Source organism: Oryzias latipes, chromosome 24 (genome assembly GCF_002234675.1).
Source record: "Oryzias latipes chromosome 24, ASM223467v1".
NCBI lineage: Eukaryota > Metazoa > Chordata > Actinopteri > Beloniformes > Adrianichthyidae > Oryzias > Oryzias latipes.
In genome coordinates this window covers 11,427,339-11,571,517 of record NC_019882.2, presented here as the reverse complement: position 1 = coordinate 11,571,517, position 144,179 = coordinate 11,427,339, and the positions used below count along the sequence as shown (strand labels likewise).

General features: G+C 39.7%; 1 protein-coding gene and 1 long non-coding RNA gene across 5 annotated transcripts; one reads left to right on the top strand and one right to left on the bottom strand.

The window, feature by feature from the left end:
* Nucleotides 1-37,833: 37,833 nt before the first annotated feature.
* Nucleotides 37,834-102,556, bottom strand: LOC101155158 (protein cornichon homolog 3). Of its 4 annotated transcripts, XR_002293168.2 has the most exons (8): nt 101,959-102,553; nt 85,472-85,540; nt 77,684-77,731; nt 56,122-56,234; nt 53,130-53,276; nt 52,590-52,645; nt 50,520-50,550; nt 37,834-40,674 (listed from the first exon to the last, which is right to left on the bottom strand). XR_002293168.2 is itself a non-coding variant. In XM_020714519.2 (7 exons), the coding sequence occupies exons 1-6, from the start codon at nt 102,034-102,036 to the stop codon at nt 52,615-52,617; spliced, it is 483 nt and encodes a 160-aa protein (XP_020570178.1). In that variant the 5' UTR covers nt 102,037-102,556; the 3' UTR covers nt 37,834-40,674; nt 52,590-52,614. The 4 variants fall into 4 exon arrangements, 3 of the variants coding, with proteins under 3 accessions (XP_020570178.1, XP_011490017.1, XP_011490018.1); XM_020714519.2 differs by lacking the exon at nt 50,520-50,550 and having other exon boundaries at nt 53,130-53,273; nt 101,959-102,556; XM_011491715.3 differs by lacking the exon at nt 50,520-50,550 and having other exon boundaries at nt 101,959-102,552.
* On the top strand, nt 40,681-43,813 carry LOC111947083. The gene is made up of 4 exons (XR_002872887.1): nt 40,681-41,519; nt 42,620-42,694; nt 43,009-43,062; nt 43,140-43,813. It is a non-coding gene; the product is annotated as an uncharacterized LOC111947083 (long non-coding RNA).
* Nucleotides 102,557-144,179: the final 41,623 nt, after the last annotated feature.

Sequence of the window (144,179 nt, the reverse complement as noted above, 5' to 3'; positions counted from 1 at the left end):
AAGTGTTTTTGTGACAGCTATCTGACTGTGTGACTAACTATTGCTAATTTCTGGTGCATAAATCAAACGTTATTATACTTTTTGATGCCGTTTTGATTAGGATTTATACTCTCAAAGGAAATTAAAAAAACACCATGAATCTGTTTTTTTTATGTTTTTAGATGTTTATAGAATATAATATTTTTTAGTCCATCTCTGGACCCATTTGATTGAAGGGTTAAACCAGGAGACAAGGATAATTCCTCTGAAAAACAAAACTCTGCAGCTCTGCTCGGAATCCTCATTCCCCCCCCCCCCCCCCCCCCCCCGAATTCTCATCCTCAAACATGACGACGCAGTTTGCAAATAAAACCGAGATGTCAACGAGATGGCATCTGAGCATGAGGTGAAGAGGCTGACTGTGTGGTGAGAGGACGTCACACAGCTCACTGTTTGAGTCGCTACCATCTGCAAGAAGGCTCGAGGACACAGAGATCTGCTCCAACAGGCCGAGGAGCAGCTTTTCTCCCAGAGCTGTGGCCTTCACCGCGCCTGACATGCTTACCCAGACACACAACACGAAAACTGTTGGGAAGACTCGAAAAACACGAAAACGAAAAGTGTAGTTTTCATTTATGCTTCTTTTCTATTTCATTTTACAAATCCCTCGGCAACGCCATGACTTTCAATGATGAGTCTATGAAAAAGCATTTATATACGCATACCATAGCAAATTTTTAAGTCTGTTTTCAGGCTCTACAATGAAAGGTGAAGCAGATCAAAAGTTGACTAACCAGGGACTATGATTGGTTAGTGACGTATGGATGGCGTTCCCCTTAATTCAAACCAACCGTGTGAAAATTGATCATGGAGAAGAAGAAAAATAATTATGGTTTGTGCCCGGCGGGAATTATATGACACCAAGTCTTTCGTCTATTGGAATAGAGCTGTGAAAGAAAAAGCCTGGAGTAAGATTCATGAAATTTGCACCACTTTGACATTTCACACCAACCCTCTTCCAACTGGGTTGGAATTTTTGAACTTCAGAACCATAAATCCAATTAATGTTCAGCATTTTTGAACTTCCTCCAGCATAAATGTTTCAGTCCGGAGCTGCATGCTCTTTCGGAGCCTTATTTTTTAATCTTTCACTTCTGTTTCTGTGGCTCGTGTGACCTTCCCTCTGCGTCTGTTCAGAAATAGCTTCTTTCATGTTTGCTTAACATCTGCATTAATTTTCTGAACGTGGCTCCCCTTGGGGGGGGTTGGTTTTAATGACCGCAACAACAAAAACAGGAATTATAATCTTTAATGAGTGAGAATAGGAACCATCGTGAGGCACCTTTGCTCAAACAACCCAGTTCTGGACGGAGATGGACTAAACCAACGTCACATCATTTTGGGGGTGGTTAAATTAAAGTGAAGGAATTGGAAGGTCATTTTCTTCCTTTTTTGAAATAAGGTTTTCACTTGGAAAATGTGAGGATGAGCTGTGGGTTTCTAAAGTTTTGTATTTAGACTATAACATATTATATTTTTTGTTTGATGCAACCTTTTACAAAAACTAGTATCCATTACAAAAATCTATCCATATGAAGGAAGTGGAGGTGTGAACCTGTGTGATCTTTGGTGAAAAAGTGTAATCATAAATGAAAAACTGAATTAAATATTTGACCCCAAAGCAAAACAGAAACGCAAAAAGTGGAGAAATTTTACGAACGGTGAAAAATGCAAAAATTGTTGGGTAACACTTTATATTAAGATTCCTTAACAAGCTTTGTTAACAGATTAACAAGCATTATAAATGAATTTATAGGGTGTTAGTAAGACATTTATTAGTACAATAAGTCTAATAAGGTTTATTAAATTACTTAGTTAACACATTTACAAGCATTATTATTAGGATGTTTTCAAGATGCTAATGATGCCTTTACTGATATTATAGGTGCCTAACAAATGTGTCAGTGTTAATAAGCTTATTATTAATCATACATGAATATATAAGGAAAAAGTGAGAAAAGTTGTGGTCTTTAAGCGAAATGTTCACAGATGTATTACAATTGAACCACGTTAAACTACATAAGAAGTACAAATAATTATTTGTGCTGTTTATGTGCAATGCGTTGGGGATTTCTGTGTGAATTACCTAATTTTAATGTGATATGTGCGCCGTATATTCATTTATGCATATACATCAGTGGTACATAAGTGAAAAGACCATTAGACATACGTGTTAACAAAATAACAAATAAATACAAAATAATAAAATAACAAAAAGGGGTTTATACAAATTTACACTCTGGCTTTTAGAAGTTATATAACCTCTTTTTGTGATAGTAAAACCTGTCCAACACAAAAGGCCTTCAGCTCTAATCTGTTTGCTCAGTTGTTGGACAGAACAAGTTAAAAAAGAAAGAAAAGAAAAGAAAAAAAGACATACGTGTTAAGGAAAGCCACAAATATGCATCTCGAAAAAATAACACACAATTACATAAGAATTACATAATATTGTGTGTAAACTAGGCAAAGTTTGCATAAATTGCGTAATTCTCAACCGACCAAAAATTTTGAACTGCTAAAAACGGAATTTAAATAGAGACCCACCTGCCGAAACCCTCGACAGACATAGACAAATGACAAATGCAATCATTCATGTATTAAAAAGATTAAAATTTCATACGTTGGATATGCGCAAAATGTGCTTAGTGGCTGTGTGACATGGCTTAAACTTTACAACAGCAGAAAAGGGGAAAAACTGAAACCATTCTTTCACATTGAAATTTGGTGGAGAGGTTTGAATTGTGGAGGACAAACATTCCACAGGACACAATCCACAACCTGATCAACTCTACGCCAAGGAGACGTATTGCACTTCAGGAGGGAGATGGTGGTCACACCAGATACTGACTGGTTTTCCGAGTCCCCAGACCCCCCAATAAAACAAAACGGCACATTTCAGAGTGACTTTATATTGTGGCCAGTCTAAGGCACACCTGTGCAATAAGTATGCTGTCTTATCAGAATCTTGATATGGCGCAGCTCTGAGGTGGGATGGACTATCTCTTGACAAATGACAGCAAAAAAAGTGTTGCGTTTATATTTTTGTTCAGTGTAGAAAATCTGTTTTATTTTATTTTGTCCATAACATAACATGAAAATGTAAAAATAAAGTTTGTGGCAACACATTTGCTAAAGCTATTTATTAAACTCTAATGAAGATTGAAGTGACATTTAGGTGGTCCTACAAATATTTTCATTAATGTTTCAGTTCAAGAATTAAAACTTAAAGCAGCAGTAGAGAACCATGAATTAGAAAGGATTGTTTAACACATAAGAACACGTGTTCCTTACAATAAAAACATATTTTTATGTTTTATATTCCATATAATGCTTTTAATTGTTTTTAACATTGATATATTTTATTCATCCAAAAATTGTCTGGGGAGTTTTGACTTCTTCTTTCATTTCTAGAATGAATAAAATGGTTTATGCAACTAAACATGTGAACAAAGCGATGCCCTGTGGAAACCAAAGCTTTGTGTTCTGTTTGGCTTCTAAATAATGGAGGTTTCTGCTCCCACACACGAGCATAAAATATTAAATGAGCAGAAAGAAGCTGTTAAATGGAACTCTTTGTTGTCCATTTGACATTAGTGCCTGCTTGGGTTAACGCAGGGCGCCGCTGCTTATGCTGGGAAAACGGGAAATATGGAAACTGGAGCTGACAAGCAACGTCTGAATTCTTGTTATGTGTGGAGAAGAAAGCTGCGGCGTTGAAAGGCTGCTTAAGATCACCTTCATGCCAGGTGATTGCGAAGATAACTCTATTCCACAAGGGAGGAAATCCCAAATTCTTTACAAAGGAACAGAAGGCTGATGTGTTTCCTGATTTCCCTTGAATTTTCTCCAACTTTCACACATTTGATATTTTTTCTCTAACAATCAACAATTTCTACATAATTGGAGAAGATTGACGGAAAACAGTATACAGCTAATGGGGTGCAGACTACAATCTGCTATTACTGCAAAGTGTAAACTACGTGATAGCACAGGAACAATGTAGTTTTTGTGTCAAAACACTAAATTTTTTTGGCCTTCAAAAATGAAAAATATTTATAAGCAATATCCAAAATATTAATTTTTATTTAGAAATGTTTACCTAGCAAGATTTGGCTAGTTTTAATGGAAGGCTAGTCTTTTTAATTTGCGATTAACCATCTATCACAGGGATGACAGGGTTGCTGGAGCCTATCCCAGCTATTGCTGGATGAAGGTGGAGCACACCCTGAAGAGATTGAAAATTTAGAATCATCAGTCAATCTCTGACTTATGTTTTTGGATTGGGGGAGGGAACCGGAGAATGCACTCGGATAGCACCCCAGCCGGGATTTGAACCAGGACCTTCTCACTGTGAAGACTTAACCACCATGCAGTCCTACGTTTGTGATCATGATCTTTAAACAAACAATTGTTTTTTTTCACTAACTTATAAAAGAACGTTTGTCAGTTTAAGCGCTAACATGGCAGCAACACACTGATTTGGGGTTAAAAAATATCGTTGATAGCCATTTTTTATAATATCACTGTTGTTTTGAATTTTTTAAAATAATTTACACACTTACGTTTTTGACATGCAACATGTTTTAAATATAAATGCGTAGGAAATCTAAAACAAGTAATTAGAAGTATAATTTTTCTAGCACTGACCATTTTACGCATTCCGACATCTGTTATCAAAAAAGGCTAATCTTTTCTTCCAATCTGTATTATTTTGTGCTCAACAGATGCTAGGGAGTTATAGAAGTGCACGCTCTGAAAAAAATAACTGCCAATGGTGGCAGGTAACTTATCTTCCTTATCTTCCTTATCTTCCTAATGTATTTGCTGCAACGTGTTTGTGCTTCTGTGTGTGATTTATGGATTTATACCACAGAGCAGTACACAACCATTCTTGGTTGTTTTGTTGTCTTGTTTTTCCTTCATATACTTGTACACTTTCTTTGGCGACGAGTCTGTGGTTCTAAATATTGTTCTTTGATGTCTAAACTTTAAATGTGACGTTTTCTTTAAAACCTGTTTTCTGTTTTAAGGATTGCCCACTCTCATATTTCATCATGGTGCCTCCTGCAGTTTGACCCGTCTGCTTTTTGTAGCCAGGCTCTGTACATTGGGTTAGTTTGAGCACATATTTAAGCCTAACCCCCAATTTGCACTGGTCTGTCTGTAGTTCATCTCTGTTGCGTTGCGTGGTGAGTCCGTCTCACAACAGTTAGTTTATATTTTCTCTGTTGCGTCTCTGCCCCCCCCCCCCCCCCCCCCCTCCGGCTCCCAATGAAGCATCCTGACACCCCTGTGTCGCATTGTTCGTCCCACTCTCTTCGTTCATCCAAAACGTTGTCAATCAGGCCCCATGCACCATACTCCTCACTGAGTCTATGTAAAATGTATGTTTTGGGTCATAAATTATGTTTTATTGCTTCCAAAATTAAACTTGAGGGGGTTTTCTGTGGTAAAGATAAAATGTAGGCTTTGATTTAAAATTACACAGGTTATAAGTTTTTAATTGGAAACCTGTTTCTGGTTCTTTCGTCTTTTTATCGCGACATTGATGCGTAGACGGACTGGAAATATGACTCCTGCGTAAAGCTTGCGTTGTGGTGCAGGGAGGTGAATGTCAGACGCAGACATGATTAATGAACAGTCGATTGTTTTGGGTCTATGCAACACAATAGTGCTGCACCGAAAACAGATCAGTGAAAATCAGCTTTTACTTTTGAGTTCATTAGCAATCACTACCATCCGTCACCTGCAGTAACCCCATAGAAAAATGTGCATGAACAATTTGCCCTTTGGGCTGACAGAGCAATCTACAATCTTGCCCCCTTGTCCATTTTTTACCCACAGAAATCCCTTATACATACGTAAGGGCAGTTCTAACCAAGGCCTAACCTGCTTCATTTCATGCAAGTGGATACTTATGAATTAGTTTGGCCATTAATTTCACTCTATTCACTTGACATTATCTTTTTTGGCAAGTCAGTCTAATTCAAAGAGTTTACACTCAATCACTAAAAAGATTAATGCAGTTATAAAAAATGTTTGTCTTAATAAAAGCCTCTTTTTTGTTTTCAATTTAGAAGCATTTCATTGAAAGTGGAATAAAACAGTGATCATCTTTGCAGTGTCATTCAAACTACACTTTAATTAGACATCCTAAGAGTTAAAAGAATGAGCTATAGGCTCTTGACTATTGCGTCAACGGCCTCCACTTGTATTAAACCTCAGTGATTCACAGTTTTTACTGAGGTCCAGCTCTGATTATCACTCACAGGTGCATCTCCACCGCCTGAAAATGATTCGCCGTGAACTGAATTATCTTTGACTGATTAAATGCAGCCACTTAGAGCTGCTGACTGCTTCATGCATAAATCATTCGGATATCAGCTGAGTCTGAGCTGACTCTCAGCTATCTGCATTTTTAGATCATCTCAGTTAACAAACCAGAGTAGATCAACCCAAGAGTTGTTCTGTTCGAAGCAAACAAACAGGTTTGTTTGACATTCTGAAGTCAACCGTCTCCTAGCTGCTTCCTGGTCGAACCCTGATCAAATCTGCTTACTCATCTGTTATGGGCTTATGGTTAATTGAGGTAAAGTGTTAATGAAGCCAACGTTGGACGGTGATAATTGGTGTTGAGCGTTGAGGCTGTGAAGATGGGGGTCTCAGAGCGAACCACTTTACATTTCCCTCTCAGTGTCAGCAGTTTTTCTTTGCCTTCATCTTTATGGAGCTTTTGTGGGGCAACGCTGAAGTAATTACTAAAATCCACAGAGGGGGAGCGACTCTGCACTATGAATGTTCACCAAAGGCCACAGCTGACGCACCACGATCCTCCTCAACTTACCTGCAGACACCAGCAAAGAAAAAGACGAGATCATTAAAATGAAAACGTGGCAAAGAAAATGCAGATATTGTTTTTTAAATTTTAATTTAAAGTTGTATCTAGTTAACCCTTTAAAACCTGCAATGTCACGGCGACACTTAATAACACATTACAAATGTTGCATAACAGTGCAAAACTACTTTAATGAGCTTCAGTAATTGTTGCATTTATGTTAATTGCATCAACGATTGAAGAGGTAGTGTTGTTGAAAAAATGTTGACACTGGAGCTTAAGGTGCCGGGTTAAAGGGCTAAACCACTTGGGTACTTCTTTGATGTGTCTCAAAGCTAGTTTTGAGAAAGTATGTATCCCTTGTGCTATCCTAGGCATTTTAACATTGGGATTTGGGTCATCTAGACCCACTAGACAGTGCTCTGAACCTTTTTTCTTCAATGATTTGTGATCTTCACTGGTGTCCATGGATTACATGAAATCTTTCCACCTTTATCCACCTTTGTCACGGTAGGGAGAACACTTCAATGTAAGGGTGGGGTCATCTAGATAACACAAGAAGCAAAAATATGGAAAAATATTTGAAAGTTAAAGATTTATTAGATGGAAAGCAAATGTAAGTTTGGTTAAAACTCGTGCAATGGAAGGGAAGGATATATGCGGGGGAAATGCAGGAAAAGTGTGTAGGTGTTGGTGTGTAGGTGTTGTGGAATTTCACCTGAGCTGGAATGTAGAGTGTTCCCTTCATCTTTGTGCAAATGTTGCATCAGTTCCAACCTTATTTTTCTTTTTCTTTTATTTTTTTGTAGGATATTTGCTCTTTGTAACATTCTGACTGATTTGCCTGCCAGTGAGACTTTTCGCAAGGAAAAGCCATTTTCAAAGAGTGTCTGTCAACAGGGGGAAACACGTCTCTGACATGCTTAGGGACGGAGGAGTGGAAATCCTGACAGGATGAAGAGCGCCTCCTCTGTCCAGAAGGTGGAGGAAGCAAAGGCGACAGACAGGACATGTGATGCTGGAGGAGAACTGGGGGAAGAGGAGATGGACAGATTTGACAGATGGGTAGGCAAGGAGGCAGCCACAGTGGTCAGGCAGAGCTGGCGGAGGAGGGATGAGTCTAGGAAAGAGGTGAGGTGGAGTTACAGCTCGCTGTAATGGCACCGGTGGGAGGTCATTAAAGAATAAAGTGCAGGTCTCTTCTGCTGATCACCAGAGGTTCTCATCATATCAAAGGCATCCAGAAAAACTTGATGTGAAGGAGAGCGTGAACTGTCTCTGTGCAAGAAATGAAACACGTGTGATTAATATTTCAAAAAGAGAAGTTTCTACGTTAAAATAGTGGTTTATATGTACATCAGAAAGTGTGATTCACATTCTAGCAAAACTTATTTAAGCTGTTCCTCCCCTGAAAATCTTGAAGCTTATTAATTAATTAGTTGAACACTGTTTTTTTTTCAAACAGGCTAGAATAAACTGACCTGTGGTTTGACAAGCTTGTAAAGGCCGTTTTGGAGCTGAGGAGTCAACTGTCTTCATTTTGTTTCAATGTCAAATTCAACTATAGAAAAACACACATTAAATATCAAATATCAAAGCACCACATGTAGTACATGGATAAACCACTAGGGCTGGTTTCAGAAAAGAGCTGTTTATCATTTACCACTATAGTAACAAAGTCTTACTGTAAACCAAAAATAAACGTACAGCCTGATTTAAAATACTTTCTTCGTTATTGTTTTTTTTTTTTCACGACAACTGTGTAGTGGGGAGATGGGGGTCACAAAGTAGAGGGAGGTGGAGGCAGCAGAGCCTCTGGTATTGACATTAAGACCCATACTGTCATGTAGATAGTCTGTTTCCTCTATTGATATAATGAACTACAATGACAGCTTTGTTTTTGATTAATGCATACACAGAATGAAAAAGAAATTAAAAACAGAAATAAAAGGAAACCTTTGTCAGATTGGCTTGATGGTCATCCTCAGATGACTCCTTCTTTTCACATCTCAGACAGAGACCTGCTTTTGGGAGAAATAAATGGTGCACCCACTGTTTTATTGAGCTCCTCTTCTATGGTGCCATTCTAACCTTTGTTTCATGTGCTGAAGGTCAGGAAGTCTTTGACATCAGTGGCAAGACCTTACCAAAAATGGAAGATAAAATTTAATATTAAATTTCAATTGTTAACTTTTCTTTTTTTATACTAAATGTACTTATCTGGTCCGCAGTCAGATTGTCAAGAGAACATTTAAAGCAATTAAATATTAGAAGAGTATTTAAATAAGCATTATTTTCTGTAAATCTGTGTGATTTTTACAAAAATAAAACTAGTTACTTTTCAGATAAGTTGTGTTGTTAACTTGACTGTGCTGATGAGCAGGAAAAAGAAAACGTGTCTCATTAGACTGTTCATTAGTTTCTCACTGTGCTCATCTCCAGAAAATAATTAGAGGGGAAATCAGCTGCATCTGCATAAACAGAGTTAAGACCAACAAAATGCTAAAAGTGTAGTTTATATTCTTGCATTTAGTATAAAGATCTTCTTAAATATAGTTAAAATATAGAGCTCTTTTAAATTCTTATACAGCTTTATGATTTTATGTTTTTTCCTTCAGAAAGTAATGCAAAAATACAAACTGCATCCACTGCTACTCATTTCCGTTATATTTGAAAAAATGCGTCCTTTGTTTTTATAGCCAAAAACAACCTTCTTGACCATTATGACAAAACTCAGGAAGCGATGTTGCTATTCTGTCTCAGCAGCACAGCAGACACACTTACAGCTGTACAAAGTCAGCACCTTTATTATCACTGCTTCCCAAACAACAGTGCACCACTCACAAGCTCCCCTGCAGCTGGTGAGCCCACAGGTGAGTGATCCCACATCATTCCATCAGGTTGGACCCAAACGGAGCCCGTAAGAAGAAATCACAGGCCGGGCTTCAAGGTGGGATCCTGGTGAAGCCCAATGCGGGCGACATAACTGGACCCTCTTCTTGTTGACTCTTTTGGAGATTCTGAGCTGTCTCTATTTGGAAACCCTACCAGGGGTGTTAGCCTTCGACAGTTGAGCTCCTAGGATCACTCAAGCTCTCAAACCCACTGTGTTATGATGGGAGTTAACCGGGCAGGAGAGAGGAAAGTCTGGGTATCTTTGCTATGACTGCTGCCCCCCTGTTCCTGAATAAGCCAAAGAAAATAAATAGAGTACTGAGACAAGCAACCCTGTCTGTGTCCTCTACTACACCCTTGCTTTCTTCAGAAGACTGGCTCATTTAAATGTTGGTCTTTGGAGGATGCTTATTGTAATTTTCTGACATTTTAGCAAGATACTTAGCTAAGAAAAAATAATAATTAAAGCACTCGTTTAAAGTTTTTCTTTTGGGTGTGAGCTGCTTTTCTGTCCTTTTTCAACAGTTAATTGTTTTCCTATTTTATCCAAAAGCCCAATATAAAAGCACAGAAAGGCAGAAAACCTCAGTTGTTAACTGACTCTGCCAACACAAATTGGCGTGTAGTCAGAAAAAAGAATGAATGCATGTTGCTTTTTTTGGAAGGGAAAAATTATGTTATCTCCCCGAGACAGGCTGACGCCAGGGTTCCATCATCTTCTTTAGTGAAACAACAAACTGCAGGTTGATCTCAGGGGTGTTGAGTGAAAGCGCCTCAACCCAACCCATGAATTTAGAAATACTTGTCTCGCTCTAACAGCTGCTTGCATAATTTCTTTCTGCCCCTCCAAACCCCCTTTCTTGTCTTAGCTTCTTAGCTGCAGCTAGAAAATACAAAGACTTGAGAAAAGTTGAACATCTTTTCATCCACAGCTGCCAGTAGAGAGGTATGCCTTAATTTTACATAGAAATTAGAAGAAGAAAAAATGAGTCCAGGGAAGACTATTTATAATCACTATATATGAACTGCATCATGGGATTTTCATGGCCCTCAAAGTGGTGTCTTATATAAAGACACCACTGATGACCCATCACCTCTTATTGTGAAAAACTGTGGGAATTTTCAAGCATTTTTATCTCTTAGTACTGTGTTTCCCTACTATGGGGCACACTGGATTATAAGACGCACCATCAATTGTTTTACCTATGTCATTTATAAGGCCAACTAAACCCTAAGGTGAATTAAACAAGACAAAAGAATCAGAGATAAGTCAGTCAATCTTTATTAACTGCTTCACAGTAAGGAAGTACGATCTCAAAATTGCTTTGACATCAGGAAGCACAACCAGAATTAAGGCGCTGTGGATATTAAGGCACACTCAGTTTTTGAGAATAATTAAGGCTCTTAGGTTTGCCTTATACTGTGGAAAAGTGTCTAATGTGGCTTGATGACTCAATACAAGATCGTCAAAGGGTCTCCAGAAGCTTTTTTAATTTAAAAAAGAAGGGCAAAGATGAAATTTCATGTTCAAAAAGATCCCAAGAAATGAAAAAAATAGAAAGTTTATACCTTATTAATTATGCAAAGACACGGCGATTAAACATAAATACTTGAGAACAATGAAGAATTATGAACATGCATCATGTTAGGAACTGGAGCAATGTAGCAAAAAGACTTAAAAAGAGCAGTAAAATGGTAAAAAGACGTATACTAATATTTACTACCAGTCACAGTCCCATTCACCCATACACACATTCACACACTGAACACTGGCGTCAACCTATAACCATCAGGAGCAATGTGGGGTTCACTGTTTTGCCCAAGGACACTTCGGCAAAACAAAGATCTGCTAACTTCGGGTTGACCACTCCACCTCTCGACCACGGCCGCTGCCCACTGTAGAATCTGCATTTTTATTTGTTTTTATTGTTTCTTAGTGTTATTTGTTAAATTATATTATAATACCAGTTGTTGTGTATTGAGTTTTCAGTATTAATTTTCAACTAAATTATTTGTAATTTTACCCTGGTCGTTGTTTTTCCCTTCAGTTTATTAACACGCAATTTTATGTAACCTCACAGAAAAACAAATATATTCCTTCTAATTAGTGATTATTTTTTTAAATGTTGGTGCAAAGGCAACTGTAATTTTTTAACAATATGATCACAATATGTTTGATAAATTTTACACAAAAAGACTAACATTGTATTTATATTTTCTGTAGCTACACAAAAAGTGAACATGTTGAAGTTTTATTAGTTTTATTTTGTCTTAATCAAAAGTGAAGTATTTAAAAACTTTAAGAAAAATGTTTTATTTCTTTTTAGATAATTAAATTGTTTCAAGTTAGTTTAATTGTGTCTGTTGGCCACTTAACCTTAATCCTTTTTCTTAAATGTTGTTTTTACTTCTTCTTAAATTTAACATATAAAATAATCCAGACATTATTAGAAAAGTGTTTCAGTTAGAAAGATGACTTGGACCAAACTCTGGGATTCTTGGCTGTTAATTAACACAAACCTTGAAGGAGAACTAAACTGTTGACCTCTGATTTCATCAAGAAGATTTAAAAACTGGTCGATGTGTGTTCATTGTGGTTTCAAGATGTATAACAGGGAAGACTCATTTTACGCTGAGACACTGTCACTTTAACCCGATGCATCATGGGAGATGTAGTGCCAACTACACAGATTGGACGTCAGGGGATTTTTTTTAAACCTGACTTAAACAGGAAGTCACGAGTTCCGCCTTAACTTATCATCACGAAGACTCCATGCTAGAAAGTGCAAATATCCTTCCTCTCTTTTCTTTCCAACAAAAAAACTAGCAAAAAAAAAAACTGTCACAAATATAAGTAAGATGAATAAAGTTTAACCCAAATTACAAAACGGGTTAATTCAAATATGCACCTACTGTGTCAAAAGATTCATAAACCCTATTGTAACAGTAAAATATGCCAAACACAGGAGGCTTTAAGCTCTCATCTGTTTGCTCAACATCTGTTTGCTCAAGAAGTGCAAATATCCATCCATCTAGCCAGCTTTTCAATTTATGTTAACCCACTGTATCCTGGAGCCTGTCCAGGCTACTGTCAGGCAAAGGCAGGGTACACCAGCCTGTCACTAGCCTGTCGCAGGGTGCAGTTGTATACCTAATGAAAGTAAGAAACACAAAAATGTTCCATAGCTCTCTGCCAAATATTTGCAAGTGTTGAAACTTTTTTAAGCAAATATCTTATATTGTTAACACAATAGGACATACTGTATATAGTTACTCATAGAAATACACAGACCAATAAGTCGGTTGAGGAAAGATATAATGACACATCTTTGGTTCCTTTGCGCTTAAATGTAACCTTGGCATAATGTAATCACTGGAAATGCCCTTCATCCATACATTATATGGAACATGCAGCTCCCCCTCCTGCAGCGTTTTGAAACATCTTTGTACAAACACGCCGAGCAAACTGGAATTGTTTTTATGATCTGAGTTCCCGCTGTCCTTTAGTCTGAAAGTATAGATGTAGGAAACGTGCACATTTTTCTACCTCGCAAAACAAGGAATAATCTTAGATTATTGAAATGACCTCTGGCTAAATTGGAGTAGAGCGGCTCATCGTACAGCATTGCCCAAACAGAACAGATTCTAATCCTATTAAAGCGTGATGCCAGGATGGTTTAAGTGTTTAACTGTTGATGTGCTTGTCCAAAGCCCTAATATGAATATAAATATAGTAATGAGTGTCCAGGGGATATAATCTGTTTAGTTTTTTCTTATTTAACTTTGTCAGTAAATACAAATTAGGGTTTGTTTGTTTTTTGTGGGGGACATGGAAGACAGAAAGACTGCATTTTCTATCTGATGTGATTTTATCTAAAAACTCCCCCGCTGCTGCAAACGTAGTAAACTAACATAATTTAACTCTGACCGGCAGCATGTGAAGACGTTCAGCAGACGAGCAATTTGCAGTACAGTAAGTGTTCTGTCCTCTTTAATTTCTCCCCTAACTCACATCTGAGTTTAAGCCGTGTTATGTAATGCTGCTTTCTTCCACTCCAGCTTTAACTCAGCCATTTGTTTTCCTTATCTTGTCTGTACCAGTGAAGCTTTATTGATATTTTTAGCTAATGTGGCATGTTCCCCCTGAGCCGCTCAGCACACTGAAACAGAGTCGAAAGCAAACATAAAGATCAATCTAATGACTATATGGTATAGAAACAAGTAATCTCTGTTTTTTATCTTACTTTTCTAACAATGAAACAAAAAATATTGTTATGCGTCATATTAAGGGGACAGAGTCTGCTTAATTTGGTCCAGATTGAGTCCTGAACATGGCATTTGATCTGTATTCAGACTGCTGTCAAGCAGACATTTCAGTTTCAAACTAAAGCTTGAAACAAAACAACTAAAAACTGAAGATTTTTTTCAAACATTGGCCAGGAACTATGAGGCCGGAGCAAAGCAACGAAAGAAAGGAATACGGTAATGTCAAGGTAATTCACTTATTCAAACGTTATATTTTGTTGACTAGTTTTGAACATCTGTATCAACGTCAAGTACATCCCTTTTTTCTACTTTTGTATGGTAGAAAAAGGTGGTTATTGAGAAGATGTCAGCTAAGAAGGTACACAGATATGTGTTCATGACATATAGCTTGTCAGTGAGAAGCAATGTGTTTCACCTTAAAAGTTGTTTTAATAAGCCTGCATTAATTTGACCATATTTCAATGAGTTGTCATGTCTCATCGTCATGGTTGCTACCTTCCTACTCTGTTTAAATCCAATAAATGACCACTGTGGCCTATTCAGACTGAGGAATCTCAAAGTACAACAAAGCTCCATCAGATTGGAAACAAACCGAGACCACCTCCAAAGATGGGTCCAACAGTGGTTTCCAAGGTCCACTTGGGTGTATTCACACCTCAAATTGGTTCTGTAAAAGTACACATAAATTAAAAATTAAATGAAAAGAGATAAAATGTTTAAAACTATGTCACACACACACCCCCCACACACAAGGGTACAAAAGTTGAGCTACAGAAACAATATTTCATAACAACATAAAAGGACTAAAATACCATAAATCTAAAAAATGCTGAAAACTTGTCCTAAAAAGCCAAAAAACATATTTAATATCAGGTTTTCTGTTACTGCAAAATGCTATCTGGTGTTAGAAATCAAACTTGGGTCTTTATTGGGTCTTTGCAGGATTCTAGAGTAAAACCCTTCACCACCGGGGTGTTGTGGAATGATTTCATTGGGCATTTATTTATTTGCCTGGTGAAGCATCTGCACTGCTTCTGCCTGCCGCTGCGCCTGCATTTGCTTATATTAAAGAACGCTTCCCTGCACAAACCAAAAAATTACAAACTTGACCTCCTTTGGAGCAACTAATCCCATTTGAACAGACCTTTACATAACCCTTGGTATTTTACAAGCTCATCCTTTGCTCTTGGGTGTAGTGTAAATGTCAACCTGACCATTAGTCAAGCAGCTACGTGCACACTCTGTCTGACACATGAACTGCAGGCTGTGAAACAGATGCTGATTGTTGGTTTGAAGGTGAGAGGCCAGTGTTGGCTGACAATCCCATTGAACAGATCCAGAGAGAGGGATTTCTCAGTGATGTCACATGTAAACTATCGACCAAAACACACTGAAAGGTTGATGCGATGGCACAATACAATGCATGTTTGCTTGAAAGTCTGAGGTTTTTTCATTAATCAAGTTGTTTTTGCTACCACCAAGCAAGTGGGTCTAATTAAAAGAATAAACACTTGTTCATGAGTAATGGTTCAGTGTCATATTACAAGTCTTTAAACAAATGTACACAAAAACAGGTAGGGAACCTAATAGAATTCTCAGTATTTGATGTTAAAATCAGACTTTTAATTTAAAAAAAAAATTTTCATTGCAATTGTGCATATTTTTTTTAAGGAAATTGTGTTCTGCCTCCCAATTAGTGCTGTAGACCTTGTCAATAAACCTCTCCATGACAGTTTCTCCTGTATGAACTGCATTCAGTTTACCAAATCTGTATTGATTTGTTTTCATTCTATACTACTGGGCTTATTGTTCTATGAAGGTTTGAGCTTTGAGAGTTTAAACAAGACGAGAAAAGTGTGAAAATTTTCATGTCTGCCTGAGAAACGTGTACAAAGCTTTTGTAGAACATAACCTCTGCGATAAACAAGGGAACACCATATCTCTAAATAGAACCCTCAAGAAATTGGTTACCTGGATGAAACATACTTTCAAGTATATCTCATGTTTTGAGCAAAACAAGGCAGAAGAGTTGACTTTTTTTTAATCTTTTCTAGATTTTTTTTTTTTTTTTTTAGCATTCATCAGTTTAATTTATTTATAAAGCACCAATTCATCATCAAGGTTGCCTCAAGGCCCCGGCAAAAATTACACTATGCAGGTAACCTTTTGTGTCCTTTTCCAGAAATGTACTTTGTATCTATAAATTCAATTCAAAACACTGTTACTTTTTCCTTTTCCATTTAAATATATTTTAAGACTAGAAGCCATTAATCAAAGAGACAAATGACATCATGAAGTTGCGATAATTTAACTTCTAACAAACAGTGTTGGGACTTTACTCTAAAATACACGTTGTTATAGTAACTCACTAATTCATCCCACTTTTTGTTAGCAACTGAATTACTCTATAGTAAAAGTAACTAGTTACCAGGAACAAATCAAGCAGACATGTACTTGTATGAAACCTTTATTTAAATGGTGTTACTACAATCATAGCTTATGAATGACCTGTATTAAGTCAATATCTGCCAGTGCTTTCACAAGCACAGACACACACACACACACACACGCACACACACGCACACACACAATCCTGTTTATTTTTTCTTTTTCACTATTCCGCCAAGCAGAGAAAAGCTGACAAGAAACGCTTAGCGAACCAAACAAATCAGTTTGCTTTGTGATCAGATGAGCTGCTTCTGATTTTAGCAGCTGGAGTCAGCAGAATGAAGGCAAAAGGGCTAAACTGCCAGAGGAGCTGCTTCCTCCAGCAACACAATGACAGTCATCAGGTACAAACGCCGATTTAAAGGGGAAAGAAAGAAACTTGCAAAGAAATATCTCCAAGCTTATCGTGGAAAGAAAAGTTCTCTGAAAATCCTTCATCTTTCTATCTGCTGATAAAAAAGTCTTTTGACAATGTTTTCCTACCCATTACTGGCATTGTTTAGAAGAGCTATGCTTCCTGTTCATCTAAACACTGAAGCAGTTAGATTTAATGTCTGTGTAAAAGAATAAAGCAATGATAAGTTGACTCATTTTTACCCAGTTAAAGAGTTAAGTCCTGTAAAATCAAGATTTACCCCTTTGACATCAGAGTTTTATCTCCAATGTTCTACTTCTGTGACTCTTCAACCATTTACACAATTTAACTCATTTCCAGCAGATACTGAAGTGGAGAAAATTCACTTTGCGCTGTTATGGTGCACTTTACAGTAAAGTGTTTATGCAATCAACGTGAATTAGTTGATTCTGTCGCGTAGAAAAGCGGTTCAGGAGCAAATCAAGTAATAGGTCTGTTAGAGACAGAGTTCTAGTTCGTTTTTAGGAATACATCCTTATTTTCTGCAACATTATTAAAACAATTTGTTTAAAAAGCATACAAGTGATTTCTGGATTCTGTTTTTATTCTCAAAAGTATTACAGATGTCACTCATCCTTTTTAATAGGAGGACTTGCAGAATCAGACTGCCAAATGCCTTGTTGCAAGACTGGATGTGAGGTTTAGTAAAATCTACATTTATAATCAATATTTAAGTTGCATAAACAGGGTTTTTAAAACTTTTTTTTTACAAAGATGTTCTTTCTTTAAGAAGAACAAATGAGGAAACAAATAAAGAGAATTCAAGAATTGACCACAATAGCAGGATTTTATCACCAGTAGGAACCATCTCCACAGATCTAATCACACTACATCTCCCAGCAACCCCAGCGCACACTTCCTGGATGCCGCGCACCTGTGTCTCATTCACTCAATCAATCACAGAATACTTAAACACTGCACTGAGCCACACTCAGTGTGAAGTATTGTTTGTGCCACTCTGGCTGCTTATATTGAGGCCAGAGCTTATGCCTTCTTGACCCTGTTCTGTATTTGACTCAATTTGCCTGCCGCCTGCCCTCAATCTGTTTCTTGATCCTCCTATGCTCTTTGTTGACCCCTGCCTGCCTGACCCCGATTTAGCTTTGTGGACTTCTAGCTCAGCTAAGAAACCTGCTGCATTTGGACACAAGCCTCTGGAAAAAAAAAAAAAAAAAGCATACCCTAAATATTTTAAACTAATCCTGTTGACAAAACCTCTTGATTAAATTCATCTGCCAAACAACCAGTTGCCTTTTAAAGAGTGGCCTGTGTTTTTTTTTTACCAAGCTCTGATAATGTCCCCTCTCTGCAATCGGCCATGTGACAAAACCAGGAAAAGTGCAGAAGGCTTTGAGTGTCATTTAAAATGTCACACATGGGGAAAAACGCTGAGCTCCAGGTGGAAACAGGGCTTTTGCAGCTGGCATGAAGAGTGCATCAGAGCACACGTCTTTTGTGCTGTCACACTTAACCAGGTACCCCCTGCCTCCTGTCACTTTCAGCTCACTAAACCAGAATTCTACGTTTATAAAGCCCTAGTCAGTAATAAGCATCACAACTGAGAAATGGAAACATAATGAGGACCAGGAGTCCAAGAACATTTTGGTTTGTCTTCCAGTGCTATCACTCTTCTATCAAATAAAGAAAAACATTTTTTATTTGGTCTAACCTGTCAAATTTTGATTATGTATCTTCCAAGATCTTATATCCCATACTTCCTGATATGTGATTTTAACTAGTCAGGCAGTTTTGATGAGAAGACCCCCTGGCGTGTCAGTTGAAGTGGTCTTCACGCTGAGGTTGTTAATATTTATACACAGGAACCATGTGGCGTTGGTTTAAAGCTCATCTAAAGGTCGTCCTCCAACACAGGAAGTACACCCGGTGAGCAAAATACAGATCCTGCTGGGACTCATAGAGTACAAACTCACACATATCATAATCCCAAAGGCAGTAAGGTGAGAGGGAATATGTAAAAAAATATTTTCAGCATTTATTTTTTAATAAATTGGGATACTTTAAAGGCTCCATATTAAAGCTCCCTGATGTTAAACATCAAACTATTCATCAGAATGAATTTTTAGAGTTGTGTGTGAGTATTTCTTACCAATTCGTCTCCGCTGTCTTCCAACAGATTTGGTTGATTTCGCATCTACATTAAGGCCAGGATTGGTGGACTCAACTGAAATGACCATAACCAATTAACTCCATCTATGTATTGCTATACCATCAATCTGGAATAATCCCAGTGATGCAACAATGTCCTGATGAAGTGGACTTTTGTGAGAGAAGGTATTAAACTGCAGCAGAGAGATGCGTAAAAGAGACGCATTTTATTAAATATTTGGGTCGGGCATTTTAACAATTGGATTGATGCTACCTGATATTAATGCATTAGTGCACCATACGCGTGGTCGCTTGAATACGGATGGCCGATAGTGGTGTGAACGTAGCTTTACACAAAGACAAAAGTAATTAAAGCTACAAGTAGCATTTAGCGGGCCCGAGCACGTGCGACCGCATGGCACGAGCGACCGCCCCGTGAGCAACGCCCTGCTCGAGCCATTCTCGTCGTTTTTTCTTGTCCATTCTGGAGCTCCAAGCTATTGTTAATACGACAGCAGCCTGGGGGGGGGGGGGGGGGGGGGGGGGGGGGGCTGTAATCTGTTGCCTTAAGGGACAAAGACTTTTGCATATAGCATGAAAAAAATTCAAGCAATGATGATAATTGCTATCACTGTCCCTAAGGATGAGAACAATAGAACTCATTCAATTTCCACTACAATGTCTAGATGAGTGTCAGCTATGTCTGATAACTTGGCCAATTAGCTGGACCGGGATCTTGCAAAGTGCAGGTGGTTAACGTCCAGTGTGATGAGTCTGTGGACGGCAACAGTACAGCATAGCTTTTGGTTTCCACAAGAGAAGAACTCCTGACACATCTGCCCTAACAGACAACTACAAGAGGAGTTGAAATGTATAACACGGTGAAGGAGTTTTTGTGCAGAAAAAGGTACAATTAGAAAAGCTGGTAGCAGTGACTGCAGATGGGACTCCTGCTATGATCAATAGACAAACAGGTTTCATCACTCACTGTAAAGCTGACCCAGACTTTCCAAAATGTCTGCATTACTGCTGCGTCATTCACCAGCAGGCCTTATGTGCAGAAGTGATTGGCTCTGGACATATAATGACTCTTATTCTGAAAATCGTAAACAACCTCAGCTGCAAAGCAAAACAGCACAGGATTTTTAAGGTGCTATTGGAGGAGATGTCTGTTGAATATGGTGAATATGAACATTGTGAATCTGAACTTGCATTCTTGACTGACATTACTGGAAAACTAAACCACTTGATCTGCGAGCTGCAAGACAATGGCAAAACTATTTTTTTTTGACCAGCCTGCCTGAGCCAGTGTTTTTCTTGTGGGGATCTTTTCTGCCAGGGCTTGTCAGCTTGGTCAGTGGATGTTGCTGCAGTTGTCTCCCTTGCTGGGACAGCTGGAGTTAAACACAGCAGCTCACGGCTCTGAAGTGGACCCCGTTGCTGTCCCAGTCTGGATGGGCACTGTGGCGATGTTCCAATGGCCAGGCTGGCTCCTGGTATAAAGAGATTCCCAAATACCATTTCCTAACCGCAGAGCCAAGGATGTGTTTACATGTTTAGGTCAAAAATGTGATGGACAGCTTCATGTTGTCTAAACATGCCACCCTGTTATTAATCCAGTTGATATGGTTCTCCATCTGTGTCTAGGTGATAGAAAAGCATTTTTTTTTATATTTAGAGCTCTAAGCAAACAAACAGTTGTCTATATAAAAGAGCTTTTACAATTGTGCACTTTTAGCAGGTCTCTGAGTTCATGTGACCAATGTATGGTGGATTTTCACAGACCTTGTTTAAAACTGAAGGTGAGAGAGACTTAGAGAAATGGCTTCATTGTTCTGGAGTTCTTTGTTTCATCCACAGAAGAGTAGAATTGGTGATTGATTTTGAAAAGCTGCTGAAAAAAGTATCTTTTTCAAATTGCAATTTCTAACTTGGGTTTTACATTTTGTGTTCCATTTTTTGTGCTTTAATTGGGAAGCATTTGTTATTTGTTTGGTGTTTTTAAGGTTCTGCAAATATACACATCATTTTTTAGAGACATTTGTTATCAGTTGTGTTTGTTGATTTGTAGTTTAATTTCATTGGATGTATAGATGTCGTGTGGGGGGGAGGCTCGAGAGCAGGTAGGACCCAGGCGCAGAGACGGGAGGCAAACGGGTTCAGGGCAAGTGGGTTTATTTAACTAACAAAAAGCGCTGCAGAGCAGGATGACAAAACTAAAAACAAAAACTTACTGTGGCATGGCAAGGGACATGGACGCCAGACAAGAAGACGTGATCAACATGAGCAGAAGTTAATGGACCAGCACAGGAGGAAGGCAGAGACAAGACTTATATACAGACAGGGCAGACAAGACACAGGTGAACACGATTAGGGCAGATGGGGACCAAAGGAAGTAAAACTCAAGAAACATGACAAGACAGGAAACCTTTCAAAATAAAACAGGAAACAGAACCAAACAAGACAGAACAAGAACTAAAGCGAAAAAAAAGACAACAAACTGAAACCATGACAATAGAAAGGAAAAGAAGTTCAAACATTGATTATAAAAAAGGATATAAGAGATAAAAAAAAAGAAAAAGGAAAAGAAAAAAGATAAAATATTGATTTAATTGCATTTTGAATGAATAAAAAACAATGATTAATAGATAGAATCAGAAATCAGAAAAAGTTTTATTGCCAGGTTCAGTAGAGCGCACTTTACAAAACGAGGAATTTGACTTGGTGTATAGTGCAATTAAGAATAAGTTAAAAATTAAGTTAACAACAACAACACACTATATACAGTAGAGTAAGGTGAATTAAAGTGGGAGCACAGATGGGCTGGGATGGTGGGGCCTGTAAGTGGCACCGACAGTCCTTTGGTGGGCGGGGGGGGGGGGGGGGGTCACCTGGGGGAGTTGGGGTACTGTTCAGCAGGCTGACTGCAGTGGGGAAGAAGCTGTTCTTGTGGCGCGAGGTCCTGGTCCTGATGGACCGGAGCCTCTTGCCAGAAGGGAGGGGCCGAAAGAGATTATGTCCTGGATGAGAGGGGTTGGCTACAATCCTGGCTGCCCGCCTCCAGGTCCTGGAGATGTGCAGCTCCTGGAGAGACGGGAGGTGGCAGCCGATCACCTTCTCTGCTGAGTGGATGACGCGTTGCAGCTTGGCCTTGTCTCTGGCCGTGGCCGCAGCGAACCAGACTGTGATGGAGGACGTGAGGGTGGATTCGATGATGGCGGTGTAAAAGTCTACCAGCATCTTTTCAGGGAGGTGAAACTTCTTCAGCTGCCTCAGGAAGTACATCCTCTGCTGGACCTTCTTAGTGATGGAGCTGATGTTCTGCTCCCACTTGAGGTCCTGGCTGATGATGGTTCCCAGGAAGCAGAAGGACTCCACAGAGGTCACCGGGGAGTCACAGAGGATGACAGGGGGGAGGGGGGCTGGGGCCTTCCTGAAGTCCACTGTCATCTCCACTGTCTTCAGAGCATTAAGCTCCAGGTTGTTAGCGCTGCACTATGACACCAGCCTGGCTATTTCACTCCTGTAGGCCGACTCATCTCCGTCAGAGATGAGGCCGATGAGTGTGGTGTCGTCAGCAAACTTCAGGAGTTTGACAGACAGGTGACCAGCTGTGCAGCTGTTTGTGTACAGGGAGAGTAACAGGGGTGAAAGGACACAGCCCTGGGGGGATCCGGTGCTTGTGGTCCGAGTATCTGAGACGAGCTTCCCCAGCCTCACATACTGCTGTCTGTCCGTCAGGAAGTCTGTGATCCACCTGCAGGTGGAGTCAGGCACATTCATCTTGGAGAGTTTTTAATACTAAGTCTAGACAGATTTAACACAGGTTTTTGGATGAAAAAGGATTTTTTATAAATCATCTGTTACACTTTTAAGTCTGAAAAAAATATGGAAGGCAGCAAACACAGATCCCTACCGTTTTTAATTTTTTTGTGCTGATATTTGAAAGATAAGTTATGCAAAAAAATAGGTGTTTGCAGTTTTGCCTAAAAAGACGTTTTCGGACCTTTTTGGATCAAATGTTGTCTAAAAGTTCACCTGTAACTTCAATCATTCTGAATTTTTTTAGGAAAACTAAACCACTTCAACTGTGATCTGCAAGGCAATGGTAAAACTATATTTTTTATGGAACAGCCTGCAGTGTTTCTTGTGGGGATCTTTTCTGCCAGGGCTTGCCGGCTTGGTCGGTGGTTGTTGCTGTTACCAATCCAGTTGATATGGTTCTCCATCTGTGTCTAAGTGATATAATCAGAATCAGAATCGTTTATTGTCATTGTACATGGGGATACAATGAAATTGCAGCAGCCTTGGAGTGAAGGAGTTACATAAAATAAAAATAAAAATAGAATAGAAAAAGAAATACTGTATTTACAACTCTTAACAAAAAATGAACAATATGGACAGAAACTGTTAAATATTAAATATTTGTGAATAAAATAGAATGGAATTACATGAGTTGCTGTGAGCACAGCTTAATAAATATCAAGTTATTGCACAGTGACCCGGTTAGACAGTCAGGATATTGCACGCATTGTAGTAAAATTAGAGTGAGGTGTGGTTGGTGGACGTATGTGCATTCCGTATGATAATTGCCTGTGGAAAAAAGCTGTTTCTTAGTCTGTTTGTCCTGGTTCTGATGGACCTGTACCTCCTTCCAGAGGGCAGCAGTTCAAACAGAGGGAAAGCAGAATGGGTGGAGTTAGTGGTGATGCTAGTCACTCTGCTGAGGCAGCGAGACTGGTAAATGTCCTTCAGTGAGGGGAGGGGGCAGCCGATGATCCTCTGCGCTGTCTTTACCACTCTCTGGAGACTCTGCCGTTCTGCTTCAGTGCAGTGGGAAAACCACACTGTGATGCCATAGGACAGAATGCTCTCAATGGTTGAGCGGTAGAACGTTACCAGCAGCTCCTGGCTGACGTCGTTCCTCCTAAGTTTTCTCAGGAAGTGCAGGCGTTGCTGGGCCTTCCTGATGACAGTCATGGTGTTGTTAGACCATGTGAGGTCAGCAGAGATGGTGGTGCCCAGGAGGGTGAAGCTGTGGACCCTCTCCACACAGTTTCCATCGATGTAGAGTGGGGGTGGATCTGTTCTGTTTTTTCTGAAGTCCAGGATGATCTCCTTGGTCTTGGTGGTGTTCAGGATGAGGTTATTAGCCTGACACCACCTTGAGAGTTTCAGGACTTCGTCTCTGTAGGCCGTCTCGTCGTCCCCAGAGATCAGCCCCACCACAGTAGTGTCGTCTGCAAACTTCACCACGGTGTTGCTGGTGTGGGCTGGTCTGCAGTCTGCTGTGTACAGTGTATACAGCAGAGGACTCAGCACACATCCCTGTGTGGAGCCTGTGCTCAGCGTCCGGGTGGAGGAGAGGTGGGGGTCAAGTTTGACTGTCTGTGGTCTGTTTGTCAGGAAGTCCTTGATCCACGAGCAGGTGAGTGGGTGGAGTCCTAGTTCAGACAGTTTGTTGACCAGAATGTCAGGAATGATTGTGTTAAAGGCTGAGCTATAGTCCACAAAGAGCATCCTGGCGTAGGTGTCTCTGTGTTCCAGGTGGCTCAGCGCAGTGTGGAGGGTGATGGAAATGGCATCATCCGTTGATCTGTTTGCTTTGTAAGCAAACTGGTGGGGGACGAAGATTGGAGGGAGGGAGTCTTTGATGTGTCCCAGGAGCAGCCGCTCCAGACACTTTGTGATGACAGCAGTGAGTGCAACTGGGCGGAAGTCCGTGAGGAAGGCTGTGGATGAGGACTTTTTGGGTATCGGGATGATAGTGGATGACTTCAGGCAAGCAGGGATGAAAGCCTGAGCTAGCGACAGGTTGAAGATTTTTGTGAAGACCTGGGAGAGTTGATCGGCGCAGGCCCGCAGAACCTTTCCGGGAACTCCATCAGGTCCCGCCGCTTTCCTGGGGTTTACCCTGCTGAACATCCGTGCCATCCGTGCCACGTCCATAAAGGCATTGTTTTTATATTTAGAGCTCTAAGCAACCAAACAGTTGTCTATATAAAAGAGCTTTTACAATTGTGCACTTTTAGCAGGCTGAAAAAATTATCTTTTTAAAATTGCCATTTCAAATTTGGGTTTTAAATTTTGTGTTCCATTTTTCTGTGCTTGTATTGGAAGGATTTGTTATTATTTTGTTTAAAAGTGCTACATATTGTATATACACATAATTTATTTAGAGAAATTTGCTATACGTTGTGTTTTTTGGTTTTGTAGTTTAATTTCATTGGATTTATATTAAGGAAAAGAAGTTGCAGCATTGATTAAAAAAGGATAAAAGAGACATTTACTGTCTAAGTCTTATGTTACATCTGTAGAACTGTACTGAGAGTTGGGTTTTGTTTTGGAGCACATTCATATGTTTTGTTTGTAAAAAAAAAAGATAAAATATTAGGTTAATTGCATTTTACATGACTAGAAAAGCAATGATTATTCATAAAAATCTATGAAAGACATACAAAACAAATGAAAAAGCAGTCTGCCCTCCCTCTTGTGTCTAAACTCTTGTCACCTCACTTCTGGGTTAGTTAGCATATGAACTGGCAGCTGGTGTGTGTGTGTGTGGGGGGGGGGGGGGGGGTGAAATTTGACTCCAGCAACAGGGATGATTGAGGAGCAGGCTGCAGCATGAGGAAAAGACTTAAGCATGTAAGAGGAAATGACATCCTACAGTTGACCAGTTCATTTTATATCTGTAAAGAATATTCAAGAAGCATTTAGACATGTTCAGCTATATGCGTGTGAAACTTGGTGTGGATATTTGAAGCATAAGTAATTTTAAAACACACTTGTTTGGAGTCCAGACGGAAAAAGCACAGGTTTTGGGATGAATCAGGATTTTTTTAAAATCATCTGTTTCACCTGGACTTCTGAAAAAAATATGGAAGGCAGCAAACACAGATCCCTACATTTAAAAAAATAAATGGTGTTGATATATGATGATTAAGTTATGAAAAAAAATAGGTGTTTGTAGTTTTGCCTAAAAAGACGTTTTCGGACCTTTTTGGATGTAATGCTCTCTAAGATGTCACCTGTAACTTCAATCATTCTGAATTTTTTTAGGAAGCAGTAGCACATAAATGCCTATGAAAGTTGAATTCTTGGTGCTGATAACCTAAACAGAATTTATGCTAAAAATCTTTGTTCAGTCCAAAATTTCATTAAAAAAATCAAGTGATGAAGTTTCTCGTAGACCCTATAGTGTTACATATCAAAGCTGGAGGTTATTAAAGGCATCTAATTCTGAAATCTCAGCTTCCTGAGACAAACGGCTGATTTATAATAAATTTCTATTATTTGGGTGCACATAATCGACCACTTCCTGTTACGCAGGCACCGTCAGGTGTACACCCATGAAACTTTACATGATGAGAGAGGACCCTTCTGAGTATCTCCAGTTTTAATTTCATGCACATCGGACAAAGCAAAGAGAAAATACAGGGCAGAATGTGCCCAATGCAATAACTAGGTGGCGCTATAGAGCTCGTCCAAGATTGTCATATCCATGGGTTCAGAATAGAAGCTTCATCATATCCATTGAATTTCAGTGAGATTGGACAAGGAATGTGCACGTGAGAGCAACTTTTGTGTGCATAGCGAGATGCCCAACTTTGCCGCTCTGTCACGACCACACCCCCGCATTGAAAGTTATGGTTTTTTGTCAGAGTAAACTTCAATGGCTTTTCAACAGGTGGACGTGATTTTCAGGTGTGTCGGCTCATCCTACTCGGAGCAGTGATGCTCCAAGTCAAAACATGTCATTTCCTCTTGCCAGCAGGTGGCGCTACACTTTTTCCAGATTCTTTCACTGCAGATGTGTTCAGAGTCAGACTACAATCATGCATATCAATTTTGATCAGATTGGATTATGCATGGCTGAGTTATGGCCATTTTTCTTTTCATGGCGTGTTTTCGAAACAACGTCGAATTTCTACGCGCCGCCACGGTCACAAACTTCTGTAAAAACTTAAAAGCTTTGCAATTTAACATCGGACATGTGTCTAGTTTACAAAACCAAAGTTTGGAGTCATTATTCACAAATCTCTAGGAGGAGTTCGTTCTAGAAGGAGGCCTGCAAATGTCCAAAATAGAGCAAAAATGACATATTGACATCAATATAGCAGACTTCCTGTGCGACTGACAGCTTGGTACCTACAGACTTTTTTGTAGGTTTCCATCTGATGAACATGCCCTGAAAAAATCAAGCTTGTACGTTAAAGCGTATGCGGGGCGTCGGGACAAAAGTCAGTGTAGGTGGCGCTGTCGAGCCATTTTTGCGCACCATGCCAATTTCCATAAAAAACGAAATTTTTCGCGACCCTGATGTGTGTGCCAAATTTGGTGAGTTTTGGGGTATGTTAAAGGCCTCAAAAATGCGATTCTTCCGGCAGAAGAAAAATAATAATAATTAAAGCTACAAGTAGCATTTAGCGGGCCCGAGCACGTGCGACCGCATGGCACGAGCGACCGCCCCGTGAGCAACGCCCTGCTCGAGCCATTCTCGTCGTTTTTTCTTGTCCATTCTGGAGCTCCAAGCTATGTTAATATGACAGCAGCCGGGGGGGGGGGGGGGGGGGGGGCTGTAATCTGTTGCCTTAAGGGACAAAGACTTTTGCATATAGCATGAAAAAAATTCAAGCAATGATGATAATTGCTATCACTGTCCCTAAGGATGAGAACAATAGAACTCATTCAATTTCCACTACAATGTCTAGATGAGTGTCAGCTATGTCTGATAACTTGGCCAATTAGCTGGACCGGGATCTTGCAAAGTGCAGGTGGTTAACGTCCAGTGTGATGAGTCTGTGGACGGCAACAGTACAGCATAGCTTTTGGTTTCCACAAGAGAAGAACTCCTGACACATCTGCCCTAACAGACAACTACAAGAGGAGTTGAAATGTATAACACGGTGAAGGAGTTTTTGTGCAGAAAAAGGTACAATTAGAAAAGCTGGTAGCAGTGACTGCAGATGGGACTCCTGCTATGATCAATAGACAAACAGGTTTCATCACTCACTGTAAAGCTGACCCAGACTTTCCAAAATGTCTGCATTACTGCTGCGTCATTCACCAGCAGGCCTTATGTGCAGAAGTGATTGGCTCTGGACATATAATGACTCTTATTCTGAAAATCGTAAACAACCTCAGCTGCAAAGCAAAACAGCACAGGATTTTTAAGGTGCTATTGGAGGAGATGTCTGTTGAATATGGTGAATATGAACATTGTGAATCTGAACTTGCATTCTTGACTGACATTACTGGAAAACTAAACCACTTGATCTGCGAGCTGCAAGACAATGGCAAAACTATTTTTTTTTGACCAGCCTGCCTTAGCCAGTGTTTTTCTTGTGGGGATCTTTTCTGCCAGGGCTTGTCAGCTTGGTCAGTGGATGTTGCTGCAGTTGTCTCCCTTGCTGGGACAGCTGGAGTTAAACACAGCAGCTCACGGCTCTGAAGTGGACCCCGTTGCTGTCCCAGTCTGGATGGGCACTGTGGCGATGTTCCAATGGCCAGGCTGGCTCCTGGTATAAAGAGATTCCCAAATACCATTTCCTAACCGCAGAGCCAAGGATGTGTTTACATGTTTAGGTCAAAAATGTGATGGACATCTTTATGTTGTCTATTGATGTAAGTTTAAACCTAAACATGCCACCCTGTTATTAATCCAGTTGATATGGTTCTCCATCTGTGTCTAGGTGATAGAAAAGCATTTTTTTTTATATTTAGAGCTCTAAGCAAACAAACAGTTGTCTATATAAAAGAGCTTTTACAATTGTGCACTTTTAGCAGGTCTCTGAGTTCATGTGACCAATGTATGGTGGATTTTCACAGACCTTGTTTAAAACTGAAGGTGAGAGAGACTTAGAGAAATGGCTTCATTGTTCTGGAGTTCTTTGTTTCATCCACAGAAGAGTAGAATTGGTGATTGATTTTGAAAAGCTGCTGAAAAAGTATCTTTATCAAATTGCAATTTCTAACTTGGGTTTTACATTTTGTGTTCCATTTTTTGTGCTTTATTTGGGAAGCATTTGTTATTTGTTTGGTGTTTTTAAGGTTCTGCAAATATACACATCATTTTTTAGAGACATTTGTTATCAGTTGTGTTTGTTGATTTGTAGTTTAATTTCATTGGATGTATAGATGTCGTGTGGGGGGGAGGCTCGAGAGCAGGTAGGACCCAGGCGCAGAGACGGGAGGCAAACGGGTTCAGGGCAAGTGGGTTTATTTAACTAACAAAAAGCGCTGCAGAGCAGGATGACAAAACTAAAAACAAAAACTTACTGTGGCATGGCAAGGGACATGGACGCCAGACAAGAAGACGTGATCAACATGAGCAGAAGTTAATGGACCAGCACAGGAGGAAGGCAGAGACAAGACTTATATACAGACAGGGCAGACAAGACACAGGTGAACACGATTAGGGCAGATGGGGACCAAAGGAAGTAAAACTCAAGAAACATGACAAGACAGGAAACCTTTCAAAATAAAACAGGAAACAGAACCAAACAAGACAGAACAAGAACTAAAGCGAAAAACAAGACAACAAACTGAAACCATGACAATAGAAAGGAAAAGAAGTTCAAACATTGATTATAAAAAAGGATATAAGAGATAAAAAAAAAAGAAAAAGGAAAAGAAAAAATATAAAATATTGATTTAATTGCATTTTGAATGAATAAAAAACAATGATTAATAGAATCAGAATCAGAAATCAGAAAAAGTTTTATTGCCAGGTTCAGTAGAGCGCACTTTACAAAACGAGGAATTTGACTTGGTGTATAGTGCAATTAAGAATAAGTTAAAAATTAAGTTAACAACAACAACACACTATATACAGTAGAGTAAGGTGAATTAAAGTGGGAGCACAGATGGGCTGGGATGGTGGGGCCTGTAAGTGGCACCGACAGTCCTTTGGTGGGCGGGGGGGGGGGGTCACCTGGGGGAGTTGGGGTACTGTTCAGCAGGCTGACTGCAGTGGGGAAGAAGCTGTTCTTGTGGCGCGAGGTCCTGATGGACCGGAGCCTCTTGCCAGAAGGGAGGGGCCGAAAGAGATTATGTCCTGGATGAGAGGGGTTGGCTACAATCCTGGCTGCCCGCCTCCAGGTCCTGGAGATGTGCAGCTCCTGGAGAGACGGGAGGTGGCAGCCGATCACCTTCTCTGCTGAGTGGATGACGCGTTGCAGCTTGGCCTTGTCTCAGAAACTGTTAAATATTAAATATTTGTGAATAAAATAGAATGGAATTACATGAGTTGCTGTGAGCACAGCTTAATAAATATCAAGTTATTGCACAGTGACCCGGTTAGACAGTCAGGATATTGCACGCATTGTAGTAAAATTAGAGTGAGGTGTGGTTGGTGGACGTATGTGCATTCCGTATGATAATTGCCTGTGGAAAAAAGCTGTTTCTTAGTCTGTTTGTCCTGGTTCTGATGGACCTGTACCTCCTTCCAGAGGGCAGCAGTTCAAACAGAGGGAAAGCAGAATGGGTGGAGTTAGTGGTGATGCTAGTCACTCTGCTGAGGCAGCGAGACTGGTAAATGTCCTTCAGTGAGGGGAGGGGGCAGCCGATGATCCTCTGCGCTGTCTTTACCACTCTCTGGAGACTCTGCCGTTCTGCTTCAGTGCAGTGGGAAAACCACACTGTGATGCCATAGGACAGAATGCTCTCAATGGTTGAGCGGTAGAACGTTACCAGCAGCTCCTGGCTGACGTCGTTCCTCCTAAGTTTTCTCAGGAAGTGCAGGCGTTGCTGGGCCTTCCTGATGACAGTCATGGTGTTGTTAGACCATGTGAGGTCAGCAGAGATGGTGGTGCCCAGGAGGGTGAAGCTGTGGACCCTCTCCACACAGTTTCCATCGATGTAGAGTGGGGGTGGATCTGTTCTGTTTTTTCTGAAGTCCAGGATGATCTCCTTGGTCTTGGTGGTGTTCAGGATGAGGTTATTAGCCTGACACCACCTTGAGAGTTTCAGGACTTCGTCTCTGTAGGCCGTCTCGTCGTCCCCAGAGATCAGCCCCACCACAGTAGTGTCGTCTGCAAACTTCACCACGGTGTTGCTGGTGTGGGCTGGTCTGCAGTCTGCTGTGTACAGTGTATACAGCAGAGGACTCAGCACACATCCCTGTGTGGAGCCTGTGCTCAGCGTCCGGGTGGAGGAGAGGTGGGGGTCAAGTTTGACTGTCTGTGGTCTGTTTGTCAGGAAGTCCTTGATCCACGAGCAGGTGAGTGGGTGGAGTCCTAGTTCAGACAGTTTGTTGACCAGAATGTCAGGAATGATTGTGTTAAAGGCTGAGCTATAGTCCACAAAGAGCATCCTGGCGTAGGTGTCTCTGTGTTCCAGGTGGCTCAGCGCAGTGTGGAGGGTGATGGAAATGGCATCATCCGTTGATCTGTTTGCTTTGTAAGCAAACTGGTGGGGGACGAAGATTGGAGGGAGGGAGTCTTTGATGTGTCCCAGGAGCAGCCGCTCCAGACACTTTGTGATGACAGCAGTGAGTGCAACTGGGCGGAAGTCCGTGAGGAAGGCTGTGGATGAGGACTTTTTGGGTATCGGGATGACAGTGGATGACTTCAGGCAAGCAGGGATGAAAGCCTGAGCTAGCGACAGGTTGAAGATTTTTGTGAAGACCTGGGAGAGTTGATCGGCGCAGGCCCGCAGAACCTTTCCGGGAACTCCATCAGGTCCCGCCGCTTTCCTGGGGTTTACCCTGCTGAACATCCGTGCCATCCGTGCCACGTCCATAAAGGCATTGTTTTTATATTTAGAGCTCTAAGCAACCAAACAGTTGTCTATATAAAAGAGCTTTTACAAATGTGCACTTTTAGCAGGCTGAAAAAATTATCTTTTTAAAATTGCCATTTCAAATTTGGGTTTTAAATTTTGTGTTCCATTTTTCTGTGCTTGTATTGGAAGGATTTGTTATTATTTTGTTTAAAAGTGCTACATATTGTATATACACATAATTTATTTAGAGAAATTTGCTATACGTTGTGTTTTTTGGTTTTGTAGTTTAATTTCATTGGATTTATATTAAGGAAAAGAAGTTGCAGCATTGATTAAAAAAGGATAAAAGAGACATTTACTGTCTAAGTCTTATGTTACATCTGTAGAACTGTACTGAGAGTTGGGTTTTGTTTTGGAGCACATTCATATGTTTTGTTTGTAAAAAAAAAAGATAAAATATTAGGTTAATTGCATTTTACATGACTAGAAAAGCAATGATTATTCATAAAAATCTATGAAAGACATACAAAACAAATGAAAAAGCAGTCTGCCCTCCCTCTTGTGTCTAAACTCTTGTCACCTCACTGCTGGGTTAGTTAGCATATGAACTGGCAGCTGGTGTGTGTGTGTGGGGGGGGGGGGGGGGGGGTGAAATTTGACTCCAGCAACAGGGATGATTGAGGAGCAGGCTGCAGCATGAGGAAAAGACTTAAGCATGTAAGAGGAAATGACATCCTACAGTTGACCAGTTCATTTTATATCTGTAAAGAATATTCAAGAAGCATTTAGACATGTTCAGCTATATGCGTGTGAAACTTGGTGTGGATATTTGAAGCATAAGTAATTTTAAAACACACTTGTTTGGAGTCCAGACGGAAAAAGCACAGGTTTTGGGATGAATCAGGATTTTTTTAAAATCATCTGTTTCACCTGGACTTCTGAAAAAAATATGGAAGGCAGCAAACACAGATCCCTACATTTAAAAAAATAAATGGTGTTGATATATGATGATTAAGTTATGAAAAAAAATAGGTGTTTGTAGTTTTGCCTAAAAAGACGTTTTCGGACCTTTTTGGATGTAATGCTCTCTAAGATGTCACCTGTAACTTCAATAGTTCTGAATTTTTTTAGGAAGCAGTAGCACATAAATGCCTATGAAAGTTGAATTCTTGGTGCTGATAACCTAAACAGAATTTATGCTAAAAATCTTTGTTCAGTCCAAAATTTCATTAAAAAAATCAAGTGATGAAGTTTCTCGTAGACCCTATAGTGTTACATATCAAAGCTGGAGGTTATTAAAGGCATCTAATTCTGAAATCTCAGCTTCCTGAGACAAACGGCTGATTTATAATAAATTTCTATTATTTGGGTGCACATAATCGACCACTTCCTGTTACGCAGGCACCGTCAGGTGTACACCCATGAAACTTCAGATTATGAGAGAGGACCCTTCTGAGTATCTCCAGTTTTAATTTCATGCACATCGGACAAAGCAAAGAGAAAATATAGGGCAGAATGTGCCCAATGCAATAACTAGGTGGCGCTATAGAGCTCGTCCAAGATTGTCATATCCATGGGTTCAGAATAGAAGCTTCATCATATCCATTGAATTTCAGTGAGATTGGACAAGGAATGTGCACGTGAGAGCAACTTTTGTGTGCATGGCGAGATGCCCAACTTTGCCGCTCTGTCACGACCACACCCCCGCATTGAAAGTTATGGTTTTTTGTCAGAGTAAACTTCAATGGCTTTTCAACAGGTGGATGTCATTTTCAGGTGTGTCGGCTCATCCTACTCAGAGCAGTGATGCTCCAAGTAAAACATGTCATTTCATCTTGCCAGCAGGTGGCGCTACACTTTTTCCAGATTCTTTCACTGCAGATGTGTTCAGAGTCAGACTACAATCATGCATATCAATTTTGGATCAGATTGGAATATGCATGGCTGAGTTATGGCCATTTTTCTTTTCATGGCGTGTTTTCGAAACAACGTCAAATTTCTACGCGCCGCCACGGCCACAAACTTCTGTAAAAACTTAAAAGCTTTGCAATTTAACATCGGACATGTGTTTAGTTTACAAAACCAAAGTTTGGAGTCATTATTCACAAATCTCTAGGAGGAGTTCGTTCTAGAAGGAGGCCTGCAAATGTCCAAAATAGAGCAAAAATGACATATTGACCTCAATATATCAGACTTCCTGTGCGAGTGACAGGTGGGTCCTTTCAGACTTTTTTGTAGGTCTCCATCTGAAGAACATGCCCTGTAAAAATCAAGCTTGTACGTTAAAGCGTATGCGGGGCGTCGGGACAAAAGTCACTGTAGGTGGCGCTGTCGAGCCATTTTTGCGCACCCATGCCAATTTCCCATAAAATACGAAATTTTTCGCGACTCCTGATGTGTGTGCCAAATTTGGTGAGTTTTGGGGTATGTTAAAGGCCTCAAAAATGCGATTCTTCCGGCAGAAGAAAAATAATAATAATAATAATAAACCTAACAGATACAATAGGGTCCTTGCACTCCGTGCTCGGGCCCTAATAATAATAAACCTAACAGATACAATAGGGTCCTTGCACTCCGTGCTCGGGCCCTAAATATTGGGATAGGGAAAACAGGTCCTTGATCCTTTGTACACCAAAGCTTTTGCTCCAGTGTTGACCTTCTTTTGACTAATATAACTTTGCAACCTTTTATGCAAACGAGGTAATTCCAGTGGATTTTAAAACAGAGAAAAGCAGCCTTGCACCGATTTGCCATGCTGCTCAGTAGTAAAGTGCTAATGCAATCAATATAAATCCACTGATTCTGTCACAGAGAAAAAAAAGTTGCTTTACGCCAGTATGAAACACTTCAGATTATTATGTGGTTCATATTGATGAAAGGCAAAAGGAAAGGCGGATTTTCTCCGTTTCAGAATCAGCTAATTCACAGTGATTGTTTAAATGGTTGAGGAGTTCCACCACAGTATGTCAAAGAGTGTGTTCCTTAGGTGTCGCTGGGCAACATCTCCGGTGTCAAAGGGTTGGTCTCTGGAGAGCTATTGCCAGAATGGAATAGTAGTGAACAAATAGGGCAGTTGGGATGGATGGAAATGATCGAAAAAATACATTTATTTTAAAGTCAGTGCCCAGGAACATGAATAAAATTTCAGAATTTTTTCTTTGTTATTTGTGTTTCTGTTCTATTTGACATTTATAATAAACTTCTTTCCTTTAGCAGAACTCCTTGATCATCATGTTAGATAAGCAGGGTTAATATTCCTTTTTTTTGGCTTAGATGTTTTCTTAGCACCAAAATAAAAGGTGTGGAAGAAAAGGTCTTTAAACTTTCTGAAACTTGAAAAGCTTGCAAAATGTTTTGTAAATATCACAGTATTAAGAGAAAGCACAGACAATTTCCTTTTTTTTTATTGTAGCTGGTTGTCTGTTACTGTTTATCATCTGAAGGACCAACAGCACTAAGGTGAGCTGCACTGGAGAAGTGGAGGTGAGGCTGATCTCTGTGTCATCTTATGTCAGCTGAGCTTGCACACTGTCATCACCATTAGGGTGGCCCATTTAGGATGTCAAGCTGATTTGGGCATTACGTGCAACTGCTTCTGCATCTCATCAGCTCGCCAGCTCCACCTGTTTCCAGTGCCGGATTTGATTTGTTAGCCAGACTTGTCTACAGCATCTAGAAAGAACACAGACTGACAGTTTGATGGTAAATGCTACCTGGACATCATTTGTGCCCATTTAAGGAAAGTCAAATATGCTATATTCAATCAAATCCGACTGTGTTTTACAAGAAACTAAGTGATATAAGTTCCAAAATCCTATCAGATACATTTTAAATAATTACTAGTGAATTTAAAAACACAAACAGTTCATAAGGATTTCAGCACAGTACAATTATACATGAGTATTTAAAAGCTTTCATTTACCATTTGGGACAAAGCAATAGGAACAATTCTGTTGGTGGGAACAGTGTGCGAGCCCAGATGAGGACAGTGGGCATCAGGTGAGCCCGTAGCTCATGTGCTGCATGTGCAATTGAGTCGTGTGTAATAAGCTGTGTGATCCATGCAGTTGAGCCTGCATGACCACGGTTGGGGTGCGGACATACAGATTCATGCAGAAGGTGCACAGACAAGTTGAAGTCCATATTGGGAGTCAATTATGGTTGAGTAAGCAGCTCAGGGGGTTGTGGGCAGGAAATATGTTGGTCAAATGGTGGTGAATTTGTCACATGATGACAAAGTGCTTTTCTACTGAAGCTACAAGCTCTACTAAACACAGTTCATTGTTTTTATTGCAAAAACTGTTGCACAACTAACCACAACCATTCATCTTGTGTACTCATCAGAGTGTAAATGACAAAACGTGTATGTAGATGTAGTTTTGAACAAATTACAACACAACTAATTCTGTCAATGCATGAAATGGCATTCATGTAAGTTCAAGTTTGAGGTAACTTTTTCTTTTGTTCTGGGAGTGTTCTTTTTTAAGTTTTGTCACTATGCTTGAACAAATGAAAAGCTCTTATTTTATTAAACCTTTATAACAGGTTATATGTGTACACATAATGATGCTATGATGGCCTGAGTCATTTGTTACACAAAAAGCAAAATATGTATAAAATATTAGAAAAATGGACAGGTGTCCTTATAAAGGCCTGTGCTTTGTCCATCTGTCAGATGTAGACTTCTCCATCTAACAGAGAATCCTCGTTTGTCACTCCACAGGCTCCCACTGCGCTGCAGCCGAGTGATGGTGAGTGTAACACGGATAACACAAGGTTGCCATGGCGTTGCAGTCCCATCTAAGCCATTTTCTTCCGATTTTGTAAATGCAAACTGCATGGGAGGATCTGTAATTTTATGCCATAGAATTTGGTTCCAACAACTAAAATCAACATAAACGTTAACATAAACAAGATGTAAAATGTTTGTTTACCTTCATTAATTTAGTGTGTCTATGTACCATAAAACCTGGTCCCGTAGGACATTACAGAAATTTATACTTTGTGCATTGCACTTGTCCTGATGTTTTTGTTGTTTCAGTGGTCCCAAAGGGTCGACTTTGCCATCAGGCTGTCATTTGTTACAGCCGTCTGTCTGGGGATGTGCACACACAGCTATAAACAAACCACGCTGCAAGCACCAACATTTATTGGCTTCACAAGAAGCAAACAATGACAATAAAGCTCTGAAACATGTGACAAATGGAGTCATTGTGCAGCAAAGGTCTGTGCACAGCTGCATCTGTGCAGAAAATATCTCTCTGTCTCGTATAAATCAAAACGAAGACTACAAGATCTTTTCACAATGCAGTCAGTCTTGAGTCATGCAGACGAGGTTTTCTGATGATAAATGTTTCTAATGTGGAAATTGTAGACTCCTTTACAATAAGAGTTTTTTGAGAATTTTAGAACAGAAAAATCTGTCATACGGTTCAGGTCGTAAGGCAAACGGGAAACCTTTCAATTTTTTAATAAAATGGACAATCTGGTGCGCATTTTCTGTGAATTCTGGTTGTGCTTACTGACCAGGAACCGATTTGCTATAGTACACGGTGCTCAAAAGTCTGTCAAATGTTTTAGTAGGACCAAACTATAAAGATGCACCACGTCATCGATTGTTGGAACGCTATCACTACCGTAGTAAGGGGCCTGGCAGAGTGATACGTACTGTGCATCAACATACTGAACTGAAAAAATGAGAGTATTGCTTTCTAAGTGTTATTAGATGTTATTCTCAATAAAGTTTGACCTATCTGTCTGGTCAAATTTCTGCAAAGTTACTGCATATAAAATATAAAAACATTAAGAGCAACACAGTTCACTAGAAAAACTACCCTCGGCATTCTGGGTAGTGTAATCATACCACATCATATGACTGTTTGGTGTAATGCACCCCATAATTCTGTGCCCCTTGTAGTTTGAGAAATGCAGTATAGAAATCTTAAGTTTCATTTAATGATTCAATGTTCATAAAATCCTCTCTTGTCTTTTTTGGAGCCCACAAGATTCATGGAGTAGAAGACATTACACAAATTGTCAACACAAATAATTAGTTGTTTTTGTTTACTATATAGTGAAGAGACAAAGGATAAACATACCGGGAGTCTTTGGATTTTAAATATTTTATTTCATAAACAATATTGAAATTGAACTTGTTCAGATACATGTACAGAATAAAAAAAGAAAAAATGCGCAAGTTGGTGTAAGAGAAAAAGAAGGGAGCATTTGTGTCTTCTCTGGGGTGAAGGTTACACAGGTCAGCATGTGGACGCTGAGAAGCTACCTAGGTCCACACGGTTTTTGCTATTACAGCCTAATTTAGTCAAGTTGAAAAGGGGGAAAATGGTGACAGAATTTTGAAAAAAGTACATTTCAATGAGGGCATATTAAGTTCTCATTTTTTTTTATTATGAAATGCACTGAAAAGAATCAAAATTAGAAATGCCTGTGTTTAATTTTATTCCAAACAATCCAATAATTTAGTCTGAATTGGATTGAACTTTATTTTATTAATCTTTATTTCTATGTAAAGCACCCTGAGATCACCTCTGCTGTCCTACAGAAATAAATGGCATCACATTTAACTGAGATTTTAGTCTTTAATTACAGGTGGAAGGTATAAATCAGCTACGTGAGGGTCATGGTGGCAGTGTTTATGGATCTCTCAAGTGCAATTTCAAAGTATTACAAGACATTGCTCAAATTTTCTGGATACAGTTGCTGACTAATGTGTTGTCAGACCTACAGTGAAACTCTTCTGGACCAGAGAGAATGTGCTGTCCGTGTACAACCCTCTTTCTATTCTCACCCATTTGTTTTATAATCTTTGGACTCTTGGGATCAACCTTATGAGTGTCATCACATGAGGGCTTCATGGTCCATCCCAAAGGTTTTTTTTTTGCTTTCTTAAGGTTTTGTTGTGTTGTTATGAAGGTTCGTGTGAAGTCTGGTGCGGGTCAGACAGTTAAGCTGAAATGAGGGTTTAGGGTTACCCAGGGATGAAACTCATACAGCCTATATCGCCAAAGAGTGGATGTAAGCTAAAGAAAGACACACGGCTCATATGGTAAATGGCGTATTCTTATATAGCGCTTTTCTACCTACAAGGCTCAAAGCGCTTTACAGTCACAGACCCATTCACCCATTCACATTCACACACTGGTGGAGGCTCATATCCACATAACTATAAACCATAAAGAAGTGGCTAAATATCTTGTTGGATGAATTTTCACAATGTTTTGGTGCTTGGTCATTTTTCATGATTTCCCTTTTGCACCCATGAATTTTCTCCTGGTAGTAGTGTGTTTCTCGTAATTGAAAGTTGGTCCATAGGGGCAAGTGTTAGCCTTAGTCTGTTTGTGACCTGTCATCAGGCATCCAAGCAGGAACCGCAGGGTACAGGTAATGGATGAATGAAGTAAAGAGGTGTCGGTGCGTAAGAGCATAACCACTACTTATGCTTTATTTTCTTCCTGGTCTGTGTACATTTCAGTACGAACTGTCCAGTGCAGCCTGAATGTAGACCTAAGATGTAAAAGGTTTCAGTTTTGTTTTCTCAGTTGGCTTGTGCACAACTGAGAACTGAGACATTCTTTATCAAAGTGGTTCTGTTCATCACCGATCATTCAATGAACTCTCTTGGTGGCCAATTGGTAGTCAGTTCCACTCTATTCATACAACGGAATAGAAATATGTGCACAGGTCAAAACGGATTCTGTTGTTTTGCAGGTGAAAAATTCAAATTTATTCCAGTTTTGATTATCGAAAGCTTCATCTGAGGGAATCATCACTGAATATTACCTTTACACCCGCATTCATATAATAAAGGTTGGAAAATAATAAAATCCGTCCTCTAAAGTAGAGTTTCCACGCCAAAACAGTGCTAAGGATTCTCCTGAATTATCGTTTTTCCATTTTGGTAGAATAAAACAGCAAGCATTTTGGTCCGTCACCTAAAGAGAGCATTAGAAAATATTATCACATTATTTCCCTGCCTTTAAACAAGGCTAATACGTTCCTGACAGGTTGGAAGACCTTCACCTACATGGCTAGAACGTTGTACATTTCCTCGAATACTGAGCCAGAATATTGCAAAACATTGTGCAACAGCAAGGACACTGTTTGTGCAAATAATACGTGCTCAGCTACTACAAAAAGCTTTCGATGGGTCTGGGGGGATAGTTTTCAAAAGAATTTCCCACACTAACACCAGCACGACACTGAAAAAAGGCATTTGCTGCTTAGACTACTGTGGATCAGTTAGAAGATATTCTTTGAAGAAAACACAGAAAGCACTCGTCACAAAAAGCCATTAATGTTAGATAGAAATCCTGCCGTTGGTGAACTTCCAGGAAAACTTCCGGGAAAATGTCAGCAGAGTTGCTTCGTTCTGGTGCTTTTTGCTAGACCTCACCTCTCTTTGTAGTGTTCAGCCCGCTTGACCCTTGTCTTTTTTCCTTTGCACTGTTGATCGCTCTAGTTAGTGGAGCACGGTGCTGAGCAGGATAGATGGGCGCTTCATTGTGCAAACGCTGCTGTGCTTTTTCATCCTCCGGACCACGTCTGCAGTGCACACAGCAGCATCCCAGAGGAGAGGCCTTTGAACTCCTCTTTAAATGTGTTTGTTACCAATGTTGGTCAGGCAGTGAAAATCTCTGGTCTCCCCTTAGCAGACTGTAAACAGCAGATTTAGTCTACGGTTTCACACACAGGCGAGAGCAAAACCATGGTGAAGCAGAGAAGCAGCTCTGAAACCAGTTCTTTTTTTTTCTTTGTTCTTTTTGTTTTTTTTGGCTTCACAGCAAAAAAGAAAAAAAAAATCTCATCGTCTGGTTCTTATTTGTCCTCTGGACCGGCACTCTGTTGTAAAAAAGGTATCCAGAGGCGATTCTCCCTGGTAGCTAATACAATGGCTGTTTATGAGGTAACCAAGGAGTAGATCATACTGAAACACATAGAAAAGACAGAAAATACAGAGTTAAAACACCTTGAGAGGAAAAGAGACATTAAAAAAATCAATCTCTTTTCAAATTTCACCTTCCCCCCAGAAATTTTGCCCTAAAATTTATTTTAGATGTTGTTTTTACTTTCAACCACCACATTTGTTTTCAAATATGTCTGGCTTTTCAAATTTTGTTTGATTAAAGTTAAAAAACTGTACCACCTCTTTTATTCCTATGTTTTTTTTTTTAACATGTGGAAGTAAAATCCTGTAAAAAAATGAGTCCAACGATTAAAAACATAAATAAAATTAATCATTTTAGTCATGAAAGACAACATTTGTGGAAAAAAGTAGTAAAACCTGCCCTTGACTCAATTTAAAATCATTTAGGGGGTTGGAAAATCTTTAATTTAACAATTGCGCTTGGATGAGGATTTACAAACTACATGTATTTGCCACCGTCACGCGTTGACTGTATAAAAGAGCTAGACTGAGTGAGCTCTTCCAAATACGACAAAAGGTTTTTCCAAGCAGGTACACTGAAAAAACGGGAAAAGTGGGGTTGTTCAATTTACAAATAGTAAACATGTTTGTTTAATATGAACAAATTATGTTTACCTTCGAAACATAATATAATCTTGAAAATCACACATCATTTCTTGCTGTGTTACTTTTATATATTTAAATCATGTTGACAAAACATGAAATAGTTATGCTTGATCCTTTGCCCCTTAATTTTGGATCAGTAAACCCCATCGGTGAAGAAGAATTCCAGGAGGGGAAACTTTGCAGTCAGCCATTTTAGAGAAGCTACAAGCACCTGCTCTGGCTGGAGGAACTTAAAAAAGGTAAGTTAATTTACTCTAACAAATTAATTTAAGAAAGTGGAAGGCGTAAATGTATCATTAGTGTTATTTTTTTCCACGGGGAAGAGCTTTGTAATCCACTTTTGTCGTAGTTATCAAAGTTAAGGCTCTGCGCGCCACTTTTGTCCCTGCCGGCCGCAGCCCTCGGACGGCAGGTAGGGGGGAGGTGTGTGCGCGCGGTACATTGTACTTTCATGTCGCAGGCAGATTCAGCTGTAAACGCGGTGATTTCAAATGATGTACGGGGAAGAGTGGTGAGTAGTTATGCCGTAGGAATTCGCTTTTGACAGAGGGCAGTGGGCGCTTGTGGGCACGGCTTTTTTTTTTTCCACAGGCAGGGGAATTTTCATCGTCACTAAGTCAGTGGATTTCTTTTTGCTAAATTCTGCGTTGTGGAGACCGAAATTGAAGGAAAATGTGAGAAGCTATCATTACTATTGTCATTATTTAGTTTTTCCATACCGTTCCACCATGAGCTAGTTTAAGGACAGCATTATTTGACCAGTAAACAGCAGCGCACTTCTGTCTCAGTCAGCTGTCAATCATTCTCCGTGCGCGTCTCGTGCACAGAATGCGTTTGGTGTGTCCAGTTTACATAAATCTTTGGTTTCAATCAGAGCTTTGTTTTCATTCTATGATGCTGAACATATTTTTTATTTTAGCTTTGAGAGTTTAATTGAGTGAAAATATTCATGTCCTTTTGGAACAAGTGTATAATGTGTAGTAAAAAGTTTACTGCCTTATAATAATGTCTGTAATCCTACTTCACATATTCCTCCCATTTGTGATAAATTAATATGGGAATCCTTTATGGGTGGGGGGGATTATCCACTCCCGATCTGCTAGTTTAGTTTTGCAGTTTCCATTTCAAAATTCGCGGGTTCTCATAAGCCTGGTTTGAATCCTGTGGGGGGAGGAGGTGTCTAATGTTCTTTCTGGTCTAATTTCTTCAGAATATTTTTGCAGCTATTTATTTCAAACCAATGCATGTTTAGTTATTAAAATGATACAACAAAGCTGTGGAAGTCTCACTCTCTATATATATTTGAAATTTAACTAATAAACCTCCGTCCTGATTACAGTGCTCATCACACAACACTTCCAACTGCTCCTCCCTGATCATGCTGGGGTCCATGCTCCAGTCTTCACTGAGTCAGGTGGGTCACCATGCATTTACTATATATTATTGGAATTATTGTCTCCTGGATTGTCATCGAATCGGGAGGTAACCAAGATTGCCAGCCCTACTCTTTACACGCACCTTTTATGTAGAGAGATACATAATAAACCTAATAAATAATGAAATTGATGGTTGATCAGTTATCCCACTACCTCTGTTAACATGACACTAAGGATATAATGATTTTGTTAACACAGTAACTATAACATTTATTGATGAGCCAAGAGTAAGAATTGTATTTTTCCAAAGTTTTCATGTGAATTTAAAATTTTTTGACTCTTTGTATTTCAGACTGCTGAACTTCTCGCCAATATAAGCAAGTTCAGGGGTTTATTCAAAGTATAGGTGAGTTGTGTAATCTAGACGCTTTAACTAAACTTCAAATGTGAACTGTGCACACAAATATCTTCTGTGTTCTTCAGAATGAAGACCATGCAGCACTCCAGGAGGCAATCGAGGACACCACGGTGGGAATTTCCCTCCTAATGGAAACTGGCAGTGGTGAGGAAGAGGACATTCTCGTGGTCCACATCTCCCAGGCTGTGGTGGTCGACCCACCAAGTGTCTGAGTGGCAGATGCCAAGGCTTTTTTGGCCTTATTTACAGCACAAATCTGATTACCATCCTCATCTCAGAAACACCTTGTCATGGGGCCGTGACTTTGCTCCTGCTATGATCTCCTGGAGGCCCTTCCCTTCTTGAGCTCTCCCGCTGGTCACAGGTGTTGTGTATTATGTTGATTGGTTTGTCTATTTATGCAGTGTCTGATCTTGTTTCTGTGTCGGAGCGTCTTCGTTCTACGCTCTGGTGTTATGGTTCTCTGGCATTAAAGCCCCTTCGAGTGAACTATTGGATTTGGGTCGTTCTTCCTGCTCTTGGGTTCTCTCCCTTGGACATTCCGTCACACACCTTTGAGGTAATCCAAAAAAAAACTGTATTAGAGTTGTAAGGCAAAGTGGTGTCTAAGGTTTCAGGCTTAAAGATCCAACTCTTTGAATAAAATGACCTTTAAATAGTTTAACTTTTTCCTAAGAAGGGATTCCAGCTGTTTGCTTTGGCTCTGTTATCTTCTGTTTAATAAAAATGGCAAGCCCAATTTATTGTGATTTGTCATTTTATGCTACACTGTAAACATATTTTTCAAGTTTAGATAATAAAAAAGTTAAATCTGAAATTTGTGTTCAGTGTCATATGTTCATTGGATTTTCATAATGCACAAGAAAGTATTTGCTTTAAATAATAATCTGCAATTGCAATTTTATTTTTCAATTTAAATTTTATTAAAATAATTTATAAATTAAATGAACTATGTAGGTGATTTCAAACAAATAATAGCGTTTTAAATGTTTGAAAAAATTATGGTAAATGACATAATAAAATCTTGTTTGTTTATGTAAAATTATTAGGTGCAGAAACAAAGAAGCATTCATTACAGTAGAACATGATTTTATTATGAGCAATAATTATATTGGTTCAACATGATTTTTTTGCGCGCAACCGCTGTCCATGATTTTTTTATGTCAATCCAACAGGTCTTTTTTTTCAGTGTAGTTCCAAACAGGAAGTACCTGGTGACTCCAAGAAGCTTATATCCCATTGACTCCTATTGAGGAAGAAACAGTTATTACTCAGTCATTATATTTGTCAGAATAAGCATTTTTGCTCTGCTACCTTTACACGTTCTTGCTAATCCTTTTTTTTAATATCATATTTATTTCTGTAGTGCCAGTTATTTAAATTATAAACTAACCAATCAGATGTCTTGATAGAAGTATGCAGTGGCTACATTCAAAGCATTTGATTGACACATTTTGGATCAATCATTGCTTACTGAAGACCTCTGGCTCCTACATGGCGGCGTCCACGTAGCAAAAAAGTGCCGACTTAATTGACTTAATTTCTTTGGAACTGAAATTAAGCAATTTTCTATGGGTGACATCCTATTCACTATAAAGTTAATGGTGTCACTAAAAGCATCAAAAATTTCCAATAAGGGGTAAATTAATTACTTTATTGTTCCTTTTTCCTAAATAGAAACACTTAATTTTATCAATCTTGTGGAACAGATTTGCGATCAGTTTCCCATCATTCATTTGAAGTCAGTGTTCCTTTTTGGGTACTCCTTATCCATTTATTATTGAGTCTTTTTTTATACAGAAACCTTGGTGCAAACTTTTCCCCAGGTGGGAATTATGGGTAAATCTGTCAAGAAATATAAACCTTCTTGTCATGATTTGAACTTGTCTTGTTTTTGGTCCTTGTTCTGTCTTGTTTCTGTTTCCTGTTTTATTTTGAAAGTCTCCTGTCTTGTCTGTTTTCTTGAGTTTTACTTCCTTTGGTCCCCATCAGCCCTGATCGTGTCCACCTGTGTCTTGTCTGCCCTGTCTGTATTTAAGTCTTGTCTCTGCCTTCCTCCTGTGTTGGTCCATTAGTGTTCCTGTTCTGGTGTTCTCGTCTTGTCATGCCAAGTTCCTTGTTTTCTTGCCACGTCACAGTGAGTTATGTTTCAGTTCTGAGATCCTGCTCTGCAGCGCTTTTCGTTTGTGTTTCGCATTAAACCCCTTTGCCTCTGATCCTCATGCCTCCACCTCTGCGTCTGGGTCCAACCGGCTCTCGAGCCACCCTGCACCATGACACTTCTTAAGGATATATTGCAGCAAAAAGCAACACAAACAGGAACTTAGTCCAAAGTTAAGTATGTGTGACACAATGAGACGTTGGTGATGATCTCAGAAAGGTTGATGTTTCACATTAAACTGGAAAACAGTTTCCAAAAAAGTATATTGTAATATTTTATAAGAACAAAGACACCAGACACAAAGTCACCGTGACAACAGACTCATGCCCGACTCATTAGAGTCTGATAAAAGATAAAGTCCATTTCAGTACAAATCCCTTAGGTCTAAGTAAAGGGTGGTACCAAATAAACTTTTCATATAAAAACTAGTCACAAACTACAATCCACGCTGATCCGCAAACTTTATTTTACAAGTGAGACCAAACTGGAGATGTTTGACCATGTGGAATGCTTAGAGCTAAACTCAGCAGTGGCTGAATTTGTAGCCAAAGCACCTGGCTAACATGCAGTCACCTTGGACTCTGTATACCAGAGGCATGAGGCCATCTGTCCAAGAGCATTTTAGCAAAAGTAGGTCGTATGGCATTGTAAAAAGCAGGAGCACTGTCCTTTATATTGTGAGGTTTTAAACAAAAAGCATAGGACTAAAAGAGGAGGTACAAACCTTCATGATTTCATGATCTTACAACAACAGTTTCACTTGATCTTTCTTATTGTTGACCAAACAAAAAGTTTTTTTGACTCTTAAAAAACTCCCATCAACTTCCTTTCCTTATTAAATGTCACAAGTTTACATTTTTAGGTTTTTACCATGACCTAGAAATGTAAAACTGCTTATCCTTCCTGGCAGGTGTTTGTCGAAATCGGACCCACAAATCTGTGAAAAACTTGCAAACCAAAAAAGGAAAAAGCCGATGAGCGTCATGTAATGCAATGAGCATGTGCAAAACAAGCTGTAAAGCACAAGTTAGCAGTGAAATGGCCAAAGGGATTTTGCCAAGTTTTGTATTTTTCGCATTAGCGCTGTCGCCCAACACCGCTCGGCTGTTTGGCCTCAGAACGGCGCTGCTGTGTTTACCTGAATAAAAAAACCCATCAGAATGAAAGTCCCTCCATCAGTAGCGGCTTTATCCCCGGCTGAAGATTTGACACTTGTCAGGCTGAGCTTGGACATGACGAGAACAGATCAGCACCTCACAGACAGAAAGCTATAGCGCTCCAAACGTCTTGTGCTCTCTCCTGGAGGACTCTGCCAGCTCATGCCGACTCAACCAGTGTCTTATGGTGACAAAGATGCAATTTCACTCTCTGGTTTGTGAATGTTAACAGACAGAATTTAAAAAAAAAAGTGTTAGAGAGAAAAGGATGGGTTTCTTCAGAGGGAGTCCTCCTGTTAAAGTCCTACTCCGATCATCTTTTGAGCTATTATAAAAACCTTTCCAGTGGTCTTTTAATTATGATTACGCCGTTTCTAGAAAAGCAAAAAATAAAAATAAAAAAAATAGTGTGTTTTTTTAGGACATAGCAGTGGTTCATTTGAAATTTGCCTCTCAGTTGTGGGCGGGACCAACTCTGCACGCGCACCCTGTCACCCGTCTATATGCACACTCTCCCACCAGCTTATAGCCCGTCACACTCAACTGAAAATTAGTGGAGCAGCACAAAGGGCTATTCAGCTATTCAGCCTCATCTGAGCCAGATACCAGCTCCAACAAGGAAAACAAAAACGTACATGGATCTAGTCGTATACCAGTGGGGGATTGCGTGTTTTCTACGTATCAAATGATCTCTTTTAGAAAACAGCATTTTTTTGGCTGCTCCTGATTTACAACGATTTGAATAAAGCAATACTCAGAAATGCACATTTATGCTTAATTTCTTTAAAATATGTCCTCCATTGTTAAAAAAAAACACAGGAATGTGTTAAAAAAAATTTTTATGGGAGTGGGTCTTTACAGTTTCACCTGATTAGTGGATAAGAGATCTTTAAAAGTTAAAGTTTGATTTGGCTATTTTACTTCTAAAGATCATTTGCAACACTAAACTCTGTGTTCAACATAAATACTGTTGTTGATTTAGTTAATCACGTGACTAATTTATTTATTCCTTTATTTGCCATGATTATGTTTAATTTTCCTTAGAACCCCAACATACAAAATTAAATAGTGTGGCCAAAAAAATGAACAAAACCCTTAATTTCTGATGTTTGCATAAAGAGTTGAGGTTTTGCGATCAGCTATGCAGAAAAGACTACTGGTTAAGAAATTGAAATGACTAATTCACCAGCAAAAGCATTTGTCTTCTCAGTTTGTAATTGCATGACTACCTGTTCATGCATTTCAAACCCCTGTCATGACCAGCGAAGTGTTTGTCAGCTTATTTAAGACACAGGTCAGCCTGTTTGACATACTTAAATAAGAATCTGAGCTGAATTGTATTACTGGAGGTAATCCCACTACATCATCCGCTGGTTTGTCTCCTTCTGCGATTTATTTCTCGTCTGTGTCGTTGAAACACAGTGAGGTCAAAGTGATGAACAATCTGTCCTGATTTTCTCTAAGAAAATGCAACCATCAAAAAAACAAAAATGTTAACCTTTTTTCTGTATTTTAATTGAATCGATCATGAATAAGGAATGCATGGTAAATTAAAATTATATATTTATATTTTTTGGATACTTGTATTAAACAACAAGAAATTCATTAAGAACTTTATGTGGAAATTTTCTGTAAATAATTAGTGATGACCTAATATTTGTTAGATTATACTGTAAAAATTACATTAATGTTTATTTGTGTTATAGTGTTTTAGTATGAAGTAATGTTAAAATACTGTTGAAATTATTACATAATAAAGTTTGATAATTATAATTATATTAAAATAGGTGAAACATACTATTTATGATACATTTTACTGTTAGACCATAAAGCACACTTAAAATCCTTTAATTTTGACCATAATAGACAATCCAGAGCCATAAAAAAAAAGAAAAAAAAAGTTAAAAAATGTCAGGTTTTTTTTAAATTACAATTTGAAGCAATATTGGGATTACCTGTAGCTATGAAAAGTGCATTCAAGGGCATTCCTTAATTTTTTGTAACATTTTCACATCACAAAACAGTCACTCTAATTGAAAATGTTCAATTTCTAATGTACAACTGCCGCTCTGCTGAAACTATTTCTTAGAAAAGGACAGTTTTTGTTTGTTTGTTTGTTTTTTGGCTAAAAATGACCACTGGGAACGCTTTGAAAATAGATAAAAAGATAATCGGAGTGGGACTTTTAGGTGAGTATAGTATAATATATCTATAGTATAATATACAGTATATATATATATTGGTAAGCACAAAGTATCCTGGTATTGTGAGATCAAGTTCTTTGTGGGGGAAAATAACAGACGCCTTGATTAGCAGTACCATACACTCAAATATAATTCAATTAAAAATAATTATTTTTTTAGTTTAAAAATGTTATCGCCAAATGTTCTGCCAGAAAAATTTACCACAAAAATGGATATTCTGGAAATCAGTTTTTTGGTTACATGTGGCTGTTGCTTTTTTATGCAGCAAGTTAACCAAGCAAACATTCCATTTTCATGCTCCGGAAAGACAGAGGAGAATCAAGGTTGGGCTGCCTCAGTGCAGCACACAGGCTGATGCATTTAACAACATGCTTCAGATCAAGCAATGAAAGAAAACCTGTTTTCATCTTGCAAGGAGTGAAAGTTTTTGTTATTGGGAAGGACAAGGAGGGTGAAAGGTTGAGGAGTCACAATCCGAGCAGGTCTGAGGAGGGGGAGCCGATGACAGACAGTGCTGTAGAAGCCCATTATTGACGCCTCCACTCCTGTTTTTCCAGATTTATTAGGGAAAGGTGAACTCCATGCTGTTGGGAGTCAGCACTTCTGTTTTGCTGCACGCAGGTGGATCAAATGACAGGTTAGATTCAGCCCAGTGAGAAAAGTGTGTTCATCTGTGCCTGATAGAGCATGCTTAGTTCTGTTCTGTGTTTACAGTGCTTAAAGACAAGGGTCAGTGAATGTGAGCTTTGTTTTGAGGGTTAACATAATGCAGGTGAGTTGGTTTCTGGAAAAGAGCACATCAAGCACAGGTGCAAAAAACACATACAAGCCCCGCCCAGAAATGAAAGAAGGCTTCAGGCTGCTTCACTTCCAGTGAAACCAGAACCATGGCTTCCAAATGCCATTTTCTTTTAATTTAAGGAGTTTTTATTTGGAATAAATAGAAAACCAAAAAAAGTAAAGCAATGTCAATTAGTTTTTTTCTTAAGTTGTAAGAATCATTCATAATAATAGGAAAAAAATTAGCCTCCTAAAACTCTGATGCTATGTTCACACCGAGCATGTGACTCATGTTCAATAATGTGCTTTTAGCATATAGTGTTCACACTGGACTGCCGCTACCTGATACTAGTGGGTGTTTACCATCTACAGTTGGAATAGGCTTGATGCGAAATGTCGGAGCGGTTCAAATATTGTGAATCTTGTTGGGTTGGTTTTTTTTTTTCAGTTTTATTCCGATATATGAAAGATTTCATATAATTCCGCCCGGGCACAAACCACAATTATTAATTTCTCCTCCATGATCAATTTTCAAATGTTTAGCATGTTTGTTAATTAATGGAGACTTTATCCATTCGTCATGACCAAATCTGAGTCCCTGATTGGTCAAAGTTCAACCTTGTTTCTCTTTTCAGTGTGTGCGTATTTAGTATGTAGAGCCTAAAAAAAATAGTAAAAACTTGTGTACTGCTTAGACACATGTTTATTTAGGCTGAATTCCAAATTCTTCCCCTACTCCGACAGTCATGGAAAAATTTGTGTCTTTGAATCCGAACGTTAATCCCACTCGATGACATCATCAATCGTTAGCGTAGAGCTGCTCCTGCTCGGAAAATCCATAACAACACAAGTTTTATAACCTTAAAAAAGGTCTTCCTAAAACAAATAGTCATTAAAATATAAACTATTTCAGACAACCCTTTCCCTCCAAATGCCCTTACAATTGGAGAGGAAGGGAGAAGCCGTAGGGGTAGTGGAAGAATTCGGATTCTGCCACAGACTTTTATCGGAAGTGGTCGGTAGAATGCATCTTGCTGAGGGCGGTGTGAACGTAGCTTCAAAGAAATTGTAACAAACTGGAAATGTTTGATTAACCACACAGAATTGGAAGTGAATGCACCATCACCTGGAACAGCAGAATACCTTCCTCCTGCCGTTGCTGGCACCATGGGGTCTGTAAAGCAGCACGGTCCAGTATGAGCCGGAGTGGGGCGGGATGGTGTGAGATGAAGAAGCGAGATGGTTTCAGTTCAAGCTGAGCACTTATTTCACAACCATGGATAAGCAGTGCCCATAGCAAAAACAGCAGCTAGGAAGACGCTTTACTTTGCTGAACTTATTTGTTGCATTTAAACTTAATAAAAAACTAAACCCACTTCTTTAATTAAAATTTTACATTTTTAAATTTGAAGTTATTTTCTTTGACAATGGTGATGCTAAAATTAGCTAAATACAACCTCAAATGAAAACCAACCTTTATCTATGTCTGCAACAAATCTAACTAGATAGCTAGGTATTAAGTAAACATCTCTCAAAACGGAATGCTAATTAACACAAACCTTTTGTATTTAAAGCTTTACTGCATTTAAAATTGCGTTTTTTTTTTCATGTTGTAGACCAATTCCTACTCCTAAAAATGTCATTAATTTAGTTTTATAAAAAAATGTTGGGATATATTAAGCTTTTCTTCGGTCTAATGATGGCGCCTACTGCACTATAGGACTGACTACATTTTACCGCCTTGTCTCTATCAGTGAGACAGACATTTGTACACAAAGGTTTTTTATTCAACACTTTATGGTGGTAAACTGTTGAATTTGGGTGCAAAACAGCTTTGTTCAGCTTCAGAATTTGTTGTAAATACGCCAATAGTGTAAGCACTCAAAGAGTTACGGTAGTTTGAAGAGCGTGTTATTTCCTATCACCGGCGTCACTGGTATTTATTTGAGGTTGAATCTGCCTATTTCATAGGGTGCTGTTTTTTAAAGACTTTATGCATTAATTTTTATTAAACTGTAATTAACAAACAAGCATTGATGTGGATAGAGAGATTTTCTTCATTAAAATAGAAGCACTTGGCATTGAAATGGATGCACTACAAATGAAAATCATAAATTGCTTGCTCAGCTTTATTGCTTCATAGAAGAACAACTTTGTGTAACACCGTGCCAGGAGGGAGCCCTCAAGCGCCACAACTTATTTGTGATGGTTGTCAAATTTAAAAAAAAACTTGGACGAATGTTTATTTCTCAGAATCTCATTATTCTTATCAAATGCTGAAATGACTGAGTTTAAAACGCAGCTATAAAACACAGACTAACATTAGTACAGCATTTGTGTAGCTCAGACTTTAACTTTAAAAAAGTCTGTAAATTTACCATATTGGCCCAGATATAAAACAACTGAGAATAAAAGAAAACCCCTTCCGTTAAATTTAGAAAATGTGTTTGAAAACCTTTTTTGTTAGTTTGATTAAACTGGTAAATATGTGTCTATTACAGTACATACAAATATGCTTTCCTTTAAATCCTAAAAACCAAGAGATGTTTATCCATAGATTCAGAACTAAAAAAATCGTGTTATGATGAACGTTTACTCTGGACCACATAAGAGGCAGCTAACTTTAATGGCTAGGCTGGGTTGGGCTCTCCCACCATCTTCCACTGGTGAAGGAGGGCACTTACAGCGGGGTATTTAGGCCTCACCAGAGAGACAAAACCCTCAAACTCTAGTCTACCTGAAAACAAAAAGTTTCCATCTGGTCGCTCATACAACCAGTTTACATACATTTCAAGTAGGAATTTCAAAAACAGCTCAGTCTGAATTGGAAAAAGTTGTTTAAAAGAATCAATTTTGACTTAGCAGTAAAAATGAATTATCCTATAAACAAGATACTCCTATGAAAATGTATGGGACTGCATGGATTTCCTTTTTTTTGTCCTGGTCCATAACTACCAGCAGCCTGTGCATCTCCTAGCATTTCATCCCAATTTATTCTATTCAGTTCGAAGCAAACCAAAGTAGATTTTGGCATCACCCAGACCATTATAAAGGCTGTAGCTCATATATTTTGCTCATTCTGGGATTGAAACAATTAAGATTTTAGAACACTTAAAGAACACACTGTCTTATATTGGGACCAATACAGACTAAAACCCTTTAAAATCTCTTACTACAAAAACAAGAACAAAGCAAAAAGTATAAGGGTTGTACCTTTAAATGTTTCCATTGATTAGACCTAATAGAGGGATATGTCCAGGTTCCAAACACTGCAGCACCCACAAGACGCACGGGACAGGAATCCAGAGAGATTACAGTTGGACAGGGATAGGAAAGCTCTGACTGTTGCTGTTACATAACAGTGAAAAATTCTTGCAAGAAGCAGGTGAGCATTGGAGAATCCCAGGTAATTCAAAGTGAAGGCATTGGAACAAAAACATTCTTGAGCAATAAAATGTAGCAAACATCTCTTACAATCTGTTGGCTGGACCTTTACTGGTGGTGCTCGCCAATGAAGTAAAGAATCAAGTTCTCCTAATATCACATGCATCTAACGACTACAGTATACTCAAGAGTTAGCATGTGATTGACAGAGAAATTGTTACTTTATTCAATGATTTGCACACACTTTGCTACAAAACTGAAAAGAAAAAAATCTAAATTCAATTGAAAACATAAAATTTCTACAAAAAAATAAGATTTTCTCTACAGAAAATCCAATGATTTCCCCACGCCTTGTAGCTCCGCACTTACCAGTAGAGATAGTAGAAGAAGGAGAGGACAAAGAAGGAAAGCTTGCACCAGGCCTCCTTCAGGCAGAACTTGAGCGTGTCACCATTCATCACAGATGCGGGGTCGTACAGCAGCTCCTTGGTGTCCGTTGGGGAATGAAAGTACCTGCCACAAGGGGCAAAAAAACCACACCCCGGGTAGTTGACCCGTTCCAGACCACAGACAATGGGAGATAGTTGAGGGAGGTTATGGGAGGAAGAAGACAGCGCGGGTAAAAATGGCTTGTTAGGCCGGGACACCATCATGCAGAAGACGTGTGTAACGCTGGTCGATTGGAATCGACTTTTTAATAAGATAGCCTCCAAATCTAGCACACATATCACTGGGGGAAAATGGCACATCTGATCTAGGTAATCAGCACAAAGGGCAAACTTTTGTTTTTCTCCATGTGGATGGGGGCAAAAAAAATGTTTCCTAGAAATCACACACTCAAAAAGTCATGAGGAATTGTATTATGTGCAAGCAATGTGAGTTCAAAGCAGTCTATGTGATGCTAAAACCATAAATTAGGGTAACGCTTTTTCTGCTTTACTGTTATGGCAAGAACTGGCACAGTTATAGCATCCTTTGTACTTTGGTAAATCAGATGGCAACCTGGACGAGGGAAACAAAGACGTACATGGATCTAGTCGCCTGCAAGTGAACGCATCAGCATAGAGTGGAGTAGAGAGCTTGTGGCCAACCGATTGTAGGCCCTACCTCACTGCTACGGCCTTTTGCTTCACTTTAAGTTCTGTTTGGTTGGAATTTAGTAATTTGTAAATATATTTGTATGGAGACAATTCTTTTGGTGTTTTGTTAATTTACAATGGGCAAAAACATTTTCTTTGATGTTATGCTCCTCTACGGCCCCTAGACTTAAAAAGGGGCTTAACATAAACATTCAGAAGATAGATTTTAAGTTTAAATTTCTTTATGTTTTTATGTTATAAGAAATGTTATAATGTAATGGAACTTCTTGCAAAGATTTGATCGTTAAATGTTTCTACTGGAAATTGGATAGTACGTGGGAAATTGTAAAACTCTCCATGACTTCCCAACACCAAATTTCTCACTTTCAGAACATTTTGAAGCAGAAGTGTAGAAGCACTCTGCCTCTCTCTGCTTTCATTTGAACTCCCTTTAATATCACCCCTAAACAAGCCAAATTACACACTTCTGAGAGGACTGAATCTCATTCATACATTGAGTTCCAAGTCTTCTCTGCTGGATCTGTCTACCGTCTTTCATCATGGCGTTACTTCCCTTACACTTGCCCCCCAATCTCTTTCTGCCTCGTCTCCTGTCTTCTTATCTCTCATCTGCTGCATCTGTAGCCAGTGGGCATCTGGCACAGTCTGCACTTAATGAGACAGCAAGATGCTCTGTACTCTCTGACCAAATAACAGCGCACAAAGATAGAGAAAGTGGGGGAAAAAACCTGAACATTACCAGTTTGGCTTCATAGGCATTATAGTAGTGTGCAAAGAGACACAAAAATATAGGTATTACAAGCCTTAACAAGGAAGCAATTACTGTTTTTTAGGTGCTAGCTTTATACCATTGAATGACACTTGTTCCAAAATTGATTCAATGAAACATGCCTGTGCAGATTCTCAGTCATTCAGGTCATTATAAAAGGAAAGGTTCTAAAAAAGCTTGTTTTAAAAATGAAATTTTTAGAACTTTTCATTTGATGCAATGGAACGTTATGAAATAAATCTTTAAATTGTATTTGTGTGAAGTTGCTGTGCAATAAGACCTCACCATTGGGAAGGAGTTGATGGAAATGTGTATGTTAGAAGATGTTAACATTTATCGTTGTTACTTTATGAAGATACAATTACCCAAAGTGCCTGAATTATTTAAATTTCCAATGGGATTGTTTTTAATTCTACACTTTAGCCTTAAAGACACAGAGCACTGACTGTATATGGGAACTAGACTAAGAAACCCCTCAAGTTAGATACTTGAACAACTTGAATCTCAATAAATGTATGTGGCTTCCATGAACGTTCCAAACATTTCACAGATTTTCGGGTAGCCCACTTTCAAGTGGTAGGGGTGTGGAGTTCCAACAAGCTCGCTTCTGATTGGCTAGAGTGGTTGCCATTGAAATGTTGGCCCAGACTAACTCAGACCAATCACTGCTTACTGACGTTGTCTGGCTCCAACAAGGCGTTGTCCATATTGCGAAAAAAGCTGGAAGAAGGCCATTTTCTATGTGATGTCACACCCACTTGGTTCAATTACATTATTCAATCAATGACACCGAGGTAGAGGGTAAAGAGGAAGTGTTGGTGAAGGATAACGAGAAAGAAATGATATTGGGCTAAACTGTGCAACAAAAAAACCCTCATACATTCATGTTTTGTGACATTTTTGGACATGGCATGGACCTGTTACATAAGTAGATACACCTGTTTTCCTGAATGTTGCTAAACAATGCACCTCTCCTGCTAGGAATGAGTAGTTCAGGCTGGCAAGTAAATAGTTTTGTGCCCATTGGTACCAACTCAGCATGGTTTTAATACCCAAACTCTCATCTTCTAACTGCTGCCTTCATTGCAACAATGTTAAAGATGTGTAATTGGTTTCTTCAAAATAATGTGGTCAGTCCTCTCCAACTGCCTCCTGTGTCCACATGTCCATCCATCAATGCATACCTGCCCAACCCTGACACCCTTTCTGCCTTACAGATCTCTTTGAAATGTGTTTTGCTAATTTCCTGTATTGTGTGTTTTCACATTCTGATTGCCTGAACACATGATTTAGGTATTCAACAAGAAGGCCAGGAAAAGCTAGAAAACAGGGTGGAAGATCCCAAAGGCCATGGTTGGGCAGGCTGTAGTAAGGGGTCTTTGATGTGTGACAAAAGTTGATATTCGTTGATAATGTCTTGTGTTGATATTGTGTCAATTTCAAGCAAATGTATGAGAAATGCATCCACTATTAGTTTAAATTTAATAGTTACCTCCATGTGTTGTAAAAGAGGAGGGGGATGTTGAGCCCAACGGTCAGCCACTCCTGTGCGCACAGGAACATGATGCAGAAAAGCCCATGGATCGAGTACTCTGGCAGCACCAACTATAAGACAAGAAGAGACACCAAACAGCTGAATTAGTCACAGGGGGATGCCAAGTCACCAGTGCTTTTATTTTGTTGTCTAAGGCCTATTTTTCTGTACATATGACACAGAGGATAATCCTAACACATGCAGTACACCTTTTGTAACAGACTAGACTCAGCTGTGATGGCGAGGAAATAAACTACCAAGCTTTAGGAAACCCTTGATCCCCTGTGGGAGGCAGTTTCCCCATAACTTTCAAGAAGCAAACAGAAAAAATACTCCCACCAAAAGTCTCTTTTATTTTTCTTTTTCACAATGACAAATAAAATTATTGTCATATTAACAGTTGTGATAAATTCTTTCCTCTTGATGTGTGGATTCTACTCAAAACTCCATCTTATAATAGTATAGTGTTAAAAATATGAAACAAAGACAAGCATGATTGAAGTTGGATTACTAAACATGTTTTGAGTGTTGTTCAAGAGCTATACAGTTGTCCCATGCACTAGTTAGGTTTCATTAACAAAGGATATGTTTCAGAAAACATCACATTTGTGCATTCCGAGCTTCCGTGATCAAATATCTCACCTACACATGTAGCTACACCAGTATTTACAGTTTTTTTTTTGTTTTTTTTACAATGCATGGTTATTGACGGACGTTGACAGTTAAACCAGGTTGAACTTTGACCATCAGGGTCTGAGATTTGATAGTGACGTATAGACAGTGTTTGGGGTTAAGGATTTCAGAGTAACAAATTACTGTAATTTAATTAATGTGTCAGTAACTGAGTAATTTAATAAAATTACATTCCAAATTTTGGTAATTAATTACAATTACTAGACTATAGAAACCCTTGTTGCTTCATTACTTAGGTTTTGTAGGCGCTGACATTATCTGTAGAAGCAAGTTTGAACGGATCATCTGGTAAGTATACAGGCTGATGAACATCAAGAACCAGGGTTGGGCAGGCCTGGTCTAAGCAATAGTTCACAAGGTTATTTAAACTCTACTACAAGAAAACAATCCACTACTGTAGACTTGCGTGTACCTGCAACTGCAGGAGTTGTCATATTGAAAGAAAAACTGTCAAGTTGCTCAACCACCATCGTTAGACTGCTGTAAAAGTTGCTTGTGGTGCAAAACCCTCTGAACACCTCAACAATGCAAATGTCTGCCCTAAACCAGCTTTTTTTCTAGGTGCTTCAGTTAACATTATGCACAAAGAAAAGCCACTTCGCAGCTCATGTATATTTAACAGCACACAGTCAACACATTATGTTGTCACACCGGACAGGCTGGCCTTGAACAATACGGCACATGCAACCAGCAAGACGGCAACACTCCTGATGCATTATTCACATGAGTACATGTGTCCTGATGGCAAAAAGCACATTTGAACTCAAGAGCTTTTGGACTGCTGGAGAAAAATGCAGCTATAACAAAATCTATTCATTTACTTGTACACACATTTAAAAACACACACACACTTTTCTCCTTAGATGGCATGCAAACACCATTAAAGTTTTGAAAGTCCTAATGCACATGGTGTTAAAACGGTTGTTAAAATACATACTTTGTGGTCGCAAATGGAGTCCCAACAAAAAGTTGCATTTACTTTTTAAGTGGGATCAACAGTTTAAATTGAAATAGTTTTCAGAAAGACATGTTTTATTTTAGTTAAGCTACAAACCATCAGTTCACAATCCAGTCTCAACGGACTTTGCAAAAAGTTGAAAAAGAGATCATCTAGTCATGATAAAAAAATACAAATGTTTACACGTTAGTTTAATGTAGAAAACACCAATGAAATGCTAAGAATGACATGAATGTACTGCAGCTTCAACTTTAGCATGTTACCGAAAAAAGAAAAAAAACGGACTAATCTCAACATTGTAAATCTTAATGGACAGATACAACTTAATATAACTTTTGACTAACTCAGACAACACATAGTCAAAACTGGAAAATGATTAAGGACTACCTGACTGCTCTCTGTGTCCGATTGTAAGCAAAAACATTGACTATTTAATTATTATCATTTTTTCAAACAAAACTATATTTTTTTTAGTAAGCATCATGCTTCTTGATCATAAATAGGGGTTTGTTATTGATAACAAGTACTGTAAGTTTGCAGCTGGGACAACAGAAAACTCAAACTAAAATCAGAGATGATTTAAAACTAGAAAAACATCAAAGCATTTTGTTTTTAGTTTTTTTTGGTTTCCCTACAAAAGACACTGAATCTTGAATATGGAAATCATTTCATAACTGTGGGTGTGAGTGTCTTTGTGTGCATGTGCGTGTGTGCACAGAGAGGACCCATCTGGGACTCTGCCCAATGAATTGTAACTGCTTTTCTGGCTGGGGGGCTAGGGGTCCCCCCGTACTACCATCTGATTCATTCATGAAGGACAACACCGCAAGATGTAAACAATACATTTCTGATGGTTTGCTCCGTCATGTGACCACAGTTGATGCAGGAGAAACACACAGACATGCTTTACAGACAAACAAAAAAAAAAATACTGATTGTATTACATGCAGGATTTTTACTTTTTATTTTTAATCGCTTTATCAACCTATGTCCTTTCATATTTATATTGGTAAAACTAAAATGTAATCTTAAATACACAAAAAAACTTTTTAAACACAAAAGTTGCCTGACTAAGGGAGGCTGATGACCCCATTTGGAGCTATTGAAGTATAAAAAGTGAAATATTAAAATTGGTCCGTTAGTCTGCCACCAGAGCCCCCTGCAACGTCAAGCATTTCTGCATGAATTATGCATGAAGTAAATATTACAATACTTCCTGGTCAGAAGGAGAGGAATATAATTTTCTGGCTAGATGAGGCATAGAGGATATATGGAAATGTTAAAAGAAACCCATCGGTAGCAGTCACCGTTTAAGCAGATGAGGTAGCATTGCCTCACATGAATAACTAGTTTTAAAAATAAGCATTGGTTTCAAATAAAATACCTTTTTGTAGCAATATTTTAACCGATTCAGTGTTTATTTTGGCACATTTTTGCCATATTTGAAACCATACCCATCAGATAACTCTGGAGGTTTTCTTTCGTGCTCTGAATGGTAATATTTTCACATCTCTACAAAATAATAGTGGTGGCACAAATACCATAAAAAATAAATAGTTTTCAATTTCCAAATTAATTTTCCTAATTTGAACCCATTATAAATAGCCTGCTTGTTAGGCAGCTGAAATTCTTCAACTGTAGGCTACTTACCCAACTTTTGACTACAAGAATGTAGTTGTGAAAGAACATGCTAATTAACTAGCTCAGTGTGCAAAAACAGGTGTTTACGCATTTGTAGTCCAACAAATGTAATTAAAATTGTTCAAACCAATAGAGGTGTGATGTTACGATTACAAATCAGGATTACCTGAGGTAGCAAGAAAGTGCATGTTGTATTTGCTTTTTAAGCTTTCAGCTAAAATATCTAAAAAGAGCATAAAACTTTAAAATTACTGTGTTTTTTTTCTTCCGCGTACTTCAGTTTCCTTCCACAGTCCAAAGACATGCTTCTTGGTGACTTTTTTGCCATTTTGCTGTGACTGTAAAGCTCTTTGGGCCTTAAGAGAAGGTAGTAAAGCTCTATACAAGTATATAACATTTACAATTTTTCAAATGAGTGTCCAAAATCCTCTATAGCTAAATGAGTCGATCTAGTGTAAGTATGCATTTTTTACAGTCTACTTCATTCCTTTAGGTTTAAAAGAAAGTTGCAACCCGAATTACTTTTTAATGTCTGTAATGGATGTGAAATAGTATCACATTCATGGAGGTTAAACAAGTAAGCAAGAAAAAAATAACATGTAAAACAAAAGAGAAAACTCTGAAAATTACAATGAACTACAACAGTTAAATTGGGGTGGATACAAAACATTTAAGGAATGTGACCTCTATTCCTTTACATAAAAGTGCATTAACATAAAAAACTTGTGCATTTCATGTCCTTTTTTTGGCTCCCGTCAAAGCGTTTTGTTTATTTCAAATGCTGTGTCATCATCCAGCCTTTTCTGGTGTAAACATCCAAACATAACATGCTCACACGTTCAGCAGATGAGATGGAGGCCTGCACTCGCTCAGTGACAGTTGTTCCTCACCCTCCAGGGATTTTATGCAAGCTTGACTCCTGTATTAACCCCACAGAAAGAGTAAAATCCCTCACAATGATGCAAGAAACAGCAAATTACAGCAGCGTACCTAGATTATCCGAACGGAAAGCTCCATTTAAAACGCCTTTTTGTATATGGCTTAATGAGATTAAACCTCTGTGGCCTGATGCAATAAACTAAGTAGAATTGGTTCTCTGTGGCTGTTTTTAGAAAACCTTTATTTTTACTTTTGGCTTTTAACACAAGGGAAACATTTTCACTTTCAAGCTTGTCTTTTTAATGCTTACAAAGATTGAAAACCTTTTGTTTAGACATACTTTACCAGATCTTAACTTATCTTATTTATCAAGACCTTTCGAAGGTTTTAAAATGCTTTTGTGGAACTCCTTGTTTTCTTTTTATACAATTTCTTATGTAAAAATGACGGCTGCATGGACAGATCATTTTACTACTTTCTAATGATTTTCTTCTCTTTTCCTATTTTTAGGCAATAAGTTTTTGCAGCATAAAGTGCTTAAAACAAATCGAAGTTTTGCATTCAAAATAAATAATATTTTATACAACAATTTTCCAAAAAAAGTATTCATTTAATTTACTCGGTTTGATTTCTATTTTCTTACATATAGCACATGTGTCTTAGGAAATTCATAAAAGTCCAATAAAAATGTTGGAAAAGTTGGCTAAGTCTGACAAAACTGTCTCCCCATGGCATACAACGGTGCTTCATGTAGAGATTGTCATTCTGCATGTTCAGGAAGATGGTTCCTTACAATTTTATGAGACTTGAACGATGACAATGTGCATATTTTTGTTGTTGTATTAATTCTCCAAAAACCTCTTTCAGCATGCGGAGGATCCGCTTTTTAATTGATCTTTTTTGTCCAGCTTGTATTTTCCTCTCCTCCCCGGGGCTCCTTCTTCCTCTCATTACATCTGTGCTGAGGCAAACACCTTCACCTTTGACTGCAAATCACCCCCCAGCACTGAAAATGAGGGCTCCGGCCCACGCTCCTTTCAAAACCCAAGCCAAAGCTGACAGCTGTGTCGAGGCTCGCCCTCAACCTCTTCAGGTCCAATTAACGAGGGTCCACCCACCAGAACGCCTGGCCTTGCCTCTAAAAGGAAAGCCGGGGAGCTTTTCAGATGTGACTTTTCAGCCTTTTCTGCTGGGAGGGACATGGGGTATGAGCGCTGGGTCACCGAGCAACACTCTCAGCTAATGAGAGACTTTTTTTTTTAGAAATAAAAACAGCAAAACAAGAATGAGACAGAGATTGGCCACGGCGGAGCGGTGACAACCCGGCTCTCCATTTCACCACGCTCACTCTGGCTCGGTGACTCACCTGGTTGTGCAGCTCCCTGAATAAAAGCCCAGATATTCACCCAGATTCCTGCTGGCTTTGATTCGGATGACTCTCTTAAGCCGCCTTCAGAGCTGTCATTGTTAAAAGCAGCTAGAATCACCACTTTTCCCCGACTGCTGAGGTTGGAAAATTTGTTTTTTTGGGATTTTCAGTCAGAAAGAGCAAAAAAAGTCAAAGAGGACACAAGTAGTGACCACAGCCATAAACGAACCATTACATGCATAGTAAAAGCTCAAGGTGGCATTTAAACATTAAAAATTTGGGTAGGTCCGTTTTTTAATTGGGTACTTTTGCATGAACCAATTATATATGGACTTACGTATTTTCACCCTAAAGCTATGTTCACATCGCCCTAGGCAACGCATGTTCAAGCGATAACTTCAGTTGAAAAGTTAATGTAAACACACAAAAATGCATGTTTTGGCCTTTGGCGTTCAAAACTCCTGCGTTCATCTGTCGCTATGCGAGTTTCTACGACCGATTTTGGGCTCTACTTCCAAAACTGAACACGCATTAAAAGTTAAACCAGATCCAACTTTGACCATTCAGGGGCGCGGATTTAGTGACCTTTAGATGGCGTCCCTTTCGAATCATAAAAGCGCCAATTCTTCAAAAATTGATCATGAAAGAGAAATCAATAATTGCGGTTTGTGCCCGGCTGAAATTATAAGACACCAAGTATTTCATATGTCGGAATGGAGCTGTGAAAGAAAAAGACTGGAGCGAGATTCACAAGACTGGCACTGCTGTGGCAGACATGCGCTAGTATTGGGTAGCGAGTGTAGTGAGATTCCAGAGTAAACCTTAGGCTAAACGCGCATTCTTGAACGTCACATCCCGGTGTGAATGTAGCATAATAGGTCTGCTTTGTAGTAAGAAACAAAAAAGATGAAAGTGTTCATTTACTAAAGGACTAAAAGAGAGAAGTACTGATGCTATTTGAACTCTTTTTCTCTGTGGTTGCAGAGGTTGCTTGTGTAACCTGCAGCGGCTCAGATTTAGTTCCTCTCAGCCTTCAAAAGACTCATTATCCAACTGTAACGAACTCCTCAGCTACAGTGTGGATGCAGCTTCTTGTCAGCATCTTCTGGACTGCAATATCTGCCTGTAATTAAAGCACTCCTCATAAAAAAAAAGAAAAGAAAAAGAAAACAAGTCATGACTTCAGGGTTCTCCTCATTTTAAAGCTTTGCTTCAGATTTCGAAAGGAAAACCTTCTTCATTTGCATCACCAAAGGCTCAGTTTACGGTGCTTGCTTATCACCCACTGCATCATGATCTAGTTCTAGCAGAGACACAGCCACTGCTGGTTTATGAACTATCTCAATTTTGTCTTTTTCCCTGCACAAACTCCAACTTGCATGGTAAAAAGAAAACCTTCTATTTGCTGTTAGAAATGTTCATAACTGAGCCTTGAAACATAAACAGTACCTAGGTGATTTAACTCAAATCCTGAATAAAAGCCAACAGACTGACCATAAACAATCCAGGTCCAAGTACGATGCGATTTCAGTGGGTTTTAAGGGTGGAACCAGCATGCACTTGCTCCCTAATGAAGAAATAAAAGGTATCAGGATTTAGAGGTGCCATTTTACCAGTATGTGTGACCTTTAAAAAGACAATCTTTCTAATGCAGCTAAGTACAAGTAATATCCAAGCCCTCACCTTCCATTTCAAAATCTGATGATAACCAACGATGCAAAAATACTGCCGTTCTCCAAATGACCTCTAGGAGGTGGTTTTTGAGGAGAGCTATTTCCCATTGACTCAATGGGAAATGTTCTGATTTTACACCAAGGATGAAAGTATTTATAGCCTAGGAATAGTTATTTTTTTCAAGTTCATTGGTTTTGTCTTCTATTCATGACCAATTAGAGCTCAAATTTGTAAATTGAGATAACGTTGTTGACCTCTGCTTGAACGAGGTTTGGTTCCCACTTTGGGATGTGTCCTTGGGCAAGAAACTGAACTTCACATTGCTCCTGGTGGTTATAGCTTGGCGCCAGTGTTCGGCAGTATGTGAATGTGTGAATGCACGGGTGAATGGAATTGTGACTGTACAGGGCTTTGGGCTATAAGGCATGACAGAAAAGCTCTATATAAGTCTACATTCTTAGACACACTATATAAGTCTACACTCTACCACTCTACTAGAGGCATCTTTCTTTGATTTTCTATGGGTATACTTATCAAAACTCTCACTTTTCCATTCCCTAACCAGTTGTCCATTATTTTAAAGCAAACTCTGGTCAATGTGCCTTTTCACACCAGGGGCCTCATTTATAAGCATTGCGTACGCACAAAAGAAGGCGTACACCACTCACTACGCAATAGTTGAGATTTATAAAAAGCAAACTTGACGGGAAAATGCAGCATCAACAACCTGGAGCTGAACACCCAGAAGACAGTGGAGATGATAGTGGACTTCAGGAAAGTCACAGCCCCCTCACCCCCTCTCACCCTGTCAGACTGTCCCATCACCCTAGTGGACTCTGTGCGTTTCCTCGGCACCACCATCACGCAGGACCTCAAGTGGGAGCCCTCCATCTGCTCTCTCCTCAAAAAGGCCCAGCAGAGGATGTACTTCCTGCGGCAGTTGAAGAAAGCCCGGCTGCCGGCCCAGATGATGGTGCAGTTCTACACGGCCATCATTGAGTCCATCCTCACCTCCTCCATCACCGTGTGGTACACTAGTGCCACAACCAGAGACATTAACAGGCTACAGCGTATTGTGCGCTCAGCAGAGAAGGTGATCGGCTGCAGCCTCCCATCTTTCCAGTAACTATATGTCTCCAGAACCCAGGGACGTGCAGGCCGGATAGCTGCCGACCCTTCTCACCCTGGACATTACCTACTGAAACTACTCCCTTCAGGCAGGAGGCTAAGGTCCATCAGGACCAGAACCTCCAGACACAAGAACAGTTTCTTTCCCTCTGCAGTCAGACTCTTAAATGCCCTGTAACCCCCCCCCCCCAAATTTCACTTCAATGTCCAATCAGTCACCAGCCCACTACCTGCACCTTGAACATTCTCAGTTTGCACTGTTTTGTCACTCCTTGCACTACTGACTCTATTTATATTTTTGTTCTGTCCATTGCGTAAAAAATTTTGTTGTTTACTGTTCTTCTGTTTTATGCTGCACATTTGCACCGAAACAAATTCCTACTCTGTGTAGCTACACAGAATATGGCAATAAAAACCTCTTGAATCTTGAATCTTGAATCTTGAAAATGTGCGGTCCTTCACGCAAGCTCTGACCTAGGCGTACGCACAAAAACGGATGAAATGTGAAACGGCGACACCGTCGGCAGATGGAAGAAACACGTGAAAGTGAAAATGACAATACTGCCTCTCAGAAATTACATGAAGACTTCACAAAGCAAGTCTTACAATTAACAGCCTACATGAACACCCGTTTGATCGATCAGCAGTGAAACAAATAAAAAAAAATCAAACGAAAATTACAACAGAAATTCAAATGAACACTTATTTGCAGAAAGAAAAATGAAATATATTCTGCAATATTGGCATGTTGTGCAATTCATCCTCATAAATAATATAGTTAACAGAACGAAATAATGTACAAAACTGATATTCTCGTTAATGTGTCCGTCTGGCGGAGCAGATAGGTGCGGGTGTGCGGACGGACGGACAGACATATTAATTGTCCACTGGGGAAAGTTGTTTTCAGAGCAAAACATTTCTTCATAAGCTATGGAATTATGGTATTCATGCATATGCCTTTAGTTTGTTTTATTTTTGATAAAACAATGTATGGCGTATGTCTCAACCATTCAGAAAGCAACAAGAAATTACATTCGCGCTGAACAATTTCCCATTTCCACGTCGATTATTACTGACATCTGTAGCTTGTCAGATGCAATAAATGGAGGGAAATAAAATGCCCCATCACAATGCGTAATGACGCACAATGGCTGATCTTGCGCTTTTAGAAGATGTGGCAAATGGAAGAATTCGGAGTGAACGCATCTTTAGACAGCAAGAAGACTTGCTGGCAAATGGGGACGACATCTGGCGCTCCGGTGCCCCGGTGCCCCGGTGCCCCCTCCTCCCGATTGAGCGCTAGAAGTTCTTTCGCCTCGACTTTGATGTCCGACCATTTTTTTTTTATTTCGTCCACGGTCCGAGGTTGTGAGGCTACAGCATTTTCGGCGCCTGCCGCCGTTTGCCACTCACGTGCCTTTTAGGCATTAGTAATGCCCACACTGTGCCCTCCAAACAACACTTTTCTCCTCTATTCCACCTCGCCAACGATAAATTCTACTTCACATTGAGTCAAGTTACGTTTTTTTCATTTCCTCTCGGTGTGTGCCATGGTTTCGCAATCAATGAATATTCATTTGTGGGCGTTTCACGGACTATTTATGGGCAACTATGGGCGTGTCATGAGTCCGCAAAAGCTGCGCTGCATTTAGAATTGGTTGTGATTTATTGAGGGAAAGATGCGTAGGATGTGCGTGCGCACGGTTTTATAAATCCGAATATTTCTGTGCGTACGCACGTCTTATGTTTCATCCGTACGCCACTTCTGACGCAAATCCTACGCAAAGTTTTATAAATGAGGCCCCAGATGTATGACCTCAAACTTCATGTATGGATGTACAGTATAACACTGTGTTGAATCCACTTTTAAAGACCGACATGTTGAGCATTGCACTGTTTTGCAGTTTTGGTGATGCTGTTGCACAACTGTTTACCAGAGCTTTGGCTAGTGACAGTCAAAAAATTCATCTTGTTCTGTTTTGGAGTCACTGCATCAAGAACTACCACACAGACAAATACTAGACATGGGCTTAAATTGTTGCATTCCTCATATCATCCACTCCTGAACTACAGCCATCGCAACTTTTTTTACCTGGACTAGTACTGTCATCAACCAGAATCAAATCTGTCCTCTTACCTGTGTTTCTCTCCACTCCTAATTTGTTGTTTTCTCATTGGTTTGCCTTCCTGTTCAGCATTTTATAGTTTAAGTCCAGTTCATATGGTTCTGACCCGGAAATGTTCTCAACCTTGTCTCTGCTTTAACCCTCATCTGGTGTCACGCTTCTATCTTTGACATAGACATCAGGAGTCTTCCTGTTGCAGGACTTGTCCCGCCCTCAGCCGAGGACCAAACTCTTGTAAACTTGGACTTGTGGAACTACAATTTCAACAGACTTCCTACTTTCTGTTTGAAATTTCTAACCTCTATCTAGATTCTGTCACATCCAGCTAATACTATTATTTATAATTAATTCACACAGTCCTACAGTTTTTCTTGGTTGTCCATTTTCTTAGTATTCTGACCCTACAGTTGTTCAATCATCCAAAGCCTTCTTTACAGATAAAAGTACGCTTTCATTTTTGATAGAAAATAATGCCCCGGAGTCTGGAGGAAGAGTAGAGAGGTTCAGAATTCATGATGCTTAAAGTCCAGTGTGAATTTTTTTTTTATTGTGTCTCATGGAGCAATAAGTGTCATCAATCGAATCAGACATTGACAAATTTTGTCCAAATTTTTAATTAAGATCTGAGAAGAAGACTCTAAGATGGGCCGGAACATTTGCTTAGATAGTAAACCCAATTCAATTTGTCTTGTCAAGTCAAAGGTGAAATAATTTCCTGCTGCATTTTTCATTAAAGACATTTCCAAAGCAGTTCAGACTCATCAGCACTACTTTTTTTCATTAATGGGGAAATGTCAAGACTTATTTTCCACCTACAGCGATTTTTCATTGGTAAACTAGTCTCCCCCACTGCAAGAGTACTCGACAGTGCACAGTTAGTCAATTATCTATAGCGGGTGTCCTACTGCCAAAACACCACAGGACCCCAGAGGTCCCACACGCCTGGACAGCTCTGAGCTGTTTTGGAGGCTTGACAAAATGTCAAGCAGAAATGTAAGGTTTTGCTATCAGGTTAAGCCAGATTGATGTAACTGTGGCAGCGTGTTCAAACTGAAGGATGAGGAAATAATGCTCACAGTGTAAGATTTCATTGAAGATCATGTGCAGCGTAAAAAAAAAAAAAAACATGAGCATGGCACTAAAGGCTGGCAGACGGGCAGCGAGCCGGCTGCAGATGAAAACCACAGATGTACGGAAAAGTCTTTGCCAGCAGGAAACATATGGTCCTCTTTCTCCAGTCTCCCACTTCAGCCTCATCACTCACTCCACACTCCTATCCATTGAATTTTCTCAGCCCCATTCTGTTTCTGGTCTGGAAGGTCAAAAACACACTTAAATATTTCCCAATTACAGTTTCAACCACCATCGGAACAAGAAACCATAATACAGCTTGGTAAAGGAAATATGTCTACATATTTCATGACTATTAAATGATTTATGTTTCACTAAGATGCTTCGGAACAGAAGCCATGTTTTATGTAGATTTTCAAACAGAACCACAGATGGAACAACCCACAATGGAAAAACTTTTTTTAAGTGGCAAAAAAACTTGACTACACTGAAATTATTTAAAGCTGGTATAGTTGGGCTAAACTAAACTTAACTCAATCTGAGTATAATGACAAGCTGCTGGTGTCTACCAGTCAGAACAGGTTTGTAATAAAGTAGGGCAACAACTATGAATTTTGTTTGATAATTGGAAAAACTCTTCTTTGATTCTTTAAGGCTTCTGGTATTTTTCTGTATCTTTGACCATCAATCACCATCAACTTTATGTCTTAAGCTACGTTCACACCAGGCATGTTCAAAGCGTTCAAAGCTAAATTTATGTTCAAGAACCTGCTAAAAGTCCATTTTTGAATGTTCATTTAGCCCATGGTATTTACACTGGACTGTCGCTACCCGGAACTAGAGCATTGGCACTACCTACAGTTGGAAGAAGCTTGGTGTGAAATGCCAAAGTGGTGCAAATCTTGCCCCATACTTTTTCGTTCACAGCTCTCTTCCGATATGTAAAAAACTGGCCACGCAAAAATACATTTTTAAACAGTTGGCACTGAATGCAAATGGACGCCATCCATATGTCACTGCCACATCTAAAGTCCTTGATCGGTTGAAGTTTGGCCTGTTTTAACTTTCAATGTGTGCTGGACAGTTGTGCATTTTGTACGTTTAACTAGACTTTTCATTAGAAGTGGTGGCTTTGCACGGCATTATTGAGACTGCTGTGAACGTAGCTTCAGACCATTATGGTATCAAACCAACAAATCAAGACAAGAAAGTTGGTTTTGCTTCTGGTTGGTACCTAGCTCTTCACGTTTGTTTTTATTGTAAGTTCTTTCCTAAAATAAAGTCAATGTTACAAAGAACTGTGTCTTCACACAAATACAACAAAATTAGAGTTGAATTTTCTGTGCTCTTTGTTTCCTCTCCAGCTGACTGCTTTAAACCCAGAGATTAAAAGACAATCCCACTCCCCCTCCCACTCCTCACATCCAGTGGTTCTTGGCATCGTTCAGTCCGATTATACCACGCCCGGGTAGCCACTAAAGACCACAAAACTCTTGCATTGCCTCCTGACGCTATAAACTCCACATCACAACCTTGCTGGGATCGTATGCTCTTAAATTAACAAATCTGTGAGAAGTAGTCACAAAGTGAGTCCAAATGTGCTGGTTTGAAGATCCTCAGGGCAGTAGGATTTAACAGCAGAACTTCCAGTGCGTGCAGTAAGAATAAAACTTATTTGTGTTCTGTTTTCTATCATTTTTTCTTTTAGTTTTTCAGTTGAAACCTTCATAATTACATGGTCTATTAAAATGGAGTAACATGTAACTCCCCAACAGCTGTTTCTCCTAATATAAGATCAATGGTGTCATTATTCCAATGCCTTTGTATGCAGCCTCATTGTCAAATGGTCGAAGTTTCTGCTTTGTTTTAAACTCAACTCTAGTATCTACTGCCCAACAAATGTGCTCTTTGTTGGTCTATTGTCTCTCAATGGGCATAAGATTGAGGATTTTTTCCTCCTGCATCGAGACACCAATTAACTCATCCGATTGAGCATTCCCTTGCTGGGTATTTTACCGTAAATGCTGTGTGAAAGGTTTAGACATTAAAGTAGTAAAGTGTTCCATATCAGTGTATAATGACTTTTCTCAGTGTCAGAATCAGTTGGGATTACACTAATTGTGTAAACAGTTGAAAAGCTATGGTAATTCATAGAGTGTCAACAGCAGTCTTAACTGTTTAACACCTGAATTTAAGCTTCAATGTTGACATTCCTTCGACTACCATAACTCTTCAACCGTTTACACGATTAATGTAATCCAGTTGATTCTGAAGCGGAAAAAAGCAGCTTTGCTATTATATGCTATGGTAGTGATCAATCAATGTAAATCAGCGGATTCTGTCACCAAGACAAGTTGCTATGCTTTGTTATGCAACATTTTATGTTAGTTGTTGTTCACCTTTCGGATTTCCCATCAGGGGTCCCCACAGCAAATTCGATTTAATGGATTCGCACAGGTGGTTTGGCAGAGAGTCTTAATGCTGGATGCCCTTCCTCACACAATCCTGTATTTTCAAGGCACAGATATCCAGATAGGCAGCTGTGTAAAGGATCCTGCCTAAGGTGGATTTTGTCACTTTGCACGCCAGTCCCACAACCAGCCAACTGAGCCATCTAGCCGCTTACAACATTTCATTTTAGCAGTATCGCATAATGATGCAGAGCCGAATTAGTTGAAAAAGCGTGTGTTATTTAGGTGTAACAGGTGACATCTCCATTGCTAGAGGTTTAAATACAAGGAAATATCATTGCATTTATTTTCTTGAGCCTTAGCCACCCTTACGGCTGTATACGGGCTGTCTGCTGGTGAAAAAGGGGCACAGGTGGTCCACACAAAATTGTAAGGTTGTACACCGTTGGGCGAGCCTGTAGGGTAAAATGTTCATACAAAAAAGTTTTACAGGCATGCTGAAAGTGACAAGTTTTAACAAACACTTATACATCATTGAAGGGTAAGTAAGGGTGACAGCGTACCCTTACTGCTCTGCTGGAGCTCACTTTTCTCAGGTATTTGGTGCCTCATCTTGGATGCAAATTCATCAATGCTTGGTGTCAGGCTTTGAAATGAAGAGATCCTCAAAAGTTAACGGAAACCGGAAGCTAACAAAATATTGGACGCCAGTTTCAGCCTTGTACAGACTGGTCTGTGAAAATATTCTCTGACATTAAACCAGTTGGGGGCCCAACAAAAGGCTGGACACCACTGATCTAGAAAAACCCTCTGATGTACATGAATACTGCAATAAATCAAAACTTCAAAGTTTTTATATTTCTTATGATTGATGATTATTTGTGTTTTTCTATTCCTCCTTGGAAGCTAAGGGCATAATTAGATTAGGCACAAAAAGAAAAAGTAAAGATTGCTTTTATAATAAAAAAATCAGTCAGTTACTTTAAAAAAAGATGCCCATTCTGGCAATTAATTGCACAAGATTTACTTGTTAGGCATTTTTTTAAAGGTTACTTAAGGAACCACAATTTACTAAAACCGAATCTATCCCTAGAATCAACTGCTGAGATCCAATTCTTGGATATGATCACTTTATGGGAAGGTACGATCTAGTCACTTTGTGGGGCCAGGAGCAAAACGTGAAAAAAATTGCCACTATCCTGTCACATATGATTTTAAATGAAGGCAGAATGCCATTTAAAACTCTCTGGAATGGAGCAGTGGCAGAGCCGAGACAAAGGCTAAATCTCTCAGCTGACAGTTTTGGCCCCGAGATGAAACATTCCATTTGACTGAACCATTTTCTTTTGTGTCTCTGTATTTACCAGTTATTATACTAGGAGTGTGCTAACAATAAATCACAGGCAGATAACATCATTACTGCTATTTCAAATAATAAGAACCTTTCAGAAATGAAACATATTTTAGGTTTCGTATTTGTGAAGCAAAAGTAGAGACACATAAAACTCAAAAAACCCGCATGTACTACATGTTCATCAGTACATGAGATGACAGAGGCTTAGTAATGTGATCAAAACATACAGGAAAGCATAAGGGTGAGGACGCTTGCTCGCAGTGACTGGTTACCTTTGCCACCATAATTTTCTCTAAACACCTTGGGAACCCCCCCTTTGAGGACAGCAGCAGCTGCCTCTCCAGTCAAGGTTATTTCCTGCCTCGGATCAATGCTGAAAGGAAATCAAACGAGGACAAAGAGCCTCCTTAGAGGTCCATTTCAGAGCATGCTGGGAATCTGCACGCTTGGATAACTAGGCAGAGCTGGTTTTAGTTTGTTTATCAACCATGATTTATGACATGAAGAGGTTTTTTCAGTTCCAAAACTAGAGTTTTCTTGTTGCAAAGCATTGTAAAAACAAAAAGGGGAAAATGACTCATGAAAAATGACAGTACCACAGAATTGTTTTATTTGTAGAATAAATGTGCACCCCATAAAAATATTAAAGCATTTCTTGACTATATACTTGCATTACATTAAATATATTAGTGCTGGGCAACAATTTCAAATTTTAATTGTGATCAAGTACCTTGCTGACGGAAAAAAAAAAAAAAAGTTGAAATGAATGTAAAAAAAAAATGGTAAAAATAACTTGTAGGGTATAAACAGATACACAATGACTACTTTTGTTTTTAAAGCTCTGAGCAGTCAGGCCCCTCGGTCAATTGGCAGGCCTCGAGAAGCGAGTGCTTCTGGACGACACTGCTGCCTGAGTGGGCTCAGATCCCTCAGGCAGAAACCGTTAAACCAGCAGAACGGTTTGGTCAGGGGGGGCGTCACAATATCGCTTCGAATCGAGACACGTGTACAGCCCGGGCCTCAATAAGCACTCCCGCCGTAGTGACCCTTCGCCGGGGACCCAGCACACAGCCAGGCCCGCAAAATCTCTCCATGGCAGGCAGAATGCGCTGGTCGACCACACATCTGAGGCTCAGTGTAGTCAAACACACATGTGCAATGACGTATGTATCAGAGGATGTTCCATTGGCCATTCCGCTTGTCAATCAAGTGACACACTTCTTGTTTATTTATTTTTGATGGCCCGCAATCTACCCACACATCCTTCACGAGCAACCGGTCAACCGGTCTTTTTCCAAGTACTAAATTTTAGAAACCTTCCAAATTTGAGCTACAACCGTCAAATTAAACCTTCATTCTGTTAATGCTAAGCACTTGACATACCAAGGCAAAAAACTACGACAGACACTGAATAAACAAAGAAGAAGAACAATAACAAGCTGAGTCATTCAGTAAAGACACAGCTTCGTGTTTGGAACTGCGGTATTCGGTCAACAGTTACATTGTTCAGCTACAGTTTCAAAGGTGTTGATGTGTGAGATGTATTTACACAATGCTAAGTGGGAGAACTAATAACACACATTTATTATTCATAAGAGATCTTTATGTGAGTGAATGTAATAAATAATGCAGGTATTTTTCAACTATATATAGGCTAGAAAGTCAGTAATGTTGTATGATGAATATCATTAAATTGTTTTTCCTATTTAAGGAGCTGATAAGAGATAATCAAGTTTAAATGTGAGACCTTTCGAAAAATATTTCACCCATAATATTGAATTACAAATCCTAACTTTTGATTAGGATGAACTCAAATGTTTTCCCACATAGACCAACCAGGAATTTAGAAAGTAACCTTTCTTTTTTGCAGAATCGATAATCATAAATACCTATAAAGATGTTTTGCTTAGATATACTGAAAACTCATGTGCAGCAGCGACTGCTGACCAGCAAGAGTGAATGCTTCACATCTGCTGTGATAAGAAATCACTGCTTGATGAGACTTATGGAAGATTCCCTGTTAAGAAAAGTACATAAACATTCAATATGGTGCCACACTTCCTGCAAAACTCAACCTTTTTAACTCCTCCTGTACCTATAAGGTATTTTGCCTGGTACCAGAGGCGGGATACGGTTTGCACATGCAGCCACGACTGACAGTTTCAATGTTTTGTGCATAATCATGCATGTTTGCAGAATTTTATCAGCAGCAGAGATGAAGCAAAAAGATGGAATCGGATAAATCTGAAATTGTAAATCGGGTAAAATTAAATGTGAGGCTAATTTAAACAACCTTTGATGAATTATTTTCCAAAACATTGCAAATTGTCTCCAAAACATAGGGTTATGTTGTAGGCACAGCAGGAAAGTACAAGTTTGAACTATTCATTGGGCCTCTGTGCCAGGTGTTAGCATGTTTTTCCCGTGCTGCATGTCCATTAACACCAGAGATTTCCCAACCTAAATAAGACGCGCTTTGACCTAACATAACTCTTCAACGGTTTACGTGTTGAACGGGAATCGGCTAATGCGGAAAAATACGGCTTTTCATATTGGATTTGCAACAATTACAACACAAAGCAGCTCTATGTTGATTGCAGAAGCACCTCACTACTGTAAAGTGTTGCATCTCAGTGCAAAGCTGCTTTTCTCTCATTCAGAATCTGCTAGATTTAAGTTAATTGCGTAAACGGTTCAAGAATTACGTTTGTCGAAAGAACGTGAACACACACGCTAAAGCACCAGCGTTGAACCAAAGTAAAAAAAATGTTGAATAAGGAGTACAAGATCTCCATGTGTGCTTATTGATCCCTTAATATTGAGAAAACTTTAAATCTGTCAACACAAAGGTTCTGAGATTCTGAAATCGTCATAGAATTCAGTTCCTTTTTAAGCCAAAAATGACAGAATCTATAATACTGCAGTTACACATCTCTATCTTTAAGAACCCGTAGCTACGATGAGGAAACATGAGAAACACTTGAAAAATACTGATATTTCTTTGCAAAAGCAAACACAAAACTATATCACTGAGCAGTTGCAGAAAAACTCATTCAAGGCTGCATGAAAAACCATCCAACACAGAAGTGAAGCTCCCACAATCTTTCAGCAGCAGTTTATGCTTATTACAGTGATTTAAAAGACTGGAGGGCTTCAGAATTTCACACAAAAAAAAAATGCTTTCATGACCCAATAAAGAAAAGGGTGGAAAGAAATCAAAGGAAGAAGGAACTATAGGTCTAAATGCATTTAAAAAGGAAAAAAAAAGGACGAGACCTGAAAATACAGAAAGAGAAAGCACAAATGAGAGCACCCGAGTTTACTCAGTTGCTGTGACAACACACTCGCTTTTTGCCATAAGCTAAACACACAAAAAGTGGAGGAAAAAAATCCCACTATATATGGATTTCCCCACTCTGAGGAAGCATGGCACACATCCATCTACCTGCATGTGTGCCCAGTGAAAACTAGCAAATGGGATGCCAACGCCACAAAACCCGGCCAAAGCTTTCATGCAGACCATCGAGGACTACTGCAGTGGGAGCGAGCCAACACCAGGGTGGAGAAGGGGAGGAACATCTCCACAATGCTCACCTCAAACAGATGACAAGCACTGGATGGAGCAAATGGAAAGAAATGAGGCTCTTCCTAAATAACTCAGTAAATTAAGAGGACATATTGATCAAGTCGGTGTCAGGAGAAAAGCTTCAGTTTCAAACAGCTGAGCAATCAGAGGTGGGCTAAGATATATTTAGATGTGAAAGGTTGTTACATCTGCATGTAGCACGTATACAGTAACCCTACTCCGCATGTTGACCTTGCTTCCAGCAGGAGAACCAACCGTTCTGTCCTGTCTGTGTGCCGTCTGCAAAAGGAGTTCAGAACATGCAAAAAAGCTCAAAGACTTTGTCTGAATTTACAAAACAACAAATAGTAAAATAGTTATAACAAATAGTTAAACCTTAGGAAAACCCTATGTACCGGTAGTTCCTTTTTTGACAAGAACAAAATTCATGAATATATGTTTTTTATTTTTGTGTCTCTTATTACTTCAGTACAGCTTCTTGATGGTTGAATCCAAATCATTTTATCAATAAAGATGGATTTAATTGGATTCGCAATCTCAAATCATAGCAGATTTTTTTGGGGAAGATTGTGTAATTAACACTGCAGTCAGAAGACATGCACACAAATCAAATTAACTGTAATAGTGGCCAAAGAACAGGTTAGAACGCACTCCGCAGATGCAATCGCATTGCAGTCGTCAGTGAATTGGGTTGTTATTTTCCTCTAAGCTTTTGTGTGGAAGCACATCTGCAGCCACCTCCAATGATCTCAAAAGGTCAGAACTTCAAGGGTACTGTCTGGATGAGTGAGTGAGTGAGTGAGTTTCTGTGTGTGTGTTTATTGTACTCTGCAGAAGCAGCGTAGAGAAAAAGCCCTCCCCGAGGACCATCGGTGGGCTTGAGGGCTCCAGTCGACGACACTGATAACAGACATCAGCTGCTCGGCCGATGAGTGTGCGCGCCCCCGCGAGCATTTTAGAGAGGTGTGGTGGGAAACAGATGTCATGCTGAAGCTGAGAGGAGGGCTTCTCCTCTTCCTCAGTTGGAGTCCTCGAGGCGAACACGGTGGCTGGGTCTCAGCGCTCTAGCCACCGTCTCCCCTTTGATGTCAGGTTAACGTGTGGCGAGATGACAAAAAGAAAGACTCACCGTTTGAGTCAGCGCTCCATTGATTAAAAGGAGCTGCTGGAGTTAGACCTATGAGGGATGCGCCACTCTGTAGACCAAACAAAGAGCGGGTGCTGCTACACTGTGTCGATGTGTGGTGCTTGGATTTACATGTATGACGCATGTATGAGTCCAAAGTTCATGCAACGATGCTCATGTTCAGGATTGATAGAAAAATCCTTAGGGAGCACCTGGTTCCTCAAACCAGGCTACAGCGTGGGTCTTCAGTTTCACCTTAGCTGAAATTAAGTTATATATATAGGATATATGGATGCTAAAGGCCAAGGACTGAGCTGTTTTTATGGCTATGTAGCTCAAGACGAAGTGGTGTATCTTGTGGTTTGGTTCATGTTGTGGCTCATGCCATAAACAACGTTACATATGAGAGACGACCACAATCATCCATCCATTTTCTAAACCTGGTCAATGCCGTTTTGGGGTCATGAGGATGCTGGATCCTATTCCAGCTACAGTAGGGTGTAGGCAGGGTACACCCTAGACATTGCAGGGCCACTCCTACAGACATTGGAAGCACTAATTAACCAAGAAAGTATGTTTTTGGTTTGTAGATGGAAGCCGGCATGCCTGGAGAAATCCTACGCATGCATGGGTGGAGCATCATGTGGTGCTCTGGTGAAAAGGCAGAGTGATCAACCTCCATCAGTGTGTGAATTTGTCTATGTGGATGTGGGAATAGGACTGTGACTGTAAAGCGCTTTTAACCTTAAAGCAAAGGTACAATTGCGCTATATATGAATACACTATTTACCATGCAGACTCCGCACAGAAAGAACCAAGGTGGAATTCAAACCAGGACCTTTTTGTCGTAAGGCAGGAGTCCTGACCACTAGACCACCATGCAGCCTGAGACATAGTTTGATAAATTGTGCCACATCTCGTTAGACAATAAGAGTCTACCAAAGTTCTGGATCTAAACGATGACACCAGCCAAAGTACAGGGTGGGGAACTCTAGGCCTCAAGGCCCAATGGGTCTGCATGTATTCCAGATATTACTGCTCTTCTCAACGCTGATGCCCTATATCGGGTGTACCCAGCCAGTTAATTGTGCTATCTTACATGACCCCACCCTTGCATTGACGTGTTCTCCCTACCATGACAAAGGTGGATAAAGTTGGAAAGATTTCATGTAATCCATGGACACCAGTGAAGATCACAAATCATTGAAGAAAAAAGGTTCGGGGCACTGTCTAGTGGGTCTAGATGACCCAAGTCCCAATGTTAAAGTGCCTAGGATAGCACAAGGGTTAAAACATGCCAGAGTTGGGTGTGTTGTAAAACAAGCAGGTTCCCACCTTTAGGTTAGTACAACCTTAGCGTGCAAGGTCAAACTATGGTTGTCCAGATGACTCGATTCAATCAAGAGAGTTTTTCAAATCCCTGTTTGGTTTTTAAAGTAGACCATCTGTCTGGACAGACATTAAGGCACAACAGGTGCCTCTCCTAAGGGGCTTTGTGGCTCACCTTCCTCAGCAGGTTGCAGATCCTCTCGATGTTTCTCAGTCTCTCCCTCTGGTGAAGAAAAAAGCAAGAAGGCATCAGTTTCTTACCGTTAAAGGACTTGTGTAAGCATGCTGCATTTACATTAATAAAACCAAAACAAAGTCAGTGGGCTGTGTGTTTAAAGCTGGAGTGTGACAGGTAAGGCACCTTCCGAGTTTAAATAAACAATTAAGGAACCAAGAAGGGATATAAGACCTTAAATTACGGATTTCTGAGGGGAATGATTGGTTGCCACACATGGTAATTGCTTTCTTCCTGTTTCTAATTGTTTTTGCAGCAACTTTTCCATCTTCGTTTCTCTTTTGAAACATTTGAGTCTTCTCTTGATCAAAAGATGTTTAAACAAGCATTTGTCACAGTGCTGTCACCAACAGGAGTGTATTTCACTAAAGCTTTTACCAATTTTGAAATATTAACTACTTCCTGGATGTGGCGCAACAGTGATGATGAACCTAGCGAGTGTCATTACAGTTTCTCTTTCTATTTTCTTCCTCATAAACTCAATGCCAGAGGCAAGATTGGCACATTTATGCAAACCCAACAGCAGAAAAAGAGGTTAGGTGATAGATGACAGGGAAACCAAAGCAGAGTGAGAAGACTTGCATTTCTTATGAAGCCACTCACTGTCATTGGTGAAAAGAAGAATGCTGAAATATTTTGATTTCTAGATGTTCAGGAAAAATTATTTTTGAATCTGATGCATCAAGTATAGTTAGAGAGCAGACGTGGCATGGCTTTTACCAGTCCTGTATTATTTTATTGGGGGGGGGGAAAGTAGTTTGTAACTAAGACAGCTCCTGTGATCAAAAAAATACATTTCAATTCATCTAGGGGTCCCACACCATTACCATTCCATGGGTCATTATTTACTATCTGACTTTAAATATTTTACTTAGACAAAATGTCTTCATTCTCTCCTCCATATCTGCCTATGACTGATTTTTGTTGCATGCCAAGACATTTTTTGCTCTTCTAAAGTGGCTGCTCTGACAGCTAAGTTGAAAGCCCCAAGCTAGAAAAGTTAACAAAAAACCTTTGTGGAAAATAAGTCAGTTAGAAAGTTGAAGAACTTAAAAATAGAAGAAATCCACACTTAAAAGGACAAAATTAGGGTTTTTTATTCAAAATATTAGTTTCCACACACCAAACCTGCTCAGCATAATGTCATAATACAATATTTTCTGAAAATACCAGTATTTATGGCAGTCGTATGATATTATTTTGCTAAATTATTGGCCACACCCTAAAAGTCAGACTGGACTGGAGTTGGCGTTTGTTTTTTTCACAAAATTCACGAACATAAAGATGTTTCAACTATCTGCAGAAGTTTTTCAATAACACTTAAGTGAAATAAAGTTGCTAATTTATGGAAATTTAAAAATGTTGGACCATTTTAATGTGAAAAATAGTTTTTAGTTTTATTATGATTATGCATTTTTTTTTACCAAAATCAAAAAACCTGTGTTATTTTCTAGAACATAGTGTCTGCAGAGCGGCAGTAGCACGTTAGAAAATAACCTCTGAGTTGTGAGCGGGAATGTTGGTGTGGAGCAACCCCGCCCCCACTTTCCTTCACTCATAACTGAACTTTTTAATTTACACTTGTGCATTCTTCCGGTCCCCCTACAACCGCTGCAACAAAACTGGCGAGCAATATCAGAGCAATCCTGCCTTACAGTTTAGAGCCAGATGCCAGCTGGAAGGAGGAAAACTGAAATGTTCATGGATCTTTTTGTCCACAAGAAGATGCATCAGAATGGAGCGGAGCACGGAGTTGTGTCGACTGTATACTCTACATCCCAGCTGCAATCTTTTTCAAACAGCATTTTTTTTGTTTTTGTCTGCTCCTGATTCACAATGATTTTAATAAAGAAATACTCAAAAATGCATTTTAAGATATTTCTTTTAAAATATTTTATAAAAAAAATATTTAAAATGAAATATATTATCATCTGAAAAAACCACAAGATGTTAAAAAAAAAATTAAAAAAAATAGCATTTTCATCAGATTAGGTTTTTAAGGGAAACCAGAAGCGAAAAAAGACACGCCAACTTTAGCCTCATAGGCCAATCTGCCAAAACAATGTATCACATTAACTGGTCAATGACCCAAAATGGTTGGGGACAACTGATCTTCGACATTTTATTTTGTTTTTTATTTTTTTTTTGCATTTACTGTATCATTTGGAGCAGTGTTCATTGCGCATACTATAAGCGAGTAACACATGACCTACAATTATGTCAGTTGTGTTCGTCCATTGTGCCTCCACATCTGTTCTAGGATTGCAAATACAACTGGCAAAGAGAACCATCGCAGTCCAGTTCTTCCAACATCCCTGTTTAAACTGTGTTTAAAAAAACAGCAATGAAAAACCTTCAGCTGCCATATTTTACTCTAATCACTGATTCCATGTTAAGAAAATGTCATTTATGTTATACAGATTTTTTAACAGATTTAATGTAAAAATGTATGATGATATCATCATGGCTACTAATCAACATCAGTAGTATCAAATCCAAAGTGGGAAAAGGTTGTTACTGGAGTAATTTGTCCTTCTGGAGAAGTAACCTTATTTTCACTGGCATCTGGCGCTTTCTCGCTGCTGTAAATTTGCCTCATCTTTGGATCTTCAAGCATCATCCTCAGGGCCAACAATCCTGTTATGCTCCTCCTGAAGCCCATCTGAGTCAGCTCATCACCAAGCTCTGCACAGCCTGATCATGACACCCATGACACTTGTATTTCTCGCATTTTCTGACATCTGCTCTGAGAAACCAACAACAAAAAAAAGGCTGCAAGAAATTTAGAGCTTATGAAAATAAAAGTTGGCATCTGCACATTAAAAGTCATTCATTTCTTATCTTTGCTGTTTCTGGCATCTCTGCATGAGTGCTGAAACAGTAGGCCATCCCTTCTGCTTCTGTTTCTGTGAAGGAGCCGCATGCATGGAGCGTGACCTTAATTCATAAAACCACACTGCAGGAAAATATGTACAAAGTTTTTTTTCTTCGAAACGTGCAAATAATAACTAACAGGCAGTGCTGTGTACAACCGAAAAGTGCGGTCAAGGTCTGAATTTCAATTTTATTTCCTCTCATTTATACGAGTTGCTGATTCCAGCTGTGTTTACAGAAGTGTTTGATGTTCTCTGGCTCTGTAAAGCTTCATCTCCCCTTCACTGGAAACAAACAAGAGTGTTCTGGTCTGTAGCATCTGGAGCATGAATGCACCGTGCTTTCACTTGTTCAGTCATTAGCAAGCAATTAGTTGGATTTCTCAGTAAAATATTTCAAAGAGCAAAACTTTTAATTTGTCAATGAAAGACCAATCTCTAAGCAACTTTAGCAAAACTTTCTAGTGTTAACTTCCCCGAGATCAAGGACACCTCGAGATGAAGAGTTTGTTGGTTTGCTAATGTTAGCAGTCGTGAAATCAATTTCTTAAGGAAGTCTTGAACATAAGTGGAAGAGACAGCCATGAAGCAGCAGGAGAGACAAGGTGTTAAGAATGGAGAAGGAACATTATGCAAGTATGGTCCAACTTTTTGTTAGAAAATGCCAAAAAAAAAAGCCTTGCTGCAAAACCAAATACCCCAAAGGAAAGGATACATTTATTAAGTCTGAACAACATTCCGATAAGATATAAAAAAGCAGAAACACACTCAAGGCAACAGTACAGTTAAAACTAAAATATGTTTTTGTCACAGGACATCTGTGCTCGTGTGGAAGTGTGAAATCACTGCTGTGCACAGCAAGCTGCTTTCTTTAATGGCTTGTAGACTAAAATCTGTTTAGTGCAGACAGTGTCTGCATACGTGAACTGACGTGTTTGTTTCAAATGTTCTTGATCCTGGAGGAATTGGAGGGATTAAGGTTTATAGAACTATAATCTATGTATGCAGTGGGCAAGAAAACACCAAACATAGGGTTTTGTATGTGCTTTTAGCATATGGTGTTGACACAAGTCTGTTACCCTGCAAATTCATATTCACAAACGTAATGAGATATAGTTGCTGCTTAAACTTTTTTTTTAAGGTAGGCTATAATAGCAAGTCTTTTTTTAAAAAAACGAAGAAAAAGTTTGTATGTTTTGATCAGTCTGGCAGGCTTTGACTTCTCCTGGATGCCCTCTCCTCCTCCGAGGTCTCCTGTGAGAGTCACAGCTGCTATTTAATTCTCATTAAGCTGCTTTTTAAGGTGTGGCCTTCTTGTGTTTAGTGTCTGAGCGTCTTTTAACCTCCTCTGATTTTGGTTCTGTTCATTCTAGTTTTTTAAACTTTCCTAATTGGATGACCTGCGCCTTGTCCTTCCTATTGGATTTCATCGTTGGCCAATCCGTCCCAAGTTTATCTTAATAGAGATCTTTTATTTGCATTTTATTTTTGTAAAAGAGTGAATAAAACAAATGCTAATGTGCTTCCGTTTTACAGCAGTTGCCATAAAGTGGAAGTAACTGCTAACATTTTATCACAGAAATGGAGCCAGGGGCCATGTTACTAACGAAATGTTGATAAATCTCAGAAAAAATTAACTAAAAAGTGATCTGTTTTGCAAAAAAAAAATGATTATAATGGCAATTGCATGAATAGAATTTTTTTATCTTAAAAAAATCAGAGACATGGATGAAACACAATGGGAAATTTGACTGATTGATCTCATCCATTTGTTAGTTTAGCTGATTTCACAAAATCCATGTAGTACACAAGTTCACTAAATACTTAAAAAAGTGAAATATTTTAATGTGAAAGGGAATCACAATTTTATTTCCCAAAGAATAATAATCGAGGTTCCTCTTGTTTTCTTCCTTTGGAATAAATAATTATTGCAATTATATTTTTGTAATTAAGGAAATATAGCCTATTGCTTATATCCCTTCAGTTGGCTTCAAAAAAGTTCCCACTTTCAGTCTTTATCTTGTCTTCCACCCACTTTAGATATTTATTTTTTACTGTCTTTCACTTGTCCCCAAAGATTTAAACAATCAATGTGCTTCAGAGAAACTTTACAGACAAAGCTTTTAAGTCAAGGTCACCTTCAGTGGAAAGTCTTGTTGTGGGCTTTTGCATTATTAAGAGCAAACTGTGAGAGTGAAGGTCCATAAGGCTCCAGGGGGAAGGATTTAAAGCTCAAATTCATCCTAAAACAACTTAACTGCGGGCAGTTTTCCAAACCAGGCCATCCCAAATGTGTACTTTACCTCACAAATTGTCCTAATTTGCTTTTGTAATGCTGAAGAACATACCGCTCTGTCTGATTCAAATGCGATTTTAAAAATGGGTTTGGATAAAGGTATATATTTAGACATCTTTATTTAATAACATTCTGTCTCAAAGACAAATTAAAGAAGGTGGGCTGTTGTTATTTACTTTGGGAGAAATGAGAACAAATCTGAAATCCGCTGTATTACGCTTCAAATTGGCTATTATTAATATTAATTGCTGAGATTTAATAAATAAATTGGTCCATTCAAATAGCACAGTTTTTTCCTAAATCCCTACTATGCTGTAATAAAATGCTTCAGAATCATATTTAAGCATATCACATTTTGAAAGAAATGTAAAATGAGTTTTAGTTTGGGTGCTTAGCTGTTCAGTGATCAAACGGAAGAGTGTACTGTGATTATTCAACATGAACAAACCATAAAAAATCACAACTCAAAGGCAGAACTGCTTGTTGTTTGCATATAAGGTGATTTAAACAATAAAATGAGATTTTTTTAATGTATTTTTAATACACTAAATACATTGTAACCACTAATTTTTATGTATTAATCTTATAATCAGGGGCGTAGCTTCCCGGGGGGGCAAGGGGGCAGCTGCCCTGCTAAAAAAAAAGCCCATCCCAATTGCACCTCATTTATTGAGTCAATATTTGTATCATTATTCACAAAGATTAATAAACCATCAATATAAGCTTCTTTAAGCACAATACATGAAAAAAGAAAATACATTTTTTTAAATGAAGTCTTGAGCCCCTCAAATTATTTGCTGTATTGTATAAGCTGGCCAATCTGGGCCGTCACCTTACACAAAATCTATGCTGCTTCCTTACTCTGGCAAGAGGAAATTGTTGTTTTACTTATTAATAAAACCTTATCAATAATAAAAATGCTTGAAATATTTTTTAACCTTTCATTGCCTTTCACGCTGCTGTCTAATCTGCAACCCTTCCAAAGTCCTCGCCCCCACTTTCTGCCCCCTTATTTAACCCTCGTGCCATCTTAGATGACCCCACCCTTACTTTGACGTGTTATTACTACCATGACAAAGGTGGATAAATGTGGAAAGATTTCATGTAATCCGTGGACACCAGTGAAGATCACAAATCATTGAAGAAAAAAGCTTCAGAGCACTGTCTAGTGGGTCTAGATGACCCGACCCCCAACGTTAAAGTGCCTAGGATAGCACAAGGGTTACAATGTTCTAGCTACGCTACTGTACATAAATTAAGATTAAATATGAACAAACACATACTTCAAATTTTCTAGAGTGACTCTCTCTTTTCCAACATTAAAAACGTTCAGTTTTCCAAAATTTGTAGAAACCTCTCATGTAACGACTAGACTACAGTTGGATTTATTAAGATATTCAACAAGTTTTGGTGTTGAAAGAGAGTAGATTCCTGGTTTCGAAGAATATATTTTTTTACCAGACAGCAGTGAATGCAGTTTATTTTTCTCTTACAACAACACACATGTAAAATGTTCATGTGTTAGTGTTACTTCATAAAAGGCATATATATTAAATTGCACAATATTCACTCAAGGTTCATGTTCTACGTTGATTTACGTTTTCTTTGCGCGGTTTATTCGTACTTCTTTCGTGGTTTTACACATGGTTCATTTGTGATACACCTTTTAAAATTTCATGTACAGACCACAACTTTTCTGCCTTTTTTCACATATATAAATGACCAATTTTCATCTGTGCAATGTTCGCAAAACGTGCGTGTTATCTGTGTGACATGGTCTTTAAACCTTCTTCATGCTTACTGTCAATCTTTAGTTTGAGTTTGCCTATTTGTCACATGAAGATCAACACAAGGTCAATAATGCCATGAATTACTGAGGATAAGACGGACCATTTGAACAGATTGACTCGCTAAGGAAGACAAAAAAAAGTACTCATAGCATGAAATCTTTGCAGATAGCCTACAATGACAGTCAATAAAAGCTAGTGTGGGTTTAAGGACTGCAGAACTTTGTGCCTCGAGAGCGATTGGGAGAAACACAATGGGGAACTCCATTTTTCTCCAAATGTCCTTACAGAGTTTACAAAGCAGGAATAGTTTCATAGGAATTACCGAAAAAAAACAATGCCTTAAGTCTTTGTGTCTGCTCAAAATCTCATGCACCTGTATTTCTGTGCTTGTACACGACAGTTGGGTTAAAACTGTAAACAGTAAGCCCAATTAAAAGTAAGTAATTTAGCAGCAGCCTATCAAAACAGACCGGGCCTTATTCCAGACCACCCGTGTCAAATCACATTTGAAGAGCAAACATCACTGGTTTGCTATCTTTTAGCTTTTTTAATATATTACTGATGTTTAGGTACATATTCAAATATGCTTGTTTGTAAGGAATTTATGAATAGAAGGACTAATTTTACTTAATATGTACATAAGTATTTCATTATTTTGTGGCTGATCAGCAGTTTTTTATTTGATTCCTAACTAAATGGCATTTTTCATAAAGTTTAGCAACTGATGAAAACAAAACCAATTAAATTGAAAAGGATATGTCAAACCTACCGCATGGAGTGGATTCCCCTGATCAATCGGCACCTTAAAGTCAGCCTGGAGCTCATCAAAGGCTGTTATCTGACAGACAAACACAGAGGGAGAGAGGTTAGAATCACAGCGAACAACAGGATATGTTTTTAGAATGAACAGAATAAACAGAAGCACAGAATAAAAATTAGAATCTTACTATATAGGGAGACACTGAAAAAGGGCTTCAGGAAACAGTATTGTTGTTTCAAAATACCATGGTGTGTATAGTTGTTTTCACGTTCACTCTGCAAAACCACACCAACACTTTAAAAAACTGTCTGCTGTTTTTCTTCTCATAGTTTACTTCAAGCTAATCCCAGAAACGCCACAATTTTGCAATGAACACTCAGCAATGAACCTATATTTGGATGAAAATGCCCCCCATTGAAGCATCCTGTTTACTCTGAGCAATGTGTGCAGCAGGGCCCCACTGTTTCAACAGCTGGACTTTCACTCATTGGCTGTTTGCATGGTGGGTTCTTGCCACTTCTGCGTGAAGGGTTTGGATTGGGGCAAGAAGATTATACCTCACATCAAAATGCTAATTTTGTAGCTTGTTATTTTTACTCAGCTCTGATTTGGAGGGATTGTGATGAGTCACTGGTGCAAATGTTGGAACTCAGCTTTTTTTCCCCAGCTGCTTTGAAAACCCTTTTTTTTTTTTTTTTTGCTTATGGTACAGGAATCAGCCATGGAATATATATGTATTTGTAACAAATGGTAAAACAGCTTTAAGTCACTGGTAATTTCAAGTTTTTTTAATACAAAAAAAAAACTGTCTTGGGATGAAATCGGTCTGTGCAAAACTGGCAACTACCCAATATCTGCCCATAGGTCACAACTGCCCTTAAGGCTAGAACTGGGCTTTCTGCAGGCCAATAAAAAGGGGAACACAAGTGGCTCGCACGAAATATCAAGGTGCTAGATGACTCAATGAGCCATAGAGCAAAAATCTTCATACAAATGTATTTCTACTGGCATGCAGCAACAAGTCATAGCAAACATTTATATGACACGTAAGGGTAAGTAGGGGTGAGGTAGGTGAGGCGCAGGCGTGTTTTAAGACTCATCAGACCAGGCAACGTTTTTTCAATTTTCTATTGGAAATCTACTCTGCTGCTGTAGCCCATCTGCCTCAAGGTTGGGCATGTTGTGCGTTCAGAGATGCTCTTCTGCAGAGTTTCAACCAGTTCTTATTTAAGTTATTATTAACTTTGGAATCAGTCTGGGCATTCTCCTCTGGAATCAACAAGGCATTTCCACCCACAGAGCTGCCGATCATTGGAAATTTTCCCTTTTTTGACCATTCTCTGTTAACCCTAGACATGGTTGTGGGTGAAAATCCCAGTAGATCAGCAGTTTCTGAAAAACTCAGACCAGCCCATTTTGGCACCAACATCCATGCTACGTTCAAAGTCACTTCAATCACCTTTCTTCCCCGTTCTGATGCTCAGTTTGAACTGCACCAGATCATCTTGACCATATCTACACATTTAAATGCATTGAGTTATGCCAAGGGATTGGCTCATTAGAAAATTTCCGTTAATGAGCATCTCTGTGCCTAATAAAGTTGCAAGTTAGAGTAAAATATTGTCATTTCGATTCTACCACTACTGCAAACTGGCTTGACTCCGTCACAAACCATCTTTGATCTTATTCTTGAGTCATAAAATAAACTAAAATGTAAAGACCTTTGTTAAGGTTTTGCTGCTTTTCAAACAAAATTATGATTAGTTGAAGACATTTGGTATAGTATTACATAAGAGAAGTAAGTGATAGTACGGGAAGCAGTGACATATATCGTAACTTTAACCAAATTAGTCTGTTTTATCTGGAAGTTAATCCCCGGAGGTCTCCAATCCAATCAGGCAAAACTTTTAGTTCCTTTAATTCCAAATGAAACTTATTAGACGATGGAGCTAAAAAACTAGAACTCAATAGAATATTGCCATGTTGCTTAATAAAGACTCAGAAAAAAAACAGTTTGACAGCTCAGGAAAAATGTTCCTACAAGAAGTCTGATTCAAATCTTTACAGCTGTGAGGGATATAGACTTTTTAGAAGAAATTTCCAACAGCATTATTTTTGCACAACTGCAGTTTCCAACAATCACATTGTTTAAAATCTCATTTGGAGATTCTTTTGTCTCACAGAAGTCAAATCGTATGATATATAAGATACATCATCTTGTCGTCTGTATTTTCTTTTTAATGCTGATTCATCTTCCCCCGTTTATAATCTACTTTTCCTGCAGTTACTCATCATGGCTGGTTTCTAAGTGTGAGGATTACTGTCAGAAATACTTCAGGTAACACATTTTCCAGCAAGACAAATAGCCTTAAGGGCCGTACACACCGGGATGAATATCGGCGCACGTTATTCGCCAGCGTTTTTCAACACGTTTTTTGGGTTCACACCCAAGCGATTTTCGCTGACGATGAGCCGAGCGAACATGCAATTTCATTCCCTGACATTAGATGGCGCTTAATGTAAAGCAGAAATACCCCTGTACACAAGGTGGCGCTGCGCAACTTCACGCTTCTTGAACTCGCTTTTCACTCAGAAGAAGAGAGCAAGTATTTACGCGCTTCTCAAAATCCAAAAAAGAAAACATGAATATTTCCAGCGCCAGTAGCTCCAGCTCCAGTTCCAGCAATGAAGAAATTATTGTTCTGTTGAATGATGAAAGATGCTGGAAAAGACGTCGATTTTGGGTACATCCCATAGTTACGAGAAGAGAACAACATGGGGAGTTATATAGACTGGTACAAGAGCTGAAAATGTATCATGAGCGTTTTCGGGGATATTTTAGAATTTCCGTCAGTGGGTGCGTCTTCTTCGTCTTATTTCTTCGCGGCAGTGTAGACGCTACTTGGCGTATATCTTCTTTGCCGTTACGTATGTGTGCTCAGCAAGACAGTTTTGTGTTTGAGCGCTCCCAAGTTGTGTTTTACTGTAACTTCAGAAGCTCCAGACACGTGTGCAAAAGTGCCATTCTAATTGGTCGAATAGTTTTTGACGCGGAGCGTCGAACCAAAAAAAGAAACCCCAGGTGTTTTTAAAAAAATGACGCTTTTACGCGTGGCGTTTTTCGCGTCGGTGTGCACACTCACATTGGTGCCCTTTGTTTAGTCACGAGGCGTTAAACGTCGGCGAATATCGCGCACGAAATTCGTCCCGGTGTTAACAGGCCTTTACTGCGAAATAGGTTTAAAATATTTCAAAGTTAATAGTTATTGAGGCCAAAGCAAGTGCAAATGGCAAATTTTAAGTCAGTTAGTGACAAGCATAAAAAAAATGATTTCAAAATGACTAAAAAAATTAATGCTATAGATTTTAAAAAACAAATTAGCCTTAAACAGTATGATATGGCCTGCAATAATGTCTTTAGGATAAATGTTGTTTCTCTTTCGGCTTTTCCCATCAGGGGTTGCCACAGCGAACGAGTCGCATGGTAAACTTGGTTATGTTTTGTGACGGATGCCCTTCCTGACGCAACCCTCACAAAGCAACCGGGCTTGGGACCGGCACAGAAGTAGAGAAGGGAACAGGGAGCAGCCTGGAGTTGAACACTGGTTTCACGGACAGAAGGCGCTGCAAACCAGCACGAGCTAAACCGGCTACAATAATGTCTTTAGGATAAAACTAGATTATAAATATAGAAAAAAAAATTTTTTCATTGAGCTAGAATGAGTAAATTTTCCATTGATATCAAATAAAATAAAAAAAGACTGATTATTTTTATTACTAGTCTGAATGCACTCCAGTTTGATTCCAGCTTGTCATCAGGGTGTTAACTGTTTCATTTCAAATGCGTAATCAAATCTGCCCCCCGAGGCGCCGTACTCACTTTTAACATACATTGCGACACTCGAAATAAGACTGTCTTGGATTAGCACTGCCAGATCCTTCCAACCACCCACCACTGCACCATGAGATTGAGACGATGACACAAAGTACTGATGAAACTATTTACCGGATCCAGCGCGGCTGCATATGATGCAGCACCAGTAAAAAAAAACAACAAAAAAGAACAGATGTCACTGCTCGACTAAGTGAGCCTCGGGAGAGGATTGTTTGGTGTGTGTGAGAGCACAACAGAGACACAGTTGGTAAAGATATGAATGCGACAGTTGGTGAATTTGCACTTGAGATACTATACGTCTCCAGTATGTGTGCACCATGGGAGAGCTGCAAGATGATAATTATATTACTGTTTGTGTGTTTGGGTGCAAAACTGGTTGTGTAGTAAAAAATCCATGTGCTGTGGTGTGTTATATGAGCCTGAAACAGCAAACGCAGTGGCTTGTGTTCATGTACATATAAATATGTGCATGGGGGGTTGCCATCAGGGAAATGGCAGAGGTTCACAACAGTTTTCTTCTTCTTTTTTTTTCCTGGGTCTGCCCTCATGCTGGAAGGCAGCTCTTTGCATGTTATTTCCCAGTGGATCCTAATAGTTATCCTGGCTCATTGCCTTGTTCTGTTTCAGTGGGTTAGCTTCCCCCTCAGGCTGCTGCTCATGGGCAACAGACACGATTGATGTCATCAAAAATCCAAATGGTCGCGATTTGTCCATTAAGTCATGTTAAGAGTCCCAAATGTTTGGAAAAAAAGAAATGGCCTTTCTGGACACCTTTGAATGATCATACAGGATGACCAGCGGTTGCTTTCACACTTGAAGGGTCTGTTTAAACTTAGAGTTTAGTCAGGCTGAGCAATTTTTTTATTTTTATTTTTTAAATCAAGCACTTGTTTGGTTCGCTTTCAGACAGCATTTTCTGGAGTGGACCAAAAACATCACAAAGTTATAAAACTACTTTGAGGGGAGCATCGCCTGAACACAAATACTGATCAGGAATAAAGAAAACCTACTGGTCCCTCTATTAATCCTTAAGGCCGTGTCATACGTGAATATACGTGGAAAAAGTGAGAAAAGTTGTGGTATTTACGTGCAATTTTCAGAGATGTATCACGAATTAACCACATTAAAATCACAGTAGTAGCACAAAAAAAAACACACAAAGAACACGTAAATCAAAGTAGAACATGAACCGTGCGTGATTATTGTGCTGTTTATATATTATATTACTTAATTTGAACGTGACATGTGCGCCGTATACGCGATATAAAAATTATACATGCATGAATAATCTGTTAGACATACGTGAAACGGTCGGGGAAAGCCACAACTTTGTGTATTCATCTTACAGAAATCACACACAACTGCATAAGATTTACTTAATAATTTGGTGTAAATTATGTAAAATATGTGTAAACTGTCATTTTCAACAAACTACAAATTTTAAACGACTCAAAACTGAATTCACGTAAAGACCCGACGATCGAAACCCTCGACGGACATTGACGAATGCAAGAAGCACTTTGTAACCACGCATGTGTTACAAAAGACCGAGATTGAGTCATAAAAAAAAATTCATGTGTCAAGAGGTTAATCTAATATCATAATTGACCTTTCAACATAAAATGTCTGTATATAATGTCTGTTGTATAATGTTGAATAAACTTCCCCTAAAAGTGTGACTTTTGCTACAATGCAGCTTGTTTATGCTTCTTTCTTCTTTACATGCAGTTTTTCGCTGCTGCAACATGTACTTCATAACAACCTATACTGCGGGAAAATATGGTACGTTTATTTAATACGGGCCATTTAAAAAAAAAATCCAGCATCTATAAGCTGCTTTGCCTTCCTAACGGGAACCTCTGATGTCAGAAAACGCCATCGGTATTAAGCTGAGAAGGCCATAGGGGGCAGTACACGATACGCCTGGGCTAGTTGTCTGTTTTCCTAGGCAATCTGTGAGTGTAATGATTGAAATGAAGCAACAGAACTCAACTTTTTCCACATCTATGAGCACAGCTGTAAAGGTTTGGATTCTGCAGAACTCAAAAGGATATTGGATTTTTATACAATTGCTTTAGAATTCCAGGAGTTTTAACCTTCCAGAGGTCAACAAAAAATAGAACAGATGATTTCAGTGCAAATCTATAAATGATGAGGATTACATTGTTATAAAACAGCATGATAAAGCCTCTTAAAATTCATTTTCTTTGTTGGATCCTTGTTGTATTTATGCATTATTACATTATAGTTTTATTTTTTATTTTAGTCCTACTTTATCCTGTGTATGAAGAAAACCGTCGCCATCCTCTACATTTCATTTTCCATCCACTGACCTTAACATTACTGATTCATCACTCTATCCTTAAGAGTGAAAAAACTTTTCAGTCCTCCTGGAGAAAACAGCCTGAAACAGAATTTGTATTTCTTGATCTTGGAGGACGCCGTTTTGATCCGGAGCAGATTTTGGCCCTGAGCCACAGGAAGAAAAAAAAAGCCGTATTTACAGCACGACTGATGTATATTTGATGGGCATTTGGATGTGTATTGGCTTAACGTCCTAAATAATTTTGCTTTGCTGACTGTTCAAGCAGTAATTGTTTGAACGCATATATATTTCATTTCATGGGATCTTTTGGATTGTCCATGTCGTAACAGCAGAAGTTGATGGTGACAAAAACAAAAGGAAAGAAAACACCACTTGCCTCCTTTATTGCCCTAGTGAAAAAGTTATACTTCAGACTGGACTTTGGTTTGAATTTAATGGTTCCCAAAAGAAAAAACGTTTATTTTGAAAACAAGGAAAAGCTTCTGTTCGCGTTCCCAGAGGAACAGGCACTAAAAAGTCTGTGCTTTAAGTCCTTCCCTAGCACAACCACCCATTTGGAGCTATTAAGCTGAAGCCAATTACAGTATCTTTTTCCAGTAGTATCACTTACAAATCAATAAATGCAACAAAGAAACAAAGATTCCTCTGAAAGTGCAGGCAAACTGAAATATCAAGGGATCCGTAAGCCCTTAGAGGCACCTTTGATCAAGCTGATCCTGAAACGTCGCACTTGTCACAAGTCGGGCGCAGAGCTCTCAACGACATCGCTATCACCCGATGAGTTCAGATGAACAAAAACTCTGGTTGTGAAAAATGCACACCTTTAGAGTCAAGTGATCTAATACTTAAATGCGAGGAGCTGGATGGACGAGCGGCTGGTGAAACGGGGAAGAAAGAGGAGAGAGCGACAGACGATGAAAAGGAGAGGAGATTAGGATCATCTGTGGAGCCCCAAAGGGGGTGCAGTGTGCAGTGGAACAATAGAAACAATGGAGTCAGGATGATGGATATGGAGCCGGCAGGGGTTAATTAACACGCAGATCGATGGTAAGCCAAACCGGCTTACCACCTCCATTAACCTTTGGTACTTGATGCCAGAAAGCCAGGTTGACTCTTTGCTTCATTGCAAATGCAATCATTTGTTTCCTCCTGCGCGTTCCGTCTCCCTCAAAAATTACTGGGGCACCTTGAGCTGCTATCTCAGACAGACAGAAACACTGTGGCAGAAGCAGCTTAACCTTAGAGGCATCCATTTTTAGTGCTTTTTATCGGGTTCTCTAAAACCGAAATGAGGATCATTAAATATATATTCCAAACCCATTTACCATCGTCTTTATCCTTTCTTTCACTCCAGTTTTCTGCCCTAATTCTTTACTGTGGTGTGTCAAATATCCCTAAGGTTCACTGCCCATCATCACCGTGATCCTGTCATTCTGACAGAACTATGTTACACTCATGTCTTGCGGGTTAATTAAGTAAAATTAAACCGGAAAACAGTTCATGTGTTTTTTACTGAACAAAGATGGCAGCTTTTGATCCTTGGTATCATATGAACTGTAAACAAAAAGTTTGGTACAAAAGTGTTTAGCTCTGACTCTCCAGTTCCTATAACTCTTTGGGTTCTTTAATCTAACTACACGAAGGACCACATGAGTTATTGCTGACAAAGTATCAGACGTTTTTGAATTTGACCCAATTAAATCGATTGTTGAATGGAATTTGAACTCTGAACTTTTAACTCCGATCCTTCCTTGGGCAGTGAAACCAAGCTGTAGTAACAGGCATAAGAAAACATTTGGAATTTTAACCCTTTTTTGTGGTCTCTCAGCTTTTGTTCTATGGACCATTTTTCTTTAATTACATTTTCACCAAACATCTAAATGTTCACCCTTTTACCGTTTATTTACAGCAGGGGTGCCCAATACGTCAATTGAAATCAATCAGTTAAAATCGCAAGCCATCGAAAATAAATAAACAAATTAGCTATATCGTGTTTTTGGAGTACAAGTTACTTTTTAATGGCCAGGTGTGCCAAATACTTACACTCTTTGGAGCTGGTTGTTTTAGAAATTGCTCGCATACCAAATAAGTGTGGGCATCCCTGATTTACAGTCATAAAACAATTGTTTTAAACTGCTTTTGTAGTTGCTATCTTAATTCTTTTAAGCTTCAATAGTCCCTATTGTTAACTATAGATGTAAATGTAGAGTGAAAGATAGGATTCTTTTTGTTCTTGCCAGGGCTAACCCTAACCCTTATATTTCCTGACTAGCCCTGACTTTTACATCTATTTCTTGCATTTCTCTTGTGCTGTGGTACAGAAAATACACCTGAGTATTTAGTCTACCATGCCTGAGATTTTTCCCAGATCCTTCACATTTCTGAAAAACAGTTTTTCTATACATCTTCCTAAATAAAACTGCCAGAAAGTTTAAAAAAGAAGTGTTGTGGTTCAGCAGAAAGGGCTGTTACACAGGACCTCTGTTGAATCTGCCAAAATCGTGTACTTGTCAAAATCCCAGCATGATGCTAAATCATAGTCCTTCAGGAAGTAACGGTTACTGTGCAGAAGGAAAATGCAGTCAAAACCATCTGAAAGTGAGAAACCAAACAAAAATAACCAGACGCCGATCTGCTATTTCAGTCATCATCTTTGGCGACAAACCGCAGTCAAAGACACTCCGTATCATGACCTTTAAGAAGATCAGTGTCGGGAAAAAAATCCATCCATACGTTATCTATTGTTGGTTGTAGAGCCCAACCCAGTTGTCATTGGGTGAAAGCAGGTTATACCCCAGCGAGGGGCACATGCAGAGATGTGCATTTACACAATCATAATTTTAAATCTCCAATGAACAGTGGTTTTTAAAATGTGGGAGGGGCCTCTGGAGAAGTTGTGCTAAAGAAACCCAGCTGGGATTTAAAACCAGGAGGCCACATTGCTATTGTTTTAAACCAATATAAACCATAACTATACAAGACGTTCAGTTTTTCAATCCTAATCATAACTTTTTTTGTTTTACAGTAAAACATTTTACACCAGGGGAGTCTGAACCTTTCACAAAGAGGGCCATATTTGATGAGTTGGAAATGTGGGAGGGCCAACCATTCCAACTGTTTTACCAACAATACATTGAAAGGAACTATTTAATAAACATTTCTTTCCCATTTATTCCCATTGAATAAATGCATTAAAATACATTGTTTACCTAAGTCACTGTCAATTTGTCCATTTTTTGCACTGTTCTTTCCCTGTTAGCTTGTCACAGATTGCATGTCTTGTCTGATAGTGTCTCTTAATCGTGAAAATGACAACGTAATTCATCCAACTTCAATCAAGAAATCGAACACAGTTTTTAGAAAGTGCTGGGGTCCGATCTGAATAATATTTATTATTGATTCAGCCGCCTAGTGGGCCACTTTTGGTAAGCAGAACTGGCGCTGCGGGATGAAACGACTTTGGACATGCCTGATATAAACCAAAAACTTTGGACCAATGTTGGACGTTTACATTTCCTGTAAGTACAGGGTTCTCTATGTTTAATTTATCTACTTATTTAATTGATCTATCAGAAATTAGATCATGACTCAGTTTTTGTTTTTTGGTTGTTGCTCCTTTTCTGTTTCTAGATGAGCAAAAACCACCGTGTGTTTAGATTTATATATTTAACTGTAGCCTTCATTCTCCCTGAGTTTAGTACAAACATTCCAGCAAGCAGAATTTTTTTGTTTAATTTTACAAAAAATACATTAAAATCTTGTTCAATTTGATGGAGAAAATTTGGAAAGTTTGAACAAAAATGCCCGAAGAGTTTTCAAATCCTTTACTGTTGTGTACAATTGTGCCAGATTTCTAACCAGAACCAACACACACGTGAACAGTGGAACATCACCAACCCAGAGGAGCTGTAGAATTATCTACAAGTGGATAAAGTGTGTAAAATCAAACTCTAAAAACTAAATGAAAAAGACACAATCCTTATAACATTGTAAGCAATACACTATGAGAATGGTCATGTTGGAAAACTTACTAGTACTTGAAAAATATATAGAAATCATTTTCACATCAATTTTAGTATTAATTTGTTTTTGGGTTTTGTTTTGTTTTTGTTTTTTTAGGGGGGGGGTTGTAATCAACAATTGGTTTTGATTGGACACTCAAAAAAATGATGTTGAGTCAAATCAAATTTGAAAATGAGCCATAAATTAGTTAATCAAGATCAAATTGATTCAAACTTTGGGCAGGGACACCCAGTCTTACTACATAGCTGTTATATAAGCAGCTTTTGAATGATTTTGTACAGTTTGGAAAGTCATAAAGGGCAAATAATTATTTGTAAGCTGATCTCAAACCCAACCTTTACCACTTTTATGGAAACAATTAGAGAAAAAAGGACCATCAAAACTAAGTCCAGCTTTTTAAAAGGGATTTCTGAGAGGATTTTGTCAGGAATGACCCCAAACGTGGGGGGAAATAAACCTTCCAAACATTTTGACAAATTTTAGACAAATCATGAACTGAAATGTGATATAAAAGCCTGAAAATGATGTGCAAAATAAGCTAAATAAGGTAGAGGGATGAATAACTGTAAACTTGGTCTGCTATAACAAGGAAAGCAGAGCCTAACCAAATATGATAAAGACACAACCAGTCGACCTACAGAGGCAGCGTTCAGCTGGACATTCCCTGATCTAAATTATGACCAACATCCCAGAATATCCAAGACGCCCCAAATAAAAGCCTGAATGGTGTCAGCTTGATGTTGTCCCTCTGTCCTTTGCCAATCTGCTCATAGATAGAAGTCCAGGTTCTGATCCAACTGACTCCAATCTTCAGAAAAACACAACACAGGATTTTCCTTCTGGAGGAAAAATGAATTGAGATCGTCAGCTTGTTTACCCATTCACCTCAGCAGCGAGCTAGAAATGCTGACTGATGTTTATCATTTATGTTAACATCAATAATTCTGATGTACATGACTTCATTTAAGAGGTTTCTCCCATTATGCAGCTCAACAAACTTTACCCTGCATGATTTGGACATTTTCATTTACAACTTTAAAGTGCTCCTCCACTGCAGACAAAACATTCTGCTAAACATTGCATGTACTCTATATGTGATCTATAGATTACATTCATAGATTACAATAATAGAATACAATCACTACCCACTTAATATAAAGAAAACACAATGTTACATTTCTTACACGCTTAGCCTAACCAAGGTTTTAGTCTAAGTCAGACTTTTTTCAAGATTCGATGTTTCAGGAGTTTCCTAAATAATTGAGATTTCTTCTTTTCTCCAGTCCTGGACTCTGAATTTTAGTTTAAACCCTTCTGAAACCAGCCTCTTGTACATCCATCTTAAGGTTTGATGACAACCAGCTCAGTGGCCTTGTAGTTAGAGTGTCCGCCCTGTAACTGGAAGGTTCAAGCCCAGGCCGAGTCATACCAAAGACTAAAAATGGGACCTAATGCCTCCCTGCTTGACACTCAGCATTAAGGGGTTGGGTTGGGGGTTTGAACCACCAAATGGTTCCCGAGCGCGGCTGTGTCTGCAGCTCACTGCTCCCCCAGGAGATGGGTCAAATGTGGAGAACAAATTTCGCACACCTAGGTGTCTGACATATAGTGGGACTTTAACTTTTCAGATATTTTAAGTTTGTTATCTGACACCTATCATGATTTATCAATCAAGCTTTCTTTATTTTAAAAAAAAAGTGCTTTTCATCCAGCACAACTGAAAGTGCTTTACAATTAAAAACAGACAGCAAAAAACAAACAAGAGAAAAAGTTAAAGTCAATCCACCCCATACACCGCATGATCCCACTTAAAATCCATACAGGCATGAATAAATAACTATAACTGTAGAAGAGACGTATGGTTTGGCCCTGCCAGGAGGGAAAAATATATCGGGAATCTCTTAGGAACGATCGTCACAGCGCCGTCCCACACCAGACAGAAATAGGGTCCACCCAACAACAGTTAGGCTGCAATGTTAGACCCCAGCCGTCCCAGCAAGGGCGAGCATCGCCGCAACAAGCCCAGACCAAACCAAAAAGCCCTGGTCCAAAAGATTTCCACATGGACTGACTGACCCATGTTCAACTGCTGTTAGCATGAAACCCTTCTCCACTTTGGCCTTCACACATTCAACATTTAGATGGTTATTTTCTGAAGTAACGTGAACTGTATGGGGTCAAATTTGAATCAGCTGAATCAAGTGAATAAAAAAACAGTTGGTAAAATAAGATTGAAAAATTTTAGAGAACAAAAAAAATAAGAAATAATATTGTAAACTTGAAAGAAATATTATATATTGAAAAAAATAAGTTTACATTTAAAAGTTAAATAAGAAGACACATTTAAACCTAAAACTAATTTTAAAAAATGACTTCAAGGGAATACAAAAATGCTCTAAAAAGAAGTAATAAATACACACTGTAATGTAAAAAAAAAAAAGTAAGGTTAAAAAAAAAGGTACGGTAAATCCACATTACAGTACTCACTCTAAAAGGAATTAACTAAACTGGTACAAAGAAGCCTAAACCAGAAAGGGCTGCAGAGAACATTTAAATGGGACTGAAAGCAACCTTAAACCGCCCAAGGCTGCGTGAACACAAGGGATTTGAAATTCTATTAAGACTGAAAAACGGCTGAAGACAGACTAATTACAAAAAAACGTGATTCACAAAGATCAAAGTACACATTATAGGGGTGCACTGATGAAAGTGAAGATCAAGACTCCCACACAGACGTCAAATAACTTCCAAATGACACAACAGAAAATAAGAAAAAGAAAAAAATTACAACATTTCATACCCTTCCTGTCCAGTGGTGTATCTTTATATCACACTAAAAAGCTCGATCTGTTTCTGTGCTTGGACTAACTGTTGTTAATAATAGTGCAGAGCTTCTAACAGGATCAAAGGTTCATAAAACAATTTTAATTGTAGAACCAAAACTCCCACAGAGATTATAGGGTAAAAATCTGTTTGACTTGATTTGCTAAAGAATTAATGACTCTGGATTTTGTGTGGAGGTGGATGGAGAAGAGAACTATGTGCAGTCCGGTCCTGAACATCAGCCACTCTCTACACACCACCTACTCCTTCAGTGACAGGCTGCTGTCACCGTGAGGTACTCCACAGAGAAACTGCTCCATCGGATGCTACAACACCTGCTGGGAAAGCAGACGTGAACAAACCTTCCTTCCTCGGTTATCATGTACTTTTCTAATCATTATCCTAGTAACAGAGCACATGTTTATTTCTTTTGTGTGAATGATGTAAATTTTTTAGCCTCTATTTGGTAGACGTTTTTCAGGATCATTTCTGTCACGGATAATCCGTGCTTTTTTGTTTTTTTAAAGAGGATGCCATTGAAAGTTCTAGAAAGTCTACTGAAACATCAGTTTGTTTCCATTAAAGATACAGGGAAACGCCTTAGTCACACCTGCCCTTGCGGCTAGGTGCACGACTGTCTGCAGGCAAAAAATGGGCAAACTTGTACAGGGGCACTCACGTGACCCACGAAAAGTTTCTAAGTCTTGGAAACCTTTGTAAGCCCGTAGAGCCAAAATGTTCATGCACATGTTTTTTTTACAGGCTAGGTCATGGTGAACACTTATGCAACATGCAAGGGTAAAGTAGTGATGCGTTCACACCGAACAATAGTTGCGCCTTTTTTTGGACACGCAGTGAATTCACATTTCAATGCTTGTTCAAAAAAAGTGTTTGTAAACTTGATGTCCCAGAGGTGTGTGGGAGGAGCCAAATATCTTATTTACAATTCACGGAAGACACGGATGATGTTGAGAGATCAGGTTGATTTATTTTGAAGAGCTCTACCAAATCATCTTTCAACACGTCTCCATGTCTGGGTTCATGAGATCATTCAGACACTCTGCCAGAACGGTGAGTTTCACCATCAGAAGCTGCATCTGAATGACGGCACTTTCAGCGGTACTTCCATCTCTATGAACTTGTGACGTTTTTTTTCCTGACCATAGTATAGGCAGTATAAGGCCCTTGGAGGTGTCCATTATCAGAAATTAGTAGACTTCACTGAAGCAACCACCTCTGCTTAAAGTTAAAGTCCCATTATCTGTCATACACGTATGTGAAATTTGTTCTCCACCCATTCCCTGGGGGAGCAGGAAGCATTTGGTGGTTTAACCCCCCCCCAATCCAACCCCTTAATGCTGAGTGTCAAGCAGGGAGGCATCGAGTCCCATTTCTTAGAAAACCGACTGACTCGTCTGGATTTGAACTCACAACCTTCCAGTCACAGGGCAGACCATCACAAAGCAACTGAGCTGAACAGTTCCCATTGGTCAGCTCACACCTCTATGTCCTCCATTAATTACTGATAGTAACCCTTGTGCTATCCTAGGCACTTTAACATAGGGTGTTGGGTCATCTAGACGCACTAGACAGTGCTCTGAACCTTTTTTCTTCAATGATTTGTGATCTTCACTGGTGTCCATGGATTACATGAAATCTTTCCACCTTTATCCACCTTTGTCATGGTAGGAAGAACACGTCAATGTAAGAGTGGGGTCATCTAAGATAGCACAAGGGATAAAGGGCATTATACCTTAAAAATAATTCACAATGCACTTATCACACACACCACAATTGCACATTGCATATGCAATGAGCCCACCAAAACCAGAACTGGACGGGGCTTAAGCAAAAACTGAATTGTCTTGAGTCTGGACCACTGGTCTCCTGCTCCTGCAAGTATTATAGTTTAAAGCTCCACTCCAATCATCTTTTGATCTGTTGTGAAAGTGTTCCCAGTGGTATGTCAATTATGATCGTACCGTTTGTAGGCAAAATTTAAAAAGCCGGTTGTTTTCTGGGACATAGTTTTCAGCAGAGCGGCAGTAGATCATTAGAAATTCACCTCTGAGTTGTGGGTGGGATGTTAGTGCGGAGTTAGCCTGCGCTCATTTCCCAACAGCCATTACACTTTCTCCTGCTAGCATACAGCCCCTCTATCCAATTGTTCAAATGTGTAAAATTCTTTATATGATCCGTTAAATATTTTAAGCTGTCATGAGATTGTTTTAGCATGGCTGTAAACATTTAAGGTAGCCATTTATGGCAGTTTACACTGCCCTTTGCCAAAGCCGTGTATCACGATGACGATAAACTGGAGATTTGTCATGCATGCCTATTTTTTAGCATTTTTTTAAATCACTGCTGACATGACACTACTAACTTCATTGGCTGCATTGAGATGATTCTTTTATTTTGAAAGGAAGTCATCTGAACTTCGGTCAAAAGTTATAACCCATTTATAGTTATGTTTTATTAATGCTGAGAAAGAATATTTCATTTATAGTTATAAAAATGACACCATAAATACAAAGAAGTGTCTTATTTTTCTAAAGGTAAGATTTTGTAGCTCCTACTGGGTTATCAGTGAGTATCAGTAATTGAAGGTTGCAGACCCCTGAACTTTTCCCCTCGTGTTCTATTCAAAACTGAAGATTTTTGATTTTGTCATTCATTTTTATAAGTTTAAAGATGATAAGGAAGGGAGAACCTGTCAAATCAGGGATGTTTGGGCAGTGTCTTCTCCTAATGATGCTTTTTTGGGTGTAAACGGCCTGTTTACTGCACAACAAACGGAAATGCAATGTGGACTCCCGCTGAAGCTGCAGAGCCATGAGTTGAAATGCCTGACTGTTAAGATAAAGGTGCAGCATGTGGAATTTTTGGATGCACAATTTTGTGCATCATTAATCAGCTTCACCATCCAGGACTCCTTATCTCTGTAATTACAGTTAGTGTCATCTGCAGTCGGTTTTCTCAACTTGTTTTCCAAATAGGTCTTTACACAATTCCCTGCACGCCGGAAAGGGTTTCTCCAAGAAGTCAGACTGAGTGTTCAGATCTGGAAAAAATGCGGTCGTGTCAGATTTGTGTGAAGCAGCCTCATTCAAAGGGCAGGAAGGATGAGGAGGGTGATAAACATCTAAGGATGCAGAGCTCCATGACATTGATCCGGAGGAAGCTGCACAAAGAATCCCTGCAAATGTATCTGGGTCAGGGTAAATTGACCAAATATGAGGCAAATTATAAGCGAAGGGTTGGGGATCCTGAAGGTGCAGCAGCAGACACAGGTGCCTACCTGCCTGTTCTGGAGAGAATTCTTTCCCAGATGCACTGCAGCGGGGATGAATCTGGGCACCGTTTACGCACACCTCCAATCAGAAGGGACGAGCGTTTAGAGGGGAATAATAGGAATCCGGATGTACTTACGTGCCATATCGCGAAGAAGATGAGAGACACGCAGAGGACCAGAGACAGCATGTAGCAGAAGGCAGCAAAAGTGAACATAATTGAAGGGGGAGACGGCGGAAAATTCCCCACGGAAGCCCGATCCCACCGAAAAACATCTATCGCACCCCCCAAAAAAAGAAGAAAAAAAGGAGGAGAGGGGGGATGGGAAAGGGGGGTGATTAGGGCTAAACTTCTCACGGCGCCATGGAATGCCACGGCGTTGGCACCATGACTCCCGTTCGCCACAATCGCTGGAGTCCTCTCCAGATGATCGGCCGCGCGTCCTCCCCGCCGCGGCGACGTGACGCTCGGTTCCTTAAATCAGTGCGCTCCGGCTCAGTCCGCAGTCTGCGCGTGGAATCACAGGCGAGCTGCCGCCGCCACCGCTGCGTTCACTTAGAGGAGCTGATGCGCAAAAAGCCAAAGCAACACACGCGTCAGGAGAAGGACTTGGATGCTCCATCCGCCGCGGTCATGTGGGGAACCGCCGCCGCCGCCGTGCGCACGAAGCCTCGCTAGATGCGCGAGCGCAGAGGTGTGAACAGGTGGATTGAAGTGAGCAGCGCGCGTGGCGCGTGCACGCGCACACAGGCAGACTCATTTCCAGCCTGTGAACTCTGCAAGGACTTTGTGCTAAAGAAAAAGATCCAAACATCATTTGGAAGAGAAAAAAGTAAAAAACCGAAAACAATAAGATAAAAAAATCCAGTCCATTAAATTTGTTATTCAAGAAATTAATATTTGGAAAATTATTTTCTTTGGGGAAAAATTGAACTACACAAAAATGTACATATATATAAAAAACTTTTATCAAGCAAACAAGTATAAATGTGTTTGCGTGTTTTTTTAAATTTCTAAATTGAAGCCAATTTTAATTTAGAAAAAGTTATAATGTATAAAATTGACTTTTATTTTTTCTTTGTACACCCAGTAGATTTTACCCATGCTGTCTTCCTCACACGGCAGAGTCTGTCATGTTGTTCCCCCTAAGACAGAACAAACATGATATTGTTGTTCACCTTACAGCCTGTCCCTTCAGGGGTCGACACAGCAAAGTATAGCTTTCCCTGCTTTGCGCGTTTGGCAGGATGCCCTCCTCTGACACAACCCTGTACTTTATGCAGGCTTATGAAGCTACATAGTTAGGCAGCAGTGTAACAGGTCTTGCCCAAGGACCTACACTGGATGAAGCTCATTGCACACCCTGGGAATCAAGCCCTAATTCACCATGTGGCAGTCCGCTCTAGACAGAGCACGATACGATATTCATTCAGGGATGTGTGGGTAGCGTCTTCTCCTAAATATGATATTCATTGTATTATTTTTTTTAAACAGGTGAATTATGATATTAAAACTACTTTGAAAGAAAAGAGCCTCCTTTGTAAAACTCGAAATGTAATGCTCTGAACACACTGGACATGTGTGGCGCGTTAAAGAACACGCAGAATGTGGGTTCTTGAACATACTTCTAGCACAGTGCTCACACAGGTTGGTCGTTACCAGATGCTAGCGCCGCATGTACTTACAGTAATAAAAGAAGTTTGGTGCAAATCTCACAAATCTTGCTCAAGGCTTTTTCTTTCATAGCTTTATACCGATATGACCGATATGAACGACTTGTGGTCATATAATTCTGTGTTTTGAAAATACTCTATCCATACATCAATATCAAATCCGAGTCCCTGATTGGTCAAAGTTCTACTGGTTTAACTTTGATTCAATACAAATGCTTCGTGTTTCATACATAAAACCCAATAACTGACTTTAAAAATTGCTTAGTGACGCGTGAACGCAAGAGCTGAATGCAGAAGCCGTCTGTTTACATAGACTTTTTAGTAAAGTGATCGCACAAACGCACAATTCTGAGCGTATCTGTTATAAAGCAAAATAACTGCCACCACAGAGAACCAAAGTCGATTTCCTCAGGACAGTTGACTTGTTTAAGAAATTTTTTGTTGAAATGCATAAAACTTGCAGTGTCACAGTCCTTAACACCCACAAAGATCTCCTGCACTGTAAATGGCCCTAGTCTGTGTCAGTGCAACTTCATTATGGGGAAGACTGTTGACTTGACAGGTCATCAACAGCCACAAAAGGTCATTGCTAAGCAAGCTGGTACTTCACAGACTGCTGCATTTAAGCATATCAAGAGAAAATCGAGCAGAAGAAAAAAGTTGTTTAGGAAAAGCTGCATCAGCGCTGCGGTAACCACAGCCTGCAGATTTTATACCTCCATCGTGGTCCTCTGGTTTTAAAGAAACATTACCAACAATTTGAAGTTTGTAGTTTTGGTTAATTTTTTTTAGATAATTGAGGTTTTTCTTTTCTGTTTAGATTTTTTTAGCATGTCAGTTAACCGAGCAAAATAATGGTAAAAGGTTGAATCTATACTTTCAAGTTATTATTAGAATAAGCTTAAAGTACAGTCTTTTTCTCTGCTAAACATCAGTGTCCAGTTGCTGTTCAGAGGCAATTTTCTTAAAGTATATAAATGCGTTTGCATGTATAGACTTAAAAAAATGGGATTCTACACAAATCTTTCCATTTGATGGTAGAAGTAAATAAAAGATGAAGATGCAGCCAAGTCATAATAATAGAAAATGTCATGTTTGATTTGACTTTCTTGCTTACTTAATTAAAGTAAATCTGCTGCAACATTGTATTTTATTTTGAAGGAAACTTGTATGTGCTGCTGTCAAAACTAAAAGACTTCAAAATTGTTGTCTATTAAAAAGATCTGTTATAATTCAATTAAATGTGTAGAATTTACATTTTGTAAATGAATAGATTAATGTTGAAAAAAATATAAATAAATTGTAGGGATGAAGTGGGTGGGGCTTGTCGACTCTCGGTCTGTTGGAAACTGGAAAAAAGTAATATTTTTGCCTTAAAGGTTGCAGGTTTAGGCTGTGATTTGCTGGTGTTGGTCCAGTGTGTTTTCTGAAGTTCACAGTCAAAGCAAACATCTACTAATACACAATTAAAGCACTTTATCCTGCCCTCTGCTGACAAATCCTATGGAGACGCTGATTTTATTTTCCATCAGGACTTGACACCTAGTAACACTGATGAAAGGTACCAAAAGTTGGCCCATAATGCTACTGTAGCAGCAGACATGTCTAACTTGAACCTAATATAAGAAATCTATGGGCTTTGGTCAAAAGGAAGATGAAAGACATCAGACCCAACAATGCAGAAGACCTAAAGGCAGACATCAAAGCAACCTAAGCATCCAACAGATGCTGTATGGACCATAATCATTAAAAGTCCAAGAAATGAAAAATAATCAAAGCACTGAATCTGAACAATGTATGAGTTTCACTTTTTCAAAGACTGATGTATTGAACTGTTTTTCAATGTTCTTCTTTTGTAGACATTAATAAAACATTTGTGACACTAGAAGTAACAATTATGAATAAAATAAAAAATTCACAAGCAGTACAAACTGAATTAAAAATATAATTTTTATATTCAGTAAAAGTGGTTTACAACAGGCAGGCTTAGGTGTTGAAAGCCATCCTGAAACTCAGGCTTTAAAGACCCTCTCGAGTTTTTAACATGTTCTTGCCCCCTTTTTTTCATGAAGGAGGGCATTTTTAAAGAAAATCAAGATTAAAATTGTGTTTCTGAGCATTTCGTCTTTCATATCGCGGTGAATCAAGAGCAAACCATACAATGCCTTTTAAAAAAGCTTGCAGTTGGAACGTACAAACTACAGTTCGCGGGCCAGCTCTCTGCTGCGCTCCATTCCAATGCATCCACTTCCAGACAAATATATGCGTGTACATCTTTATTTTTCTTGTCCAAACTGGAATCTTGATCTAGGGTTGTGAGGGGCTGTAAGTTAGCAGAAGAGAGTGTTAACAAAGGCATGATGGGAATTGAGCGTAGGCTTACTCCATGCTAACAGTCCCGCCCACAAAACAGAGGCAAATGTCTAATGAACTCCTGACGCTCTGCAGACACGATGTTGTAGAAAAAAAACATTATTTTTTTCTTTTTGCTAAAAACAGCCTAATCATATTTAAAACAGCATTGGAAATGCTTTTACAACAGATCAAAAGATATTCGGAGTGGGACTTAGAGCTGTGATTTAAGCTCTTGTAGGTTGTTAGTGATGGTAAAGGTCTTATGGTTGAAAGTTCTGGAAGCAAAGAGCAGATTGGCTGAATGCTCTTGCCCCAACGGTGGAAAGACCAGCAGATGGAATGAGAGGGGAGAAGCTGAAGATGATCTCAGAGTGTGAAACCGTAAATGGAGTGGAAGGAGATCAAAGAAACAGGGAGGGGCTGAGATGGGAAGAGTTTTAAATGAGAGGGAAAGGATTTAGAAGTCTGTTCTGAACTGGACTGGGACACAGTGAAGCTGTTTTAAGATATGAAAGATGTGTTCAGTTTGAGAAAACCCAGACTTGGTCTTAGATAGTATGAAAGGGAGGACGGAGATTTAAACTGAGATTGGTAGGTGGATAGAGCTGGGCGGAATATGGAAAGAGATTAAAATAAATGCTACGTTTCCCTAAAAATTTCGGGGGGCAAGTGGAAGAACACTGAACAAAAGTACAAACACAACACTTTGTTTTTGCTCCCATTTGACATGAGAGGAACTCAAAGATCTGAAACATTTCCTACATCATTTTTTCTAAAATCTTGTTTTCAAATCTGTCTAAATCTGTAATAGTGAGCACTCCTCCTTTGCGGAGAAAATCCATCCCACCTCTCAGGTGCGCCATATCAAGACGCTGATCAGACAATGGGATTATTACACAGGTGTGCCTCAGTGAAATCTGTCACGACCGACCGGAATCAGATCGATACCCCAATGAGGACGACAAGCATGCAGAAGAGCTTCCCTGAGACGGTTTCTGCCAGTTTATGATGATATTCTTTGATTATGCAAACCAAGTGTTTAAGCCGCTATCCGATTGGCTGGTGTCAGACGATCTTGGAGGTGAATTTCCTGGATATGTAGGTCCTGGGCTGATGTGGTCTGCAGTTGTGCGGTTAGTTGGATGTACCGCCAAATTCTCTCAAATGCCTTTGGAGACAGCTTCTGGATGGTTGTGTCTTGGCTCCTCCCTCATCCACGCAGTCTGTGGGGGAGGCAATCAGGTGATTAGCGACACCTGTCTCCCTTCCTTTATTAGGAGCTGCAGTGTCAGTTTGTCTCTACCTGCTCCAGGATCAAGTGCTCTGTTCATGCCAACCTGTGTTTCTGTATTGGACCAATCATCTACTCTGGATCCCCTGATCTACTGTACAGGTCTTACCCCAGCATCCTTGGCCTGTGATGTTTTCCACTGCAACTCAGACAGCCCGGAGTAGATTCTCACTCGTAACCCTCTGTCGTGCACTCACTCCATCCATGCCGTGGCTTAATCAGCTGATCCACATTAATGACTTGTCACAGCCAAATAAGACTCAGATGTGGTCCTGCTTGACTGCATGTGTCTCCTGCCTGAGTCCCTAACCATCTCTCCTTCCTAGTGCCTGTGTGCCCCCTGCTGACCAGAGGCTGTTACCGCTCCTTGTTGCTTCAGAATTCCTTGTCCTGCCTGAACCAAATGAACCCTTCTGTACTCCTTCCGTGCTTGTGCTCATTGGGGTCCAAATAAAACCCTATCAGGTAGAGCAGAGGTGTCAAACTCCTGTCCTCGGGGGCCAGTCTTCTGCTGGGTTTCCAGAAATCCTGCCTTATCTATACCTTATTCCTCCAATAGTGTGCTCCCTCAAGCTGTGCAACATCCATTGTGCTTAGTGATACAACAGAACGCCAGTCTAATGCACACCTGTACAATAATCCAATTGTCTAATCAGCATCTTAATATGGCGCACCTGTGATGTGGGATGGATTATCTCAGCAAAGGAGAAGCGCTCACTATCACAGATGTGTAAACAAGATTTTAACAAAATTTTGTGTTTGTTGGAAATGTTTCAGATCTTTCCGAGGTCTTAAAAAGACAGAAGTAAAAACAGAAGTGATGCGTTAATATTTTTAGTCAGTGTAGATCTTGGGAAAGTTTGACAAAATAAAGGAACTCCAATTTGAATAAGGAAGTGTGTATTTTTTGTCAAATCCAAATCACACAAAACAAAGGTTTCCATCTAAAACCTCATAATTACCATCTTTTGGTAATTATGTGTTGTGTGTCATTGAAATAATTCTTTTTCCTGCATCTACACTTTTTTGTATCAACTTTTGTAAAAGAAATCACAAGTTTATCATTTTTTTTGTTTTATACCATATCCTTTTCATTTTCATCTTATAAAGTTTCATTTTTAAAATAAACACTAAAGCTTAAATATGGAGGGATCACATATGTGTGACTAAAACCACGTTTCAAGTCAAACTCAGGAGTTGCTCTCATTTTGTCTTTAATCTGTGAAACTGAGGCCCCCTCCTGGTGATTCACTCCTGTTTTAGCTTGAATCACAAAGTCAGATTTATTACCTCATGATACACAGCACACAAAGTCTGTTCATGTTTTTTCCTTTATCAGTGTTTTTTTTTTTTTTTTTTTTTTTTTTTTTTTTTTTTTTTCTTCTAACTTGTCCTGTCCAACAGCTAGGCAGACAGATGAGAGCTGAGGGCCTCTTGGGTTGGACATATTTTACTTTAACAAGAGGGGTTATTAATCTTCAGACAAACCAAAGGTATGTCTGAATAAACCCCTTTTGTAATTGAGGCCAAACTTTATTAATTTCAAACATGTCTGAAAATCTTTGGTGTTGGACCGGACGGAAAAGGAAAGAGGGGAAGAAGAGAGAGGGACGTTAGAGAGAGGGGGGGTAGGGGGTGATAATAGGAGGGGAAGGGGGATAAGACCATGAAGCAGCATAAAGCAGCAAGTTTACTGGTTGTTAATCATTATGGTAAGGTTCAAATGAAAAACAAAACAAAACAAAAAAAAAAGGGCGGAGCCTGTCCACACACACACTCAAATGTTATAAACACACCTGTTAGTTGCAAAAATGTCCACCTGTCGACATGTACACAAAACAGATAGTGTTCACACGCATACTTATGCCTTAAAACCAACTAGTGTGAAATATTTCAGTCATTCAGTCTGTTGAGCTAACACCTGTGCTCAGGTGAGTGTTTATGTTCTTCTAAAATGGATGGTGGAACGTGAAAAGAAGGAGGGAGAGTGCCCAGCCATCCCCACCCCAAGACCCCCACCGCACCAGCAGCGGCAGCCGGAATCCCCCCAACGCCACACGGGAACCGGCAGGGAACAACCGCCGCCCGGGCGACCAAGCCCGCCACCCAGGCCAGGGCCAGCAGGGCCGCCGCAAGGCCCCCAGAGCCAGAGAGCAGGGAGGCACGGAGGGAAAGAGGGCGCCGCCCCAGCCCAACCAGGAGAGCAGCCCCCCCGCCGCGCCGGGAGAACCCAACGCAGGGCCCCACCGGAGAAGGACGCCCACAGCCCCAGACGAGCACCCCACCACCACCCAGGAGTTCCGGGCATCCCCCCGCCCCAACCCCAGGTACGAGCCAGGACCCCCCAAGGGAGACCCACTCCGCACTCCAGGCAGCCATCCGCCCGGCCCACGGTTGGTCCAGGGAGGAGCGAGGCAGGGGCCCGCCGCCCCCGCCCAGAAGGGGGGAACCCCGGGGAAAAAAGAGGGCCCACAAGGGGTGTAAATATGGCCCGACCAGGCTCGGCCACAGTTGGAAATTTGGCGGGGCCCAGCACTCAGGAGCAAGGACCAGAACCCACCCCCCAGGGACACGAACACCCCCGGCTCAGATGTAATGTGAACCCCCCCACCGCGCGGAGAGAGCACCGCCGGGCCCAGGAGGCCAGCACCCCGGGGACACAGCCGCCGTTGCAAAGGGGCCCGTACCCCCCACCAGGGAAGAGGCAGGGGACAGATGGTCCTAGGTCCCACCTTCCTTGCAAAATGTGTGTGCGTGTATGTGTGTTTGAGAGAGTGTGTGTGTGCATGTGTGTGTGTTTATGTTGGGATGTATATATTGAGGGGGGAGGGGTGTGTGTACTAAGGGGGGGTGCGGTTAAAATTGGCGGGTAGGGCACTAAGGGGACGTCTCCTGATTACTCACAGTGACGTCCCCTCACCCTCCCCACCAAGGGGCCCTAAATGTCTAAGGTGCGGTTAAAATTGGCGGGTAGGGTGCTAGGAGGACATCCGCTGCTTGCTGGCAGTGATGTCCAAGCACCCCCCCTACCAAGGGCCCTACATGTCTAAGGTGCAAATAAAACCGAAAGAGGGGGGGGCCCACTCCATACGGCAACCACAGGAGGGGGGTCACTGCCTAGTAAACCCCCCCCCCCAAGGCTCATCGCAGGCTAAGCCCCCCACCCCCTCACCCTATTATGAGGTTATATGAGGAAGGGGGTAAGTTGGGGACAGATGATAGACTGTCCCCCGGTGGTCAAACAGCCGTCCCCCGCCCCCCCCCCAGCAAGGGGGCCAGGCCCACCCAGCCCCGGGGCCCCACCCCCGGAGGCGCAGACACCCCAGGCCCAGCACCACCACCCCCACACAGAGAGAGGGGAGCCAGAAAGCGCCGGCCCCCCCCGGAGCAAGCCCAGGCCCCCACCCCCAAACGCCGGCCCTAGAAGAGCTCTGGTCAGGCCTCGACGGGACCGAGGCAGCCAACCGGCCGGGGAAACCGCCGATGGCCTCAGCGGAGACCCCGACCCGTCAACCCCCCCTGCCCCGTACCAATAGTGCCCCCCCCCCCCTCCCCCAGAATGCCCCCCCACAGGACAGGGCCGACAAGACCCCCACCCCACCCCACCCCCAGACCCCGCAGCCGAAGCGGATGACACCCAGAGCGACCGGGGGCCCCAAGAGGGTTGTCCCGTCCCGCCCCAGAGCCAGGGAAGGGCCGATCCCAGCCCCAGGTGTAGACGGGAAGCCCATCCAGCGCCGCTGGGCCCCCCCCCCCCGAGCAGCGCCCCCCGCCAACCCCCCCCAGCACAGGCAAAGGGACCACCCCCCCAAGCCAAGCCAGACCACCACCCCACCCCCCACCACGCACCCCCACAGCCAAGCCCAGAGGACCACGCAGCGCCCCAGGCCGCCCCACCCAGGCGCCGGACCCGACCCCCCGACCAACGGAGCCCCCACCACCCCCGGCCAGGCACCGGAGGCCCCGACCCCCACCCCGGCCCACGGCAGAAGGGCAAGGAGCAGCGACGACCATGCCCCCCCCACCCCCTAAGTCACGGAGTTAGCTATGGGAGACCAGAGAGACCGAATTCTTTCAAAGTTACTTGAACTTTGGGCTGACGTTTTTTCCAAGCTGATATGATCAAGCAGCAGATTTCTGTGTTGACTTATATTTATATTTTTTTTGCTTTTCCAATTTATTAAAATAGTTTTTTTAGCAATGCAAAGAGTTATGAAAATGATAGATGCTAATCCTCCTTCTACATCGATGGCACTCATGTCACCAAGCACACAAAGTGACGGTGAAGCTGTGATTGAAACCTTAAGCCAGACTGATAGATCGGCACATACCTGCTGCCAGAGAGCCTGGACAGGCGTGCAGAACCATAGTGCATGCATGTAATTGTCGGGTAGATTACTGTCACAGTGCTGACAAATGTCTGAGCTACTGAGACCCATCTTGAACATCCTCTGTCCAGTGTAGTAAATTCTGTGAAGAGTTTTGAAATGGATTAGCTGCAGATTTGGATTTTTTGTCATTTTAAAGGTGTTTAGACAAAGTTCTGACCAGAAGCTTTCATCTGTGCTGATGCTCAAATCCGCATCCCATTTTGTTGTCGGAAGTGAAATATTGTTATCTAAATTACATAAAAGTTTGTATATTTTGGAGAGAGTTTTATTCATTGAGAAATTGATCAGAGTGGTAACTACATCTGGTAGCTTTAAATCGTTGTCTCTGTATTTAAACTTTTTAGTAATAATTGATTTAAGTTGCTGATATTCCAAGAAGTTATATATTCCGTGTTTGTCTTGAAGTTCCTGGGGAGTTATGAATCTTCTATTAATAATTATGTGCTCTAGTTGTTTTATGCCCCCTGCTTGCCAAGCTGGGAAGTGGATAATTTTTTTGTTTATGAGGATGTCTGGGTTGTTCCAGATGGGTGTCATTTTGCACGGTTGAATTGATGATTTTGATATTTTGAGAAATTCCCACCAGGCTGTTAAAGTGGCATTTATATTAATACTTTTGAAACAATCCTGTCTTTTAACTATTTGACTAATAAATGGAAGATCTGACAGGTTGATCTTTCCACATAACGCCTGTTCCAAGTCTAACCATGAGTTGGTTTCTGGATTATTTTTTAACCATTTTAAGATGTATTGTAATCTATTTGCAAGAAAGTAATTGTGGAAGTTAGGTAATTCTAATCCTCCACAGCTTTTTGCAGATTTTAAAGTTTTTAGACTAATTCTTGCAGGTTTATTGTTCCATAGAAAGCTTGATATGGATGAGTCTAATGTTTTGAACCATTTTAATGGCGGTTGTGTGGGAATCATTGAGAAGAGATAATTAACTTTGGGTAAGATTTTAATTTTTACCGTGGCTACCTTGCCCATAAGGGACAAAGGCAGGTTGGTCCAGCGTGTTAGATCGTCCTGTATGTTTTTCAGTAATGGGGTGTAGTTTAGCAGCACCAGTTCTGATATTTTGGGGGAAAAATAAATACCTAGATATTTTATATTGCCTGATTTAACTGGTATTGTGAGTCCTTGCTCCGCATTACTGTTCAGTGGTAATAAAACAGATTTATTCCAATTAATGGAATAGTCTGATATAGAAGAGAATTCATTAATGATTGTTGCCGTTTCATTTACAGAATGTATATTACTTAAAAACAGTAATATGTCATCTGCATAGAGACTAATTTTATGATGGCTGTGTTTGGTTTTAATTCCTTTAATACTCTCATTCTGTCTTATTGCTGCAGCTAGAGGCTCGATAAATATTGCAAAAAGAGAGGGGGAGAGTGGGCAACCCTGTCTAGTTCCTCTTCCAAGAAAAAACCTGTTGGAAGTCTGTTTATTAGTTCTAACTGATGCATTGGGGTTGTGATATAATATTTTGATCCAATTGATGAATGATTCTCCAAACCCAAACTTATGGAGGGCAGCAATGAGGAACTTCCAGTTTACTCTATCAAAGGCTTTTTCAGCATCCAGTGATAGTATAGTCATTTCCTGGTTTTTGATGGTGGCAAAGTCTATTATGTTAACGAGTCTGCGGACATTGTCATCCGAGTGTCTGCCTTTGATGAATCCAGTTTGATCAAAGTCAATTATGTGAGGAGTGACTTTTTCTATTCTCTGTGCTAGTGCTTTGCAGATAATTTTTACATCTGCATTAATTAAAGAAATGGGGCGATAGCTTGAAGGACTCGTGGGGTCTTTGTCTGGTTTTAGAAGAAGGATAATGTTGGCAGAGTTCATGTTAGGTGGTAGAGATTGGCTTTCATTGATAAATTTTACCGTTTTATAAAACGTTGGTGCCAGTTGTTCCCAGAATTCCTTATAAAACTCTGCAGGAAAGCCGTCAGGCCCTGGTGCTTTACCATTAGGCATAAGTGACAGAGCTTCATGAAGCTCAGACAACGAGAGCGGAGAGTCTAAATTTGTGATTTGATCTTCGTTTAACTTGGGCAGGTTTATATCGTTGAGAAATGAGTTGATGCTTTGTTCTGATGGATTGATCTGTGGAGTGTATAAGTTTTGATAAAAGTCTTTAAACGCATTATTAATTTTTACCGGGTCATGGGTGACATTCCCTGTTTGGTCCATAATCGAAGTGATTGTTGATTTTTCTTTATTAATTTTAAGCTGATTAGCTAGAAATTTGCCAGATTTATTTGAGTTTTCATATCTTTCCAGTCGAAGCCTTTGTATCTGGAATTGTGTTTGTTTATTGATGATGTCATTTAACTACAGCTTTAAATTTTTCAGGTCCCCCAGTATGTGTTCCTGTGCAGAAGCAGCATAAGCAGTCGCCAGAGTTTTTATTTTATTTCATAATTCTAATAAATCTGCTTTCTCCTTGCGTTTTTTATGCGTTGAATAAGAGATGATTTTCCCTCTCATGACTGCTTTTGCTGCTTCCCAAAGAATACTTGGTGATATTTCAGAAGTATTGTTGAATTCTAAGAAGGTTGCCCACTCTTTTTTAAAGAATTCAATAAATTCCTGGTCTTTTAACAGAGACGTATTAAACCTCCAGGTTGAACCCGAGGGTCTGGGTACTTCCCTTGAAATAGTAACAGAAACTGGTGCATGGTCACTGATAATAATTGGATGAATGTTGGAACTTTTAATTTCTTTCAAAAGGGAGTTACTGACTAATAAATAATCTAAACGAGATTGTGAATGGTGAACTGGAGAAAAAAAGGTGAACCCCTTAGTGCTTGGATGACATGAGCGCCAAGCGTCACAGAGACCCAGATCATTCATGTACTGCTTTAGAATACTTGCAGACTGCCATGTACGCTGGTTTGCTGCTGTGCTGAGTCTGTCAAGTTCAGGGTCCAAAACAAGGTTGACGTCTCCTCCTATAATGATTGTGGAGTCAGAGTGAACTGAGAGTGAGGTGAAAAATCTGTGAAAGAAGGAAGAGTCGTCGAAATTAGGACCATAGATGCTGGCGATGCAAAAGTCTTTATTCTGAATGGATATATTAATGATTACAAATCTGCCTTCTGGGTCAGTAACTGTATCCTTATGAGTAAATGTAACATTTTTATTAATCAAAACTGCAACCCCTCTTTGTTTGGAGTTGAAACTGGCAGAATACATAGCTGGATACTGGGAACAGCACAGGAGTTGACCAGCTGATAAAGATAAATGGGTCTCCTGCAGCAGAGCTATATCTGCTTTAAGATCATCCAGGTGATTTAACACTTTCAATCTCTTTGGCCCAGAACCAAGTCCACGCACATTCCAGCTAACGATGTTAAGACTGTTCATAGCTGTTCTAACCGGGAGAGTGCAAGGCTAAATAGTGCGTGTGCCCGTCCGTGTGCGCGTGCCCGCTGTGCGTACCTGCTACACTGACAAGCGCTATGCGTTGTGGGTGAACGTGTCTTGGCTGTGAGCTGCATGTTGCGTGCGTCCTGTGTGAGCCTAAGTGAGGTTTTTGCAGTTTATCAACGTGTGTGTGCGGGATCGCGTGTGCATGCTCTTATGCGCGCTAGTATGCGCGCGCGCCCGTTCCGTGCATAAATAAATACTCACCGTGGTTGCGTTGACTTTACCTGATTCACATATGAGGACATGGGAAGGGGGGGGGACAAGAGAAAAGAGAGAGGGGTTGATTATTTTCTCTTTGGCCATTCTTAAGAAATTGAAGCTTCACATAAATACAACGAAAAGGTCTGTTTTTTTCTCTCTCTCCTTTTTTTGTTCAATTCTGCAACGATTTCTTTGTAAGACAACTGTGAATAAAAAAAAACAAAGACAAAGAAAAATGTGCTTTTTATTTTTAAAGAAAGCAACTTTTTAGCATTTGTTCGATGCATCATTTGACAGTAATTAAAGAATAGGTGAAAGTAACATTTTTAAAATAAAAGATGTATAAACAATTGTTGTTGAAGAAATGGTTGAGCATTTCACTCAGGCTCCAAAGATCCAAATCTACTTTAATTGTATGTTTAACTTGTTTTAATAATTTTGGAAAAGGTTTATGGGAGAAAAAGGTCATTTTTCCATTTATGACACACAAAATACTAAGAACGAACTTAGGTCTATCTTTAATAAAAACATCACAAATTTTAAAAAATTTACATATTTAAAAAGAAGGACAAACATCCAAAGGACTGAGATTTTTGTAAATATTTTCAGACTTTTCATACACAAAACTGGCAAGTTTTGCCAGATAGCGTCCCCGTTTTCCAGCCCCGTTTACATATTTTCACGGGAACTGGTCGCTATATGCGTTTCCGAGCCCGGTGTGAACGTAGTATTAATGTTCGTCAAGACTGAGACTTTTTCTCAAGTCTTAAGTGTTTCAAGTCAATTAAAGTAAGTTAAATAGACACATATTTTATGTAACCTTCAATAATTGTATAATTTTTTACAACAAAGCAAATCCTTTAAAAAAAGTGTTTTACTCTACAGTCCAATCTAAATAAATTAAACTTTGAATCTCAGAAACCTTCAACTGAAAGAATCTTTTGCACTTCTTATATCTTCACTTAGAAAATGCTAACTTTCATCGCTTGACACTGATTGGCTACTATAAAGCATAACCCTGTTCTTAGCCAATCATATTTGCTTATTTGCTGTTGTTGCAGTCTCCCATTATGATTGAAAGACACTAAAACATCTAGTAATGCACCATGTTTCACGTTTAGCAACAGTAACAGCGTCTTAAAAACCAAAACAGTCATTAAGTGGATTGGGCCGATGCGAAAAAATGTAGAAGAAAGTGCTTAATTAAAAGCTCTATAGAGCTCATTAAGTGTAACATGGTGTATCTATAGCTTAGCAACATTAAACTGCAGTGAGTGCAGGTAAAAAAGAGAGAGAAACTTATATCTAACAATTTTATCACCCTGTGGGGGCTTAGATGCCTCCTCACAGTCATATGTCTGATGATAAGGCATCTTTTATCAAAGCTGTTTCATGGTTTTCTCGTCTCCCAGCTACAGGATTGCATGCATTGGAACAGCACACCCCTGCAGCACCACCATCACAAAAAGTCTAAAATTACACAACCGAGAGGGGAAAAAGGTTGCAAGGGTTTTATTCCCGGGTTTTTAAGAGCCAGCCTTTTTACATGATTGTTCTTGCAGATGGACAAGCATGACAGCCGTGCAAACACACCTATTCCTCCAAAGCCCGCTGAAGGATTTGCATGTAATTAAAGTGGCTGCGAGGGCACAGTTGCACTGGAAACACACAGTCTGGGTCTACTCGATAAGCTATGATTCAAACACCTTTTACTCCTTTTAACATGCATGATGAGAGGAGGAGTTGCATGAATGTTTTCACCAATAAACGACTTTTTATAGGTTGAAACTGAAAAGATAATCAAACCACCCATCTTCTCTTGATTTTAATCCTGTTACAGAATATGTTAACGCTGTGTTATTATATGTATCTTTTTAACCTTTTTGATACAGGCATTTCTAGGACCCTTATTTCATTAGCATGATCCAAACTTTCTGTAAAAACCAATTGACTATGACTTGGTCCATGTTTTTTGCCCTGTAGTTCATTATCATTCCACTAGGGGAAGTAGAAGGGCCTTCTCTGCTCATTTCAAAACCGCTACTTCCGTGAAATCTCAAAAATACTTTTGGAGGGAAAAGGTTTTTGCTAAATTTAAGCGTGTTATTGAAAACAAATGCCAAATTTGTTGACAATCAATTTTTTATGATACAGTTACACCATGTTAATAATGTGTGTATCAAATCTGAGACAATGGGTAAATTGGGTGTTTTTTGTTTTTTCCTGAAAGCTCATGTCAATCTTTTTGCATCTTAAACTAACAATGTTGTCATCAAAAACCTACCAAATTACCAAACGTATTGTAACTGATCATATCCATATCTCATTAAATTATGATATTTCAAAAGTGTTCTTCAGTTTTTTTGATTCTTTACAAATAGATCTATAGGTAAATCAGGTGATTTATACACGAGATCACTTTCTTTTAATATGTATTTCTAGGCTTCAAAAGCAGAAAAAAATTATACTGTACTATAAGGCGCACCTAAATGCCATAATTTGTTTCAAAAACCAGCAGAGCATCTTATAATCCGTAGCACCGTATATATGGCTTCATTCCGGTTGTGTACTCCTGTTGAAGCAATTTTTAGAAGCACATGGAGCTCTATCAAAATATCATACTGTCTGTTTTTTTTAATCAGTTGCATACAAAGTTGGCTGTTATTGTATTTTATTTTTTATTGATTTTTATGTATTTATACGGAGCCCGTGTCCTGACATTAAGATATAAAAATATATCATGTTCCCACAGATTATTATCTCGTTCGCACGAAATACTATTCCGTTCCCACAAGATACTATTGCGTTCCCACAAGATACTATTGCGTTCCCTCAAAATACTATTCCGTTCCCTCGAAATGATTAACTCGTGCGAACGCAATAATTATGTTGTTCAAACGCAATAATTAATCCGTTCGAACGCAATAATTATTCACGTCATAAGTCATTCAAGCGGCTATGCTCTCTGTACGCCGGCAAAAGCCGCTTTCAGCGGTAACTTCCGTGTCTCTGTGACCCATATTCGTTCAAAAAAGGAACATGAAAAACAAAAATGATCACTTTATTACCGTCTCAATGAATATAAAAAAATATCAAAAGATTTATGATAACTAGGCTGCTTTGTCATAAGATAGCTCCTGCTGCTACTAGCGCCGCCGCAGAGCTCTTTGATGTATGCCGGCATTTGGGCAACTGGCTGGTCGGTTGACAGACAGCTGATATTGTATTTTAGGGTCGAATAGGGATAATAATTTTCGGGACTTGTCTTTTATTAACTTTAGCAGTCAGTCGCTTTACATTCGAAGGCTATTAGGCTACATGCTAACTGACTAGCCGATCATATCCTGTTATTAATTTACGTCATAGATTTACAGCAGATACCTTCACATTTCTGTCTGTGTGTGTCTCATTACATTGCATTGAAGACACGGAGGATGTTTAGAAAACAGATTTATTTATTTTAAAAAGCACAAAAGCATCCATCGTATTCATGTTCATTCACATGATGATCTGGTACGCCCTCAGTCATCTTGCTGCAAAAGCCGCTTCCTGCCGCTACTTCCGTGTCTCTGTGAGCATTCAATAGGGGTAAAAATAAAAGCAAGAATGGTCGATCTGTTATTTTCTCGATGAAAATCTGAAAAATATCATATTAAGCTGGCTGCTTCGCCTAATGCACTTACCTTTAGCTCGTAGCATAACAACAATAGCACTACGTCACGTTTCCCAGCGTGCTTTGCTACCCGCTACCCGTCACTCACTGCAGCGTGTGAGTGTTGTGTTTGGCTCCGCATCTGCATGTGATCAGTCTTTCTCACATCTACAGAACATTCAGACCAACCTAAGATCACGTTTAAAGTCTCAACACCTGCATTAAGCAGAAACTCACCATGTATCAACCAGACAAGACCATCAGCAAAACCACTGTTGGGCGGGCTGGGGTCCCGCTCTGTGGTCTAATAGCCATGGAGTGGGCCCTGGGCTGCTATGTGTTGGGCAGGCACTGTGGTAATGACCCCTGTGGTCGGGCTGGGCCTTGGAATAAATGGATCCCCATCATATCATTTCCTCGCAGCAGTACCAAGCCAGACCTTCTTTAAGCTGCAGTTCTTTGGTTCTGTTCAGGGTTCTACGGGGGGAACTGGGTAGGTGGGGTGTGGGTGGGTGGGTTGGGGGGGTGAGGGAGGGGTCCCATCTTTGTGTGATTGTCCTTTGTTTGCTGTTTTTAACAGTCTTCGGTTTTTATGACTGTTTTATCTGCTTTTATGTGAAGCGCTTTGTGTTTTTAACTGAAATGAAAGGCGCTATATAAATAAATAAAGTTTGAGTTTGAGAAATACTCATCATTTATTAGCAACAGCACAACAATGTTATTAAAAATAATCCACAGACTTATTGTACTTTAAAAATGTTGAAATTACATCAAATACACATATTCATTTGTATATTTAGTTTTAAACATATCATTGCTTACTGACTTGGACTGGGAGGCTGTTGGGCCGCGTTAAAAGTTCTGGGGTTCATTGAACGCATCAAGCAGAGATCTGATTGGCCCTCAGTTCTGTCGCTCAGCCTGTTGTTAGGTAATTTGGACCAATGGGGTTCAGCTATGGGCCGAATAAGGGAAATGGGGGGGGCTGGAGCGGGAGCAGGGGAATATAAAGTTGGGAGAAGCGCTCTTGTCTCGGTGGGAGAGATTCAGGAGTTGCTGAATTAATTGTACGGCGTTTGTTGTGGTCTGCAGTAACCAGAATAAAGAACCTTAAAAGAGGTTACGTCTCCGTGCCTCAGTGTGGGAAAGGGACACTACATTATTGTATGGCTCTTTCAAAATTACATTTCAAAATATGTGGCGTTTATGGCTCTCTTGGCCAAAAAAGTTCCCGACCCCTGCCCTACACACACAGGCACCTCTCTCTCATCTCATAAACACACACTCTCACTCTTTTCTCTGCCTCTTTCTGACGCACACAACTACTCAGTGACATGCAGTGAGGTTGATGGCTGGTGATTGTAACAACTAAATATTTCACCGTACATCCAACAGTATTTAACTGGTAATTCTTTGTATCTCAACATTCCTCTTTCAATGACCCTTACACCAACAAATGCACAAACATCTGGACAGAGCATCCTTCTGGTGTATAAGTCATTCATATTCACAATAAACAAAAAAGGTCGACCCATGATCGTAAGGTTGCAGGTTCAATTCCCGCCTTGCACGCCCATGAGTCGAAGTCTCCTTGGGCAAGACACTGAACCCCACCTTGCCTCTGGTTGTAGGCAGGCGCCTGTGTTTGGCAGCGGAGCGGCCACCAGTGTGAATGGGTCTGTGACTGTAAAAGTGCTTTGTCCTTGTAGGTAGAAAAGCGCTATACGAGTATTCGCCATTTACCACTTATTTAAATACATTACATTTCAGTTGTGTGTGGCATAAAGTACTTTTAACCATCATTAGAAAATCTTGCTTTTATAATTTTTGTTTTATTTAACATTTAATGACTGACTTTTTTGAACGAAATACTTATGACTGACGAAACATTGTTACATTTCAATGACTCAGCATTATTAACCTACTCTCACCCCTCCTGATCAAATTCAGAACCCGTTTACCTGACCACAGCTGAAAAGCATGGATCTGACTTCTGCTGCAAGGCCCCTGGCCCAAGGTTTTACACACAAGATTTCCCACTTCCCATGAGTCTTAGCGGCTGAAGGCGGGGCTAACCCCCGGGCCAGTTGCAGCCTCTCTGATCGGTTCCTTTACGTGAGTGTCGGTCAGAACGGACGGATGCCTTGATTTCACGTGTTTCAAGGTAATAAACAGGGACTCACAGACATATATTGAGGAGAACGTCGACAGCAGCTTGAGAGCAGCTCTTTTACACACAGGGATTTTTCCGTTCTCCAAAACGTAACAGGGCCTTCTTTCAAAGCGATTTCTGTTCTATCATCTCCGGTTCTCTTGCTGCCTCATCAGTGACAAGCGGGGATCTCAGGGAGCCAGTCTCTGCATTAGAGGATCGCGTGTGTCGTGAGCAACATCAAACACACACACTGCCAAATTACTTTTTTATTATTTAGTTTTAATACCCTCTGATGGATTTGAGTGTGGTTTAAGAGTGAAAAAACTATGAAATGAAGCACAGTATATAAAAAATATAATGAGACGCAAAGAGCCGCATGCTCATTGGCCAAAAGCCGCATGCGGCTCGAGAGCGCTCAGCAGTGCTCTGAACCTTTTTTCTTCAATGATTTGTGATCTTCACTGGTGTCCATGGATTACATGAAATCTTTCCACCTTTATCCACCTTTGTCATGGTAGGGAGAACACGTCAATGCAAGGGTGGGGTCATTTAAGATAGCACAAGGGTTAAAAGTGCAAATATAGCAAGTAAACTCTAGCCCATGCCTCTGTAGTGTAGGAAGTATACTAACTGAATACTTCTTTAGACTAAATTGGAACATTCTAAGCTTACAAAATATAGATAGTTTATAAAAAGTATACTTTAAGTGTACTGCCTCACTTTTAGCATAGAATAGGTATGCTTGTAGTAGACTTAAATCTATGAAGTTTTGCCAAGGGCAGTTGAAATTCCTCCTGATTTAAGAAGCAGCTTTGGGACAAATCAAACTTTATTTAGAATTTTGTACATGAACTCTAAAGTTTTGTAAACAAAACAACCACCATCAAAAGGTTAGGATGGAATTTAGGTTAGGATGGTCTGAAAACAGGTCAAGTTAGCCGCTCGCCACCACCCACCAGCTGCCAGTCAAGTTGAAACTACTGTGTGGCCGCATCTGTAAGTGCTCTACATTTAAAGGCTGAGGGTGGCAGGTTAAAAAACATGACTGAGAGGATGAAAAATCCCAATTACTTTGAGTTTCAAAATAAAAGCATTGAATTTGAACTGATTCAAATCATTACACTATAACGTAATTTTACTTAAATATCTCTTAATAGGAAAAAACCTGGCTCCTATCACCACCACACACCCCACAGATTTAGTAGTAAAGTAGTAGTAGTTTAATAATTTTAGACATCAGTGGTATTAGATGTCCCACAAGAGCTAGATTAAAAAAAAAGCCGTTTTAAAGTCAGACTTAGAGACACAAATAGCTTCTGGTCATCTAATTAGTGTAAATATTTCATGTTTGTGACAATACTTCTTAACCCTTGTGCTATCTTAGATGACCCCACCCTTACATTGACGTGTTCTCCCTACCATGACAAAGGTGGATAAAGGTGGAAAGATTTCATGTAATCCAAGGACACCAGTGAGGTTCACAAATCATTGAAGAAAAAAGGTACAGAGCACTGTCTAGTGGGTCTAGATGACCCAACTCCCAATGTTAAAGTGCCTAGGCTAGCACAAGGGTTACACTTTGTTTCTTGTTGGAACTACTTATGTGTGGTCACCCATCTGGGGCCTGCAGCAGATGGATGGATAATACTGAGTTCCTCAGTGCGTTCTGCACAAAAAGAAAACGCCTGTGGCTGCAAATCCTTCAACAGCTGTGCCGTGTCTCTGCATTTCCTTAAAAAAGCATGAATCTGTCTTTGGCCCCATGAGAAAAATCTGCTTAAAAGTAAATTTAGCAAAACTGTATTTCTGCTGAGTTGGTAGCACTCTTTAACACTGTAATTGTTTTCCTTTGTGCTGCTGGCAGTGAGCTGGGTAAAAGAGACAACGTGTGGGCGGAAAAAGTCAAGAGATTCTGTCACGAGTAAACAAAAACCCTTTCTTTGTGTTTGCATAAACTCAAAGCAAAGACAACCCCTGCACTTCATTTCAGGAACTGTTTTCTGCAGTCAGACTTCGTCTTAAAGCTGATTTCCCCTACCAGAGCTGGAACAGAAGACGCTGCTAGAAATCCTTTGGTAACATGTTCTTCATGAATGAATCACATGTGAAGTCGGCTATCTTGACCATACAAACCCATTTTTCTATCAATGTAGACCTTTAAAATTGCACAGTTTTTGCATCACAAACATTACATATAGGGCCAGTCCGAAAACATTACCATGAAATACCTAAAAACTATTTTCAGAAAGGAAAAGACGCTTTCTGTGGCACCACTCTAGCCAATCAGGAGTGAGCTTGTTGGAAGTCAAAACCCCTAGCACTTAATTGACTTCTGTCAATCAATTGTTTTAAACGTTGGATGTGGGGGGGCCAACGTGAGACTTTTCCTGAGTTCATCTGATTGGTCAGTTTATAACTTGAATAAATGGCAATAAAGAAAAAAATTTGAAAAAAAAAATAGAATTGGCAAGAAAATGCTATTTTCTTAATTTAAAATAAATTATAGTCATATTCTACATATGCTATAATTAATTTTAGCTGTAATTTCATTAAACTATCATTTACCATTAAAAGAGGGATTTTCTTTTCAAAAAATTATGTTGAAATTGTATGTTTTGGGCTTTTATTGGGAACCATAAAGATAAAATTACTTATTTTCAGTGCATGTGAATTACCTGTAGGGTTTTATCAACAAAATGATGGTCCTCCCTGTTGGGGGATGGGGGTTCCCTGGGCTTTGGGCAGGGTCCACTATCAGTACGGGACCTTGGAGGCTTGGTGGGTTGGGGTCTCCACTGAGGCAATTGGTGGTCGCCCCGGCTGGTCGGCTGCCTCGGTCTTGTCGAGACCTGACCAGAGTTCTCCTAGGGGTCGGGGGTCGGGGCTTGCTCCGTGGGGGTGGCGCTTTCTTGGCTCCTCTCTCCTTGTGTGGGTTGAGGGGTCTGGGGCCTGGGGGCTTGGTGCTCTGGGGAATGGGGCCCCTAGGCTGAGGAGACCCGGGCCCAATGCTGGGGGGGGGGGGCTGGGGGATGGTTGTCTCATCACCCATTTACCCTCTTCCTCATATAATCACTTATTAGGGTGATTGGGGGGGGGGGGGGGGGGGGGGGGGGCTTGGGCTGCTGCTACTGAGGCAGCAGGAGTGGATGGCTGGGTACTCTCCCTCCTTCTTTTTACATTCCATCATCCACTTCAGAGGAACATAAAATAAAACCTTGAGCACATGTGTTGTAGTTTGTAATAGTTTGTGTAATTGTTTGAGTGATAGTTTGAGTATTTCTTTTAACTACTCAGTTGTATTGTGATGTGAACATGTTGATATGTTTTGTATGTGGGTTTTTTTTGGAACCCACAGATATGTTTGTGTCTGTGGACAGGCCCCGCCCCCTTTTTGGATTTAAATTACTTTTAAACCTGACTGTAATGATTGCATCCAGCAACTTGTTGCCTTATGCTGCTTCACGGTCCCCCCCCCCCCCCCCCCCCCCCCGCATCCCTGTCTCCTTCTCCCTTCTTTTCTTTTCCGTCCGGTCCAACAAAAGACTATTACAGAAATGAGTAAGCCTAAATTACAAAGGGGTGTAATTAAATATACACCTATCAAATGTTTCATAACCTCTATTGTTACAGTTAAATATGTCCAATGCAAGGGGCTATCATCTCTCATCTGTCTGCTCAGCTGCGGTTGGACAGGGCAAGTTAAAAAAATAAAAATAAATAAAACATTTGTTGGTCCTAATTCCAGAAAGCCCCTGTGCATTTCTCACTCCCACCACTTGATGGCAGTCTTTTCTTTCTTGCCTTTCATTGTGTTTGGCTCATAAGACCTTTATTTTATTTATTCTTGCCTAACTCCCTCTCAGCTGTCTCATGCAACCCAGGAGGAAAGGTGCGAGGGATGCTTCTTCAGATACAGGTGTAAAGTGCTAGGTGCAACGCTGCACTCTGCTGCAGGCTGTAATCCACTGTGCAGAAAAGCCCACACAGGATTCCTCACGCTTGCAAGTGAAGGATGAATCAGTGATCAGTGTGTTGTTGTGTTCAGAAAGATACCCCTCACCCCACCCTCTATGACTCTTCCTCTCTGCATTAAACTGCGGCTAAATGATTTTCCAAACCGCTGCAGGCAGAAACACGAAGAGCAGATGCCTGTGACTTAAAAGGGGAGATTTCAATTTTCCTTTTCATCTGTTTATTTGTTTTTTTTCATTTGTTAAGAGAGGAAGCGCAATAGAGGAGATGGAACACATTTCAGCAGCTGGGATATACGAGGAAAACGCTCAGCAAAGCAGTTTATTTATTAATTTTCTTGTTCTCCAGCATTTGATAGGGGGGTAAAATCTTTCTATCCTATGCTACGACTGAGTCAACTTCTTTCAGGAGGATAAGTGGAAGCTGCTGCAGGAGAGCACTTGATCGATTCATCAAGAGCAAGTCTAAGGAGCTGGATGAAAGCATATTCTGTCACAGTTTGCATTCTTTAAGTGGCTCTCAAGGCAGGAATGAATGACATCTGATCGTAAAGATCGACGGTTGCTGCCCATCAGATGGAGAAGGCCTTTAGGGCCAATTACAGACAATTTAGACTCCATCATTTTCCAGTGATGAAGATTATTCATAAGAACACTCAAGACAGTGATCTGTTTTTGTGTGAATGAGTTTCAGCAAATTTGTTCCCTTCTTAAAGCAATAAAAGTGTTAGAGGCTTATATTTAGGACTTTAATTAATAGAGTATGATTAAGAAGAACGATTTTTTAAAGTCCCTCTCCAATTATATTTTGATCTGTTGTAAAAGCATTCCCAGTAGTCTTTAGTTTGTGATTATGCTGTTTTTAGCAAAAACACTTTTAAAAACTGTCGTTTTCTAGGACATACTATCTGCATAGGGGGAGTAGTTCATGAGAAATTCACCGATCATTTATGGATTAGGGTTATGGCGGAGGAACCCCCCACTTCCCGTCACCCATGACTGAGTGCTCTCCGTTTACAAGGCCTACCGCTAGCTTACATCCCCTTACACCCTCAACCTAACATTACTGGTACAACAGGTACAAAATGGCCAGCAATATTAGAGCTGTCCAGCCGTACAGTTTTGAGCAAAATGCCAGCTCCGACGAGGAAAACAAAGACGTAGGAAAAATATGGCTCCTGATTCACAACAATTCGATAAAAGATATACTCAGAAATGTAATTATAAGCTAAATTTTCTTTATATACATCCCCCATCTTCACAAAAATGCCACAAGAACAAGTTACAAACACCCAAAACACAATTTTCATCAGAGTGGATCCTTTTAAATAGAAATGACAAAGAATTCCGGGAAAACCAACATGTCGAATGCCCAGGGGGGCGGGAAAAAGGTAATGTCTTTGACAAGATTTAAAGAAACACAAAACCAAATTATGCACCTGTGAAATTATGCACCTGTGTGTTTATGCACCTATGAGATTATGCACCTGTGAGATTATGCACCTGTGAGATTATGTACCTGTGTGTTTATGAACCTATGAGATTATGCACCTGTGTGTTTATGAACCTGTGAGATTATTGACCTTTGTGTTAATGCACCTGTGTGTTTATGCACCTATGAGATTATTCACCTTTGTGTTAATGCACCTGTGTGTTTATGCACCTATGAGATTATGCACCTGTGAGATAATGCACCTGTGTGTTTATGAACCTGTGAGATTATGCACCTATGAGATTATGCACCTGTGTGTTTATGGACGTATGTGTTTATGCACCTATGAGATTATGCACCTATGTGTTTATGCACCTATGAGATTATGCAACTGTGAGATTATGCACCTATGAAATTATGCACCTGTGAGATTATGCACCTGTGTTTTATGAACATGTGAGATTATGCACCTGGTGTTTATGAACCTGTGAGATTATGTACCTATGAGATTATGCACCTGTGTGTTTATGTACCTGTGAGATTACACACCTGTGTGTTTATTAACCTGTGAGATTATGCACCTTTTTGTTTATGCACCTATGAGATTATGCACCTGTGAGATAATGCACCAGTGAGATTATGTACCTGTGTGTTTATGAACCTGTGAGATTATTCACCTACGTGCTAATACACCTGTATGTTTATGCACCTATGAGATGATGCACCTATGAGATTATTCACCTTTGTGTTAATGCACCTGTGTGTTTATGCACCTATGAGATTATGCACCTTTGAGATAATGCACCTGTGTGTTTATGAACCTGTGAGATTATGCACCTATGAGATTATGCACCTGTGTGTTTATGGACTGATGTGTTTATGCACCTATGAGATTATGCACCTATGTGTTTATGCACCTATGAGATTATGCAACTGTGAGATTATGCACATATGAAATTATGCACCTGTGAGATTATGCACCTGTGTTTTATGAACATGTGAGATTATGCACCTGGTGTTTATGAACCTGTGAGATTATGTACCTATGAGATTATGCACCTGTGTGTTTATGTACCTGTGAGATTACACACCTGTGTGTTTATTAACCTGTGAGATTATGCACCTTTTTGTTTATGCACCTATGAGATTATGCACCTGTGAGATAATGCACCAGTGAGATTATGTACCTGTGTGTTTATGAACCTGTGAGATTATTCACCTACGTGCTAATACACCTGTATGTTTATGCACCTATGAGATGATGCACCTATGAGATTATTCACCTTTGTGTTAATGCACCTGTGTGTTTATGCACCTATGAGATTATGCACCTTTGAGATAATGCACCTGTGTGTTTATGAACCTGTGAGATTATGCACCTATGAGATTATGCACCTGTGTGTTTATGGACTGATGTGTTTATGCACCTATGAGATTATGCACCTATGTGTTTATGCACCTATGAGATTATGCAACTGTGAGATTATGCACCTATGAAATTATGCACCTGTGAGATTATGCACCTGTGTTTTATGAACATGTGAGATTATGCACCTGGTGTTTATGAACCTGTGAGATTATGTACCTGTGAGATTACACACCTGTGTGTTTATTAACCTGTGAGATTATGCACCTTTTTGTTTATGCACCTATGAGATTATGCACCTGTGAGATAATGCACCAGTGAGATTATGTACCTCTGTGTTTATGAACCTGTGAGATTATTCACCTACGTGCTAATACACCTGTATGTTTATGCACCTATGAGATGATGCACCTGTGAGATAATGCACCTGTGTGTTTATGAACCAGTGAGATTATGCACCTGTGTGTATATGAACCTGTGAGATTATGCACTTTTGTGTTTAAGCACCTGTGTGTTTATGCACCTATGAGATGATGCACCTGTGAGATAATGCACCTGTGTGTTTATGAACCTGTGAGATTATGCATCTGCTTGTTTATGCACCTGTGTGTTTATGCATCTGTGAAATTATGCACCTGTGTGTCTATGCACCTGTGAGGTTATGCACCTGTGTGTTTATTGGCCTGGAGACCTTTTGTGCTTTTGTGACCACCCTCACTGGAATAAGAGGTCATCCATTCTAGATGGACACTTGTCTGTTTCCTGCCACCAATTCTTTCTGTCCAAGGCTGACCTCTAGAGGTTGTTCAATTCAGTGCATGCAAAGAGACAACCGAAAGAAGGACCAGGTGGAGTTTATTACCCACTTACCTTTGGACTGGATTAAACCATAGGCTGAGGGAAGAAGAGAAGCAGTGGATGTGATAACTTTGTTCTGTTGCATGCGTTTACAGGTGCTCTATATGGTCAGTATATTTATTTTGTGTATATCTTTAGTTCTTTTTTTTTTTTGGTTTAGCTAACCTGAGAGTGGGACAGAAGTCCCTTCCACTAAAGTGAGTTGGTTAGCTCCAGGCTAACCAAATAAATAAATGAATAAAAAAGCGCCAGGTTAACCAACTAGGCTTTAGATCAGTTGAGTGAGATCAGAGGCTCATGCTTGAACTTGGAACTTGGGATTTGGAGTTCTGAAACCCCTGTGTCCTGGTAAGCATTTCATTCATTCATTTAATCTTGCTGGTTCAGTGATTCGAAAAAGTGTGTCAGAGCTTATATCAAAACTAGTGCTGTCTGTGTGATGATTTTAACTAGTGTTGTAACTAATTAATCAAACTAATGTGCTTTAAATCTAATCTAATCCAATAATTACTGTGAAAAGCCTCATTTTAAGGTATTTTCATTTAAATTTGTGACATTGTGGCACAGTAAAAGATCAAAATAAAACTGTAAAGTGGCTTCCTGGAGATTTTTGTTAAAACAGACTTCCAATCTTTAATTTTACACCACCAAGCAGAATTTTTTCAATCTCGAACAATTAAAAAAGAAAACCATAACATCGGGTCCAGAGTTCTCTGATTTAGCTCATTAAAAAAAACTGTAGGAAATAACGACGTTCAGCATTTATACCACTTTCTTGCTGCAGAACAAGGCCGCTGCGGGCTCGGTAGTCGTTACCATGACAACACGTCACTGTGTATGAAATAGTCCGCTTCTTGTGAAAAATGATTTAAAACAACAAGAAAAAAGTGATGAGATAAAAGTGCTAATGATTGAACTAATATTTCTTTCTTTCATGACCATGGTAGGCTTATCAGCAGGGTGATGAGTTCCAAGGTGTGCAGCCTTCTGATGTGATCAGGCCTCTGATTCATCCATTAATTTCTCATGACAGATGTCTCGTCAGGCCATTATGCCTTACATAATAGATAATAATTACAGATTTACAGTTAGATTAACACGATTTAAAGAAATGACATGCTAATTTGTCTGTAATTGATATATCGCAGTTAACGAGATAATTTGACTTCCCTAATCAAAACGCCTGAGTCATGTGACCACTGACATTTGACGTCATCTCTGTTTCACTTTGCACTTCATTGCCTACAAAGCTGTTCATTGTTTCAGACTCTGTTGGTTTATGTCACTGTTCATGGCGTTTTAATGGATTTTGAGCCAATGATAGCTTGAAAGCTATGACAAATTTGAGTGGTTTGATTCTGTACCAGCTAAATAGGATGCATCAGTACGCATCAAAACGGGGTTGTAAGGAGAGAGATTTGAAGAGTAAGTGAAGGAACTTCTGGTCATGGTCAAACAAAATAGAAGTAAAATCAAGATACAAGTGTGATCATTGGAAATCCTTTTTACAAAGACCTCTGTGGGGTTTACAGCAGTATTTTTCAACCTTTTTCTGAGCCTCGGCACACTTTAACCTTGACAAAAATCCTGTGGCACACAAGCATCCAAAAATTAAATAAAAAAAGGAGAAAATCATGGTCTGTATTGGACTTCAGCCCCTCTGCAATCTCACATGCATTTTTGTGATAATTGTGGCAGAAAAAGCTGGAAGTTGCAGCTGTTTTTTCTAAAAGATGTAATAAAAGTTAAATTAGAAGATTTAAAAACTGTTTGATGTGTGTTCGTTGTGGTTTCAAGATGTCAAAGGAAGACTCATTGTGCGCTGAGACGCTGTCACTGTAAACCCAATGCCTCATGGGAGATGTAGTGCAAACAGCTGCCAAACGCAAACACTCGCTTCTCTGAGCTTCGTGGTTTTGTCCACTTGTTCCACGGTCTGATACCGGATCCCGCGGGCTACACGCTAAAGACGAGCAATAGCTGGTATTTTTGTTAGAACTGAGCAGAATCAGAACAAGGAAGTGAGGACTTTAACCACTTCTGATTGGTCAGACTGATGAGGTGTGATTAAGCCTCCAAGAATGATTGGTGGAGACAGTTAAAGGGGCGGGACTTTTCTGAAAACAGCTGACGCTACGGTTAAATCGCGGTACCATTATTCTTATCAAAATATCTTTAATTTAATCAAAAAAACACAAAGAAAACAGTATTTTACGATCTTTTATATTCCTTACTACTCAGTGTTTTAACCAGGGCCTGTTTGGATGAACACAGAGCTGATATCCTGGAGATGGAAAATGTTTTCAGATCAGTTAATGAGGGCAATTTCCCACGGCACACCTGACCATCTCCCACGGCGCACTGGTTGAAAAACACTGGTTTACAGGGTCCTTGATCAAAGCTGTGCTAAAGAAAGAAGTCATGTCAAAAGGCTCCCAGAGTATTTTTAAATAAATAGCTGAGAACCCATTTTGAGAACCCACATATAGCTATAGCAGCAAACGTATAATAATGGGAGTACCTCTCAGAGAGAACCACTTTGCATCTGTTTAAATCGCACTACAGATTCAGCATTCTGATCAAAGAAGACACAAAAAGAACACTTACATCTTTCATGTCGTGACATGGGAAGGCTTTTGTTATTGCCAGAAAAAACATATGGTTAACATCAGCACAGCTTGTCTTCTAAAAGAATGTCACCTTGATGTAAATCTGGAGCCAATCAGTAAAAAAGCTTTGAAAACAATAGGACTGGAGACTCTTTTAAGGCAAAGCCAAAAGTAAATTTATTTATGCAGGAGCTTCTTTTAATCCACTTGTCCTACTTTTACTCTCACTTTAATAACTGTTTTTTTTCTGTCTGTAGCTTCTAGTATTTCCTTCTTTATGCTATAAATCCCACTGCTCAGTTTTCCTAACGAATTTGTTTCCGTCCAGAATCTTCTCTGTAGACAAGGGGCTGTGTTCCCTGTTTGACTTTGACTCACCTCTTTGATTTGACTCGGTTCTTTTGTGAAGGGCTATCAGGGGTGCTGGTTTGGCTTCTGAGAAAACGGTAAATAAAAAGATGTGAGTACATCAGTCACTCAGGACACACTTAGCTAATTAACAAAGATTAGTCAAGCAAAGGCTGAGTGTGCTGATCTGCCAGCCACAACACAAATGTGATTTTTCAAAAATAATGCAGATAATGGAAAAAACTGTTGTGAGGGAACCAAATGTAAGAAGAAGAAAAAAAATCAGTGGATGGTGCACAGTGTTTGTTTACATTTTACAAATTTTCAGGATAGGGAGGCAGTTGTATTGGGATGATGGACAGACCTTATTTTGTGTTTTCCACATAATTATGTACATTGTGTCTTACTTATGGAGACCAAAACCAAAATATTTCTAAAAGGAAAAACATTAACAGTGTGGGATTGATTTCAACATTGTGTGGGTATAAAAAAACAGATTTCCCCAGTAAAGTAATTCCTATTCATCATTTAAACAGCCATGAACAGAACCACATGGCTGTTCAAAAAGATCACATGGACTTCAGGAAGGAGAAAAGAGGCTTGCGTGCCCCCGTCGAATCGATGGTATAGCTATTGAGCCTATCTCCACATCTTGGAAAACTGCACAACACATCATACCACCACCAGCCATTGAGGCCATCTACAAGAAACACTGCCTGTAACTGAAAAGGCTCCACACACCCCGCCCACAGACTGATCTCTCTCTTGCCTTCATGGCAGATGCTTCAAGGCCTCCAGGTCAAGGACTAGCAGACTGGGGAACAGTTTTCTTTCCCCATGCTGTCTCCTTCCTAAACTCTGCCCCCCTCTGATTCTCTCCTCCACTCACAAAGTCCGTCCAATATCTGACTATTTAAATTGTTGCACATGTAGGTAACACACTCGACTGTAAATACAGTCATCTGTAAATGCAAATATATACCCGTACATTTCTAATCAGCAAATAAGTAAATCTCCACCTAACTGCATATTTTATTCAAATCTGTATGCATATTTAACTTGTATATGTTTATCCTGCACTTGTCACTTTTTGCACCCTAAAGTTGAATCAAATCTAATCTCATTTAAAATGTTCATCAGTGTCACTTTAGGATGAGGACTCCTGCACATAAATTTACTATTTAGCTGAAGTTGTGCTCTTTTATTGGCTATTTTAGGGTAACAGTTAAACTGCTATACTTGTGCTACAATACAGGGGGTCTTTAATCCACTGCAAGCATAAAAAGGCATCTGACAAGAAACTTTTTATTCTTTTCTCATCTGCTTTTCCATTCTTTGATATTTTAAGCTTCATTCAAATGTAAACTATTTTTAAATCATTTTTTTTTTTTTGTTCAATGTCGTTGGAGGAAACTGCTGTTTTTTTCACTTGCTGAGCCGCTTTTGCACCTGTTTAAGTTTGAAAAATTACAAAAGGCCCGGAGCAACAATTAGGAAATCGTTTGAAGTGCCACATATCTGAATGACATGACCTAGATTTACCTTAATTAATAGCAATTTTAAAAAATCGGCAACACACGTGCACATAAAATAACATATAAAGAAAAAAAAGCTTCTAAAAATGAGTTTGTAGTCGTGCGAAATTAAACTACAAGATTAGCCGTTTGCCAAAGATTTCATGTTACAGCTCAGTGGGGGGTTACAGATTCAGAGGAGAGAAACAATACTGTAATAAATCAAGACTTAAAACATCGTCTCAAAGGGCTTTGCTTTGTCTCTAATTAAGAAGCTTTGTGGCGCTTATAGAAAAGTGTTTATCTCTGCAACAAATCTCAGCTTATTGGAGAATTTTACTCAGCGTAGAACAAACTGGGCTTCCTAAGGGGTTTTAAAGTTAGAATGTGTGTGGTAATTCACATATGCTGAGAATATCTACACAATTTATTCTATCCATTCCCAAACTATTGCTAATTACATTTAACAAGTTAAACATGGTGGCCCTGAAGTGCAAATCACATCAACAAATCACTCAGTGCAAAAACATATCAAAGCTCAAAAAAAGAAGAAAAAAGCAACAACACAACATTTTATAAATCAAAGCAAAATTACAAAAAAATTAAAATGAAATAAAAATCTAACGTAATTTCCAGCAATCAAAACGAACTGTTTGAATACAGAACAAAACTAATAGTACAATGAGACATCACTGACTGGATTAAGATATTCAGTATTGCTTCATGCCAATTACCTTTTAGTTGAAATGATGGACAAACGTCACCATCCAAGCAGCTTCTTTCTTGCTGTCAACATTGACTACAGTATTTAAAATAACGTGGAGATATTTTAGGAAAATTATGTATATCACCAAGCGAAATTCCAATGTGGATAGGGTGGTGTCCCAGACAAGTTGGTGTATTTATGGCAAGATATTTTCTTGAAAGCAAACGCATTGTACAATATTTGCATGTGCTGTAACGTATATGATGGTGTGAAGGGTAGGGCTGCATGATATGAGAAAAAATTTGCGATATTGGTCATCAGTATTGCAATGACAATATGTCTTGCGAAACATTAACAGATAGCAAAGCAACCAAAAGCAACATTTCCATTTCACTGCAGCAGTTAAATTTAAATTATAACTTAAATTAGACTCCAAATGGGCCTAGACTACATAGGAGGTGAACGTCTAACATAAAAAAGGGTCCATCCAATTGGTCATCAACGCGTAGGAGTCCATCTGATTGGTCAAATGCATTAATGGATTTATTTGATTTGTTAAATACTTAGACCAGGCACACACACACACACACACATGCGCGCACACACTGAAGGAGGAGGGTTTGGGGAAGAGAAGGAGGGAGTTAAAATGGTGTGCCCTGTCTAGGCTACCCCACCTTAATCGGACATAGCCTAGGTATATGATGATGATGAAATACTACAAGATGCCATAAGATTGTTTTAGCACATTTAAGGTAACTATTTATCACAATTTTCGCCGTCTTTTGCCACGTGTGTGTATAGCACAGCTTGATAACGCGATAAAAATACATTTGCGATTTATTGTGCAAGTCTAGTGAAGGGTAATTTAATCTGCACCATAGAGTAAAATGCAATGAAAGTATATTTCAGTTATTGCCTGAAATCTACACTCAAAAAGCTTGAATCATGTAGGAGCCAATCAACCAGTTTTAAATCATCTTTAAAGTTGGCTGTTACACTTACATAAATGAGTAACAACAAAGACTGAGTGGGCTCTAATTTTATCTAAGTGAAATCAAAATCTCAGCTAGAGTTTGATTAGGTCACCTTCAACTTTCTGCTTGGCTCAATCATCCCGCCGCACGGCACAGAATGGGTTTGAATTTGTCACTGTCAGATATGGGATTTCATCATCAGTGGAAGTAAATGGCCTTCCAGACCTTCAACAGTCATTTATTAAGGATTTCCAAACAGTGGAGCAGAAAATAAATGTGTGTTCAGCCCAATCTATTTCTCAGCACTTTAGTCTCCCAGATCAGTTTTCATAAAAAATGTTGCACGTCGACAGTGTAATTGCGTATGTACAGCATGTTTGAAAGTGTAGCTATGATTAATTGCATAGGAAATTAGCATTCATTTGCATGTGCTTATGCATTAGAGTTATGTCTGTACTAGTGGGTTTAATGTTTGTAGGGAACTCCGGAATATTCCAATATTTAGGGTACAGAGTAATTGGTTGACAAATACTAATCAAAGGACAGTTTTAATCTGCTAAAAACTCCAAAAGTAGTTTGATACTGCATATGAGGTACACCTTGATGGTCCCAGGTTGGACAAGTGAGCTCATTGTCATGGGAAAAAAAAAAAATAGGTCCAGCTTTATGACATGGCGCCTTATCCTGCTGGAAGTAGCCATCAAAAGATGTTAGACTGTGGTCATTAAGGGATGGACATGGTCAGCAACGATATTCGAGTAGTCTATAGCCTTGTTACCATGCTCAGTTGGTACTAATGGCCCAAAGTGTGCCAAGAAAACAACCCACACACCATTATTACACCACCACCAGACTAAACCATTGATACAAGGCAGGATGGATCTATGCTTTCATGTTGTTGATGCCAAATTCTGACCCTACCATCCAAAAGTTGCAGCAGAAATGGAGACTCGTCAAACCAGAGAATGTTTTTCCAATCTTTTACTGTCCAGTTTTGGTGAGTCTGTGGGAATTGTAACCTCAGTTTCCTGTTCCCTGCTGACAGGAGTGGCGTCTGGTAACCTCTGTTGTAACCAGTGGTTATTTGAGTTCCTGTTGCCTTTCTATCAGCTGGAACCAGTCTGGTCATTCTCTTCTGACATCAACAAGGCATTTCTGCCCACAGAACGACCGCTCACTTGATTTTTTTTTTCTTCTTTTTTTTCTCTTGTAGAACCATTCATTGTGAACTCTAGAGATGGTTGTGAGTAAAAATCCCAATCTATCAGCAGTTTCTGAAATACTCAGAGCAGCATGTCTGGCACAAAAAGCCTTAAACAGGGAAAACAACTTTTCAAAGTCACTTAATTCCCCTTGCCTGATGCTCTGTTTGAACTGCAGCAGCTTGTCTTGACCATGTCTACATATCTAAATGCATTGAGTTGCTGCCATTTCATTGGCTGATTAGAAATGTGTGTTATTGAGCAGTTGTGCCTAAAAGTGTGTGTGTGTATATGTAGATGCACTATTGGTTCATTTTTTTTTCTTATTGGTTCATTTTTTATCTTTAGCTCAATCAGTTATTGAAATATCGGCTCATTGGAAACAGAACATGTTATTGTTCATGGTTGATTGTTAGTTCTTTACCCGTGTTTCACTGTTAGGTTTAGACTTTGTCAAAAAATATAAAAACTACAAGGTAACAAAGGCAGAAATGAGAACTGAAACAAGAGGATATGGAAAAGATAGAAGTATTAAAAATGTACAATCTGAGTTGCTAAGCGTAGTGTTGACATTGGTGTCACCATGAAGCTGTTTTCTGTGAATGCTGGTGAAAATGTGCTGAACTTTGGGAGTTCATTATTTTTCTGTTATAATTTCAACATTTTTTTTAAGAGATTTATTTTCTGGCAATTATTATGAGCATAATTTGTTGTTTTGCCTCAACTGAGGTTGAATGTCTTTAAGCATTCATAACGTAGTTTCAGTATGACAGAAAATTGACACATAAACTTGCATCTGAAACTCCCGTAGCACTTAAGTCTCATGTGCAGAGACTTGAGACTTAAACTCAAGGACTTGAGATTTTAAACATTATTAGTTAATTTTGTTTTTCATCCACAGGACATAACTGTCAGGTCTAAAAAAAAAGCTGTCGTTTCAATACTTACATACTACTAGGTATGTAAAAACTGCCTGTTTCCATATACCTACACCTTTTTTTAAAAACATTGACAATTTGTGACAAAAAGTTATCACTTTGAACTGAGATTTTGTGTGTGTAGGGGGGGTTTGCATGCGAGTGCCTGCGTGTGATAAAACTCAGTTCAAAGTGATAGTTAGATAGATATACACACACACACTTGTAAAACAATACAAATTTCAACTAGACTAGGCCTTCCAAAACAGGAACAACAAAAAGGATTGAGATTAACTATTTTCTTTAATAAAATTAAATACCAAGGAGCTAAAATCCTGAGCAAGACATCAGAACATCAGAAAAATCTCTACAGATTTTTCGTTTGAACCAATCAAGTTTGTTGAATTTTCAACAATCAAAGAATCAAAAAGCTGTTTAACTAGAAGGCATAAATACCCTTCATACAGCGACTTGTGATAAACCGCAGACCTGTTGAATAACCTATTGGCTGTTTAGTGGCTTAACACAATCTAGAATAACTGGGCAAAGTTTAGGAAAGTTTATTATTTTACTATGATTATAAAAAATAGAAAACATATCAGCTCTCAAAAAGCTGGCAGCTCTGTCACTTAAGACCATGTAAAAAGATGAAAAGAAAAATTGACCATGAAGTTATTGAAATCATTGAAAGCTGAACATAGAGATTTGCTGAATTTCACTTGCTAAAAAGAAGTCTTCATTTTACATTTTTAGCTCTAGTGTAATTGTTCAGTGATTCAAGACATTTGGCCTCGAACTCCCATGTGATTTGTGATCAATGCAGCCTTCGTTTGCTGCCTTCTTCTCAAGGGAAACATCTTGGATCAAACCTCTCACTGATCTCCATTAGCTGCAAAAGCGCTCTGCTTAGTGTCATCTGGGTCATAAGTTATTCGCTGCAGCTTTATTTTATGCGTACACTTAATCAATGAGAGTGGTTTTATATGACATCTCGTTTTATCAAACAAGCCATGCCCCTCAGGGGAAGTTCTTTCCTTGAATGGACTTCCATTCACACGAGGAATATGCACAAGGCTAATGGTTAGCCAGTCCGATTTAAAACCAGAGGATCCAATCAGAACCATATTTTGCCTAATATCCCTCAAAATGTTAGGCAACATACACAAACATGACCACAGTACAGAAAGTGGAAGTTTTGCTTTTGTCATTGGTTAAAGTCATCATTTTGTTCAATAGTAACATGAAAAATTGAAGACTTTCCTTTTCATGTTTTTTTTCAATGTTTACTTTAAATTTGTAATGATAAAATGGCTATGAAGTCATGTGACATCATAGGAGTAAGTCACATGCAACCGTACCGTACGTTGACCTGTATGGGTGCTGAAGGTTTTTGGGTTGTCCGGGGTCATGAAAGGTCGTAGACACCTCCGCTCATAAGGTGAGATGAGGTGTGTGTTGCAGTTCCCTTGAGGCTTGTATGGCCTCCTCAAGGGGCATTATGAAAATGACACCATTTGTGTTCCTGTGTATTGTGAAGTATTCGTCAGGATAATGTAAATTACACACACTTATGATGTACGGGTGATGCTGTTGTACGATATCTTCAAGCAGCGCTGTAGACATTAGTAAGGTGCGAGTACTGGCTCCTTACTGACCAAATTAAGCTCTGATTGTCTAATTTCCTCATTTCTAAAAGCCAGGCTGTGTGTGTGTGCAAGGATCGCACAATGGTTGCTCAAGTTGCGTGCACTCATCGCTTGAAGAGCACTAACGGGTCCTTGATCAGTGCACAGTGGTTGAGGGTCCATATCCGCCTGTAAGGGCAGTTGTGACTTAAAGTCCCCCTCTAATGAACAATTGTAAAAAAAAATCATTTTGTTTTTGCATTTCTTAGTATCCTTTCTTCTAAACCGCTGTCAAACTGTCGAAAAGATGCTCTTTTTTGAATTAATGAGCTGTTGTTATGTCACAACGGTCCAGAAGCGTATGCGCATTACTCAGGCTCCCTGATCTGCCCCCATCCAGCGTGCACGAGCTCAGGAGCGGGAAAAAGAAGATGGCACAATCCCGCTTTGCAGCATGCATTTTAAGTTAGGTATGGATTTTGTTTTTGAATCTTAAACTTAAAGTCCCAAATGTGTTCTCCACATTTGTGTTCTCTCTCTGACCGAGTTTGAGGGCTTGCTGTCACGCATTAACCGGAGAGGGTAAAAATAAAAACAAGAAAAAAAGATCAGGGGACCTGTTAATTATGGCTTCAATGAAAATAAGGTAAATATCATAAAGTTCAGGAGGCCCGAGCAGGCCGGCTCCCCAGCCTGCAGCGGTTCTCTGTTTGGCCACCAGCTTGCTTCCTGGGAGCCGGCATAGTGATCGGGGTCGCTGCAGCTCCATCGGTCCTGCTACAGACTGTCCAGGGTGTATCCGCCTTCGCACAACAGTACTCGTCCCGGCTACTGTCGTTCAGACAAATCGCGCTGCTGCCAGACCTTTGTGCCGCACCCATCACTAATATCGTGCCGCTGGACCTCAGATTGAAACTGACAGCTTCTACCACGCGAATCGTGTTCGGTGAGATTGCAGTTTGAACGTAACCCATAATGTCAAATTTAACCCTTCCTCTAGGTCTGTGCGGCCAAGAAAAAAAGTTCAACACTGGCCATATGGATTTGGAAAACTATGTGCAAATAGTCACTTTCTTTCTGGCATTGCATTTGTTTTGTTATGCAAGTGAATTCCACAATCTGCATGTGCTGGCTTTATATCAGTTCTAAGCCACAGCCAGTGCTGCTTGCTGGTGCAATGTAGCCAATGTAACCCTTTTGTCATTCTACACATTGTTCAAAAAGTGTCAATTTGGAACCAAAAATGTCACTTTTCACTGTTTCTTTCTCGCTGAAGATAAATTTTTGAAAATAGAGACTGTCTGTCTGTGTTGTTTGTGCCCCCCCCCCCCCCCCCTTTTGTTTCAAGCTCTTGCAGAAAGGTGGGATCAAGGCGGGGCTACTCAGCTCAGCCCGATGGCCCTGCCCACTTAGAAGAGGGAAATATGAAATATGGCTTTTTGAGACATTTAGGTCGTGGTATTTTGGTTAAAAATGTCATAATCATAATTAAAACACCATTTGGAAAGTTTTTGTTTAAAAAAAACTGTCTTGGGGGACTTTAAGTCAAAGTTAGAGAAGTAACTAGAATGGATGGAGTGAGGATAGCAGGTGAGGCAGATCAAGAGGACAACCGGCATGGGAGCAGACAAGTGTGACCTCCAGAGAGGTTGACCTAAAACAGAGGTCATCAGGACAAGGGCCTAATGGAAGATATCACATTTGGAATCGTTTGAGCAGGATGCTGAGAAGCTGACGGGACAGGTCAGGAGATGGATGGAGTGACCCAATGCTTTAATTAATTTGTGTCACAGTTCCAGATCATGTGTCCTTGTTTAAACTGTGCCCTACTTCTGCAACACCAGGACTTCATTCCATCCACAAAGGGTATGTTGATAAGTAAAATTTAATGAGAGGAGAGCCCTGAAGGAGAAACTGAAGAAAGGAGATTTTGTGAAATGAAGTTGCCGTTGGAACGGGCTCCTTCTCTGAGTAATGAGTGAGGTTTGTTTTTTATCAGTCTGCTCCAGAAGCTTCCTTCTTCCCCCAAGCCCAGTTTCACCCCCCTCGTTTTTCTGCAACGCCATACTTTATGTACATAATCAATTCTTCAGCATGCAATTTCCCCAAGCCAAACCTCCCACTCTGCTAACTGTACACTTTGTTGTATGCTCATATAAAAAGAAACACAAAGTGCAGATTGAAGACAGCACAGCACTTACAGATGCCCCCTTTAATCCAAGCCTGAATGGGGCAGTGATCCGGCTTTCATATACATGCTCAACTGCAGTAAGGTGAACAACTTTAATAAATGTTCAGACAGCTGCTTTGAAGTCTTAGATCTAGCATTAAGACATTTTTAAACACCTCGAATGCTGTACAAAACTGTCTCTTTTATTTTTTTTTTACTCATGTCCACTGAAGTAGATAAACTGTCTTCTAAACATACTACAAATAGTGTCAAAGGCAAATAAATCCCAGTTTTTCCACTAGAAACCACCTCTTTACTAGTTTTTAGTCTGGCTAGGCAAGTGGTTACTCGTTAAAAACATAAAATAGATCTGATGACTGAGACGGATGTTGAGAAAGGCCATTGGTCGCCAATCATATTTTTTTCACAACAATGGCTTTACACATCCTAATTGTCAAAAAGACTCACCAAAAGAAAAATGTAAAAAGGAAACCGTGTAGCATTGATTCTTAGTTTTAAAACCAAACTGTATGTTGTCCCATTGAACCAAATATAGGAAACCGTTGCATCCCTACTGTATAAATTTTGGTCTATGTATAAAGTGTCAAAAGTGTCGATTACAGTTTTTGTAACGTTAAGTTGGGCAGAACAAATTCTGGTTAATGTGCCCGACCCACAAAATTCAGAATCCTGTGGGTGACATCCGATGTGATCCGTTTCGTGTATAGTCGTCTATGGAGCCGACACAGTCAAGTCCATTTACACTGTAACGAATGAGAAAGGAAGAGTTAGTCGTGCATTGATTTTTCTTCTTTGCAGGCTAGATTATTCTAATTGTGTCAACCCTGGCCTCAATAAAACTAGGGCTCATTACATCACTGCTTAAATCGCTGCGCTGCGTCAAAGGACAGACTAAAATCCAACCCATCTACAAAGCACTAAATCATAAATATTTTCTTTTCATGGCTTTTAATTATAGCTTGCTCTACACCCCTGGGATCTACAATGCCTTTGGAAATGGTCTGAGGTCAGAAGGTGCTAATACCCTTACTAATGTAATGTCATTTTGTCTCTGCTTTTAGACGGAAACATCCGCATATTCTTCTGGGATTCTACTAGACTCTCCACATAAGCCTGTAGTTCCGACTCAGGCTTTTAATTTTCCCGCAGCAGTATCTGCAGTATCCATATGCTCTCCCTCTCTTCCTGCAGGGGGGTTTCCCTGCTCAGGCATTTCCTCATTCTCTTATCTCTCCTCTGCTGCTGATGCAGCGTGACCAGGATTACACTTTTAACCCTGTCCAATATGGCTGCCGAGAGCTCCCCTTTTCTCTCTTCCTGTGATTTTCAATCCCTTTTTTTCTAGCCTGTACTCATAAGAAAGGCATAAAAGTAAAGGATTAAAAAAAAACATGACATCAGAGAATGGATGTCACTACTCAGCATTTTTTTCCACTGCAACCATTAAAGCTCTGCAAAGAGATTTATATCAGGCGCTGTGTTGCAGCCGATCCCAAGTAATAAAACAACTCTTCCATTTGGCCCTTTAGATAATTAATAACATTGATGATTCTCAGCCTTGAAACGCCTTGAAACTGCAAATAATTAAGGGATGGATGCATTTGTAGCTTTAAAAGACAAACAACTGATGCAACGCTTGTTTTAAATTCCTTCCTTTGACCCGTTAACACTCTAGTGTTGCTGTTCTTTCACATCTCTTCAACAGTTAACGCAATTAAGATCATTTCAGCAGATTTTGTCGTGGAGGAAAGCAACTTTATGCTGATATTAGTTTCAGTAGTAAAGTGTTTATGCGATCAATGTAAATCAGTTGATTCGCGTCTATGAGCCATTATATCAACCTTTTTTTCTTCTGTCAAAATCCACTGGAATATGTTATTGTCGTGACCAGTCGAAGAGATACAGTGGTGTGAAGACCATGTGTCATTTAGGTGTCGCCGGACACAGCTCCACTGTTAAAGGGTGACCTTTGAACCAATGGCTGACAAAATGGCAGAGGATATCAGAATTGTCTTTGTAGAGGTCGAAAGGAGAATGCTAAATCTTAAAAATGGGTTTGAGAGTATAAACCAATGTCTGTTTTTAATTTTTACCTTTGTTTGAGAGCTGCAATCAATTTTTAAGAGAAACACCCCAGTTGCTTCAATAATTTTTTTAATAACATTTTTAAAGTTTAAGCAAATATGCATTATGTATTATGTATTAATGTGTGCTTAAGCTTACTGCTTACTACTGTTTCCGCACTCTGTATTCCCACAAGCGCATTTGCAGGAAAGGCCATGTTTTTCTTTAAAAGGTATATATACACACAGATTCATAACAACTCATAAAAGATCAGGCCGCATTTCCTTTCCACATTTGTGACACTTCCGTGCACTTACACGCTTTAATATGGTCAATATCATGTGAAAGCATGTGTTTGAATCCTGTCCACTGTCTCCATGCGAATAAGAAGCTGGTTGCTATGGTTACTCCTATCTTGTCTTTCAAAAAAAAAATCTCAATCTGGAGTCTCTGCCTGACACTTAAATGAAATGAACAGCGGCTTGAAATGAAAAGGAAGGAAGTGCATAGGAGGCTGGGGAAGGGGGGGGGGGGGGGGGGTTGCACGTAACAATGAATCTGACAGAAAGTCAAACACAAAGATAATTTAGTACAGCACCTCGTTTTCACCATTTTAATACCTTAAAAATGCCCAGTGTAAAAAAAAAAAAAAAAAAAAAAAGTATCTTCTTGTGTATCTACGCAAGAGAATCAGCAGATTTCTTTCAGTGCTGACTCCAGTCATCATGTCACAAGGTCATGGTTATACACTCCAGAGACGGGGCTTTGCGCCATTTATTCATTGTACATGTGCTTGTTTGAGTTCAGGAGTTTTCGCTTTTTGGTTTCGGCAGAGTTTTTCAGAAATTCAAAGAGCATGCAAAACTAAATATGACCTTGAAAGTATCAAAGAAAAAAAACACGCAAATCCCAGACTTCAGCAACCTTTGGTGTAAAGCCAGTATGGTTTCCGAAGCTGCGAAAAGATGTTGTCATGCAGTCAGATGTGTTTCTGTGTCGTAATCAATCACCTTCTGGGAATTAGAATGCTAAAGCAATATTCTCCTACCTGGTATTTGTTGAAGTGAAGATCAAAGACACTGCTGGAGAGTGAAGTTAAGCAGGCGGCTTTGAGCGTTCAAGACAATTCAAGGTTTTTTTTGTTTTTTTTTCCCTCCCAAGTCAGGGCTTAGGACCGACAGGCTCACTCTGACAGCTCGTCACTGTGGATCTCGGGGAAAAGCCCCTGCATTTGTAAACAGGAGGTTAAACAAAGTGGGAGGGATGCACACCTGTACAAAACATTCACTAGAACAGCAGCATCAGTATTTAAACCCAACACTTAAAGTCTTAGTCGCATGCACCCTCGCTGTGGTTGACCCGGACGGTGCTGCAGTCTCTTAAGGGGAGCACAGGTGTGTCGTGCCGTCCCCATTAGGCT

Bases quoted from the DNA above. Each gene is read 5' to 3' on its own strand.
- LOC101155158 (XM_011491715.3), bottom strand. From the start codon at position 102,036: ATGTTCACTTTTGCTGCCTTCTGCTACATGCTGTCTCTGGTCCTCTGC. The intron at 77,732-85,471 runs GTAGGTTTGACA...TTTCTTCACCAG, and splicing joins AGGGGAATCCACTCCATGCG to AGGGAGAGACTGAGAAACAT. The intron at 53,277-56,121 runs GTAACTATTAAA...TGCCCCTTGTGG, and splicing joins CTCTTTTACAACACATGGAG to CAGGTACTTTCATTCCCCAA.